The sequence below is a fragment of the Cenococcum geophilum genome, assembly GCF_001692895.1.
Source record: "Cenococcum geophilum 1.58 unplaced genomic scaffold K441scaffold_33, whole genome shotgun sequence".
In the NCBI taxonomy this organism is placed as follows: domain Eukaryota; kingdom Fungi; phylum Ascomycota; class Dothideomycetes; order Gloniales; family Gloniaceae; genus Cenococcum; species Cenococcum geophilum.
The window spans coordinates 925,546-1,061,467 of record NW_027137591.1 but is presented as its reverse complement, the minus strand read 5'-3'; the positions used below and the strand labels follow the sequence as shown (position 1 = coordinate 1,061,467).

At 43.8% G+C, this 135,922-nt stretch overlaps 29 protein-coding genes across 29 annotated transcripts in view; 11 read left to right on the top strand and 18 right to left on the bottom strand.

The window, feature by feature from the left end:
- Positions 1–19,617: 19,617 nt before the first annotated feature.
- On the bottom strand, positions 19,618–21,397 carry K441DRAFT_640395 (fatty acid hydroxylase). The gene is made up of 3 exons (XM_067646614.1): positions 20,359–21,397; positions 20,056–20,304; positions 19,618–20,002 (listed from the first exon to the last, which is right to left on the bottom strand). Exons 1-3 carry the CDS (start codon positions 21,144–21,146, stop codon positions 19,849–19,851), a joined length of 1,191 nt encoding a protein of 396 aa, XP_067501723.1. The 5' UTR covers positions 21,147–21,397; the 3' UTR covers positions 19,618–19,848.
- Positions 21,398–21,770: 373 nt separating this feature from the next.
- K441DRAFT_698007 (uncharacterized protein) lies at positions 21,771–24,940 on the bottom strand. Its single transcript, XM_067653030.1, has 3 exons — positions 24,425–24,940; positions 23,271–24,369; positions 21,771–23,212 (listed from the first exon to the last, which is right to left on the bottom strand). Exons 1-3 carry the CDS (start codon positions 24,673–24,675, stop codon positions 22,259–22,261), a joined length of 2,304 nt encoding a protein of 767 aa, XP_067501722.1. The 5' UTR covers positions 24,676–24,940; the 3' UTR covers positions 21,771–22,258.
- A 652-nt stretch (positions 24,941–25,592) lies between these two features.
- Positions 25,593–28,499, bottom strand: K441DRAFT_571310 (glycoside hydrolase family 2 protein; the record flags this gene model as incomplete). The annotated part of the gene is made up of 7 exons (XM_067643978.1): positions 25,593–26,357; positions 26,413–26,648; positions 26,718–26,835; positions 26,903–27,215; positions 27,292–27,861; positions 27,913–28,293; positions 28,363–28,499. 7 exons carry the CDS (start codon positions 28,497–28,499, stop codon positions 25,593–25,595), a joined length of 2,520 nt encoding a protein of 839 aa, XP_067501721.1.
- Positions 28,500–30,115: 1,616 nt separating this feature from the next.
- On the bottom strand, positions 30,116–32,059 carry K441DRAFT_663459 (Osmotin, thaumatin-like protein). Its single transcript, XM_067649200.1, has 3 exons — positions 31,369–32,059; positions 30,781–31,315; positions 30,116–30,608 (listed from the first exon to the last, which is right to left on the bottom strand). Exons 1-3 carry the CDS (start codon positions 31,798–31,800, stop codon positions 30,334–30,336), a joined length of 1,242 nt encoding a protein of 413 aa, XP_067501720.1. The 5' UTR covers positions 31,801–32,059; the 3' UTR covers positions 30,116–30,333.
- Positions 32,060–32,312: 253 nt separating this feature from the next.
- Positions 32,313–33,375, bottom strand: K441DRAFT_640384 (uncharacterized protein). The gene is made up of 3 exons (XM_067646613.1): positions 33,211–33,375; positions 32,933–33,162; positions 32,313–32,862 (listed from the first exon to the last, which is right to left on the bottom strand). Exons 1-3 carry the CDS (start codon positions 33,355–33,357, stop codon positions 32,547–32,549), a joined length of 693 nt encoding a protein of 230 aa, XP_067501719.1. The 5' UTR covers positions 33,358–33,375; the 3' UTR covers positions 32,313–32,546.
- A 1,403-nt stretch (positions 33,376–34,778) lies between these two features.
- Positions 34,779–35,419, bottom strand: K441DRAFT_679131 (uncharacterized protein; the record flags this gene model as incomplete). Its single annotated transcript, XM_067651229.1, has 2 exons — positions 34,779–34,826; positions 34,883–35,419. 2 exons carry the CDS (start codon positions 35,417–35,419, stop codon positions 34,779–34,781), a joined length of 585 nt encoding a protein of 194 aa, XP_067501718.1.
- Positions 35,420–37,202: 1,783 nt separating this feature from the next.
- Positions 37,203–37,439, top strand: K441DRAFT_434710 (uncharacterized protein; the record flags this gene model as incomplete). Its single annotated transcript, XM_067641652.1, has 1 exon — positions 37,203–37,439. A coding segment is annotated over one exon (237 nt), but the record flags the coding sequence as incomplete, so codon positions are not given.
- Positions 37,440–38,169: 730 nt separating this feature from the next.
- Positions 38,170–38,319, top strand: K441DRAFT_571148 (uncharacterized protein; the record flags this gene model as incomplete). Its single annotated transcript, XM_067643963.1, has 1 exon — positions 38,170–38,319. A coding segment is annotated over one exon (150 nt), but the record flags the coding sequence as incomplete, so codon positions are not given.
- A 1,160-nt stretch (positions 38,320–39,479) lies between these two features.
- On the bottom strand, positions 39,480–40,472 carry K441DRAFT_187829 (uncharacterized protein). The gene has a single exon (XM_067640415.1). The coding sequence runs from the start codon at positions 40,425–40,427 to the stop codon at positions 39,855–39,857; it is 573 nt and encodes a 190-aa protein (XP_067501715.1). The 5' UTR covers positions 40,428–40,472; the 3' UTR covers positions 39,480–39,854.
- A 377-nt stretch (positions 40,473–40,849) lies between these two features.
- K441DRAFT_679130 (Tautomerase/MIF) lies at positions 40,850–41,884 on the top strand (the record flags this gene model as incomplete). Its single annotated transcript, XM_067651228.1, has 2 exons — positions 40,850–41,116; positions 41,198–41,884. 2 exons carry the CDS (start codon positions 40,850–40,852, stop codon positions 41,882–41,884), a joined length of 954 nt encoding a protein of 317 aa, XP_067501714.1.
- Positions 41,885–47,538: 5,654 nt separating this feature from the next.
- Positions 47,539–48,899, bottom strand: K441DRAFT_698001 (uncharacterized protein; the record flags this gene model as incomplete). Its single annotated transcript, XM_067653029.1, has 4 exons — positions 48,550–48,899; positions 48,209–48,490; positions 47,722–48,151; positions 47,539–47,565 (listed from the first exon to the last, which is right to left on the bottom strand). The coding sequence occupies exons 1-4, from the start codon at positions 48,603–48,605 to the stop codon at positions 47,539–47,541; spliced, it is 795 nt and encodes a 264-aa protein (XP_067501713.1). The 5' UTR covers positions 48,606–48,899.
- Positions 48,900–49,434: 535 nt separating this feature from the next.
- K441DRAFT_571184 (BCNT-domain-containing protein) lies at positions 49,435–50,675 on the top strand (the record flags this gene model as incomplete). The annotated part of the gene is made up of 2 exons (XM_067643967.1): positions 49,435–49,793; positions 49,856–50,675. The coding sequence occupies 2 exons, from the start codon at positions 49,435–49,437 to the stop codon at positions 50,673–50,675; spliced, it is 1,179 nt and encodes a 392-aa protein (XP_067501712.1).
- An 832-nt stretch (positions 50,676–51,507) lies between these two features.
- On the bottom strand, positions 51,508–54,384 carry K441DRAFT_615025 (tRNA pseudouridine synthase D). The gene is made up of 3 exons (XM_067645706.1): positions 54,117–54,384; positions 53,814–54,057; positions 51,508–53,760 (listed from the first exon to the last, which is right to left on the bottom strand). The coding sequence occupies exons 1-3, from the start codon at positions 54,341–54,343 to the stop codon at positions 51,901–51,903; spliced, it is 2,331 nt and encodes a 776-aa protein (XP_067501711.1). The 5' UTR covers positions 54,344–54,384; the 3' UTR covers positions 51,508–51,900.
- Positions 54,385–54,483: 99 nt separating this feature from the next.
- K441DRAFT_697998 (heat shock protein 70-like protein-like protein) lies at positions 54,484–57,959 on the bottom strand. The gene is made up of 2 exons (XM_067653028.1): positions 55,695–57,959; positions 54,484–55,645 (listed from the first exon to the last, which is right to left on the bottom strand). The coding sequence occupies exons 1-2, from the start codon at positions 57,794–57,796 to the stop codon at positions 54,685–54,687; spliced, it is 3,063 nt and encodes a 1,020-aa protein (XP_067501710.1). The 5' UTR covers positions 57,797–57,959; the 3' UTR covers positions 54,484–54,684.
- Positions 57,960–58,097: 138 nt separating this feature from the next.
- Positions 58,098–59,763, bottom strand: K441DRAFT_697997 (Tricarboxylate/iron carrier). Its single transcript, XM_067653027.1, has 5 exons — positions 59,580–59,763; positions 59,308–59,441; positions 59,152–59,246; positions 58,559–59,090; positions 58,098–58,498 (listed from the first exon to the last, which is right to left on the bottom strand). Exons 1-5 carry the CDS (start codon positions 59,681–59,683, stop codon positions 58,350–58,352), a joined length of 1,014 nt encoding a protein of 337 aa, XP_067501709.1. The 5' UTR covers positions 59,684–59,763; the 3' UTR covers positions 58,098–58,349.
- Positions 59,764–60,135: 372 nt separating this feature from the next.
- Positions 60,136–63,230, bottom strand: K441DRAFT_640362 (uncharacterized protein). Its single transcript, XM_067646612.1, has 2 exons — positions 62,469–63,230; positions 60,136–62,398 (listed from the first exon to the last, which is right to left on the bottom strand). The coding sequence occupies exons 1-2, from the start codon at positions 63,078–63,080 to the stop codon at positions 60,341–60,343; spliced, it is 2,670 nt and encodes an 889-aa protein (XP_067501708.1). The 5' UTR covers positions 63,081–63,230; the 3' UTR covers positions 60,136–60,340.
- An 809-nt stretch (positions 63,231–64,039) lies between these two features.
- Positions 64,040–66,251, top strand: K441DRAFT_663448 (PLP-dependent transferase). The gene is made up of 3 exons (XM_067649199.1): positions 64,040–64,814; positions 64,866–65,263; positions 65,508–66,251. The coding sequence occupies exons 1-3, from the start codon at positions 64,308–64,310 to the stop codon at positions 66,028–66,030; spliced, it is 1,428 nt and encodes a 475-aa protein (XP_067501707.1). The 5' UTR covers positions 64,040–64,307; the 3' UTR covers positions 66,031–66,251.
- A 1,897-nt stretch (positions 66,252–68,148) lies between these two features.
- K441DRAFT_663447 (glycoside hydrolase family 55 protein) lies at positions 68,149–70,362 on the top strand. The gene has a single exon (XM_067649198.1). The coding sequence runs from the start codon at positions 68,193–68,195 to the stop codon at positions 69,912–69,914; it is 1,722 nt and encodes a 573-aa protein (XP_067501706.1). The 5' UTR covers positions 68,149–68,192; the 3' UTR covers positions 69,915–70,362.
- Positions 70,363–71,346: 984 nt separating this feature from the next.
- On the top strand, positions 71,347–71,977 carry K441DRAFT_571172 (RmlC-like cupin; the record flags this gene model as incomplete). The annotated part of the gene is made up of 2 exons (XM_067643966.1): positions 71,347–71,461; positions 71,601–71,977. 2 exons carry the CDS (start codon positions 71,347–71,349, stop codon positions 71,975–71,977), a joined length of 492 nt encoding a protein of 163 aa, XP_067501705.1.
- Positions 71,978–72,106: 129 nt separating this feature from the next.
- On the bottom strand, positions 72,107–73,523 carry K441DRAFT_697992 (uncharacterized protein; the record flags this gene model as incomplete). The annotated part of the gene is made up of 5 exons (XM_067653026.1): positions 72,107–72,126; positions 72,180–72,310; positions 72,364–72,803; positions 73,008–73,074; positions 73,513–73,523. The coding sequence occupies 5 exons, from the start codon at positions 73,521–73,523 to the stop codon at positions 72,107–72,109; spliced, it is 669 nt and encodes a 222-aa protein (XP_067501704.1).
- Positions 73,524–74,517: 994 nt separating this feature from the next.
- On the top strand, positions 74,518–76,958 carry K441DRAFT_697991 (uncharacterized protein; the record flags this gene model as incomplete). Its single annotated transcript, XM_067653025.1, has 2 exons — positions 74,518–76,632; positions 76,941–76,958. The coding sequence occupies 2 exons, from the start codon at positions 74,518–74,520 to the stop codon at positions 76,956–76,958; spliced, it is 2,133 nt and encodes a 710-aa protein (XP_067501703.1).
- Positions 76,959–77,127: 169 nt separating this feature from the next.
- Positions 77,128–78,723, bottom strand: K441DRAFT_663444 (uncharacterized protein). The gene has a single exon (XM_067649197.1). The coding sequence runs from the start codon at positions 78,567–78,569 to the stop codon at positions 77,499–77,501; it is 1,071 nt and encodes a 356-aa protein (XP_067501702.1). The 5' UTR covers positions 78,570–78,723; the 3' UTR covers positions 77,128–77,498.
- A 140-nt stretch (positions 78,724–78,863) lies between these two features.
- Positions 78,864–82,375, bottom strand: K441DRAFT_187656 (Cas1p-domain-containing protein). Its single transcript, XM_067640413.1, has 3 exons — positions 81,996–82,375; positions 79,326–81,907; positions 78,864–79,274 (listed from the first exon to the last, which is right to left on the bottom strand). Exons 1-3 carry the CDS (start codon positions 82,108–82,110, stop codon positions 79,263–79,265), a joined length of 2,709 nt encoding a protein of 902 aa, XP_067501701.1. The 5' UTR covers positions 82,111–82,375; the 3' UTR covers positions 78,864–79,262.
- A 4,296-nt stretch (positions 82,376–86,671) lies between these two features.
- On the top strand, positions 86,672–88,137 carry K441DRAFT_571049 (uncharacterized protein; the record flags this gene model as incomplete). The annotated part of the gene is made up of 3 exons (XM_067643956.1): positions 86,672–86,810; positions 87,204–87,301; positions 87,943–88,137. The coding sequence occupies 3 exons, from the start codon at positions 86,672–86,674 to the stop codon at positions 88,135–88,137; spliced, it is 432 nt and encodes a 143-aa protein (XP_067501700.1).
- Positions 88,138–88,279: 142 nt separating this feature from the next.
- On the bottom strand, positions 88,280–90,700 carry K441DRAFT_187561 (uncharacterized protein). The gene is made up of 4 exons (XM_067640412.1): positions 90,037–90,700; positions 88,546–89,982; positions 88,368–88,459; positions 88,280–88,314 (listed from the first exon to the last, which is right to left on the bottom strand). The coding sequence occupies exons 1-3, from the start codon at positions 90,453–90,455 to the stop codon at positions 88,420–88,422; spliced, it is 1,896 nt and encodes a 631-aa protein (XP_067501699.1). The 5' UTR covers positions 90,456–90,700; the 3' UTR covers positions 88,280–88,314; positions 88,368–88,419.
- A 33,111-nt stretch (positions 90,701–123,811) lies between these two features.
- On the bottom strand, positions 123,812–125,490 carry K441DRAFT_688495 (SPRY-domain-containing protein; the record flags this gene model as incomplete). The annotated part of the gene is made up of 3 exons (XM_067652196.1): positions 123,812–124,641; positions 124,698–125,003; positions 125,088–125,490. 3 exons carry the CDS (start codon positions 125,488–125,490, stop codon positions 123,812–123,814), a joined length of 1,539 nt encoding a protein of 512 aa, XP_067501698.1.
- Positions 125,491–129,504: 4,014 nt separating this feature from the next.
- On the top strand, positions 129,505–132,594 carry K441DRAFT_187433 (ARM repeat-containing protein). The gene is made up of 3 exons (XM_067640409.1): positions 129,505–129,696; positions 129,781–132,417; positions 132,474–132,594. The coding sequence occupies exons 1-3, from the start codon at positions 129,592–129,594 to the stop codon at positions 132,573–132,575; spliced, it is 2,844 nt and encodes a 947-aa protein (XP_067501697.1). The 5' UTR covers positions 129,505–129,591; the 3' UTR covers positions 132,576–132,594.
- Positions 132,595–134,771: 2,177 nt separating this feature from the next.
- K441DRAFT_727266 (uncharacterized protein) lies at positions 134,772–135,395 on the bottom strand. The gene has a single exon (XM_067654158.1). It carries the CDS (start codon positions 135,320–135,322, stop codon positions 134,867–134,869), a length of 456 nt encoding a protein of 151 aa, XP_067501696.1. The 5' UTR covers positions 135,323–135,395; the 3' UTR covers positions 134,772–134,866.
- A 504-nt stretch (positions 135,396–135,899) lies between these two features.
- K441DRAFT_187284 (uncharacterized protein) overlaps positions 135,900–135,922 on the top strand; it is a 2,224-nt gene continuing 2,201 nt past the window's right edge. The window contains exon 1 of the mRNA XM_067640408.1: positions 135,900–135,922. This exon is cut by the window's right edge and continues 251 nt beyond it. The gene's annotated coding sequence lies outside the window, so the exon portion shown is untranslated.

Genomic DNA, 135,922 nt, shown 5'->3' with positions numbered 1-135,922 from the left:
TTGCTTAGTTACTACAGGAAAGTTATAATACTTGGCGTGGTGTTAAACTTAAGGTACCTTGCCACTATAGTGGCAGAGACATAGTAGATTAACTGCTCACTAAAATATGGCGCCCCCGTTGCTGTAGTAGCCACTATAGTAATAGAGATACCCTATATTTATAAATTTAGATTCTATATACGGTATAGCTTGCGAATTTAACGCGCTTACCGATCTAGAGGAGCTTTTGGATTAAAAAGTCGCTAAATTAACCGAACGATCGCGTTAGAATTAGATTTAAGCTTTAGCTCGGATATATTCTATAGCCTTTAGATTTAATCTAAAGTTGTAACTAAACGTTCCCTAAGATTTAATGCAGGGATCTCTCCCTAAGGATCTGGTTTAATCGTAAGGTTTAGGAAGGGGTTATAATTTAGTTAAATTTATAAGATTACATTCCAAAGTCCTTATAGCGTAGTGGTATGGTACGTTCTACCTCTTACTATAATTTAGAGCTAGCCTAATATGATTAAAACTTAACATGGAAGAGCCGACATACTTAGTATATAGTGCTGAGATTTCGTTAAATATATAACTTTAGGCGTTGCGGGACACGTATGAAAATATAAGCTTAATTTAGAGCCTTACTAACGCCTGATTTAATAGGAAACGACCTTCTTTTTTAATATTTTTGATGTTTTTAATGCGCGATAAGTGGGAATTAAACCCGCTACGCCTGGGAGTTAAATACGCGACGTCTAATTGCTTAATCTAGCTAGGAGGCTTGGCGGCGATGCAATAGGGCTTAATGACGTGATGAGGCTTAACGGCGATGTAATGAGACTTGGTAATGTAATAAGACTTAACAATGCAATAAGGCTCGGCAACGTAATAAGGCTTGGCGACGTAATGAGACTCGACAATGCAATAAGGCTTGGCAATATAATAAAGCTCAGCGGCAATGTAATAAAACTTAACGATGTAATAAGTCTTAGCGACGTGATGAGGCTCAGGGCCGGGCAATGAGGGGAAGATTTAAGGTTGCTTAGTTACTAATACCTAATAGCGAAATCTAATAGTATAGTACTGCTATTAAGGTGTTCTAATGCGGGTAGGTTATATAAAGGTTTTGTCCGTAACATATCTAATATATCCTAAAAGTCTACCTTTTACTTATCTTTAAGGTCAAATTTCTGGCCTATAATGAATTGAATATTATAGTTGGTAAGAGCACGACGAATAACAGCATATTTTGCCCTATTGTTCTTAAAACCGTTAAATATAAAGTAGTAGGTAGTCTATTAACTTGTATCTGTTAGTGCCAGCTAATAAAGTGCCTTTAAAACGTACCAATATTAATAATAGCCCTTTTATTTTATAGCATAATAAGCTTAATAGTAATGGGGTTTCGGTCCTTATAATTAAGTATATTTATCTAGCGGAGCCAGGTTTGCTAATTATTCCAGTTAGCATTATATTATAGGTTAATTCGATATCTTACACTAATAGAAAAAGACAGAAGGCAGATTAAATAGAATAATTAGGGTACGCTTTTCTTTACCGTTAGGGATTTCGTATAGACATTATATAGCGTATAGGTAGGAGCTAGTGGTTATTAAGACGTCGTAGGCAGTAGTAAAAGTTTTATACAGGATAGTAAGATCTTAAAAACCACTACTAACGGTTCCCCCTTATAGCAGACAACTACATATATGTGCTGTAACTGTGCAATCAGCAGATAAAAGTAGTAGTTATAAACGTTAGTTTATTTATTCTAATGCTATCTTACTTCTCATAACAATTTAAGATATAGAGGGAGCTTTGGTTATAGGATAATCCTCTTATATACTAATTAGGCTTTTAGAATAATAAAGATAGCATATATATATAGTCTATTAGTAGAGAGGATATACCTTAATAGGAATTATTAATATATATTAGGAATAAGAGTTAGTAGGGTTATAGGCTAGATTACTTAATAGGTGTTAAGGTAGTTAGTAGCCGGAGTAATATTAATCTAGATAAAATTTAAACTTTTTAAGGTTTAGTTAGTTATAAGGTAGTTAACACTAAGGTAATATATTACAAAATATTAAATAGTTGCATATTATCTATATATGTATACATTATACTAAGACATACTCTTATTATAGGGGGTCGCTGCTCTAACTGCACCAGCTACGCTATTTCTATTACATTATTATTAGCCTATTAAGTAGGTTAGGCTTTAAACACTTTATAGAACTTATTAATCGTCATCCTTTTAGTTATTATACGCCTTACTAATATAACCATATTAATCGGGTTCTACTTATCCGTACTGTACGTTATTAACACAGTAACTACTAGCGCTAGCTGTCTAGATCTAGTAGCTTAGCTAAACACTTGCACCTCTGCATCTACCATTGTTACTAGTTTAAGTAGATAGACTCTATACATAGAGACTAAATTCAGACCCTCTTCTCTAACTCTTTAGTTAATAATAAGAAACTAAACTATATTATTCTAGTAAGGACCGCCTATTGGAATACAAAACGCTTTACAAATGTCCTCCTAGTCTTTCAGGGATATCCTAAACTCTATTTAGTAAATAGTCGAATATTTAAACTAGCCAAGCCTTTTATAGAAATACTATATTATATTATTAGTAACAGTTTACTACTAGTCTAATAGCTAACTTACGAGGCGTAATAGCGTATATGCCGCTAGTTCGTAACTACTAAACAGTAGTCTCTTATTAGGATTTCTTTTAAGTACTTTATTAACATATTTTATAATTCTATTTAGTTTCCTAGAGTTAGTAATTATGCTCCAATTCTTCTAAAGTGGATTCTCATCTAAAGGTTTATCCCATTTTTCGCTGCGGAACTCATTAACTGTCTACCTCGGCTTTATTCTAACTTTTATCTTATCCTTCCACTATATATCCTGCCACTTATCTCCTACCTTAGCTAGGCCTAGAAAGATAGTAAAAATTTTTAATAAGTGACTAGCTCCCTCTAGAAATTAATCTATATTAAAGACGGGTTCTTCTCCTTTTCTTTCTTTAGCTTTCTAGTATCTAAAAGCTTTATTTAGCTGTTTGAAAGCTTCTAGGGATGCTCTACGCCAGAGCTTCTTAATATACGGTTTAAATATTAAATCATTCGTTATATAGCAGTCTTAGTAGACGACCAGTAGTAGCTTATTAATTACCCTCCTATTAAACCATCGGTCTTCCCCTATCCTATATATAATTAAGACCTTTGCAATTAAAGAGGAGCATTCTTTAAAGCCTATAATAACCTTATTCGGAAGAAAAGAGCGATTAGCTACTCCTAGCTTTTTATATTTAATTAACGCTTTAATATTGCAATTATTAATTAATTTTATATTTAGGGAATCCGTCCAATTAGGGGCCCTAAAAATTTCTAAGGCGGGAATTAGACTTGTAAAACCTTTGCTAGTTAGCATACCGGAAGTAAATACTACTAAAGGTCAAGAGGTGTAGTAGGTTATTTTACCATTGCCGTCCTTATAAGACCGGCCTAGGCGTTAAAAGCGAGGAAATACTACTTAATTATTGTATACTTATTTGGCGATTTTTATTAGATAACCTATCTCTAACCTATTTATATAAAACTTATTAGTAAAAATCCCACTAATAATATAATAAGGACCACCATCTCTATAGAGATTGAAAATGGTTTTATACTGTTCCTAAGCGGTCTAGGTTATTGCCTAAGTTTATAAGGTCGTAATTATAAGATATAAAGCCGATCTTAGGTCCATTTTCCACTAGACTACTTCGCCTTCTCCTTTGTATTTTATAGGTTTAAAAATATCCCTATCTTTATCTATAAAATTATACTTCTTTATACTAGACCTAATAAAAGCCGTATAGCGCACGCGGACTTATAGTTTGCCTCTAAGAATAAAATTATTTAGTTCTAAGGTCTTAAACCATAATTTAACGTCTTTAACCGCTTAGGGCAGTAGATTCTGTCTAGTAATGTATATAGTTAGTCCTACTAGCCGGTTAAGAAATTTTTTAGTGATACTTCCCTTAATATAATAGCACTATAGCATGCCATCTATTTAACTCGGGCATTGGGTGTTAGGCGGCTACGGGTGTTTATCCGTACTAGGGGCAAGGTAAAGACTTTTATCTCTACCTTTTTAATTTTTCCAATTAAGCCAGTTAAGATTAATCTTAGTTATTAATACGCCGGTGTACCAGATTAAAAGCATTTAAAGTATTTTACCTAAACCCATTATATCCGCAAGAAAGGTCCCACCTAGGGTTGCATAATTAAGAAGAGTATAGGTAATACTAAGCAGCTAATATATCTATATAGCTTTACCCTTTTTTATACTATATAAGTGGAAGGTTATATTTTAAAGAGTATTGCGAACAGTTAACGGAAACAAGAGGAACTGTAGCGCCTTTATCTATAATATTGGGTTAATATATACTTCTCGCACGTTCTTTAAGTAATTAACTTCCTAATTAACCTCCTTAATTTCATCCTTATGCTCGTCTTTTGGTTCCTTGTTAGTCGAAATAGGGTTAATTAAGGCGTTAAAGTAGCGGCGCTCCCATATGCGGTTAAGATTAATTTCCCTAATATAAATTAGGTTAGGGTTATTATTTATATCCTTAAATAATATATTAATAAACATTTCGCGATTAGACTTTAGCCATTTATTACACTATCCTTTTATTTTATCCCATAGCATTATCTTAAATGTTTATATTTTGTCTAAATCCACGCCTTTTAAGAGCTCTAATTTATCTAGTAAGGGCTAGTCTTTACTACTACGGGTCTAGCTATAAGCAGTTTTAATTATAGCCGGCCGTACGGCTGATGATGCATTAGTAGGTATAGGTGGCGTAGACTTTAGGGTTGACGTGGGCTTTAGATTTAACTGCTTAGGTATAGGTAGCGTGGACTCTAAGGTTGACTGCTTGTAACTACTTTAACCTAGGGCAGGTATATCTGTTCTTCTCCTAGTTAGCACCGGTCATATAATATTAGGGTTAAAGTTAGACTTAGAATTACCCTTATTAAATCTTGTGCCTGTAAACATACGTTAGACAACTCCATATAATATTATATAATCTTATAAATTATAAAGTCTCTTACACTTTATAATTCGATTAGGATCTTTAACTCTAATTATAATTATATTAAGTCCGGCCTTCTTTGCAGAAAGCACCGTAAATACCAGGTTTATATAGTTGAGAATTGGTATACCAGTGGTTAGATCTACTATGGTTTAGCCATCCCTATATTTATCCGCTGAGAAGTTTTTACTTATCGCGGCCTATAGCTTGTCATATCCATAGTAATATACATTAATTTTCTCTAGAGAATCGGACAATAGATACTTATGCTTAGTTTTTAATGCGAATCCATATAGAATGGGGGCCCTAGTAAATGGCGTTTTGTCTAGGTAACTATATATAGTAAAGCTCATTTTATAGAATGGTGTAGGTATAGTATTTAGCTATTGTGGGGCTTTGATAAACAGATCACCGAGCACCTAGGCAGCCTCAGAGGTTGCCTTTAATCTAGATAAGTCGACAGACTGCTCTCTAGAAGACAAGGCGCCACGCTTTTAAATAGCATTAGTTATTATAACCTCTACGCCTTTACGTCTATTAGTTATTACGTATTGCTATATAGATTTTTTAGCGGTAATAGCGAAAGCTTTAAACTCTAATAGTAGATCGGATCTCTTAAACACGTGCCCATACTTGGTGTTAAGAAGGTTAAAGACTATGCGCTTAACTCTATTTTGTATAGGTCCGGACATTAGCAACTTACCACTAGACGCTTTATTGATTTCGCTAGCACAGTATTAAAGGATTTTACTATATATTTTTTCGTTAATTATAAGTCCTTACTACAGCTTTGGACCACTTATTTATAATAAGTTCTTATTAGTTATAGTAGTCAAGTACTAACTAGATTCTAGATATAGCGCCGCCATTATAGTTAGGGACCCTATATATTTATAAGCGGGTAAAAGCTTAATATAGAATAGTATNGAGTNACTTATAAAGACAGTNNAGNGGATAATATATTANATAATTAGNAATAATATAANAAGATAATCCTAACAGTTATAATAAGAAGGTATACTAATAGTGTTAACTTAAGATAATAGCGGATGCTAATAAGAGTAATTTAAGAGCAATATAAGAAATAGAACGGAATGCGAGTCTTAATATAAGAAGTAGGATAAGATGCAAGCTTTAATGTAGGTAGTAGAACAAAATATAAGACTTAGAGTAAGAAACGGAACAAAAGGTGCGTAGCAAGACGAGATATAAGATTTACGCTACTAACTAAGTAAATAATAATAAGAGAGCTAATAATTCTATTCTTTGTGTTATAACTAGTCAGTAAAGCAGCTCTAGAGAGGTAGGGAAATAAGTTTAGGATAATTTAAGACATTAAAAAATGTCTAAGATTGTACGAAAAAGTAAAATATAATATAGTATTTTATTCTGTAAGTGTAAGGTAAGGCAAAATGCATAATAGAGAGAGGTAGGGGGATAATCTAAGACATTATAAAAGGTCTAAGATTGTACGAAAAAAAGTAAAATATAATATAGTATTTTATCCCATAAGCGCAAGATAAGGTAAAGTGTATAGTAGAGAGAGGTAGGGGGATAATCTAAGACATTATAAAAAGTCTAAGATTGTACGAAATAAAGTGAAATATAATATGGTATTTTATCCTATAAGCGCAAGATAAGGCTTTAGGATACCCTTTTACCTAAAGTATAACCTATTTTTAAGCTATATCACTAATAAAGCAACTTTTTTTTAGATAAGCTGTTACGTCTACTATATAGGCAACCTAAAACTAGTATCCTAGATCCCACTTATGGCTACTACACCTCATATTAAAGATATTTGCTAGACTTATTTATATATAGGTCCCGTAGTCCGAATTATATATTAAGCTATCTATAACATAGCTATTGTTACTCTAGCCCTATAATACCGTACTCTTATTTATACGCCTTTTTCTTCTATTTCCTACTATTGTCCGCTTAATCTTTTAAACTTCCATAGCCGCCTAAACTAACACTGTAGCCTCTTTGTCTTTAAAAACATAACTACGTCAAGCTTGGCTTAGCCTTAATTTCTCTTTAAAAACATGGCTACGTTAAGCTTGCCTTGGCCTTAATTTCTCTAAATATACACTGCCTAGAAATATATCCCGCCTTATATAACTACTATAAGCTCTACCTACAATATGGCGTCTGGTACCCTAGCGCGGAGTAGGCTCTCTTAAAAGCCGCATTATAATGCCTTCTAGAGACCAGACACCTAAAGCTTCTTCAGCCGCTATAAATAAGGGAGATGCCAATATACAGATCGACGGTAGCATACCGGGTGGAGATAGCCCTAATCTTCGTGAGCTAGAGTGGGATATTAAAGTCAAGCTAGCCGATCTACAGACTGACCTAAATAACCCATTCTTTTCTGCTAAATTATTTAAAGAGCTCTAACTATATTTTAGCTCTCTGTACCCTAGTAGTATATAGGCTTATGCTAATATGTCTATTTAATAGGAAACCGGAGGTGTTAAAAGGAATTCTAGAAATAAACTTTTAAAAGCCGTTAAAGATAAGCAGTTAGCCTATAAGACACGGGCTTTTTATTTAGTTACTTCGCGGGCTTTAAATCATCTATATTATTACTAATACCCGTTATCCAGCCTAACCCTTTAGCGTTACCTTAACGATAAATATAAGACTTCCGGGCGGCAGCTTAAGTTAGACATTAGTTAGAACTCTATATACCTAAAACTGGATATTATAGTTCCAAATACTAACTTATTTAGTTATTTTAACTTAACTAGCACTACCCTTAATTCTCCCTTTTTTCTTACTATGGCTTATATAGAAATAACGGAATTATAAGTCCGAATAGCTAATATCGTCGGGCTCTATAACATTAGTAGTAAATAATATCTTCGCCGTAGCTATGGTCCTATAGCCATCGCCTAAGAATACTGTATATTGTTATTTAGACGGATAAAGGTTTTTTAGGTACTATTAAGTCTTTAGTTTATAGTTCGGCTGCTTTAAACTCTTTTAAATCCTTAAACTTGGTATTAAGCTTAGTATTAAGCTGGTTACACTTACGCTTCAGCATCTAGTTTAGTTGCCTTGGATTCTTAAGTCCTTAAACTTGGTATTAAGCTAGTTATACTTACGCTTCAGCATAACTAGTTCTAGCAAGAAAATAAAAGGTATACTCTTAGCAGCTATAAAGCTAAGCCACTTAAATCAAATACTGGCAATTAACCGTTAGTACCATAACACGTACTCTTTACGCCTAAAAATAATACCACATTGTTTAATATATAATTAGCGATAATACAGCGGAGCTGTCTATAGTGTTCTTATACCCCTAAGAGTTACGGCGGCCTTTACTGACACCTATAGTGCTATAAAAGGCGGCTGCCTAGCCACTAATATGTCTATAAAAAAACACGTAAAGAGAGATATAACACTTACACGTTTATTATGGCCCAACTACTTACAATTCGCAATTAATTCTACCACTCTAACTAGTTAAATAACGCGTAATCGCAACTAGATGGTATAAACACGGATACTAATAAGTACGCTCTAGTGGCGGTAGAATATAAGCAGAATACCCACCCGGTACCTCCGTACGGTATACCACATTAGAAAAGCGTCCTATTATTATTATTATTACTTAGAGTAGAGACATTTAAAGCAACTAAGAATATAAAGGCGGGTAAACCAATTTTGTGCGAGACTAATAATAATATATAGTAAGTTAACCAGACAATTTTAGATATTAACATATAATAATACAATAATAGCTAAAGTATACCATATAATCCTTTTCATTTAGAGTTTAATTACGCCTTTTTAATATAGCTGTACCGCATTCGCTGTATAAAGGGAGACGTTAACACACTGCTTAAAGACACCTACCTTAGCCTACTTTATAGCCTACTTAGCTTCCAATCTACAAATTAATAGGAGGAACTAATTACTGCTATTCTATTTAGTATATAAGACAAACAATAGCTCCGATCAGAGTATAAGGTAGAATTAAATATTAAAGGCTCTAAGCAGAGGAAATACTATATTCTTTACCAGGATATTATAAATATAATTACCTTTCTAATTAGCCATCAACCCTTTAAAGATGCACTAGCATATGCACTAAAGAGACTCTATAATGCCGATAACTACTAAGTCTATAACAAGCTATATAGCGGTGACTAGTAGTAGGAGACACAAGGTAAGGTTCCTAGCGGTGCTATAGTAGTTCCTATACTTATAGCAGTTAATAAGACCTAGCTAATAATACACTATAGCAATAAATCGGCCTAGCCGGTATATCTTACTATTAGTAATCTTAACCGATAAGTTTAACGCCAACAGACATCCCCCGCAAATATTCTTATCGGTTTTATACCAGTTATTAAAGAAAAGGATAACAATATAAAAAGTAAAGCATATCATAAGGCGATAAGAACTATACTTAAACGTAAGTCCTACTTTAGTATTCTAACGCTATATTCCATAAACTAAAATATAATAGCAATTAAGTATCTTATAGAAAGCGGCATAGACCTTTAATATACGGATAATTTTATGCGATGATGTTATCCAATTATATATGGAATAATAGCAGACTATAAAGAATAAGTGCTGCTCATAGGTGTTAAAAGCCGACAGCACTGCACTATATACTAGGTCCCCCCTTTAAAGCGTAAGAACTTAACTAAGAAACAATACCCACTACGCACCTATAAGGAGACGAGAAGATAGATTAAACGCCAGCAACTAGAGAACATTCTTCCATCCTTAGATAACTAGGTACACCCAGTAAAATATTTCGCGTAGCACTATCGCCTATTTAACATCTATAAGGGCATAATAGTAGATATTCTATATTAGCTTCTAAAGGGTATCGTTATATAACTTATTAAATGGGTATGGAAACTAGTAGGCAATATCGTCCAGCTAAAAAGAAAGAGAAGAGGGACGAAGACAACTATAACAAATATATCTGCGGAGGCTTAGCTTAATTAGCGTTTTAGATAAGTCCCGGCTTTTACAGGGCTAAAACGGTTTAATAATCTGTTATTTAGTAAAGTTACTTAATAGACAGGTGATAAACAAAAAGCCATAGTTCGTCAACTTGTCGCTATGCTAGCCCTACTGCTGTCGTCTAGGGAACCATATACTATGCATTTTACAAGAGCTATATATAACTTCGTTATTATAGCTTAGTATCACACCTATAATAAGGAGACACTATGATATATACACCACGCCCTATATCAAATTAATATACTTAAAGGCGTGTTTTAAAGTTTCCGTCTAAAGGCAAAGGATTCTAATACGGGCCATTTTAATATACCAAAATTCTATGCCCTTATATATTTTAAGGAAAATATCCGCCTATACAGATGCGCAGATAGGTACTATACTGGCGTAAATAGCGAAGCTAGACACCATTACATTATTAAGGCGTTTTATAACTTAATAAATAAACGGGATTCGCTATCTTAAATCTACTCTCACAATTTAAAACGGGTAGTAGTACTAGCAATAGAAGACGAAATAGCTTTCACGAATAGTAATTCTATACTATAGTCTTCCCAGCGTCTAGAGGTATAGGTTACTTAACTAATATAGTATTTAGCAGTTATAAAGCTTTAGTAGCCTTTAGAAGACATAGATAGGGCAATAGATCTTATCTAGAGGCGTCTTAGGTTAAAGACGTGGCTTTATATATCTTATGTGGCAAACTACTACAAAATCCTAGGGTTTCTAGACGGCATTGCGGTATTTATCTAAGAGTGCAGGTGAAAACTATAAGGCGAACGTGCCTAGAACTCCGATATGGACTAGAAAGAGAAGGATCCTTTATAGGTTAAGTGCCTGCTTGTTAAAATACATCTATCTATCCACTATTAGAAACAAGACGGAAAAAATGCAACCAACCTTAAGGCCTAAATTAGTGAGGTAGTACGTTGTGTACTAGATTGGCAATGTTCTAACTAGTGGAGGCGTAATTATATATGGGTCTAAGAGTATATAGATAACGACAACCGTATTAAAAAGGGCCGCATACTATTAGGTGGAAGACTTATAGGCTAGCTTCAGCTAATTGTTACTGTTCTAGATATTAAAAGGTTAGATAAGTATAGTATATACATGCAGTATACTAGAGCTATAGTAGAGCTGCTTTAGCCATTAAATTATAAACTGCCGTATCCAACATACGGCATAGTTGAGGTGAAAAGGTGGCCGCGCTTGAGCGTAAATACTAGGCAAGTACTTAGAGGTAGTCGCTTTTATTTAATGCTATCTATTCTACAAAGCGCGCATATTATTCCAGCCGCTACTTCTTATCTAGATTTATACTACATTAATAATTATATTAATTGGGACCAATACAATACTCTATACTCGGACAACTTTCTTAAAGAAGGAACCCGCATTATGTTATTATATAGAAGCCAGAACAAATAGTAAAAGCAGCTAAGCTAGTATAGAACCTATATAAGACTATATGGGACTATATAAGATTATATAAGATTATATAAGATTATATAAGATTATATAAGATTATATAAAATTATTTTAATCCTAATATATATTATAAGCTAGCATACTACAGGCTAAGAAAATAGTAAAAATTCATTTACGCAATTGGCATATAACTTTAAAATAATATATTACATTACCTTAATTACATATTAAGGAATATGCAGTTAGCTTTTAAAGTTATTAAGTTAGTCAACTGCGTGTTATTTAAATTTTAAGTTAGTTAATTGCATATTAAGGAATATACAGTTAGCTTTTAAAGTTATTAAGTAGGTTAACTACGTGTTATTTAACTTTTAAATATATTAAGTTAGTTAATTGCGTATTAAGTTAGTTAAGTTGCATATTAAGTTAGTCAATTATGTGTTAAGTTGGTTAAGTTGCATATTAAGTTAGTCAATTGCGTGTCAAGTTGGTCAATTGCGTGTCAAGTTGGTTAAATTGCATGTCAATTACGCGAAACGCGAAAAACAAAGTCTACTTAAATCTCATCCTGCGAATATTTTCCCGATGTAGGCGCATCCCTATACCGCTATCTATGTATATAGATATAATATACCGCTAGCAGCTTATATATACATATAAACTAAAACCAGACTTTTAGGATACGCTAACCTTTAATTATCTCTATACTAAAGCTTTTTTACTTTAAACGTGGCCTTATAGAGAGAAATCTAGGCAACTATTAGTAGAGTAACTTTAGTACTTTATTAGGGAGGTTAACGATTTATATACTAAGATAAAGGATATAAGATATATAAGAAAGTAATAATAGCAGCTATAGGGCCAGCATAGTTAGGAATCTTATACTAGTGCATCTAATTACGCCGCAACTATTTATAAAAGGGATAACACTCTTACTATATAGGTTATAAGATAAGAGGTGTTAAGGGCTATATAGTTGCGTATAATTAAGACGGCCAGAGCAAATAAGCGTACGTTATTAGATATAGCGAGAGTTAATACACCGCCGTTAACCTTATAACTAGAAGAATGGGTTAACGGAGTTATTAGTACGCTAGTATTACTATTACTAACTATACCTATTTTACCTAATAGTGTACCAGAAGGTATTTAGTGTACTATAAGACAGCTTAAATAAGCTCGCACTTTAGGAGTAAATATTACCAGGTATAGCCCTAATAGCAGCCAGTTAAATATCTAGTAGCCAGTTATTAATATATTAGATACGCAGAAAAGCGCTACTCCTAGTTAAAAAAAATAAAGGTAGAGGCGTAAAAATATAGAGCTAACGACCCTATTAATACGTCGGTTGCCGTTAGTAGAGAGAGATTTAAATACTAATAAAATACTAACCTTTATACCTATTTTAAAGAGAGGGCGTATAAGGCAAGCAACTCTAAAGGGTTTAGAGAACTTTTGTATTAATATATAGAATATATTTAATTAGTCTAGGAGTTTATAGGAGTTTGTAGGAAATAGTACGTTATTTAATTGGCCTAGGAGTTTATAGTAGTTTAAAGTAAATATAAATTAAAATTCTAATTTCGTTTAATAATATCTTTAACCACTTTAAAATTGTTCTTTACACTTACACCTATTAACCATCTCCCATTAAAGCTTTTAATAAAAAGCTTTTAAAATATCTCCTTCTGCTCTCTAAGTGCGTGCGCACCCCCCTAATGTCCTCTTTAATAAGAAGAGAATACTACGGGCTATAGCCCTTCTTTGTTATCGCTAGCTTCGGTCTAGTAGAATCTAGGTTAAGATATAGTTAGTATTAGAACTCTAACCATTAACTATAAGATATAACTAACTGGTTTTAATAGGCGCCCTCGCCCTTGCCGTTACCCTCCCCTCCTAATAATAGTAGTAATAGTAGTAGTAGTAGTAATAGTAGTAGTAGTAGTAATAGCAATAGTAACAGCAGCACCGCCGCTGCCGCCCGCCGCCGCCGCTGCTAATAATGACGACGACGACGACGATAATAAGGATAAATGGTTTGGCGGTAGGGAGTTAGGAAAGGAGCCGTAAGTATTAATAACTATATAGTATGTACTTAGCTTAAATATGTTTATAGACCACTACTACTATTACTATTACCGGCCCTAGCTCCGGCTCCTGCTTCTGCTTCCGCCTCGGCCCTTACTCCCGCCCTAGCCCTTACTTCTACCTCAGCCCTCCCCCTATTACCGGCCCTCTTACTATCAGCCCTTACTGCTGCCGGGTTTACCCTTACCTAGCGCGCTGACCCTGTCCGCCTGCCATAGGCTTAGGCCCCCTACGGTAAGGCGACTGCCGCGTACGCCCCTACCGCCTAAGGCAAATGGTGGTCGCAGTTAGCAATAAGGTTAGCGGCTATAGGGCCAAATAAGCGGAGAGACTGGGGCTATATCGGCCGGATAATGGAGACGGAGTTAGGGGTGGAGTTAGTGGGTGGTAAGCGATGCACTGCCTGCCAAGCCTTAGGTAAGAAGTGTTAGGTATACTCTAAAAAGGGTATATAGTAGGTAAGTAGGCCTAGGGACACCTGCGCTCGCTGCTAAGTAGTAGCCTGTTTTAGCGGGTACAGCCTCTTAAAGCGGAAGCGTAAGGACCCTAAGGATCCCTTACCCCCACCTCCTAGGCTAAGGTCTTTAGCGGTGTATAAGCTGTCTAGTGGTCCACTATTAGGTCCTAGCAGCAGTGGTATTGCGGTGTAAGGGGGAGGGGGGGAAGTTAGTGTTGCTTTCTGGCACTCCGGTAAGCTAAAGTGGCGGCTTTTATAGTATATTTTTTATAGGTAAGCTTTAATCCGGCTGTATTAATCTAAGGGGTAAAACCTAAACGATAATACTATCTAGTGTAGGCTAAACTGTAAGGCATCCTTTATAGGCAAGCTTTAATCCAGTTGTGTTAATCTAAGGGGTAATTCTAGATAACAGCACTGTTTAGTGCGGGCCTAACTATAAGGCGTTATGGAAGCCCTGGAGTTATCTAGTGGGTAGTATAGGTAGATAGTGGTTAAATATAGTTGCTGGGTTCTGTCGTTGCCTTATATATAAAAGTTTGTATAAAAATTTATATAAAAGGTCGTATAAAAGGTTGTGTAAAAGGTCGTATAAAAGGTTGTGTATAGGTTTATACACAAGTTTATATAGATTAGTTAGCCTAGTTAAATAGAAACATAGGTATCTAATTGGCTTAGGAGTTTGTAGGAGTTTGTAGGAGTTTAAAGACTAGGTAAATTTAACCTAAGGGAGTTATTACAGGTATGCTGGTTTAAAGCATTGATAAATATAGGCATTTAATTGGTTTAGAAGTTTGTAGGAGTTTATAGGAGTTTATAGGAGTTTAGGGATTAGTTAGCTACTCTAATTCCTATAAGATTAATTGTGTTAATTATTATAAGGTTAATTGTGTTAATTATTATAAGGTTGATTATTAGATTAATAACCCTATCTAACCCCTCCCTAACCTAGTTAGTATAATCTTCTATATTAGCAAATCTATTAAGATTATCTAGGGTATTAGAAGGGTACGACCCCCTAAGTATACCTAATTATTGGACATACTGCTAGTTAAACTAATTAACTTTATCTGCTAGCACCTTAATGCCTTCTTATAAGATGTTGTGAGAATTAAAAAACTTCCTACTAGCCAATTGTTTAGTACTCCGCGGTTTAGCTAGATCTAAAGTAAAGAGGGTATAAGTGAGTAAAAATATATCTAGTAGTGTAGTAGCAGTAGTATAAGTCCTGGGTATGTGCTCGCCAAATATAGCCTCTACTCTTTTATGTAACGCTTTAACCTAAGTATTAGATAGATATACTTGGTTAAATGTAATATCTATATTATGGGTTAAGTTCTTATAACACTTTATCTCAATCTTATAGCTACTATTAAGATGCTTAAGCCCAAGGTTAATTGCTTTGTATATAGTGACCCTACTAGGCCAGTTAATAAGCCTAGAGGATAGTATTATATGCTATAATTTAGGAGTGTTTACTAAGGAGAGATTCTATTAATAGAATAATATCTCGCGGCTATAGTTTGTTACGGCACCGTAACAAATCTAGTCAGGGGGCTCTCGCTTAAGCCTTGGCATATGTATATAGACGTGTCCTTTTCCACCTTCTGCTCCTCATCTTCTATAAACAAAGAAGGCAGGAGATGCATACTCTGAGACAAAGCAAGGACCAAAAGTCCTGTGGTGGCTGGGTTGCGAGAAGCTTACTCCCTACACCGTGCAGGCACCCTCATGTTCCTTTTTGTTTTATTTCGAATTCTTTTTATTTCTCTTCTCTCTGCTCTGGGCAGTAACCTCTTTCCAACTCGTCGACCGACCGTACGTCTACGGACGCTGGCACCCCGTACTGCTACCCGAATAGTCCTTTTTGACAGACACTAAGCCACGTATACTGTGAGGAACGAAATCGGTTGATACTGAGACTTAGTGGCTATGCACTGGCTGCGATGAACGACCCCGACTGGATACTGAGGTTGATACGAGCGCTTCGAGAACGAAATCACTAGGACTATCGACGGCTGGCATCACTCTGCTATTAACTACCGATCGTGCCGATATGCATACGATCTAGACAACAGTAGCGCCGATACGCCGGCTACTAGACGACTTGAACCTAACAACCTGTGCCAATACGCCTACAAGTCCATTGACCGTACGATCGTGCCGTTTACGCCTGCGATCCACGACTTCCGCTTGCATCGTACTGGCTACAACAAACGGACTGCCCTGCCACAGTCGACGAGACAATGATCGTGCCTCTACGCCTACGACCACTCGACCCAATCGATAGCCCCGAGCTCTACGTTCGACCCTGCTATCACAAACAAAGCTGATAGAGACGAGTTCTGTGCTCGACCACTATCGTTACCGCCGCTAGTATCGTACTACTACCCGAACACAGCTGCTCCTGCCCTGCAGCTAAACCTTAATTCGACCACTACTGCTCCTGCCCGCAGTACCACAATTGACTTCTGCTGCTACGCCCGCAGCACTACGATCGACCCTCGCTGCTCTGCCTGCAGCATTCCAACTGACACTCGCTGCTCTGCCTGCAGCATCTCATCGACTACTGCTGCCCCACCTGCAGCAAATAACTACAACTGTATAAGAGGTAGAAGACAAGCACCTAAGGATAAAGCTTGAGGGCAAGCTTTTTTGAAGGGGGGGGTAATGTTACGGCACCGTAACAAATCTAGTCAGGGGGCTCTCGCTTAAGCCTTGGCATATGTATATAGACGTGTCCTTTTCCACCTTCTGCTCCCTCATCTTGATATCCGGGTCAATAGACTACCAATTGTACAGGCTTGCATACGTTCTACGGCGCTCGTGCCTCGATTGACTGAGTCGCTGTGACATAGTTAAGCTGGGACGCACTAAAAAAGTAGATAATAAGAGGGTTAATAAAGTGCCTTAGTATGCCTATATTAGTATATTTAACAGCATGCCGAATAGTTAGAAATAGCTTAACCTCCTAAAGCATATAACACATTGTCCGGAATTTAATATTATTATGCAGTTGCTTATTAGAGCTATTGCTATTCTACATATCTAATATAAAGGCGGCTAAACGGACGTCTTTAATAAGTTCTAAAAATTGATCTGGTGTAAGAGAACTAATAGTATTAGTAACGTGGTCTATTTACTTAAAGAAGTCTCTACTAGAGGTAATAAGGTAGCCCTTATATTGCATTACTGTATAGAATAATGTAACTATATATGCTGTGAAGCCCTACGTAATAATTGGTTCTATTAGGTAATATTTAGCGTTCTCCTAACTATACTAACTACGACCCTATATAGTAGTATTAGCTTATAAGCAATAATAAGCCTCCTCTTTAGAAATAATAGGTGCCTAATGCGTACGGATAATAGTATTTAGTAAGTTTATCTAGATATGGAACTATATAGGTATACTAAGAAGCCAATCCCGTCAGTTATATAGTTGGCAAGCCTAGATTTACTTGTTTTTAATAGCCCTAATACGGATTACCGTAAGTTGGTCTCTATAGATAAGCTAGAGTTAATTACGGAAGTTATTATAGATAGCTCTAGCTTTAGTAGGATCTTCTGGTATATATAGACTAAGCTAGTCTAGAAATATACTTTTATAAACGCTATATATACCTTTAATAGTACCCTTATCCTTAAATATAGCGCTAAATTGCTAGAATGTAGTCTTATTTATAGGAAGGCAATGCATACTCGGTATTTTAGGATAGCGATTACTATCTCTAAATATAGTATTAACGCTATCTATATAAATTCTCTTAAGTGCATCTAATATAAGGCTTTATGTAATATTCACCCTAATTTTATTATCTTCACTAGATATACTAGGTGTATTTAGTATATCTTTAAGCCTAAGTAATATTATTAGATCGTGCATGCCTTAACGTAAACCTAAAGGTAGTAGCTTAGGGCAAAGAATAATAGCCGCTGTTATTATTGCCCACATTATAGCTGTATAGCCCACGACCTTATTACGTTTCTTGTCCTTAAAATTAATATTATCGTAGACAATTACTACCTACTTACTAAACGCTTAACGCTAGAGCTGTCTCTAAGGAAGTTAGCTAATTAGCCTAAGAGTTTACAGGAGTTTATAGGAGTTAGGTACTATACCTCTACCTCCTTAGCGACTTTAACCATTAACTAATTAGCCTAATAATAACTATAATATATTCCAAGCCCTAATAGAGTCTTAATTACTCGCCGCTTTATACTAGAGCCTATTAAATAGACATCTAGTATTAAAGAGAGGAAGCTAGATTGCTTTTTAGCCCAAGAATAATATACTATACTAGTAATAGCAAACAATCGCCTAAATAACGCATTAAACTAAGATATAGCGTTATAACTAGCTTAGTAGGCGCGCTAATTGCTTATAAGTTTTAAAAGAATAGCATACTATATTAGAGTAACCTCTTAGATAATTCTAAAGGCTAGCTTAAAGTCTAGTGTCTCTAGGTCTGTAGTATAATTAAATTAACTAAAGTAGGGCTAACGGATAAGATTATTAAGCTCTACAGTAAAAGAATCTGCTAGAGAAGGACGCTAGCAGATAACCCTTATGCATGGATCGTCCATAGTACGCATTAATACACGCTGTCGCTATTATAGTTGGGCATATTAGAGGTGCTAAATTATAACCACTTTACCCTTTTCTACCCTAGCCTAAGTAAGTATAAAGGTTTAAAAACTCTATTAAACGCGGCGGAGTATATTAGCTACTTATTATAGCTTAAATTACATAGACTGCCGTTCCTTAGAGCTTATATTATATTAACCGCAAATAGGAAAAGGTTCGTTAGAGGAAGGCTGAAGAGCCTTAATAGCGTTGCTATTAAGCTTATTATTAAGGTAGTCTATATTGCTGTTAGAATATTTATTTAGGTGTCCATTAGGGTGTCTATTAGAAGGTAGAAGAGGGCTAAGAGGGGCGCTAAATAAAGGACTTTACGAATTATTAGATAGGGGCATATATATTAGGCCGGCGACATCCATTATTTCTTAATTAGATAGAGTAAATAAATAGCTTTTAATTAATTCTAATTGCAAATATTTTAGAGTTAATTTAGGGTATAAGATACAGCGTTATAATAGAAGAGTTATCGCCTAATAAGAAACATTAAGTTCTTATACAAAGGGCGCCTATAAGCTCTTAGACCCTTAGGGAGAAATTCTTTTTAGTATAATCTAATTGGTCTAGGAGTTCGTAGGAGTCTACAGGACTAGGGTAAGGTAATCTTATTGGCTTAGGAGTTTGCAGGACTCCACAAGCGCAGCACTAGCCCTTAGCGCCACGCCGTGGCGCAATTTCTTCCCGGGGGTCTGATTTATGAGATAACTTCGCTGTAGGTGGTAAATGTCTTAGACCCACTTTTCAAGTGCCAAAGGTGAACCTTACTTACAACAAGCATGTTTTATAACAGTAAGGCTATGGTAGTTCTCTGCGTATTAGCATAGGTTTAAGTCAAGAAGTTTGATCATAACGTAATATCATGGCCATGTAAAAAGAAAGTTGTTCAGTCGGAAAGCGCACCACAGTATATTCAATTATGGCTGGTGTTAGAACGGAAGCAACTGGGTTTGCGAGAAACTATATACAACAGCGTGATGAACTACAATTAATGCTATGAAGCGATTGAGGTTGAGAAGTGAGCCCACCCAACTCATGCCCTTTTTCTATGCAAACTCCTAGGGGACCTGTATCCAGTCATTATTAATGAAGCCACCACCAAACGCCGTGGATACCATGGTCCCAAGTACACCAAAATGCTGCCCGTTTTTCTCATGTTGCCTTCACAACCTTCGGCGGAGGCATTTCTAGCTCAGTGTTAAACACCCAGTCCCAGAAGCGACTTGTGACGCCGAATCCATTTTGGTAGTCAGCGAAATGATGTCGGAGATGATATTTCTTGAGCTGGCGGTACCAAGCGGGAAGGCTATGATGCTGGTCAGCCAGTGTGCCTTGGGGAACGAAGCGCATGATACTTACTTTCGATGGTGGAGGAAGTAATGAGTAAGGTCATACGAAATGTAGCCGAAGATCCCTCCACTGAAGACAGTCACAGCGGCAAACCAGTTGTAAGCAAACACTGTATGGGCCAGCTTCCAAAATGGGAATGCCAAAACGACAAAGAGTGTAGGTGGCATAACTAGCCTGTACTTGTCCATAGGCAGGTAATGATGGATCCCGTGAAGCAAGAAGTGCGCTGTAATACCAACACGGTTGTCAGGAAGGTAGCTAGGACCGAGTCAGCATTTGAAGCATCCCAGAGAGCTATATCGGTTCACTTACTAGTCGATATGGAAGAGGCAGCGATGCAGAATATATTCCACAAGTGTCCACAAGAATAGACCAAGGGCCCAATATGCTGCTGCTTCCGGCGCACTGGATAGATTCTGGAATCCCAACCAAGCTCCATACATCACAGGCGGTAACCATATCGTAGGAACCACCCACCAAGCAGTCTTGCTCAAGGGCTCTAAGAAGTTGCCGAACAGAGGCGCTGAATCTCCTCCTTTATAATGCCGCGGCCGATGGACCTGCTCCAGATAGAAATCTTTGCTGAATCCACCATTCCATATCTGTAAGAACAATGGCCGACTCAGGTCTAAAAACTTGTGCGCCTGATAGTCTGAAGCTGGATCTGTCTCTTTTGACAGGTCTTCTTCAGATGACAGACCAGTGGTGGCGTACACCTGTTTCGAAGGAACCCCATTGGCAGCACCATTCATCTTGAGCTCGGCCATTCCCTGCTTAGACGGCGGCAGAGGAACAATCTCAGCAGGCTTCTGGCTCTTTGTAACCGCATCTAAGGCCTTGTCCGTCGCAACGAAGCCCACGAAATGCTCGTCCAGAATTTCATAAGCAGCTACCGAATGCGAATGCGAAATTTCATCCTTCATTATCTCCTCAACATCCTGCCCTCCATGCTCGAGTATTAAGTCGCCACCTCCGGGGTGGTCGTTTATGAAATCGGTAACATCGTAAACTTTTGTGCCTATCGTGACATAGCAGGACTCGGCGGTATTCCTGGACTTAACATCTGCAATAGGTATCGTCGGCAGCGTTCTGGCGGGCATGGTAGTAAACGATTTAAACTGCAGGTCGAGGCTGGACAAAGGAGGTCGCAAATAGAGGGGCTTTCTAGCAGGCGGAAGAGGCGGAAGCGATGCGCGGAGGGAGGTTGAGGCACAGGTACTTCGCTACAGAGTCCGATTCCCTGTGCATTTCGTCGACCACGCGTTTGGTGGCGAGTGGGCATTTCCCCGACTCCCAGAATTTCCGCCCAGCCCGATTACTTTACAGAGAGGCCAGTCGAAAAGGAATAGCGCGTTCAATAGCTAAGGGGCCATTCGGTTGCGAAAGCATCAGATTTTGAATCTGAACTGAAAGCCCGGCATTCCTGATTTGTCACGCGTCTGTGGCTTTGTAAATTGCACGGGCGTGTGCAATCTAAAGCCTTTCAGATTAAGCTAAATTCTGAATCAGGAGGAACATTAAAAATTAGTGGCTGTGGCTCCATTTTGAGATTCGGATTCGGATTCGGATTCATTTGGAGCCTCCAGAACTGATCTGATCTCTGGAGCCAAAATTTGCCACTAAATTTTTCGATCTAGGCGTGGGCCCGTGGTCATAAGAACGCCATATTAATTTCCGGGATATATCTCACGCAATGTATCTGGCGTGCATCAGGAGCCACAGAAGGGAATTCTCAGATCTCATTACGCCACGTTTTAGCTAGGAGCATCATTCCAGAAAAATCTGGAGTGCAAATTGCATTCTAGGGAGCTTCGGTAAAAACCCCAGCGTCCCCAGCTACCTTGCAATTAACCACTCGGCCACCGCGGACAGACATCCAGTTGTCTTGAGGTATTAACCAATTCTCAACAAACAAAAACCGTAAATCATCCAAGCCATGCATCATCCAAGCCCACCTGACAAGAAACCAATTATCAAAGTTAAAAGTTCCCTAAGAAAAGAACGAAAAATGCTCCGAACACCCTCCAATGATAGACAAGCAAGACCATTAGCCGCCATAGGTCGTAAATATCCCGATCCTTTTAATTTTTCCTAATCGTAATATGAAGTGTGCAGTGTCGCAGACATATTCCCAAATATATCGCAACCTTGAATAAACCGTAGATAGCCAAACCTAATTTTTGGCCATCCTCTTTCTCCCAGCCAATGAATATCAGTTTCCCAACATCCAACACGGTGCGCCTCCGTCTTGTGCCGCAGACTGAAAGTCGTAATCTCCCAGACCAAATGGCGTCTCTAGCATGTCGGGAAGATTGGTGTCCCACATCATGTCATCCCAGAAGCCGCTAAGGTGGCCCATGGTCGATGGATCCGGCCAGACACCCATGCCAACCCCCGGCCCCATCGCTAAATTTCCGACATTTTGGACTGCATTAGGATCGAGGCCTTCTATGCTGGTGAAATGCCCATACTGTGGTTCAGCGGGGTCGGCTGCAGCCGCCTCCGCTGCACCGGCGGCAGCGTTTTTGTATGCTTCGTAAAGTTTCGTGACGGCGTCGAGGCTGCGTTTGGCTGCTATGCTGTATGGCTTGATGCGATCGAAAAACCTCAGTGCTGTTTCAACCGAGTTACACCATTTTTCAACTTCGTCAGGATTGCTGCTATCGCTAAACAAGCTGACCAATGGGACCATAGATGCCTGGAACGTGAACCACACTGCATTCCAGCCTGATATGAGATCAGCTGGACACTTGTTAGAGATATCTTCAATGGTCTTTGCCGCAATTATGCGGCACTTTCCAACCATGACTTTTTCTTCCGCACTGAGACCGGCAAAGGGAGTGCGCCGAAGGGCAGTAGACAGTAGTACAGGCCGATGGAGCACGATGCGGATGTTCTGATACCGCCATTTCATCACAAGACGTACTCTTTTCAGGAACGCCGGACTAGGTTCTTCGGTGTTTGAAAGAATAGACGGGAGTTCGTCATGCCACCGAACTATATCAGTATCCAGCTGCGCCATCTCTTCATATTTGAGCAGAGGCTGTTCAACAAGGCGATCTTGTATCCTAGTTCCAATTTTACAGAATTCACTGTTATGAATTAGAGGAAGTATTTTCAACTGCCTAATGCCCTCGGAACTGTTTGGCTGCGCGAAGAGATGAGCCTGTACGGATTATCTTAATTATCGCTCAATGAATTGTGCGAAGTAAGGCGCAACTTACGGGATTCGTGACTTTTCCAGGCGGATTGACTGTAATCGATGGTCCCATTCTCCCTAGAGATGGACGTCCAGTCGTGGTAGAAGCCCATGAGTCGAGGCAGAACAAGCTCCACCATATCCTTCTCCTCATTTCAGGAGAGATCGCATCCGTCTCTGTGGAAGGTAATATGTTCAGAGTATTTTCGTTCCCGTGTTGCGAAGGCTCAGAATATTCCCTATGTAGTCCTAGAGCAGTCGCCATCCGGAGAGTGCCACCCATTAGAGAATGAGCTTCGTTGGGCCGGTTCAGATAGTGCATATAGTATCCGCTCATCATCGCCAATGCTTGCAGCACTTCGATGTTGCCGCTGCCAAAGGATTCGAGGGAAAGATGCTGTCTAGAGCGCGTAAAGTAAATGTAGTGAGCTTCGTTGTCTGCTGTTGACGACGCCAGAGAGCCCAATGCAAAAACCATATTAAGCAATGCCAGCCAAGGCGAGTCTTTCCGTACTCCATATATATATGTGTTCCGGAATTTATGTTCCTCAATCATCGGGAAGAATAAATGCACACGCTCAAAATAGCTGTCGATGAGCTCCTGGCCCTCCAGCACTGGAGGAAAAGCAGTCGGACTGTCGCTTAGTAGTTCAGGAGGCGGCGAATTACACCGACTGGGCGGGGCACTATCATTGTAGTTGTTGGCAATAAAAAAACCTGCCTGAGGCGCACACCTCACAATGACTTTTAAAGCCGCAGTAATGGATGAGATGCCAACATATGAAGAGGTACGATCCACAGACATTGACAGTCCATTGACATCGTCGGAGATGCCCTGGATTTTGTCCTGGTGCTTGCGTGCTTCGTCCCATTCGGGGTCTTCTGGAGGAGCCTGCTCGAGGACGTCCAGGCTGTCTGCTTCATCAGATCGCGGAGTGGTTCCGGGTATAGTTTGCGGATTGGAGCTGGAAGGAGAAGTAGCGGAACCGGCTGGTAGCGAGAGAGCTAGCTCTAAGAGCTCTTCCCGGGACAAAGATATTAGAGATTCGAGATATTTAGAGGGAAATAAACGTGATATGACCGTCCTATACTGCTCGATGGAAGTGGATAGCTTGTCCACTAATCTGCACTCATCTTTAGCATGGTCGCAGGACAAGCTAGAGACACTGAGCAGCTTACTTTCGGGATGGGACTACGCGTTGCGCAGGCTTCGAATACCCGCAGGCTTCTGGATGCTGGTACCATTGGCACTGACCACACGGCTGCGTCCCATCACAACGAATTTTGCGGCGCCGACATTCGACGCAAGCGTTGCTCGTGGAAATGCGCCTGGAGCCCGATGATCGCGCGGGTTTGGCGGCCTCCCCACCGCCACCGTCCCCGGGACCTGGCGATCTCAAGGCCACGGAACTCTGGAAGGTGTGGAACATGGGCGTATTGGAAGCGTGGCTTGGTAGGAAATGGAAGGGCTAGCTGATCGAGCACGGCATGCCGCGCCAGGTGTTACAGGAGGGCAGAGCAGCAGGATGGAGATTGTAGAAAAAGTCCAGAGGCTCTATTCTGCGAAGGGCGAGAGGTCGCAATTTTGAACCTGCAGGTGACTGACTGACTTGCTCGATCCCCAGACGATTTTCCATCAGCGCGATGTTAAAGTACTTTGGGCTAATAGCTCCCCCGCAGTATAACCCCCAGGCGCTAGGGTCTTGGAAGTGAGGAACGGCTACCGTTTGATACAAGCTCCCCACCGGTCACTTAGGGAGGGCGGCATGACAAAAGCGACAAGCGAGATTGACACGATTCGAGAAGCTCTTACACCATCAAAGCCTTGCCAGGCCTGCAACGCTCGCTGGCGAAACACGACATTCTGGCCTGCACTGAATTTAAGGGGAGCGAGGGCCGCACTGAGGCATGCACAGCGTGATGCCCACTTACCGGCAGTCCACATTGCCGTCCCGGATTTGATGCGCTGCTGCTGCTGGCGTCGTCAGACCGCCACGTTAATATCACAATCTTAGCTATGCGCAAGTATGGCGCAAGCTGGCCAAATCGCCCTGCCCCAATCCTTTCCAAATCATGCTGGGCACTTTAATTGACCTATCATAATATTATCTGATGTACCCCCAATATGCTTCTCCAACTCCCGAACCCTGTCCTTAGCAGATCCCGCCACGCGCCTAGTGTCAGATCGCCGTTGCACCTCAGAGCCCGCTGACTCGCCCGCATACACGCCTGCATCCACGCCTGCATCCACGCCTGCATTTACGCCTTTCGCCATTCTGTAAACACGCGACTCCTCCCAGGCACGTCCGCCGTAATGCATCGCCGTTTGTCAGGTGAGGCCACGGATTCACGTTCGCCCAAGATACGTCCAGCGTAGTGGTTGGTCGTCTGCTGCCAGGTTCCTCACCCGGATAACCTGCTCGTCGCCTGGTACTACATCAATAGCGCTGTCGTTGACGAGCACGCCTGCCCGTTCTTCAAACACCAGACCCTTGGTGGGTCTGCATGCTTTGACTAAGATGGTCTCTCCTCGGGAGTACACTTCGACTCCTCTGTCCTCGAAGCCGAGGTACTTGAGAGGCTGAGGCCAATCAACGTCGCGGGAGACGATCTCCCCGTCGATCCATATCCTTGCAGCGAGGACGTGAGGCTCTTCGTTGACATTGTCAATGGTCCCTGACAGCACATCCGTTGTTCCGTTCGCCGCGATTTTTATGTCCTTCTTCGTTATGGACTCCTTAATCTCCTTGCCAGTCGCAACCGAGATGAATCTAAGTTCGACGGTCGCAGTCACTTCTTCTAGTTGGCTGCTTGCGACCCATAGTTCGAAATTGCTCGATTTCGGTACGCGAGCGTGAACCACACTCCAGTCATGGTGCGCTCGCTTCACTGCGACGGCGACGGGAGCGAGTACCCTGCGCATAGCATAATATGCGGGTTTTTTGCGTAGGAAATAATCTACAATCGACCACGATGTGACTGGCCAGCAGTCGTTGAGCTGCCACACTAAGGCCCCTCCGCAGAATCGCTTCTGGCCCCACTGGCGACGCCAACCACGGTACCCGAACATCAAGGCTTCGGCTTGGGATAGTTGAGTCAGGTGGATGAACGCCTGCCTGGGGTTAATATAGAATTATTATTGCAGAAGCCACTAGAACTGTACCCACCTCCAAATCGGTCTGAGTCCTGAAGTTCTCGACCAAGTATGTTGCGATGCGCCGCTCGTGACCATCCGCTTTGTTGTGGAAGTCCAGCATGTGTGACTGCGGGTAGAGTTGCGTGGGGTCTGTGCAGTAATACTTGATGGTATCGATGTGAGGGAATGCTTCCATACCAAACTCGCTGTTGAAACGCCCGCCGAGGGTATCGAAAATCTGGTACTTTTCTTGTGTGCCATGCCAGACTGTGGAAATGATCAGTTGGGGACTTGGCGCGAGAGAGATCGGCCGGGCAGGTCTAAGCTTTTGCTCACCATTCCATTGATGCATATCGCCGACCTTTGTGTTTGATGTAATTAATCCATCGCCCCAAGGGCTGCCAGGGTGGTATGGCACATGCGGACTTTCTAATGCGACCACCTCAGGCAGTAGCTGCAAATGAAGCTGCGTCAGAGCGGCTGATCCATGTAAAATGGCACTATCCGGGATATCCGCTCACCTTTTCGTAAATATATCTCGCAGGAAAGTTACTTTTCAACCAATTCTCCGGGGTTTTGTCTTCGTAGTCATAGGTTAGACCGAACTGCTCCTGGACTTGGTAATCCTCGTTGTTTCCAGCATAGATCACGATGGAAGGATGATGGCGGAGTCGGCCAACATTTGCCACACATTCTTCACGAATCGATTGGAGGAAGTCGGGCCATGCCGGGTAATTGCCGCATCCAAACATGAAATCCTGCCAGACGAGGACTCCAAGCTCGTCGCAAAGATCGTAGAAGATGTCCTCTTCCCAAATCCCTCCGCCCCAGATTCTAGATGTTCGGTTAGAATTTCTCAGCAATTTAGAGCCCTGGGCAGTGGCAACGTGTCACCGGGTAATTTTCATACCTTATCATGACTTGATAACCATCGACCATCATCTCTAGCCACTTGCGGTACTTTTCAGCCGTCACCCTTGGCGTAAAGCTGTCTGCTGGGATCCAATCGGATCCACCACAGAACACGTCAACGCCATTGACGCGGAAAAAGAAGGTCTTACCGATGTCGTCGGGCTGCTGGACCAGCTCGCCTTTGCGGAAACCAATCCGTCGGGTCGCAGAATGCAGATCAACTTCTCCCGTTGAAACTGTGGCAGTCACTTTGTACAATGGTTGAGCGCCATATCCATGTGGATACCACAGTTTGGGTTCGTTCACATGGAACTCTACTTTAGCTATACCATTGCTATCGACATCCGCAGAACCTTTGAAAACCACATTGTCTTCAATCTGGGCTACGAAAGCAACGGTCTTGCCTGATAAACCCTCGACCTTCCCCGTGACTGTCCCGCTTGCGGATTTCAGGTTAGAATCCAGCTCGTAGTCGATTCGAAGGTCAACAATCCGAGAGTGGTAAGTCTCTAGCCGCACTGGTCTCCACGGACCACTAGTGTTCAGCACTGGTCCCCAATCCCATCCCCTAAAACATGTCAGCATACTGAATACTATCTCCAGTCACATTGCGACCTACCAATGGTATTGTGCCTTCCTGACTGCCAGCCGCGCCATGTCACCGTTGAATCCGACCCACACGTGCTCCGGATGCGCCTCTTTAATCTCAATTGCTCGCAGTCTTGCTGAAGCAAAATCGATTTCAAGAACATTATCCGATCCGGGCTTCAATTTCTTCGTCACATCAACGCGGTGAGGTATGAACATATTGTCGCTGACAAGGATGGTTTCCCCGTTGAGCTTGACGGTAGCGAAGGTGTCCAGGCCATCGAACGCTAAAACAGTTACAGTGCCTTCCGCTTGAGAAGCAATCTCTGGTAGCATGGTTTTGTAGGCCCATGACTTGTCTGCAACCCATTCTGCTTTCAGCTCATTGAAACCCAGGAAAGGGTCCGGAATCCTAAGCAGTTGTCGAGGTCAGCCAATGCCTCAGAGTATCACGGTCGATTCCCGCATGTAGAGAGCATACTTCTCGTGGTCGATGAGGTCGAGGTGGACATTCGTGGGGACTCGAGCAACGGGGAGCCAGGCATCCTCGCTAGGATCATCGGTCTGCCTGAAGGACCATCCGGAGGTCAAGTCATGAATTGTCAATGCTTGAGCCATGATAAGGCGATTCAATGTAGAGGAAACGGCACAGAAATGAAGCTCTAAGCAGACTTTAGCGACCGGACTTCTGCCAGGCGTGTGATGGACCAGTCTCACTACATATAGCGCATTTAATCGACTTAGACACGGCAAACTGGAAGGCAGGACAACCGGAGCAGTTATTGCCGTTCCTTCTCCATTGAGATGGTCTGCAGCGCCATCGTCAGCGGAGCACCAGATGCTGGAGTTAGCGAGCGATTGTTCCGTTTCAAAGAGGGTTTAGTGAGTCGTCATTCTGCAGAGAGATCTGGATCGGAAAAATCAAACCAGGCTAACCTCGCAATGAGCACCGCACGCTTGCTAGTAGAGGAGCGGGAACAGATGCTACACGAGACGGGGAGGACCCTCCGTGACCAACCGTTGTTGGTGAGAGCCCAATGGTGGAATCGTCCCGTATCTGATCAGGGCGCCAAGGCGGAATCAAGCCACAGCTCCGCTCATCACCGCACCCTCAGTGTACCAGCACAATAGGGCTGCTCAGCGCTGCAGACAACCCACTTCGGCTACGCCTAAATCATAGCTTGTCAGCTTACCTTGTTTGTACATTGCAGCACCCCAACCTTAATTTAAGGAAAAAGGAAGCGTTTGAGGCCTCAACATTTTGTTTTGCCCTCCCGGTCATTTCGCGTCTCGCCTCGTTGTCTAGTCTCCGCAAGTACAGGCACGCATCTGCAAGTCACACGATGTCGTCTGGGACGATGTATATGAGAGCAAGTACAAGTACAATCAAATAGCAATATGGAAAGCTGTATGGCTAGCTATAGAGCTAGTACCGAGTACGAGGTAAGCCCCGTCTCATCACCCTCATGCTAGAATATCCGAGTCCCAATAGATGGAATTTAGTGTGTGAAACAGTCTCGGCGATGGAGCTATGCCTTTCTCTCCCATATGCCGCCAACGGCTATCCGGGGCAATTCAGGCGTGCAACCCAGCCAGGAAGGGCCGTGAGCTTGGTCGTCGGTCTAAGCTGATCATCCCAAGAACGCGTCGCTGCATAATCGATTGCGGGGCAGCAAGTCATCGACTGTCACCTGCCCGGATCTGATATTGTGGAACAGCCTCCGCCAGGGCCTCTCTGTGGTCTGGCACACATCGTTGTCCTAGATTTCCTTGATCTTTCTGGTTAGCCATTGCTTAGCTTCCGCTGATGCGATACTTATTACCAGGCTCACGCAACGACGCCTCGGCATCCGGACGGCGATTGATCCCTAAATGGCAATGAATCTGAAAGCCCTCGCGGTACTGTACCCACGGCACCTTGTTGCCTGCCATTTATCACGAAGCAAAGGCGTTAGAGCCACTCGTGTTAGAGAGTGATATCTCTTCCCTAGGGTTATAATACCGGTAGATATACCCTCAAATGTTTCACACCGACCTTTGGCAGATGCGTACAATGGATATATCGGTAAATGTCAAGACTACAGGTGCATTACCAAAACCAGCCGTCGTACATGGCTATTAATACCTCGGGCTGCTTTATCATATACCGGAGCGTTTACAGCAGGTTCCATAGGCATGGCCATTGGCATCTAGTATCGTGAGCACTTCATGGCAGTTATCCATGAAATATATGAAGGAGTGAGATCATCATATCAAAACCATTCTACAGAGGAACGCATTGCTGCATTCAAGTAGACGTATCTAACAGGGGTATCTAAGACAAGGCAAACATATCAACTAAGAAACTATACAGGAACCCAATCTTCCAGCGATTGGTCATCCATGGAATTCCAAAACAACCAACTCTGACAAGGCCGCCTTTTCAAAAACACGCGCGAGTAACATGGCCTGCTCAAAATACTAATGAGATCAGGAAACTGCAACCGGCGATCGCTAGTGCAACCCCGAAGGTAAAGCAGCCAAACCCGCTGGTCCGGATTGCAGCACTTGTCGTCATATTAGGATGGATATATTCACCACCACTAGGAGCCTGTCCACCTTGAGCCAGCTGATGCAGCTGTTGTGACTCCGCAGCCAAAATATTGGTGGAGCGGGCACCAGGACAAAAGATGACTTGAAATCCAGCGCCGGCCGGAATGATGAAGGTTGAAGTCTGATCGTCAAATGCTAAGTAAAGGTTAAAGTCAGCACGGTTCCAGAATCAATTGTAAGTGAAAAAAAATCTTAGAGATCATAGTTTGTCGGCCACAAAAGATAAGTGATAGCTGGAGAGAATCTTAGAGTCCTTTTGAAAGGATCTGCAAGCTTGAGAGTAGCATAAGAGGGCTTTCTGCCATACCGTAACTATAAGCGTCTGGGCACACGCCCTTCGCAGCCTTGGAATAATCACTAGGTTGGCAGGTGCTTGGCGATCCATGATGTCCGGTGCAGCAATCAGCAGCGTCGTTATATTTCGCGCAGGCGGAGTAGCAGGGGTCGAATGCAGGACGTTGGATATTATCGTCCGGGTACGGGTATACTCCGTCACCTGGCTTGCTTGGTGGGTTCACCTGCAGACCCCATGGACACCAGCGAGATACTTGCTGGTCGTCAACCTTCTCGTCGAACGGAAGTGGATAGGAGCTATTTGTTCCGAGGAATTGCTGGTATCCACTGGTGTATGGGTTGTATCCCTTCTGCTGCAGGAGGCCCACTGTGCCCTGGCATGAGGGGTTGGTCAGATTTGGTGGAATGTCATCCAGGCTAGAATTAGCGAGCGGTTGCATGACTATAGCTAGAGGAAGGTTGTAGCCATCAACCAAAGAAATATCATAGTAGGTATGGCCATCGCCTGCGTCGAATGTAAACTCGGCAAGTGACACTGGAGTATCTCCCTGAGACTGAGTCAGAACCAACTGTGCTGAAAGTAATAAACACTCATGCCTACCGTAACAACACAGTTCAAAGTGCTGTTGCAGTCTCCTGTTCCGCATGCGTTCCCGCCCCCATTGTTCCCAGGGCCAGTCCCATCACTATTAAAGGTGCAGTTAGTTCTTCCCCATACACGCCCCTGCCAGTCCTCAGAGACCGTTTGGTTACTGCTGTCTCCTGGGTCTAACTTGAACCCGGTTTGAGGGGGTCCCTGTCCAGATTGCGTTGTAATACCTGGATAGATGGTTTCTGGGCAGTAATTCGTGACTATGAGTGGAGTGTTAGGGTCCTTTCTTCGATTAATTCTCCGTGGAGGAATGCGTTTCATATGATGTAGGCCATCTGCGACTGGCAAGCTTGAAAGCGCCAAAACGACGGTACAGACGCGCAAGAAGTATGCAGCATGACGGCTCAGAGTGAAACCTTCCGTGCCTTTCAGCGAAATCATGGTTGATATCTGCAGGTACGAACGTCTCTTGCGAAATACGTGTCTATCCAGTGAAGGGTGGAACAGTTCTAGGAGTGGAATGCTCAGTCTATTAAGTAGTACAAGATGCTTTAAGAATTAGCTAGCAGGCGTAGAAGTTTACAAAAGGTGTCAAAGGATATAAAAGAGGTGAAGGACGGACGACGACCAGCGTTGGTTAAGAAAGCAAGAAATGCAGTGAAAGGCGATCATCATCAAATGGAGTAGTTGGAAAGCGCTCTGGAGTGGTACTTGATCTGGCTCAAGCCTGGCAGCCGAGTGACGTTATTGTCCCTGCGCAGCCACAATGATGGCCATAGCGCTAAACCTTTTACAGACTGACCGTCCGCTTCCTTCCGTGACTCTCATACACCGCTTCTAAAAAGATAGGACTCCACGCACTTTAGCACGAGTTAGCGGCAAGGAAGGGTCTAGCAACCAAACATCATTACCAAGTCTTTCAGCACAAGCCAAATAATAAATAGAGTTTTTTTAGGATCAACCTCGTTTACAAAATCCAAGTTCTTTCATCCAGTATGATCGCAACAACTAAAGAAGCCAAAGAACTCGTATTACTACTCTATGCATTCGCATAATATTGACAGTTCATGTATGAAAATAAGAACGCCCACATTGTATCTAGAAAATTCAGCCGATTCCGTCAACCAACTATGGTATCAAACGCTTCTCTCTTTCCCGCAAACAACACCCTGCGTCAGACCAGACTTTTATAGGACTAAGAATGCGGCCAGGGCAGCGTATGCCATACCCAAGAATCCAGTCTTCGCGGCGCCGAGTAGCTTGCCAGGTGCAGCATTCGTTGTCTGTTGGGCGATTGTGGATGAAGCAGTGGTGGCAGCCCCGCCAGTCGCGCCACCCGATGCTGCTGCTGCTGTCGGTGTTGCGAGTGATGTGGCACCTGCAGCTGCAGAGGAGTTTCCGCCAGAGACGCTACCACCGCTACTCTCGCCAGGCGACAGATTCTCAGTCGCCAGCTTCGCGAGAGAAGCGAATGCCGCGACGGTCTTGTTGCCGGATGTTGCACTACGCAAGGAATTAATGTCAGCAACCTAGAATGGAAAAGGGATAATAAAAGAAAAGAGGCGGGACCTACGCATTGATGGCTCCCACCATACCCGCTTGGCAGTGTGTTGCTTGGGAGCAGTAGAACCATGTTGGGGATGTATCCATAACACGGACAGTGAATGTTAGAATGTTCTTCGTGTCAGTGATTGTCCGATTCGTCGGCATAAAGCCGGAAAAGAAAGCATTCGTCTTGTTCGGCATGATATTTTGAATAGGTATGCATGGGTTGGCGAACGTGGATTGTACGACTGAGTGGTTCTGGACTGTCGATTAGTGGAAGATTGCGAAAGGATGAAAGAGACCGACCTTTGGGTTAAACTGAAACTGGACAAGATCTCCTACAGCCGCGATAACGTTGTTCGGAGAGAAGGTCAAACTCCCGTTTGAACCAACTTGGACTACATGAACATTTTCCGTGCCCATGCTAGCGGCCATAGTGGAAGTAGCAGCCATGGCAGCTGCCGCTGTCGCGGTCATCGCCATCTTCGTACTCATTCCCATTTCCGCTGCCATACTTGTGTACATATATGTCGCAAGCCCATTTCCTACTAAAAGGAGAGAAGTAACAATGCTCTTCATGAAATGCATCTTGAAAGAGTCTAAAAGGAGCGACGGGTAATTATGTTGAAGTGAGCGTGGTTGTGAAATAAATATTGAAGGCGACTAGCGCTTTAGACTGGACTCGCCAGTAAGAAGAATATTAAGGCAAGTAAAAGACAGAGACAGAGATGAAGTAGAAGAGAAAGACGGAAGATGAGGTGTGAAGGAGAAAGCAGTACGATTGAGCCAGACCACCTGGCTGAAGGCGGTTCTTAAGGCATGAACAGAATCAGACAAGTAGGTTAGAGCGTCGTCACGGAGGCACGTTTGAAGCTGCGCTAGGGATTACGATACATTGTGGGAGAGGTCTGCGACATGAAAGATCTGTTCCTGCTTCAGCCACTTCAACCCAAGATCCGCTTCCGAGTTGTTCTTTTCGCAGAGCGCTTACTACCGTCGGTCACCAAAGGAGAATACTACATCCCAAGCCACCAAAATTCGAGTATTTTGCCTGCTTCACCGAAAATTCCATGATTTTGGGATTTTTCTTTCTAGCACAGTCATTGCGCGTTGGAGAAATGTTGTGATTCATTAAAGATGTGGTCAAGGTGTCAAGGTCGATGAAGCGATCCCTGTTTGAGATGCGTTTGGGGCTGCAACGACCTTAAAATACTCCAGCATTGGGAGCCGCCGGCACTATCGAAGCCGAATAACAGGCTTTAAATAAGTCCACAAATTTTATTCGCGAAATTACGCGGCGGTCAAAGATTCGGTCTCAATGCGGGCCACGCCGACACCGCTTTACTTTTCTTTAGCGGCATTCATTCTGTTTCTAAAACTAGTATGTCCACGCAAAATTGATGCCCTCATAATAAGATTATGGGGAAGTTAAAGCAACCTTAAAGGCTAGACTGGTATGAAGTCTCTCCCAGAAAGCCCAAAGTCAAAGCGTTCCTCTGCTTTCGATGGAAGACCAGGAAGCCGACTACGGATATCCTAGAGTGAGATTTCTATAGTAGTGCTTGCCATTGTCCTTGAGTTCAGGGCACTGGTGCAGGAAGAGAGGTGAGTTTGCCTCAGTTGCCAACATGGGATGCGACATCCGACTCTCCGTGAGGAAAAGTGGAGGAAAACAGCTCGCGTTTATCTGCAGATGCTGCGCCACTCTTAAAATATGTGATGTTTCGCAATTAGAGAAGTAATAACGTGCCCAGGTCTTTCAGCGTCCAAGGGAATCGCAGAAGCTGGAGACCAGGCGCGAATAATATACGGTAGAGCTAGGGGTTGGGACAGCACTCGCCAATACACCCATACGCAAAATGTGATCGCGCGACCTAGAAATCTAATACCAGCTGTGGTGCTAATTTCTCCAAGTCTTCGACCTACCCACACGTGAGTTACCATTTAAATTACTTGATTATTTATCGGAGCAGCCTACCTGCAGAAATCCATCGGAGATCCCACCACCTTGAACGGCGTCCTCTCTTTCGAAAGCTGCCCGCGCAACAGCTTCTCGGACAAATGTCTCCATGTACTTGCCAACGACGGACATAGCTTCCTTCTGAATTTTCATCTCCTTATCCTCGAATCCTTCATGCAACAGTCTCGCAAGGAGAGCGGGCGGAATTGCAGGCCTGGTTAGACCTTGTGATGCAGTAGATTCAACAGCAGTGGTATTCGAGGGACCCGGCTTGGGCTGGCTCATCTCTTCGTCTTCCATCTCTTCATCCTCGGCCTCCATGTCATCTTCATCCTCTTGCTCAGAAGATGATATCAGAGTTGCTGCGGAATGAAAACTTGGTCGTGAGGAGGTCACCTTCTTAGAGACACCAGAGGTACGCGGTGCGGCGTTGTTCGATACGTGTCGTGCAGGATTTGAGGTCGCTGCTGACTGTGCTGGCGGTTTCACAGGACGAGGTGGCTTAAATGCCGGGCCTTTGCGCCGTACAGGATTGGAAGAAGATACGGGTGGCATCTTACTTGTTGGAAATTATCAGTCCTAGAAAATGTTTGGGGGTGGATGGTGGAGAGGCCATTTTCGGTGGAGCAGTACCTAGTTGAACACGTAATCACGTGATCTGAAGCAGGTAGAACTTATATTTTCACCCTTTGCTTTAATAAAATCATGATTCAACCATCATGGGTCCCACTCCTTGCGCTTAATCTGCTTGCCTGTAAACACTACAGAGCTCCTTCAAAGAAGTTGACCTTGAGCATCCTCCCAAGGGAAACTTAGATAGAGCAACCCCCGACCTTGACATGAATGTTCAATAGCCCAGTCGTAACCCTTACGGGAAATAAAAGATCAAGACACGCTTCCTTCACTAACCACCCCTTATTCCAACCTAATTCTCAGACTACGAAAGTGCGACACTGCGCCGGAGAAATTCCTTCATGGATATGAACACAGATTTCTCCATAAATAAGGACAAGATGCTAGTTAAAACTAAGCAATTAAGCGAGTTGTCAGACATCTACGTGGGAGGAGACCAAAACTGTACTCATGAAGCTCTGGAGAAGCTCTAGATTGCAGTTTAGGCTGTGGAATCATCGCTAGAGAAACCCACCACCTTTGCTATGAGAATAATGGCCGGGCCTCTTCGCAGCGCTATTGCACGGGTTGCGATCGAGAAGAGGTGGTTTGTGGAGGATGGAAAGCCGAAGACTGAAAGTGAACTAGCAAACCTCACGAAAACCCACTCTAGCCTTCTTGATCGGTTTATACGAGTGCTCAAGTCCAGGGTGGTTTTGGATAAATCTTATCGCGATAAGTCTTGGCATACCCCAAATAAATTTTCAGTCGCCTTCTTCTTCTTTATTATCGTACAAATATGGCTTTAGAAGTGGAATTAGAAGCTCTTGACTCTATTAATACCTCTAAATTAAAAAATACAAGAGGTCGCTTAGCTCTTTTGACATAGGAGCATACCCGTTTATTAGGTAGTAATGAGCCCGTATAAAATAAAAAAGCCCGTCTTTTATTCTATTGTAAATACTGCACGGAGTTATACGCTGCATGGTTAACTTCTAACTTCCAAAACCACTTGGCGTTAAAGTATAGTATTATAGTTAAGCCTAAAACTAGTCGTATAAAAGAAGCAATACGGGATTAATTAAAAGACCTTTACCTTAAAGCGTCGTCTTAAAACGAGATAGAAGAGCTAGATTTAGAAGTACTCTAAGCGGTCCTAAATAAGGAAGTTATTAATAAGGCCCTTATTACATTAATTATTATACAAAACTTACCATTTTAGATAGTTAAGTGGCTAGAGTTCTATATTCTTCTATAGTTAATTAATCCTAAAGTAGACGGCCATATAACTATAGCCTATTCAGTAGTTAGTAAAAAGATCTATAACTTATAGCTATTATAAAAGGATATTATACGAAAGAGGCTACAGTCTGCACTAACAAGTATTTATCTCTCCATTAATATCTAGACCTCTCTAAATAATTACCTTCTCCTCGCGATTTGCGGCCATTTTATTAATAGCTAGGAAAAGCTTATAAACGCCCTTCTTGGCCTTTATACGGTAGCCTCTTATAGCGGGGATAAGTAATAGAATACTCTCCTTTTAGTGCTTAAGGACTATAGGATTATGTAAAAGCTGGGCGCCGTTATATCTAATAACTATACTACAAATAATAAGCTTTGTTGTATAATAAGCAACTAGCTTTTTTAGGAAGAAGAAATTAAATAGAATCCCATCTACTAACGGATCCGCTATTAGGGCTATATTCTTAACCTTACTATATAGGCTTTCCTCTTTAAAAGCTTAATTAGCCTTAATAATATTAAGTTATATAAAGAAGGAAAAGAGTTAGATCTAAAAGAGGAGAAAGAGAAGAGTAATATATTTCGGAAACTTAGTGCACTTAGAAAGCTTTATAACATTACCGTATACACCTATAGCTTAGCTGGTCGTATAAGGGAGTTTAAAGGTCTTATAGGGAGAAGAATTCCACTTAATAATTGTATGAGATGGAATAGCTAGTATTTTATACTTAGTATAGCAATTTAGAAAGAGTCTGCCCTTAATACGTATACTAAGCGTAATCTTAATACGCTTAAAAAGGACTATCTTAGTTTAAAGGACTAGGAGGCGCTTCGTACAATAAAAAGTTTTCTTTAGATATTCTACTAGGTAACCCTAAAATATTAGGGACATAAAGCAACGCTTAAGAATATACTCTTTACAATAGATGTTATAATTAAGCACCTTAATAAATCCTAAGTTAGTTTATCTCCCCTCTCTATTTCCTAATTTAGCTAATATTATATAATAGAAGGAGTATATATCTAATAAGGAGTTCTCTAAACATATTAGAAATGCTTAAAATACCTTTAATAGGTATTACTATAAAACAGATAACTTGCCCCTTTATGCCGCTACACTTATTCTTTATCTAGCCCGTTATACGAGATATATTAAGCAGGTTTGGAAGAAGGAGTAGCGTAAGCCTATACTTAAAAGCGTTAAAGAGCTTTAGGAAAGATATCAGAATAAGAGTTTTACGCTTAAAAGTATGTTATTATATAAAAAGCTAGCTCCAGCTTAAGACCTTAATGAGTTTAATAAGATTGCCAAGGATCTTAATAGTATAATATTTCAACTAAAAAGTTAGGACGAGTATAAGGACTTTATCTCTAAGACGCCGTATAAGATCTTAATAACTATACTTTAGTGGTGGTCTTAAGAACAGCAACGAAAGCGCTGGCTATAGCTCTCGCTTATGGCAATCAAAATTCTCTTAATTCTAGCAATAAGCGATAAGCCAGAAAGAGTCTTTTCAGGAGGACGTTATATGGTATTATGGGAGAGAATGCAGATAGATCCTAAAACTCTTAAGAAAACAAAGTGTTTAAAGAATTAGCATTAGAGAAGAACTATAAGAGAAATAAGTAATTTTTCTTTAAGTATTTAGCTATTATATAGTTAGGGGGGAAAAGGTCTATAATATCCGCGATATCCATAATATTCGTAATATCCGCAATATCTATAATATCTACAATATCTGCAATATCCGTAATATCTGCAATATCCGCAATATCCGCAATATCTGCAATATCCATAATATCTATAATATCCGCAATATCTACCAAATTCTGCCTGGTTGGGGTAGAAAAGCTCCGCACAGGGCACTTTTATCCTTATCGATTGCGATATTTATGCATATTCTATTGGATAAAGGATATTTTATGCTCGCTTATTCGCATTATCCAAAACCACCCTGCTCAAGTCGAGAGGAATTGTTTCGGAAGCTAGCCCTAATGCCTACAGGGCTAATTATAAGATGTGAGCTCTCTTGATACCAGGCCTAAAATTTTGTTCAAGATACCCAGCTGCTTGTGGGTTTCTATTCTGCTGACATATTGAAGATTCGACAACTAGGCACCCGCGGTTCTCAAGGTATCAGACTATCTTGCCAACTTTGAATATTGAGAACCTGAAAGTATCATCAGCGTGTTTCCCTTCACGTTCGGCTCTCGGTATAGAAGCTTATGGAAGGGCAGCCACGCAAGCGCGATGACTTTAGTAACTTCATGACATTTTATAAGGCTGTGCCCCCGAAGTGGGTTACTGTGTATTCAGCTTAAAAGCAGCTTGGCGAAGACATAAATCCCAAAGGGATTCTTCCCGTTGACGTCGGAAGTGGGTAGGGACATAACTTACAAGAGTTTGTCCGTATGTGGCTTTCACGCTTGGCTTTGAAGCAGCTGTTTAGTGATTATCATTGACGGTTAGCACAACCAAAAGGGGGGGTTGGCTGGCAAGTTTATTCTGCAAGACCCGCCTGTTGGTCTCTAGGGCTCATCGGGAGTGAGGGCGGAAGAGCAGCAACAGCTAGCAATTAAACAAATGTCCTATAATTTCTTCACACCACAGTTAGCCAAAGGGTAAGACTACGCCGAGCCAATCATTCACTCAAAGCTTTCTAACACTATTAGACAGATGCTCGGGCATGCTTGTTTCATTTGAATTTGCACAACCGGCCTGAAAGAAGCTCGTCAGATTTTGCAGGACACTGTTTGCAATGAACAAAGATTACTCGAAAATATCTGTCATTGGTAAAGTGGTACCAGGTCAACGAGCTCTAAGACTAGATGTATGGCTAGAGCGGATAGCCGCATCGGCAAGGGAGCGCAACCGGAAAGACTTGGCAGGAGCGTGTTAGATTCTTAACATCTCTCTCATTGAAGTCGAGTTGGCCGATTGGTTAACGGCGCGAGGTCGTCATGCCATGTAATAAGAATTACAGTTCGATCATATAGAGGTATTTATTGGCAGGTGGTAAAGTTAAGTTTCTTAGTAGGCTGTTTCAATTCAGCCAGAACTGACCGCAGGACGTGAACAAGGTACAACCAAACATGAGACCCAATCACTTGAAGCGGATGCGTGCGACGTTGCTCAGCATTCCCGTGTTCGCGGAGGACCTGCGACAGGGAATAGGCTAGCCATCAGTGCATACAACATGGATTTGAAATTGACTGCTGAGAATGATTTTGTTTGTTCATGAGAAGAGAAATCGACAAATGTATGAGATGTGTGTTCTTTTGAAATACCAAGCATTGCACAAGTGTTACCGGCAGCCCCGTGCTTGTGCTTGGACTTTGGCGAGAACTTGGCGAGAATTTGGCGAGACTTTGGCGAGACTCTTTGGTAGGTCAAGGCCAGACCGACAGCTAGACGGACCGTATGTTGTTGGCCGCCAGTGAACCTTAAACTCATCCAAGCAAATAATAGTTTTAGTGCTGAGACGGGAACGAGGGATGACGGCTTCTTGGTACAGAACAGACGAAGCCAAGCTCTTAAATAGGATAAAAGCGAGCAAGCGGATAGCCGTTTCTCTAAACTATGTTTAAATCGCAAACTTTGTCCAGTTCCATGCACATAAGAGGCCGCCCGAACGAAGCGATGAATTTGCTCGCGCAGGACAGGGGCAATGTCCTTGGTAAATGAGGACGCGAAGTGGTTCTCCATAGCATGGCTAGTCGTGTTCCTCCCTTTTGCACATGAGCGGGAAGCGAGTGCGGTGCTGGCCTGCGACCGTGGACTATCAGTGGAATATAAACAGCGGGTTCCAAGAACTGTGGATGCGCGAGAGCTGTCAACCACTAACCAAAGACTGTCACCACTGCTTCCCACGCCAAGATCGGAGAATCCCATTCCTTGACTCGATAAACTTTATCCTCCACATAAACGCCCCTGACGCCCAGTTCCTGATATGGCCATACCCGACACGGCGTGGTGCATTTGCAAGACACCACTTACTTCGAGCCCATATATCAACCTGTGGATCCTGTCGCGTGAGTTGTTCCTGCTCGTCCACCACTTCCACATCGCCCGTCCACTCACACACTTTTACCTTTGCAATGCCGCACTCTGTTGGTACTCATTCCGCAATGTCTGAGAGCCAGGCGTCCACTTCAACATCTTCTGCAGATGCTTTTCCTCGATCTGCCGGTGCGACGATGCTCGTACCCGAGCAGTATGGCGACCAACTCTCGAAAGATACTGATGCTGTTGGTCAGCGCGCCCAAAATTATGGCTCACGGCGGCGCACTCAGTATTATGAGGAACGATTCGCATACAGGGACGCTACTGGTTCTGCACGAGAGAGAATCACCAAGGACTCGCCAATCATTGCAGAGTTGCGAACAAATGTTATCGTATGTCCCTGGATTTATTTACTTCTACCGACTCCTTGTGGACAATTTCCATTTAACTACCTTTAACTAATCACTTCATAGGTTAAAGACGAGTACACCTTAGTCACGGATCTTTCCTATCATTTATCGACTCGATACCAACGTCCAGAGTCAGCCATGATGATTACTCTCAATCATTCAACATGTCTTCTCCTCGGTGGATCTTTTGAACCCGCATATATTCTTACTGTGACTGCTTTGCCTGTTCAAATCCAACCAACTATCAATAAGCGGAATGCTGCACTAATTCAGTCTTTCATGTCTGACACCCTCGGGGTGACGCCTGATCGAGGCATTATCAGATTTCAAACTATTCCAGAGGAGAATATGGCAATCAGCGGAAGGACCATTCTAGGTGAAATTGAACGATTAGAGAAACAGCAAGTGGAGGAGAATGGGGGCCTCAGATGTGCAGTGAAGTCGGTAGCGATGAGATCAAAAAGCAATCTCCAGCTTTTAACTTCACCAATTCCAAGTCCTACTCCCTTCGATTCTGGGTCTGCTGGCGGCGAGAAAACAGGAGTGGCTGAAACAAATCACCTATCAGAGCTCTCCCCAGTCGACAGTAAGATGAATCGTACACCCTCTCCCCACAAATCAAAGCAGAAAAATTCAACCAAAACGGGCACGACAGCTCTACCAAGCCTACCACCGCCACCTATTCCAGCAGATACACCTACGCCGAAGGTTGGAAAACGAAAAAGTTTCATAGCCATGTTCCGACGGTGAAGCTGACACTTACAAATTTCTAATTCAGTACACTTCTTGGCGTGAGTAAATCGGAAAGTCTGCAAATCTCGAACAATTTCATCGATCCGGCCGGATATCGACACATACCGTTTAAAGTTGAGCATTAAGATTTCCCGACATAGTGTCGATATAGCCTACCAGAGTTTCTTGTTACGGGAGTTGTGTATGAAAGCCAGTGCACTGGGACCGGGTAGACGTGCTCTGCATGGATTATGGCGTTAGGTTGGGAGTTTTGGTCTTTCCCTTTGTCTAGCAATGAGGGAGGCACTGTCTCACGGCGCTTGGTTTGGTGCTATTATACCCGTTACGTCTCTGAATGCCATACTTAATTGCGCGTCCGTACTCCATGAGAAATTTTTTTTAATGCGCTACTGAGAGTTGTAAATTCTGTTCCTAACTTTCTCAAGACATCGTGACGCTTCCTTGATTACTGATCAATGAAGTTCTCGAGTGTGTTTCGTAAAGACTGGCATAAGTGAAGTGAGATAGTTACTAGACCCTCTAGCCAAATTGATATGCTTAGAATTAGTTGCCGTCGGTGTGCCTGGCATTCCGTTGAGTAGTGGTTAGGTGTATTCACAGGAGTTTGCTGCGAGCATCTGATAGTGTTCTAATTCGTGGAGTCTCATGCACCTTACCATGCCTCCTTACATAATACATTCTCTCCATTGGGAAAAGAGGCTTGTCGAATGGCATAACGCGCGCTCACCTCACCGTAACGTCTTGGCCCTCCATACGAGTCAGCCACCCACCCGAGCCGATCGCGCGAATTCAAATCGCCCCCTTCTTGATTAAAACACCCCTTTACACCCATCACTGTCCTCTGACCCCCGTAATTACTGTTGCTTGATAAGGAAGCTCGAATGCAAGTTATTCTTTAAATTAGAAGCTAATCCTAAGCTGTCTAGCCATTTCCCTGCCTAAGTATATAATCTATTACCTTCTGTGAGGGCAACCGGCAGAGAGCCCGAATATATGGCAAAAGGGGCTTGATTCTATATACAGCCGAATCCTTAAGGTAAGCGAAGCACGTGAAGCGCACGTGAGGCGCAGGGGCTTCGCAAGCGATGCGCAGGGGTGTCTATTGACACTGCCCCACTTGGGAAGGGCTGTCCTCATCGTCAGCCTCAATAAAACCCCTTTAAAAAACCCCTTTTGTGAGGAAAAAATAGGAGGGGAAAGAGCGTCTGTCTTATAGGTAAGGACATATAGTAGAGGCGCTTAACGGTATGGGTGTGTATCCCTTCCGCTGGTGTATTTCGTCCTTCCGTTATCGATAAGAGCTGGCCAATAGAATCACTAGGATCGGGGTTCCGTGATCATACGCGTACTTTTGATTCCCAGCGGAAGGGATATTCCCTATAAGGTTTACTATATTACTCGTCAGCTCATCACGCGGTCCCTACCCGGCGCTTTCAACCCCCCTCCTGCGGAGGGGGGCCGCCACCTCAAACGCACCACATGCTCAAGCGCATCAAACAGTGTATTATTGAATTATCAACCATTCTTCCTAAACCTTGGTGTCTTAATTCCTAAGGCCTTATTGGCCTGCCTTATTGCTCGCATAAGCAATAGCAACAGCGTATTCTGTCTTCTGACACTTTTTTGTAGCCTTTATGCGCTATGCTTCGAGCGCAGCCTTAGCCTCTTCTAAAGTCTCATTAGTTTGTTTTACAAGCATACGCCTAGCAGTACCTGCGTGAAGCGGCCTAATATAATTGAGTTGCTTCTGTGCATGCATTGCATCCTAGACCTTAACCTCTTCTTTTACATAGTAGGAGAGCATGGTTGTGGTTAATAATTCAATAATACACTATTTGGTGCGCTTGAGCATGTGGTGCGTATGAGGTGGCGGCCCCCCTCCGCAGGAGGGGGGTTGAAAGCGCCGGGTATCCCTTAACCCGTTGGAATTCGTCCCACGGTATCGATAAGGACCCAGCCAATCAGAGTAGCTAGATCGTTGCTAGTGCTTAGTGATAATGGCTAGTTGTATCATCAAATACATATATATTCTCAATCCTTGGTGCTGAATCGATCAATATAAGGCTTCCAGCTCATCCGTCGTGCAGAACGGTATCTTACTCGCGCTATCCCTTAACCCGTTAATTTTCGTCATACGTTATTGGTAAGGATTTAGCTAATCACGAGGCATGGGTTCTTGGCCGTGATTAGAAATATGAAGCCGTTAATATTTGAATATTTCTTAGCAAAAGCTCTATCTAGGTTCAATCCTTGGCGTTGAGTCGATCGATATGAGGCTTCCGGCAAACGGGTTTAGTTGAGGGCATGGTTGTGATCAAACAGAGCTTCAGAATCTATATATTCTATACGGAAGTTCTGAGTACGGTTTCTGTAAGCTTTTGCAGTGTGGGAATTGACCGAGCAACTTAATTGTAAATATAGCTCTAAAGCCTCTATATATACACGAAGAAGGTGGAGGTAATAAGACATAATGGGGTAATAGGTAACTAAAATGGGAACAGTGATCTGCAAGCAATATTGATCTGCAAGCAATATATAGGGTGGCGTTGACGCTGTCTTGGAGCCTTCCAAGCGGTGATCTTGTGTCTCAGCACAGTGTCGGTAGTCGGTTACAGTTTCTTTGGTGTTGTATGCACGGGCTATATCTTTATCGATAAAGCCATACAGAGTCCTTGCGGCACGCCAGGCATGCAAGCATAAGTCGTGGCAGACTTACCTCAGTGGACTCATACTAAGAAATCGATTGCGCTGGCGCGCTAAACTCCTTCGGATATTTGATCGATTTCTTGGTCTGAGAGACTTTGGCGAGATTTGTATGAAAGCACAAGCTTTTTTTATAAGGAAAACTCATAATTTTCAACAAAATTAATTAAAATCCCCACAACATTTTTTATAATAAAAATTATATTAAATTGCTTAGGAGATCTAGCTCTATAAATTATCACATTTTAGGCTTTTATACCTGTCTGAATAAGGTTCTGTAATACAGTAGACACGGTTACTTGTAACCAATTGGGTTAATCACGTGAGCTAAGCGAGCTCAGGAGGTCCATCAAATTCCACCTATAGAAGTAGAGAGGAAGAAGAAGAAATCAATTGAGACCAAAAACCCCCCCTACCGTGATCCGAACACTAATCAGTGCCGCACAGATCAGCAAAGGAATAACAAAGAGAGGCACTGTCTGATTCTCTAGACCTCTTGTCAAAGGCTAAGAATCAAGGTATTGCTTGCTAAGCCTAAAGGCCAGTTTGTGAGGTTACTCGCGCTTCTGACCTACGTCCATCACGCCTTCAGAGCAACTAGTTTGTGGGTGTTTCCACACTTCTAGTCTAACTGTCGAATCAACTGCGGAACCAAAAAGATGGCTACCTCCGCAACAAATACTGACGTAATAGCTACCTCCGCGTCAAATACTAAAAAATAGGAGACTGAAAAATGGGAGACTGGAATCAATGCGACAGCAACCGACATCAAGGAAATCAAGGCATTTGTCAATTGGCGTTTATCGATATACAAGGAAAATAGATAGAAGGGATTCGACTTATGGGAGAGCTTTATTAACGACTTCAAGTCCCCTTTACAAAGGACATACTGGATGACCTTGGCAAGGATCGATTAAAGAAGATCAGGGATTACCTCCATGAAAATAGAGTATACGTACGGAAGGAGGCAAGGAAGTCAATTGCAGACGGCCTCTTAGGAACTATTCACGAACCAACTCCCTCAAAATGGCCTACCGACGGCCCTACCGACGGCCCTACCGACGACCCTACCGACAACCCTACCGATGACCCTACCGATGGCCCTACCGACGACCCTACCGACGACCCTACCCCAGCTCTACCATTACTACCAACTGCGACCCAAGCCACAGACCAGCTCGCCGTACAAGGAAGCTTCGGAAGAGAGATTACCAACTTAGCTAAGCTCTACACGGACGAAGTCAAATACTCCGGCGAACAAGATAACTTTGATTTTAAGTTTAAGATCTTCCAAAACTACTGCCTTCGAGCTGGCGTCCCTAAGCAAGCGTACATCATTGCTATTCCTACTATGCTCCGCGGCCTTGCTCTCAAATACTACTTTACCCACCTCAAAGACCTCAACCTTCTCGAGAATATATGCATAGGCCTAAAATCATACTTCAAGGGCGACGAATATAAACGCGACATCCTATCAAAATGGAATGCAATTACGCTTAAACAAGTTACTGCTCAAAAAGGACTTAATATAAGCCAAGCATTTCAGGTATTAATTAACGAGATGTGGCAGCTACAACGCGGGTTAGCAAAGGACCTCCAAAATGACACAACATTCTACAATAAGCTCCTTACTGCGTGCCAAGACGTACCAGCTTGTAAACCAGCCTGCTTTCGACCCGCTACTACCCTTACCGGCCTTATTAGCGACATCAAATCCTCAATCGCGACGTACGGTAAACAAGAACCAGAGATTAAATCATTCTATACCGACCAACGATATTACCCCCCTAATCGTCAATACCGTAACAAGGGCAAAAAGTGCTTTGTATGCAGTAAATCTGGATGTTAGTCTACGAACCATACAAGGGACGAAAGGGACCGAAAAATACGTCAATATATCTCCGATTTTAAGGGCAGTAACGGCAATACCAACGACGACGATAATAACCAAGGGGATACCTTTACAGCAAGGTTTGGAGCTTCTAACTTCTACCTCGATATAGAACCCTATCCTAGTTATTACGGCGACCCCAAGGCGGAGGCGTTTTGGACCGAATTTGAAAAGGGAGAGGGATAGAGACTACGGACTCATTTACTAGTATCTTTTGTTCTCTCTTATTTCCTAGTTGTTGCCAGTGTCTGAATAAGGTTCTGTAATACAGTAGACACGGTTACTTATAACCAATTGGGTTAATCACGTAAGCTAAGCGAGCTCAGGAGGTCCATCAAATTCCACCTGTAGAAGTAGAGAGGAAGAAGAAGAAATCAATTGAGACCAAAAACCCCCCCTACCGTGATCCGAACAATACCTTTATGTAGGCCCGTATATAAAGGTATTTAAAAGTGCTCATAATTTTAACAATGGGAATTTTCACTTTAACGAAATTAATCTCAAATTTGGCAGGAGATAATGCAATTTAAAGGCCTTTAATATATAAAATAGCCCCCTAAAAAAAATTTTACGAGTTTTTTTTATCCTTATTTTATTACGTTGTGGAGGAAATCCCCTTGTAAAATCACTAAAACTATGATTTTTGCTTATGATTTTAACAAAACTCGCCAAACGCTCTCAGACGTGATTGAGCGAGAAGGAAGACGGCCCAGCTGTTATTCCGACGCTAGCCAAAAAAATCACGTCTGAGCTCGCTGAGGTAAGTGGTAGACCGTGCGCACTTTCTGCTTAGTAAAAGTCTGCCACGACTTATGCTCGGATGCCTGACGCCTTGGCCGCTCCCACTTATTAGTATTGCGAGGTTTCTTTACAGCATTCAGTAAAATATCTGCTAAGGCTTTCCTGCGCCCCTCATACTCTACTCCAGTCTACCTTCTAGCCTCTATACAACAAGCTAAACAGTTCTAAGACTTTACCGTAAATAGAGCTTTTAGAAGCTATTATAGGCCTTATAATCTAAGCTTAAACTCTTATTATTAGAATATTTTTTACTATATTATTCGCCTTTAAGCAGTTTTAAAACCTACTTAAATATAGTACTATAAGAGTATTTAGGGATAGAGTAGTAAAGTATAGATTATATAAGTAGAGGTGTTTCTTCCCCTACTATCCTTACCCTACCTCCGCGCCTAGCCCGCAGATACATTCCCAGTAAAACCGTACACCCAATTCCACTAACAATATAGTTAAACGGTAACCAACCCCATTGAAACCAATACGACGCTGGCACGGCCTGACGTCCCCACGTCGGCGCCCCCAATCGCTGTAGCCACCGCACCGCTATAAGGATCAGTACCACCGCCTGCATGCCTAGCGTGAGCAAGCTCAGCGCGCCCGGGTCGCCCGCCTGCCGTCGCAGCTCGAGGTACTGCGGATAGAATTGAAGGGTAACGAAGATAAGAGAAACCCATGTGTTAATAATAGCAGAGAAGCCGGTAAAGATGTCGACGTTTATTGAGGGAGGCAAGGGCTTAGGCAGGGCAATAACGACGGCGGGAAGGAGGAAGAGCGCGGCGTGGATAAAGGCGGTGATGGGGATACTAGTTCGGGTTATAGAGGAGGAGGCTGAGGGCGCGCTGCTAGCGGGGTATGTGGCGTAGAGCATAACGCTAGAGAGGCGGGTTAGTAGCTACGAGTGGGGTAGGGGTGAGGATGGGAGGAGTTACAGTATAATTGAGAATGCCCATTGAAGGGCGACTTGGATGAGTCCTAGGACTGCGCCGAAGGCCTTGGAGCCGCGGAGCTGGCCGTTGCCGATAAGCTCTAGGACGGGGCTCTTGTCCGTGGGCCATGCGCGAGCGGCTAGGAGAAGAGTGTTGGCGAGCTGGATATTAGAGAAGATAGCGTTAAAGAGTATAAAGTAGGGGGAAATGCCGTAGGTAGATTGGCTGCTTATAATACGCGCGATTTGGGGGATGTATAAGACCGCGATAGCGAGTAATAGTATACTAGTTTGTGCCTTAGAAGCGTGCGCGGGGGAAAGGAAGACGGAGAGGAGAGCATATACGAATCAATCGCGACATCACTGGGGCTATTGCGCAGATTGCCATCCCAGAGACCCATAATAGGCTATAAGTGCGGCAGAGTGAAGAGAGTGGGAAGAAGGTATTTAGACTTAGGGTACGAGAGAAGATAATGGAGTAAAGGGGTAAAAGCGGAAATGGTAGATAGGAGTAAAAAAGCGAAGCAATAATATCCTAAACTAAAGTCGGAAACTACTCTTCTCAGAGATTTGGCGCCTAAAGCTAAAATTACCAGGTTTGGGGAGCGTAAGCCTCCTTCATCTTAGCTTATACCTTGGATATTCCAATAATGAAAAGATATAGAAAGGCAAAAGCTCAGAGGAAACCAACAGCAGGTCGTCGTCAAGGCTGTCGTAGTAGTTGGGTGGGCCGCCCCCGATAAAACCCATTACAGCCGTTTTCGAAATATCGGTAAAAATCGCCAGGTCGCAGCAGCACGCATCACCCCCCTTATTAAAGCATATACCCCACCAATATAGCTCTATATTTCATAAATAGAGGCTTATTTATATAATTTAAGGCTACCTTAGTGGAGTTATAGGGGGTACTTATTTCTAGGAATAGAAGTATCGGATTAGTCAGCGTAGAGCCTTAATTTAAGTTTTATAGCCGTTGCAAAGCACCTACTATAGCCCCACTAATATAGCTCTACATTTTATAAATAAAGGCCTATTTTATAGCCCTAGAATAGAGCAATAAAATGGGCCTCTATACATATAAGTTGGATTAATATTGGTGGAATTATATGGGGATGCGTGCTGCTGCGGCCTGGCGATTTTTACCGATATTTCGAAAACGACTGTAGCGCAATATCGAATCGCAGCCACTGCGATTCTTAGACCCCTCATCGCCGGATCCCATCAATAATTATGGCTAAATTAGAACTGCAAAATCCTTCTCCTGACCCTGAAGAACCTTATCACTCCTCATCTGACGAAGATTTCAACCCTTCCGCCCTCCCTGCCGCAGATGACTCCTCTAGCTCCACCTCCGAAGATGAATTAACCCCCACAATCACCAAATCTTCTCAGCGCAAACGCAAGCGCAAGGCCCCTTCTCCCACTGACTTCGGCTCTGGCGATGAAGCAACAATCCAGGCCGCACGACGCCGGCGCAGCAAAAAGCGCAGGGGTGATAGGGTTGCTGATGATGATGAAGATATTCTCCTATCTGACGACGAAGGCGGAGAAGGTGGGCTTATAAAAACAAGAGCACAAAGAAGGATTGAGTAGGTCGAAATCATCGAAAGTTCGTTTGGGGACATTAGGGACTGATAAGAGCGTCTTACAGACAGAAAGAACGGCGACCATTAGCTAAAACAGATGGCGCCACAGTGGATGTGGACGCGCTATGGATGCAAATGTCCTCTGCACCATTAAAGCCTATAGAAGCTGTTCCAAGTCTAAATGCAGTAGACGCCCATGGAAAGAAGGATGTAGCTATGGGCGGGGCGGGGGTGCCGTCCATCACAAATCTCGACGACGAGGACCTCATCACCGTAAAGCGAACTTACACCTTTGCTGGCCAACGTGTAACAGAAGAGAAGCGCGTCCCCAAATCCTCTGCCGAAGCACGACTCTACCTTTCTGAGCTCGCTGCCGCCCAAGGCACCTCTGCCAAACCCACTGAATCCACTGCCCAACCCGATTCTGAAGCTCAAGTTGAGGAGCCCAGCTCCGATACACCCCAGAATGCCACAAAGAAGATACGCCGTCCCCTCCGCCGTCCTTCACGCTTCGATCCCAACCCCACCGGCTTCGTGCGCGGCCTACCTCCGGAGCTCCAGCTCAAATGGCCGCGGAAGGCTATCACTATATCTATCACTCAACCTGACCAAGAGAACGGTCTTGCCGCTTCTGCTGTCTCTCCCGCTCCCTCCACGGCTGCACCGAAGAATATGCCGCCTCCAGAGAAAGCCCAAAAGCTCAACGTGGTGGAGAAATCGCGCTACGACTGGGTTGGGTATGTCGACAAAGAGGGAATTGCGGACGAGCTGGACGAGCATGGGCGCGCAAAGGAGGCATACCTGGGCCGAATGGAGTTTTTAGCTGGGGTGGAGGCGAGGAAGGAGGAAGAGAGGAGAAAGGCGAAGGTAGTGCTTGGCGCATGAAAAGATGTGTGGTGAACGGGATCAGGAAAATATGGAATTTACCTTTAAGTGATGCGAGCCAACCTTGGAGCTTCGCAGCTCTTTGTAAGTCTGGGCAAGACATCGAAGCCTTCAGAGAGCCTAAGGCTACTCTAGGACTTTGGAAAGACTGTTAGAGAAGGGCCAGGATTTCATTCTAACGGTAATATGCCAGGCGTTAACTCATCATCGATTGACTCTGGTAAGCCCTGGGCCAATTCTGGATCTTACATTTGAATCGTTCCCAATGATGCGAGAGGATCCAACCCTACGAAGAGAGTTGCTACTCTTATGAAGAACTAGATATTATCTAGCCCCGAGGAAATCTAGAGTAGATGATATCCAGCTCGTACGTATAATCACCCACCAATTAGTCTTCTAAATACCGAATATAAATTCCGTAAAAGTTACTTCGGAGAGGATTCCTCTAGGGCAAGATAGAGAAGTTTAAATTACTTCAAGAACGGCAGGCATTATTATTAATAAGACAGTAGGATAAATAATAGTTTACATCCCTACTACCAAAGCGCAGTCCTCTGCACTATTACACAGGTCTTACCATATCTGTTATCCCTCGTGAATTCTGTCAACTCTACGCGATGGTCTACGAAGGACTGCGGCTTATTTATATTATAACACGAGTGGTCATCGTAGTACCCTAATATTAGTAAACTGGCTGTCAGGTTACTAGAAGGCGCAATATAAGAACGAAGTGCGTTCCGAATGCGCCGATCAAGCTCTCTAAAGCATGATGGTAATAAGCCTGTTAAGATTCGGCAACTGGATAATAGGCACTAGACGGCAAACGCGAATACCCCGGGATCTAAATTAAAAATAAATATTACTCTGCCATTATATTTTACTGTTATTTGGCGCCCGGTAAACAACCCCTCTAAAATGAAACCTTGTTTTCCTGGAGTGAAACGGAGTTGTACACATCCACTGAACACCAGATTAGCCTCTATATTGAGAGACTGACACTTTAATTGAAGGGCTGGTGGTGCTGCCAGACTTCTAGTTCGGCTTAAATGGTCCTGGTAGCAACGGTTCTAGCAGCTAGAATTCGTGCCACTCTGTGCTTTAAGAGCCCATAATTTCGTGTCGGCGGAGTAACTTCGATATCCTCATCGTGGTTCTGGATGAATGTGGGTGTTGTTTGACTGATTTAATATGATATCTGACACTAACTATGCGTAAGATAGTTATTTTACCTCCCACTCGTATACTCAGGTTTAAATGTCTCGATACCCCCTTTCTTCATAAGCTCCCTTAGCGCCATCGTTGCATACTGACTCGATCCAAGTTGCAACTTCAAAATGACAGCTATCTTTTTCATCCCCTCTTCATCAAGCATCTCCACGTCTTCGCTATTCTCTTGTACGTTCTTTTCCTTAGGGCCTCCGTTGCTTTCCTTACCCCCTTGCTCCTTCATCAGTTTTTCCAGATCCGTCTCAACCATTTGCTCATCTTCCTTCGTATATTCCTTAACCTCAAACCCAGCCGCTTCGCCAGGCCTAGCTAATAACTTCCTATAACCCCCACTCAAACTTATATCCCTCCATTTCCTCCGCATGTCAAGGGGATCTAGCCCTCCGCCGCGCTCACTCCCCATGAACTCCTTATAAAACGCCCCTATAGCATTGGGCGGGTACTCGACATCATACCCAGGCAGCGGGAGCACAACATCAAAGATATTGTACTCGCCACTCTCGGCTTCTTGCTTCGACAGTGGTCGGGCTCTTTCGAACGCGTCGTCTGCATCAATCGCACTGTCTTCGCCGGAAGGCCGAATGACGACCTCGCCGGCTTGATCAATGTCTTCGTCGACCACGCCACCAGCAACCTTATGCTTGTGCTCGTGCACGAGGACCAGATCGCCCTCAACGACGCGCGAGCCATACATGTTCCATCTCTTCCCCGCGACTACGTTCCAGACAAGGCTTTGGTATGCGTGCACATACATCAATCGCAGATTGCGCGGGATCATCTGCATGGCGCCCTGGAAATCGTTCTTTCGCGACATCTGGCCCGTCTTGCGGTCAACGAAGCCCAAGTGCTTGATGATGCAACTTTCTGCCGCGAACTTGCGCGGCAGTTTTTCAAGCGCCGAACTGGCCTTGCTGGTTGTTTTCCAGATATGCAAGGCCTCAGCGCGCGCTTTGTCGTCGGAGGAGATGAGTTTGGTGGAGTTGGGGTCTTGTGCTGCAGCCAAGGCTTCAGGGCTGAATTCGAGGATATCGTCGGTGGCCCCTTTGAGGTCATCTTGGAGTAGCTTAACGCCCACCGTGTCCGTGCTGGCGGCGAAGGAACCAAATCTTTGTAACCCGTAGTAATTGATGAACCCCTTTTCTTTGAAATCCGAAATAGTTTTTGATAGCGTAGTCTTCGCCAGCGCTATCCGCTGCGCGATATCCAAACCTTCTTCTCCTGGAAAATGGCAATCGCGCAACGTGATCACGAACTCGTTACCTGCGAGCTCACCAAGCTCTAGCCCACTGGGGTGATACTGATAATCCCCAACTTTCGCATTCCGTAGGTTTTTCCCCATCTGAACCAGTGTTCTTGCATTAACGCGCTTGACGCTAACCCGTTGGACTGTCACACCTCTACGATCCTTGGTCCCCGCGAACTGGAAGCTCTTTGAGTGCAGCTTCAGCTGGCTGCCAATGAAAGAAATAACCTCCATGGTATCCTTATTCTCCTTATACAGTGTAAAATGCAGATATTCTCCGCCAAGCTCATCCCATCCGAGCTTGCCCTTCACCTTCCTAGCGCCATCATTATTCTGCGTTCTGCCTTTACCTCTCTCACGGGGTGGCAGAGGCTTGATGGTGATTGTTTCATCCTTCTCAGTGTTCGTTTCGAGGCGGGAGGAGAAAATGCGACGGACGGCTTGGTGAGCATTCGTACGCTGCTCTTTGTCGGGTATAACCTCCGATCTTATGGCATTGAAGTCCCTGGCCTTGCGTTCGGGATGTTTGAGGACTGCAGCATAGAGATGGATGATGGCGGAGGTGGTTTTCTCGCCGAATATAGACTGCAATGCTGCGACATTCTCATCGGATATCTAGAAAGCGTATTGTCGGCGAAATTTCGCTATGGGTGAACTGCTTCACCTACCTGTGACGTTTCCCCGCTCTTATCTTCCTTTGCGGGAGCGTTCTCTTTCGCGAGCGCGCCATCAGCTTCTTTGAGTTCTGTGGCTTGGGGAGCAGGAGCAGGTGGTAGCTCTACAGCGGCTGCCGAAGACGTTTCAACTTTCCTCTCTTGCTCCAAACCCTGATTGTTGGACGGCATCGTCAAATGCTCGAGGTGTAATACCTGCCCGGAAGGTAATATTTCGTTGACCAGGAAATCTGTGTACCTTCAAACCCACTGAAAGTCAGCAATGGGGTGACTTGAACAATACTCGCGTTTCCTTACCTCTGCTTCAAAATCCCAGTAAACCCGGAGTTATCCGGGCTCACATATTCTGTAATTCCGGCTCTGATCTCTTTCTCCAGTTCACCATCAGATTTCTTCTCATTTTGGACGACGCCGCCATTCGCAAGGCTCGTTGGAGATTTGGATTCGGGTGCTGCGAAGTGTTCCGGAGTTGTCAATCGCACTCGCTTTCGAGGATGCTCCTCCTGGAGCTCCTCGCCAGACATGTTTGAACCTCACGATTGTGATAATAGCTATGTTGGCGCGGTTGTTGGTGCTCCGAAGACCTTGATGTGGGGTGGGTAATTTTTCGCGAGCTAGGGCGGGGGCTTGTCACGGTTGCCGAAGCTTATGCGGCATTGTTGATGCATGTGAGATACCTTGGAAGCCTATTTTACATGCAATTGAGAGCAAGGCAACTTCTAAAATTGAAGCAATCCGGTACTTAAATGCTTAGCAAAGCCACCAAAGTGTTCTAAAAGCTAGTGCGTTTAAATCCCAATCCAGATGGGCGGTGAAATATTCGTAACTCCTTTTCCCATCCACGCTACGCCATCTACATACAGGATCATAGTTCATCGTGCACCTTCTTCTTTGCCTTCTCGATGGCCTCCTTTATTTCCTCCTCCGTTGCGTCCTCAGGGAGCTTCACCGAAAGCGGAGGCTTATCCTGCTCGAACTTGATCTCCCTCTCCACATCGCCATTCTCCTCTGCTTTCTTGTCTTTCGCCGACTTCTTAGACTTCTTGGTAGCCTTTGGCTTGAACGCCTTGCTCTTTGTTGGCATACGCATCTTCTTCTGGACGATCTCCATAAGGACATTATTGAGCCGGCGTGACTTGTTTTCAAGGTCTTTGATCAAGATAGCTGGATCCTCAGAATCAGAGAGCTTAGCTTGTTCAGCAAGCTTGGTATCTAGCCACTGTTGGATAGACTCATAAGCCTCAGTTATCTCTTTGAGGTCTTCTTCGGTGTAGAGCATGATCTCGGGCACCTTGGATGGTTTAGGATCTTCTGAAGTCGTTGACTTCAACATGTCTTCCTCCTCGAGGTCCGCAAGGGGATCTGCATTGGTAGTCGCTGATTCTTCTGCAGTCGCAGTTGAAGACGCTGAAGACTTGCTAAGCTCTTCAGCAGCAGAGGAAGATGCCTCAGCAGCCTTCTTGACCTGGTCCTTGATGACGGAGGCCATTGACTTTGTTTGCTCAAGCGCATCTTGTAACGATTTGACCGCATCAGGTCTCCTACGGGCCTCATCTTTTCGTTTCTGGATAGGGTCAACAAGGGCCTTAAGGTCGTTTAATCTTCCTTTTAGGACTTCTTCAGCGGCGTCATGGCCCTCCTCATAGATCCAATCGCTAGTGGAACGAAGCAGCTCCTCGAGCTCTGACCTCTGTTCTGAGGTAGACACTGCTATAAAGCTTTCATCTTCTACAAGATCACGTGCGCGGTAGGTGAATGCTTCAAGGGAGTTGAGTACTTCTTCGCGTACACGGCGTGCTTTGTCCGAAGCATCAAAAGCTGCAAGACTATTTATTGTGAACAGGTTGGTAGGTTTAGGGAAAAGACTTGACATACCGGTCCTTCATGCGGTTGAACTCCTTCCGTGGATGCTTTTCATAGCCTTGTTGTGTGATATGGAATGTAATAGCCGAAGTTACAGTCTTCTTCTTCCCGGACTTGGGCTTCTCCGCTTTAGCTGCCGCTCCGGAAGCCTCGGCATCGTTGGCCGATGCGGGAGAAGAGGCCGATGAGGAAGCTGACGAAGAGGATGACGCAGACGAAGATTCTGATGATGACGACGATGGTGTTTCATCTTCAGGGAGTTCTGATGAGTTCTCACCCTCCTTAAGCGGCTCTTGGCCCTCTTTCTTGGAGCCGAATCCGAAAAAGCCCTTGACGTCCTCCATCATACCTCCTTTGCTATCTGTATCCTCTGCTTCGCAGCTTACCCAGCCCCCTAATACTTCAGGAATGCCGGTGACGGGGTTTAGGCGGACAGAAAACTTAGTGTTGAAGCTGTCGCGGTCGCAGCCAGCCTTGTCAATGAAGTTAGAGACAACTATAGTGAGATTTCCTGTCCTGACATGGACAACCGGGCTGTTAATGAACTCTGAGCCGCCAGAGGGTACGGACTGATAGAGTGTAAACTCAAACTCTCCCATCATTTTGAAAGGGACATCCTTGACCGTCCCTATCTGTGATGTAGGCGTAAAAAGCTTCTGGAGGCGGTCTTTTAGGTTCCACATGTATTGTACGCCCACTGTATATCCGGTAGTGTCACTATCCCGGATTTCTTTGACTCTGAAGCTTGGGCTCAATCCAGCAGCTTTGAAAGCAGCGCCAAAGACGGCGGCTTCATCCGCGTTGACATTGCTCCTTAGCTTAGCCGCCCCTCCGGCGAGAGATTCAAGTCTCTTCTGAACAAACGGTGTCCTGACTGCGCCACCGTGTAGAATCACAGAGTCTAGGTCAGAGAAGGTGAGTCCAGCCATGGCGAGAGCTTGCGTAATTGGCCCATCTACTCTCGCAGCGAAGCCGGAGGCTAGTTCCTCGAATTTCGTTCTTGAAAGTTTGTACCGAAAGTCGACGTCCTCATAGAGACTCTCAAAGGTGGCTCCGGTATCAGTGTTAGCGCTGAGCACCTGACGGACTTTCTCTGCCTCTTTCCACAATTTAGCAGCAGCTCTTCCATGTGTCTTAATGTTTGCGGCCGCAGCTCCAAGCTTCTTGGCGCCTGAGGACTTCATGAACTCCTCAACCATATGATCCATGACAAGCCCATTAAGTGAGTCTCCTCCTAGTGTCTTGTCCCATCCTGTACCAAGTACAATGACTTCTTGGATTGTTTTGTTGAACCTGCCAACGTCCTTAACAGTCCGGCCCTGGAATTTTAAGACCGTTGCAGTCGTCGAGCCAGCACCCATATCAAAAACTATGTGATGTTCCGGTTTTCCTCCTTCGCTTACCCTTGGAAATATCCTTGATGTAGCGTACTGTATTCCAACAGCTAGTCCGTCCGTAACCATACCCAAAACTTTGAGCCCGGCGAGATTTGCTGCTACCTCGAGAGCTCTCTTCTCGTCGGCGGTGTAGAATGGAGGAATGGTAAAGACAACTTCTGAGACATCATTGCCCTTTCCAGCTAAAGCCATTGCATTGTCCCGTATGTTCTGCAGCTCCATGGCCAGCAGCTCTTCCACAGTGAATGGTTGGTCATCGTCTGTGAAGCTCTTGCTCTTGAATGCTATTGTCGGCCTTTTCTCCAAGCCCACAAGTTCCAGAGCTGGATGCCTTAACTCATACTCTTTCACAATGTTTGGACCTTCCCGGGGAACCCCTAGAAGGGGTTTCAAGTTCGGGTATACATCGCCAGGGAATCTCGCAGCGAGTGCAAGAGCGTCGCCGCCGTAAAAACGCTCTGGGAAGCTGCTGGTTTGCGCACCGGATTTAGAAGGCTTGAATGTGACTGCTGAGACTTCTTTTCGTTTTGAGTCTTTGGTGAGGACAATCTCGAGAGGTATTCCGGGCTTGACCAGTGCTGCTTTGATGTATTCGGTCCCTAGATCTATGCCCAATACAGCCGAAGCTGCGGATGCAGTACCCGAGAATAGGACGAGAAGCCCCAGTAATATTGAAAGGGTAGAGAAGGGTGTGCGTCGTCGTCCCGGAGGCGCCATTATGAATTTGAGGAACCAAGTTGCAAAGCTTCAGAAAATGTTGATCTGTCCAGAAGCGAGAGACGCCAGAGGGCGAACGCCGAAAAGTAAAAAAGAAAATAGAGTTAAATATGCAGAGGTAAAGAAAGGGATTTCTCCCGAGAGGTTTGAGCGTGGAAGTTCATTGGAGCTATCCCAGACAATAATACAGCTACAAATGAACACCTGGCTTTTGGCAGTGAGGCCACCGTTTCATGCACAAACACCCATTCAACGACCACCTCTAAATTTACGCGCCGAATGATTCATTCAAATAGCATTGCGGTGAGGACTTGAATTTATTTGTCTAATTGAGGATATTTCGATTCATTCAGACTCGTTGCCTGCTATCTACTAACTTCTTGCAAACCGCCTCTGTATATCGACAATGTACAATGAAATTATTTTATTACTCAACAACTGATAGGGTATTCATTCAGAAAGAACTTCAGACTGCTCGACTTGCCTCCAAGTATTGCGTGCAACAAGACTTCCCACAGAAATCCACTAAAAAGGTAAAGTTGGATATGAGGCTCTAGATGCCACGGTTAAATTCAACCATACCATCCTTTCCGCCACGATCCCAAAACTCAGCCTCCAACGTCTTGGCATTTACGGCCTGGCGCTGTGGAAAAACAGCTAAAGCTAGTGGTAGAGCGAAGATAGATGTTGTGAGGATTAAACCTACATTAAAGTCATTAGTCTTATCACATGGATCATAGATCATAGTCCGGGTGAACATACCAAGATTTAGGGGTAATACCATCCTTGGTCTTTGTTTTAGCCACTCTGTCCGCTGCAGTCGTACTAAAATAAGTGGGGGTAGCACCATGATCGGAGTGGCATTCGACACTCTACTGAGAGCTGTCTCTCCTACGGCTAATTTCGCAGCCACCTTACTCTTTCCCAGGCTTTTAACCTCTCCATTTCCTGCTTCGACCTTACGCTTTTCTTCTTCGCTAAATACAGGAAACACGTCGATGCCCCTTCGTATCTCCTCGCCACGCATAAGGAACACATTTAAGGCGCCTGCGCTTGCTACAGCCGCGAATGGCACTAGTCGTCCTAGAATCATCCGGGCTGCGGGTGAGAGACGTTTGAGTCGTGGCACTAGTGCATTTAATCCTAATGCGACGCTGCAGGAGGCGCTAACGGCGAGGAAGTAAGATTTTATAAGGGTTTCGGTAGATAGAGGTGTAGACTTATTCGCATTGGCGCTATTGATGGCTACATTAAGGGATTGGTTGGTGATTTGCCATGCTAGAGTCCCCGCTGTCTAGAAAGTAATGTGATGATCAGTACGTGCTCTTAAAATGGACTGATACTGAGTGTATTACCCCAAGCCCAGGTGTGAGCATCCCCGCTGTCACGGCCAGATTCGAGAGTACAAAACAGGACATCCGAAATGGTAGGAAGACGGGCTGGCCATTATCTTCTCAAAAATTAGCAGGCTTGTCCCAAATATTTTCTTGTACGATCTTATGCCCCCTTACCTGGATGTAGCGTTGAGTCGATTATTTTCTTTGCTCTCCATAGGTCTGGTGTCATATCCTTGATTTGCCCTTGTTTATATGATGTAACAAGTTGTTTTGCATGTTCAAGCCCGGCTGAAGATGTGAATAGCATCCTAATTTATAGTATAATTAGCGAAATGCTTATAGAGGGGAGTGGGAGAGCAATAGGCTTGCGAGATGGAATTGGTGGTAGTGGTACTCACCACACCGACTGAAGATAACATGACAATCTCTGCGCGCTGCTTCCTCACCTAGGATCTGAAATATCTGCGGAATGTCTCACCCGCCCCCAGTATGTACTGAGGTCATACTGCGACGCGGGCAGGTCACGACTTCCAGGCAGAGCTGACGACATTTTGGAGGAGAATTATGAGAGTGTAATTGAAAGGAGGGGTGCTTCAAAAGTAGAGCCCATAGCTTGGGTAATAAGCAGAGGTTTGTGGGAGCAAACTTGCTGAAACAGTTCCGAGGCCGGAGTTGAGTCAATTGCTCGGCTTTTGGCGGTGTGAAAGACACCTCGGCAGTACCTACGCTGACACGCGGGGCGCAGAAGTGGCACCCGAATAACTCACTACGTTCGGCCTGCCTTTATGCAACAACCTTATAAGATAATAGCATATAAAAATTATTTTATATAGTATCCTAAACCCGCAGAATTATATAGTAAACCTATCTTTTTAAGATAAAGTACTGTTATGGCTGTAGAAAATTACAAAGTCGCTCGATACTTCGAAGCTTTGCGTATTTTTGTGGTTATGTGCCCGGCGTGGTGGGTATCAAACATCACATTTCCAATTGCTGATTGTACTGAATATTGAGAGATTAACCATCAATTATAATTACGATGATGTCACCTAGGGTATTTGATATTTTCGGGCCGTCTATCGTTCATAATACATGAAGAAGTGCAAAAACAGGCAATCAACATATAAACAAGAATCCCCCTTTTTCCCACCTCCATTATGCTAGAGTACTTGCTTCGATTAAACAATACAAAATCATAAGCAGCCCCTCATTTTTTCTTTTTGCCTTTGGCATTAACCTCCGTGGATTGGAGGATAGCATCGAATGTCTTGGTCGGATCATTACTAGATTTTGGTCGGAGCGGGCTGGCGGGCGCAACGCCAGCTGGCAACGGCAGAGCCTCTAGACCAAGCATCATTGCGCTTTCGCGTCTCCGACTAGGACTTTGTGGCCGTGAACGGGTTTTTAGGGGTTGCAATAAACCGGGTGGAGATGGAAGTGGTTCCTCCAGCGTTTCTGCAACAGCAACGCTAAGAATGTCGCTGTGTGCTGTCCATCTTTCCGCCATCTGCCAACAGTGGCTACGACGGTAAATTCCTTCCACGCCGTGCTCGACAACATCGGATGGCAGGCTGACCAGACCGCTGCTTCCGGCGATGCTGTACCAACCTCGCTGAACGCCAGCATCCTCTCGCGCCCAAGGTACTCCTGATCTGGGTGGTTCACACAAGAAGTATTCTACTCCTTCCGTCCATCTCACTCCCGGCGCATCCACTACAAGCATCGGAAGTGATTGAAGAACAGCGTACATGAACATCCATTGGCCAGTTCGCAGGTCGCAAAGATCGTCAAAGCTCTTTCCATGGGCAGACTTGCGTGCAAGATCGCGGAATGCGTCGAGAAAAGGGGTTGAGATGTCGGAGTCGGGGTTGTACGATGCCTTGAGGAGAGTTGCTATTTCATCATCCTTGAGCTTCTTGCTTCGTGTTTTAGCATCCTTCTTCGCGTCACCAATGCCATAACCCCCCCTTGTGGTTTTCAAATTGGGGTACATTGGTATGTCGAAAGGAACAGGGGGCTGAACAGGAGGTGAACTGCGATCATACTCGCTCAGGACTCTGCGTAATGCCTTAGTGGTCATTCCGTTAACATCGTCCGCACCGTCGTCGTCAGATGGGCCTTCCACCGTCCGGGTAGTAAGAGATTTCCGGTCTACCAGAAGGTCGTAGAGGTGTGAAACGTCATGATAAAGATCAATTAGAACTAGTCGATTCAGGCCGCTCGTCTCCAGACTGTTCTTCTTAGAGCTTGCCTTGGGAGGCCACGACCCATATTTATGCTTATAATAAGCCACCACGTGCTTCCGGGTTGTCATGAAAGCTGACTTCCAAGCATCAAATCGAACTACTTTGCCCTCGTCAGCAGTCTTACTGTTCATAAGACCGGAAAATACAGCGGGAAAATCAAAGTCCTCTAATCTGGTGTTGATGTTTTTCAGTCGCAAGAACAGGTCCATAGAAGCCCTCTCCATTCGATTTCGGGTGAGGGGGCTGATAAGCTCGAACTTCGGGTTCCCGAGTCTCGTGAGATCCTCATACTTACCCACCCCGTGAACAAAGGCCTCAGTGTACAGCATAACAGACCGCATCCGCTCACCGAGAACAATGCCCTCAATTGTCTTCTCGCGACTAGACTTCATGTCTGTCATATGCAATTCGTTGACGTAATTATCAAAGCTCATTGCAGCAACTTCTCCGTAGGTAGAGCCATCAACATTGGAGAAATCGTAGTGTTGAAGAATATCCGATATCCTCATGAAGATTTCGAAAATTGATGAATGTTTCTCAGTCGCCACCAGGGATTGGCCTAGGAGGAACGCTACTAAGTTGCGATATGCGACCAACCGTTCCACGTCGCTAGGCGAGCACCTCGGTTCAGGATTGTTTGGACTGAGAGTTCCACGTTCAATGGACAGGGGGAGAGGCAGGTAAAGATGTATTTCAGAAGGTATGTCGTCAGTGGTGTCGCTGAGCGTCCTCGAGCCTTTGGAGCCATCGGAGCTTCCTTCAAGAAGACTTGGGTCGGGCGACCTCGGCGGCGTAGGAACCTCACTGGACTGCCTGCGCATAGATTCCACCTGTTGTTGCCGTCGTCTATTGCTGGAAGTGACCGTCGAGTCACTGTATATTCTGCCATAGGCAAGATGTGTTATGGCGGGGGAAGCAGCGTAGATGTTAGAGTCGATGCGAAATGAAGGTCCTCTGCCAGAATTGCGCGGGAAGAGATAGACGAAAGTATCCCCATTCTCGTCCCAAAGCTCTGGAACCTAATATCAAAGTTCTGTCAGCACCTCATAACCATAGAGTTTGGTGGGCTCTAAGGGGGCCTTAACATACCTTCTCTCCACCGATCAATAGCGACAGATTATATGGAACCTTCCCATGGTGCCCTATTACCCACGCCAGAGGACCACCATGTCCAAATTCGCTGACGCGTTCATCACTGCTTCGCGCGCCCCCTAGCAGCCAACTCCTCCGTTTTGCTTTCGCATTATTCGACCGCGCAGGAAGGCTAGAATGCCTTTCATTTGGGCCATCAAGAACCGGAGTACCAGGAGTTGAGGCACGGCTAGCTGGCTGTGAGCCTGTTGAGGGACCAGACGCCAACGTGTCGTTTAGCGGAGAATGAGGAGGTAGGAGTTCAGTGGTAGCGGGAGCAGCGCTCACTGAGGTGATAGTAGGCTGTCCATACAATTCAGGGTTTGGCGGCGGTGGAGGTGGATAGTTAGGAGGGAGTAGTTGTCCTGAAGGTACGCGTTCACGGGAAGCTTTGGTCAACTTGCTTGCGACGGGGATGCGACTTCTATTCGTGTCTACAGAAAGATAGTTTGAGGGATACGGAGCCGGAGGCACGTCTTCTACTGGTGATTTGGATTTGACACCTTGGTCGGATGAAGAAAGAGAAAATAGAGAAGAGAGCCTCTGGCTTGAGCGCTTTTTGGAGGCCATGGCATCTATGTTGGGCGGGGTTAAGTTGCGATGAGGATATTAGCTCAAGAGGAATAACAATGGATGCGGGCAGGCATGAGCGTGTCTTGAAGGAACATCTGGTTGGACAGGCAGCAGGATTTGTTTCATGGGATTATATGTATGAATCCATCGGAATAGGCGGTGCTGATGGGCTGATGTGGGACTCCATGGATGCGGGCACCCCTTCAAAATCCCTGGAAAGTTGGTCTGGGTTGGTCTGGGTTGGTCTGGTGATCCCTGAATCGTCCTGGCACCACTTAAGGTAGGGCGAAGCGCAGCAAATGCCCTGGTGCAAAAAGCCTTCTACAGTAATAGGTGCACCCAGGGCTACGTTCTTTCTTGCGCCTGACATCATCCACTTCGATTGGTGTTTTTCAGATCTAGGAGATATTTTTACATCAGGTTCAATGCACCGACACGACTGGCTAGAAAACCATTAAGATCTGACGCCATCGTGCGGGAGAAGGATCGCGTCCGCTGCGGCTGCGAGGTCAGACCTCAAATTTGGAGACGAGTTGCGTGGCCTGGAGCGCTACGCCAAGCACGCGGTGGCGTTTGAAGCTCTCCGTGCACAAGTCTCGCAGAACTGAATAATTGGCTTCAAACTGAGCACGCTATGATACTTAAGTATATACGCGCTTCCAGTCTGAGAGGTCCACAGCGACTTCTTCTTGCTGTATCTACACCTACGAGACTGTCGTGAAGCACCTCATTGCAGCTCTTGTCTTGCTCCAATTGACGAGCAACGTAATTGAGCCCCGCCTTTTTGTACGGGTACTTGCGAATAAGCCTCGTCAGCAGCCAGCTTCGCGGCGTCAAACATGCTAGTGCACCCGAGAACCCGAATCGCATGGCAATTCGTCCGGGTATCCAGGGTCTATGATGGGAGCCAAGAAAAAGGGGTTCAATTCTCAGACACCTCCTGCACGTCATTCCTCGGGCCGGTTTCAACCCTCATCATTCCGTCACTCAAAGGGGAGCGGCCGTCTGTCAAGCAAGACAAACTCGGGCGCACTGTTGTCGGAGCCGTAAACCGTCCGCTTAGTCCCTCTGACTCAGATAGCAATCGCCTTCATCGGGGACTCTGGGGGCCATTTACTTTCATGCAACCTCAACCACGATTACCTATCCAATGCTTTAAGCCTATTATACGGACCAGCCGCTCTTGCATATCTGACCGGAGGTTTGATATACTTGCTGACAGTCATGTCAGCCAATGCGAATAAGGGGGACACCGCGAGGGCAAAACCGCTTATTAATTTCCTACAGGGGTGGCCCAACACATCCCTCTTACCCACACATCTAGTCAGAAAGGCCTCAAACAATGTCTTGAGCAACAGTATTCTCTCATTTCCGGCCATGCTTTATGGGCCAGATCAAGGAGATCCAAGGTTGAGAGAGAATATTGCGTCTTGGCTCTCCGATTTTTACAAGCCCCCTAAACCAATATTATTGGACAGAATAACGATCACTGGCGGTGCTTCTCAGAATCTAGCATGTATTCTTCAGGTCTTCACGGACCCGCTCTTTACACGGAATATCTGGATGGTTGCGCCCTGTTACATGTTAGCATTTCGCATATTCGACGACAGCGGATTTCATGGAAAGCTCAGGGCCATCCCTGAAGATGATGAAGGTGTAGATATTGATTTTCTCCGCAGGGAGATACGGAAGAGCGAGGAGAAAGCAACACAAGAGGGAAACAACGAACCTGTGAGAATTAAGAGGTCGAGTAGGTGCCGAAGAAAACTAACGAATTGCTAGAAGTTGAAGCCTGCTAGGCCGTGGGGCAAAATCTACCGTCACATTATCTACGCCGTCCCTACGTTCTCCAACCCTTCGTTCAAGACAATGACACTGAGGCGTCGCGAAGATCTTGTAAGAGTAGCACGAGATTTCGACGCTCTCATTGTAACAGACGATGTTTATGACTTCTTACAATGGCCTTCAAGCCCTAATTCTCAAACTTCAGGTCTAGACACAGCTGTCTTGCCTCGTGTTGTCGATGTTGATCGATTCCTTGACGGCGGCTCCGAAAGAGAAGGAGTGGACGGCTTTGGTAACGTCGCAAGTAACGGTAGCTTCTCCAAAATATGTGGTCCAGGTCTGAGAACCGGATGGGTTGAAGGAACTCCAAAGCTGGCCTACGGAGTATCACAAACGTATGGAAATCCCCACCAAGTATCCTCTGCGCGCAAAGTTATGGCCATATGTTCGCCACCGCCGTTGACCATTGCCACTTGAGTTTTCTGGTGGAGGCGGGGAATGCCGATTCTGTATCACACGATGGCTTACCGAACATGCCAGTCGCACGTTGTGTGACATTCCCAGCTGGCCATGGTTTTGCGCAACGAGCGACGTAAGCCTTGAAAACTTGTAAGCACTACGAGCTAACATAATACTTAGAGGATCGAGCAGATCTGGGGGCGCACCATCTCACCTGACAGCAACTTTCGTTGCGGATGCTCTTGCATCTGGAGAACTTCAGCGCCATGTGTTAGATACCCTGCAGCCATCCTACTCATCCCGCTACCGAAGTATGATATCGGCCATCGAGACTAATCTTCTTCCGCTTGGTGTCAAAATTCCTCAGCCTGATAGAGATGTGGTTGGAGGTTATTTTATTTGGCTGACTCTACCGTCCTCGCTAAGAGGTGCTGTAGTAGCGCAACGAGCGAAAGAAGAGGAGAATCTGATCGTAGCACAAGGTGATTTGTTCGAAGTCCCCGGAGACACCGACCATGCTAGTTTCCCTCACGACCTAAGGCTGTGCTTTGCCTGGGAGGATGAGGATAAACTTGCTGAAGGCATTCAGAGACTAGCAAGTGTCATTCGCAATATGCAAAATGATAGTGGTGGGGTTGATGCGGCAATGCAATCTACTACTGGAGAATCAAGGGGGAAAGATGCTGTTAGGAATTTTTGGTGACCGGTTCATTTCCTGGTCGTGGCCCTTGGAGGCCAAACGTGTTCCTAGTCACCACTATTTTCAGCGATGATCTGCTTCGTAAGCTTTACAATAGAGAGATTTGGCGCAAGATGGAGGCCAAAAGCAGTTTCTTTGCACAGGAAATGCACTGCAAAGGGGTTCATGCATGGCCCATTTTAGGACCATCCTTAACATTAATTAATATTATGCCACTTTATGAGAGACCCCCAATCACATGGAAAGTCTCGTGGAACTATTTTCACTTCCTTCAAGCACCCCTTTCTCAATGATCCTCGCGGGGTAGCGGGGCTTACTGGCCATTGTTCTAGACAGCTGTTCTTCGTTCGTGGTGTTCACTGCACAACGCAATGCTCAGCTGCGCACCACGACAAATGTGAATTTTTCAAGCCTCTCATCGCATTGTGCGCTCGTGAAGCAGCCGCATGGGTTGCACTTAATGTTTGCTCCCGTTCTTTTCCCGATCAAAAATGGATTAGAGCGGGATCTGGCCTGGCGGGCCGCCGCTGGGCTTGTCTTTAGGCTGACTGACAATTGCCCAATGACAAAGCGCCGTAGGCTGTGGTTCCTCTAGAGCCGTGATGAGGGACCCACGGAGTATTTTAGAATACCGGCCACTCAGCGGCCATCGCATCCAGGGCAAGACGGTGCCTGACACGGCGCTGGTTTCGGGTGTCGTTTAGCGAATGGTCCACGGGCGGTGTGGCGCTTCGCTGGCATCAAACGAGTTGATTTGGCGACGGCACCTCATCTGAAGGCAATCGCTCTTTGAGACCCTGACTGGACAGCGACCCTCTGATGTTTCATCCGCGGCATTGCATACTTGGAGGACACGCATAAGCCTCTTGCTGGAATTTCGGCTTGCCATCGTGGCACGCGCAGGCAATGTTTGCTAGCCACAGGGTGACATTCCTGAGCCTTACCCTAGAACATGAGGGAGGGAAGACACGACGCGGCGCAAGGTGCGGGCGACGAGGCTAGCCATGAGGCTAGGTGGAATGGCACCGTCCAGAATGGTTCGTCCTACGCAAATGAGAATGGAGAGCAGACGTTTGGCTGGGATGGCCTGAGAAGAAAGGATATAAATTGTTCATCTGACACCTGCAGTAAGATGGTAGAGTCACCCCAAGATGCCGATCTAAAACTTGAAACAGGAAGGTTTCTAAACAATTCGCTGGCCGACATTGTAAGTGCAGCGTGCTTTTATTCACCTATATGTAGAACGTCCCTCCATGCTGTTCTACTCTTCACGAAGCATTGTTGCTGCTTCCAAGTTCCCATTGTTGGCACACTGTTTCTTTCTTACGTTGTCACTCATTCATTTCCCTATACATTCCACTCCTTATAAAAGCCTCACTTCTTCGGGGATTGGGAGCAGAAACCACCCTTGAATATCTTTGACATTCTCGAAAGTCCCGTTCACAGCAAAATCGTCAGTTGCTGGTCACTGACATTTATCTCTGCGAGCACAGTCTCTATACTCTTTACCTTACAAACGTTCGACTTTCCACTTCGCTACTATCATCATGGTTGGCTTCGGCGCAGCTGCGCTGTTTGTTGCGCTTCGCGTCCTTCTCACGGTGACTATGTCTTCAGCTGCTCCGATCGCGTCTCCGCAAACAACTGAAGCTGCGGCTTCATCCAGTTACTGGCTTTCCTCTATCACTCGTCAAGGGACTGTTGCTTTTGGCGATTCCAACTTTCAGATCTACCGCAACGTTAAGGATTTTGGTGCGAAGGGTGATGGCTCCACTGATGATACAGCTGCTATAAACAGTGCCATCAGCTCTGGTAACCGCTGTGGGCAGGGCTGCGACTCTAGCACAGTTACTCCCGCCTTGGTTTACTTCCCTCCCGGCACATATGTCGTCAGCAAGCCCATCATCCAGTACTACTACACTCAGTTCATCGGAGATGCAGTCAGCATTCCAACCTTGAAAGCTGCAGCAGGCTTCACTGGCATGGCTGTCATCGATGCGGATCCGTATTTGGATGGCGGTGCCAACTGGTACACAAACCAGAACAACTTCTTCCGCCAAATTCGCAATTTCGTTATTGACCTCACTGCTATGCCCGCAACTGCGGGTGCTGGTATTCATTGGCAGGTCGGCCAAGCCACGAGCTTGCAGAACATCCGCTTTGAAATGGTCAAAGGCGGCACTGGGAATGCGCAGCAGGGTATATTCATGGATAACGGTTCCGGTGGCCTCATGACTGACCTCACCTTCAATGGCGGTAACTACGGTGCATTTTTCGGCAACCAGCAGTTCACCACCAGGAACCTCACATTCAACGACTGCAACACCGCCATCTTCATGAACTGGAACTGGGCCTGGACTCTTAAATCTGTCTCGATCAACAACTGCAAGGTTGGCCTTGNCATGGCGAACAGTCCCTCTAACCAGACTGTTGGCTCTGTGCTCCTTTTGGACAGCAAGATCAGCAACACGCCAGTTGGTGTTAATACCTCGTTCAATAGCAACAGCACTCCTACTAGCGGAGGGACTCTCATTCTAGACAACGTCGACTTCAGCGGCTGCTCTACTGCGGTTCAAGACTACACTGGCAAGCAAATTCTTGCTGGCAGCAGCCTCATCAAGTCTTGGGCTCAAGGCAGAGGTTACACTAACTCTACTGCAACTCGTCTTCAGGGCGATATTGCAAGCGCGCCGTCCAAACCCGCCAGCTTACTTGCTAATGGCAATGTCTTCGAGCGCGCTCGCCCCCAGTATGAGTCGCTTCCTGTTAGTTCCTTCGTCAGTATCAAGTCGAAGGGCGCAAAGGGTGATGGCTCTACTGATGATACTGCTGCCATTCAATCTGCAATCGACGGTCTCACCTCTAGTCAAGTCCTCTACATCGACCATGGTGCCTACGTTGTCACGAAAACCATCACGGTTCCAGCGGCCAAGAATGTCAAAATTACTGGTGAGATGTGGCCTTTGATAATGGCGTCTGGGACATTCTTCTCCGACCAAAGCAATCCGAAGCCAGTCTTCCAAGTCGGCGAAACTAGCGGTGCTGTTGGTACCTTCGAGATGAGCGACGTGGTCTTTGAGACACTTGGTCCAGCTCCTGGTGCTATTCTTATGGAATGGAACATTGCCGCATCTGAGCAGGGCGCTGGCGGTCTTTGGGACGTCCACTTCCGTATTGGCGGCTCTGCAGGCACGAAGCTTCAATCAGACACCTGCGCTAAGAGTCCTAACGCCACTCACTCGGCCAACGATGCGTGCCTGGGGTCATTCATGATGCTTCATATCACCAAGAATTCCAGTGCCTACCTCGAGAACGTTTGGCTGTGGACCGCTGATCACGAGCTTGATCTTGCCGACCACAGCCAGATCGACATCTACAACGGTCGTGGTATGCTCGTCGAGAGTCAAGGCCCGGTTTGGCTTTACGGTACTGGCGCTGAGCACAATGTCCTCTATAACTACCAGTTCGCAAGCGCCAAGGACATCTACTATGCGCTTATTCAGACCGAAACGCCCTACTTCCAACCAAATCCGGATGCAACAACACCATTCACCACACAAGCCACCTATTCCGACCCTGACTTTTCTACCTGTACCACCACGGCCTGCAAGTCAGCCTGGGGTCTTCGCATCGTGGACAGCAGCGACATCTGGGGCTTCGGAAGCGGAACCTATTCCTTCTTCAGCAACTACAACCAAGATTGTCTGAGAACAGAGAGCTGCCAGGAGAACATGGTCAGCGTTGAGAACTCAAGCAACGTCAATCTGTTTGCTGTAAGCACCAAGGCTAGCACAAACATGATTGTGCAAGACGGCAAGAGCATGGCTCTTGACTCTGATAACCGCAGCAATTTCTGCGCTACGATTGCTATGTTCACTGTTGCTTGAGCTGGCTAGATGAGCATAACTGAGCGGCGTCTCAGAAGGACTTTGGGCGTGCTTCACTTCTTTCCCTCTTCTCTTTTCTAAGAGGCTGGGGGCCCTAATTCTTGTCATTACTCTGTTCATGTTTCGCTTCTTCGAGCTGGCTCCTCTCTCTGGCTTTTGTCCATCTAAATAGTATGGATTCATAGATATCCAGAGGACACGCATCCGCGACACCATTAACGAGCATGGACTTGTTATTTCCTTTTTCCTTGTTTCCTTCTTGTTGTAGACTAGAATAGCAAAACCAGCATCGGGGACTCTTAGGTAACTTTCTACTGCATCGGACATAGGCATGGCGTAGTATACCCCCATTTGCAAACGATATGGGTGTTTTTGGTAATTTTGGTTGGAAAGCATCTACATATAGACAAATTCACGATAGACTCGTTCAATGTTTTTTAAACCCCTGCTCTGTGCGATGATTAATTGAGTGAACATGACAACACCACCTTTGATATGTGACGAATCAACCCTTTCGTCTTATGATATCTAGATTTTTTTAAGGGCAGTGCCATTTGGAAAATCAAACCTTTAAAATGTAACTCTTATGACTGCAACGCCTTAATCAAGTCTTGATTTTAACTATAGTGTATATAGTAGAGTTCGAGTTAAAGCTGGAATGCGCCGAAGGACCCCTTGGCAAAGTCTGCCTGTAAGGGCAAAGCCCTCCGACCGCTTAAAGCCTGTTGAATATTGCTGCCGATAGGTGGTGAGGCATCTGCAGTAGTATTTTGACTTTCACCACTATGTCCACCACTAGAATTGACCTCAACCTGTTCCTGAGTCGACTGATTGGACTGCATAGTGCTCTGTGAGGCTGCGCGTGAACTTAATTGGGTGGTGCTGCTTCTTTTTGGCGTCTGCGCCTACAAGCCATAGCTTGCGCACAGTCGCCGGAGTCTGTTTGTCCTTTTTGGATCACTTTGTAATTATCGTAAAGCCTTGCAACTTCGTTCGGGCATTAGGGTCTTTGATTCCTGCCTCTAATTTGCTATAGGCGCGGCACTGAGAGCCATGACGGTAGTAGTAAGGCTATTGGTCCAACAAACGGAGTCCGAGCTCAGAGAGAGGGCGGGGCATGGTGGGGCGAGTGTCCCGACACGCCGATGTTTACTTCAGCTCGTGGGGCTATCTGCTGTACTTCTTGTGTAAGATTGGACATTTGAAGACACCGAGCACTCAGGAGGATTCCGTATAGTTCACTCTCCGTGCGAGGGGTAGTATACAGTCTCACAGTTTAAAAGTCGACTCAATTGTCTTTAACCAACTCACCACCCTTCTTCTCTCTTCCTTCTCTGTGCGGCTGAGCTTACCTTTTCTCTAACTACAAAAAAAATTACCTAACAGCTCTCTTAAATTTACCAAATCTATCCAAATGGACGAAGAAACCGCGATGAAGACGTTGGAGATGCCCAAAGTCCCAGTTAACTTCGTCCCTGCCAAAGGTGGCGAGATATTGAAGCTTGGCCATATAACCATGCGCATTATGGAAGACGGCTCCCGAACCGGTAAATCAGAATCTCATGCACAGCCTAGCATATACTAAGAACACTTTTCTACGAACCCCTCTTTTCTAGCTATTAGTCATCACTGCAATCCCTCCACCCCTTCTATCCTTCCCACCATCACTAACCCATCTCGCCATAGACAACCGCCTCGGCTCTGCCGAATTCATCCTACCACCTCACACACAGGGCCCGCCTGCGCACTGGCATGAGATGCACGACGAGACCTTCCTCGTCACCGCAGGCACGATCCGGTTCCACCTACCGGACAACAAGCACGTGGATGCAAACGCGGGCGATTACGTGACCGTGCCCATCCGCGCGCCGCACACCTTCTCGAACCCGTCTGACGGCGAGTCGCGCTTCTTCAACACTTACACGCCGGCCTTCTACATCAACTACTTCAAGATCATGGCCGAGATGAGTAAGGGGGACGGGCAGATGAGTCCGGCGAAGAACTTGGCTGCCATGGCTGCATTTGCGACGCTGCCGGCGATGCCAATGTGGGAGAAGAAGTAGAGGTGTGGGGCTCAGTTCAATGATGTCTCCACGAGGTCAAGACTGGGTATAACGACATTTGTGGAGCTCAGCAACATTAACGTAGAAAAACCGGCGGATTGAACAGCAAATATGACTCATTTATATGCCCTAAATACCGAGAAAACCTCCTGTAACAACTGTCTATCCATCCAACGATTCCACCCCGGATATATTCTCTTACCATGCCCTGTTATGTTTATCCGATTGCACCTATCCAATGTGCTCCAAAGCTCCGCGTATTCCTCATGGCGCTTTAGACCCCTAAGCATCGTTTCGTTCATCACAGCATCCCATTCCGAGTCAAATAAAACACTATAAGTCCAGCTATACAGATTGCCCCCAGGACAATGATCCGCGCAACCCACCGCTCCACCCTGAATGATGTGTGATCTATCAATTCGCCATACTCGTCCTCGCCCCTGTCCCTAGTAGGGTGGCCGGGAGGATAGTATGAGTGAGAGTTAGAAGGTACACGCGAAATAAGAGCATCGTTGTAGGCTGCGGCGAGAACCGCGTTGTAGGAGGGTGGGGCGTCGGAGGGTAGCGAAGCAGCCGTGGGGCCGCCGTTAGGGCATACAGCGGAGGAAGCTGGGTATGGAGGATAATGTATTGTTGCAGGGCTGGCGTGGTAGCGTTGAGATCGGGGGCGGGTGGGAGATGGTTCGTCGCAGTACTCCTGCGGTTCGGACGGCAGAGATCGTTCGTCCTGGTACTGAGGTAAAGAGTGTAGATTTGACATGCCGTGGTCTAAAGCTGACTCGGACGGATCATCGCGGTAGGACTCCTGCTCGTGCTGCTGGTCATGCTAGTGAAGCGTTGTCAGTTGGTGCTTGTTTTAGACCGCACAAATGTCTCGGAGTCTCTCTACGGCAATTGTGATCGGAAGAGAAAAGCGGACAATTAGGAGACATGATCACTGAGGTGTGAGGGAGAGATGTTTGTGGAATGGTGGACATGTTTAAGCTGAGACAGGAGAAGATAGGTGGGACACGAAGAAATTCAAGTATACCGTTAAGCTGCGTGACGCGTTCATGGCGTATTGTGACGCCTTCTGCTTTACGTTTCGCTCGTTGAGTCTATCCACAATAAGTTCCTGGAGTTAGTTCAGGTTCAGCAAGAGGTATTTCAGGAAGCAGGTGGTGAGTCTTAGACACGCTGCCTAGAAGCTACAATGCGTTGTTATCAGAGCTTAGGATTCAAGGAGGTTGGGTCCGATAAGAGCTGTGGAAGGATCAAACGCTGGGCGGCTGCGCCTCAAGCGGTGGCTGGGCAGGAGCGTTTGGCGGAGCGGGCTTCATCTGCAAGGGGCACGTTCCCTGTCTTCCCAGCATACCTTATTGGTGGGAGATATCCCTTCCAAAGGAAGTGCGGAAATTTCCTCTTAGGTCATCATGCAAACGTGGTTAGCTCGCGGGCCAATTGAAAATCCGCATCCCGTCGAGCTTGCTGGGGTAAAAATTCTCCAACATTCCCAAGCTCTTTAACTTCTTTCAACCTGGCTCTTCGGCCTTTACTTGGAAGCCATGTTGGAACTTCACTCCATGAGACTTGTAATGGTATCGCTCAAATGAGGAGTGCTTCCTTCTTCATCACCAGTGTCCTTTTGAGTATTATATCATGAAGCCTGGAATAGTTTCGGCCGTTCCCAGCTTCGCCTTACCCTTTGATTGATTTACTACGTTAGAGAGGGAATCGGGCTAAGTAGAATGTCCACCTTTGAAGCTGGGTAACTCCTGTTGTCCCTACCGAGTGTCAGTACTCGTATTAATGGCTTAGAAACTGGTATGTCAATTTCTTCATTATGCCCGCCTTCTTATGATGAAATCATGCAAAATTCACAGACCTGTTCTGAACAATCATGTGGATACAATGCTTGGAGACCTTCTGAATACCTTCTATACTTGTCACTCTCAACTTCTTTGCGGTAGAGGATAGTTGCTGACTGGATTCACGACTTAGCCTCATACTCAGATCCTTAACCATCAGTTCGATAACACTCTCATACCCTAACTCACTAAGCTGGCTAGTGCGCACCAACAACAAACTCCATTACCAGAGATTCATAGCCTTGTGATAGAAGACCGAGGACGCCAAATCGCGCCTCATGTATGGACGTGAAATCATAACGCTTTGTCTACAATATGAATGAGTGTTTTGTTTGGACCTTATGCCTATAATCACCATTGATAATAAATTGTATATTCACAAAGATATTACTTTTCTTTGTCTAAAATGCATACAACGTTATTATTGGATTTCGAGTATAAGGAAAGTATGTACTGTTTAGAGACAAAGACTGTTTATTTAAACCAATATATACCATGATAGCAGCTGGATCATGATTTTTATTGATTGTATCTCACTCCACTAACTCAAGTCTCCCAAGTCGGTGGCTTCGACTCCTAAAATCTCCATACTAACACATTTCTCCTAAGTCGGTGCTGGATACCAACAACTTAACGAATCCGGCAATTGAACAAAACACTACAATCGGAAGTTACTCTTACTTCGAACAAACGATGTCGCCATCTATGGTTATTACTGAGGGGATCTCCCGAAATAACAGCATCGCTACCAACCCCGAGTGGAGCTTCCTATACAATGACCCAGCAATAGATGGATTTGAAGGTCTATGGGACAACCTCAACAACCCGGAACTCGGGGTATTTGACATCATAGATTCCACTAACCATTTCAACGATCTCAATTTGGGTCTTCAAGATTACGATAAGTATTTCGGGACGGAGGCTGACGGATCTGCCAGCAATGCCAATCAACTCAATGTAGTCGCCAGCCGCCGAGCATCTGTTCAGATGATCGCCAGGCCATTTGCTGCGGTTCCTCTTGACGCACAAAACGTGGTATCGGGTTTTAGCTACACTACACATGCTGCCGTTGACCCACGATTACAAGACCATTCCTACCAATACAACCACACGGAACCTGAAACTGTTGTTGTAGAGCATGTCCAAAAGCCTTATCCGAGTCGTCTGGCAGCATATCTGGATGATTCTGACCTGCAGCCAAGTGTACGAGTTGACGCTGCTCTAAAAGACGGTCGTCGCCGCACATCGACAGCTTCAACAGATCTGAGCGAAGCTTCATCCCTTAAAAAAACCCGCCGGACACGTACTAAATATGTCAACACTACGTTTGTCCCGGAGAAGCCCAAGACTGATAGAAGAGCCTGGTGGGTCCGGATAAATGGAATTACGGAAGGCAAGACTTCTCGAACTGGCAAAATAAATCAATATGATGCCGACGAAGTTTATAGTCTGCTGTGTCCTCATCCTTTGGGTGAGTGGATGGGTCGTAAAACTTGTTTTGGGTATAACAAGTATGGTGAGCTTTCAGAGAGGACATACACAACCAGGCAAATTCGGGAGTTCCTTTACGAACACCCTGAAACTAAGGACTGCAAGCTCAAGCTTTGGATTCAAAAGTCTCCAGCAGATTCTGCCCGTCGGTACAGGACGCCTGACCTCTCCAAATGCCGCTTTAAGGACTGCCCAGTTCAAAGAGATATGAAAGGCAGCATTCTCCATGGCCAATACCGTGTCGCTTTCGATGAGAAATGGTACAAGTATCGGCTTAATGCTGATCCTTTTCTGACGGCCGGACATGTCCATCTCTACTGCATAGAACGTTTTTTGGACTTCCCTGACATCTGCAAAAAGCTGGATGTCGAGGTTGACGTTCGTCACATGGTTAACGAACCTAAGCAACGTTTTGCGGCAACACTAGCCGGATCAATCGAAGCCAATATTGCTTCAAGTTTTCTCGAAGCATGCAGAGAGGGTCGGCTGAATGAAAAGTATCCCGATTACCCATTCCATGGAGACTACTCACACGGCGACCCGAAGCCGCACGAGCACACTCTTACCTACGCAATGAACAAGGCGAAACTTGGGTCACGACCTCCTGCACAAATCAGGCAATTTGAGGCCCGTGGAGTTCTAGATTCGAACGTTGTTGTCCATCTTGGTGACTTAGAGAAGTTTGTTGCGGCAAGGCAAAAGAATAAGCAGTCTAAAAAGAGCAGGCTTAAGTGCAATAGGGGAGCGGACAGTGATTCTGAGGCGGAAGAGGAAAAGGAGATTGCCGTACACCCTCGCAAGCAGAGGAAATCCAAGGCTACGCGGGAAGCTTCTCGGGGCGATGCCAGACAATCCACGCCAGCAGCTGCTCCGACACCTCGACGCCGAAGCTTGAGAGCTCGACCCCTAGTCAACTATGCGGAGCCGGGTCCAAATCCAACAAGCCCTCATGATACTCTCTTCGTCCCAGACTATCCTCAATTTGCTCCCCCGGTCCCACAATCCCAATGGGACCTATTTGGAGACTTTGATGAGATTCAAACCGCAATGCTTCAACAGACGGAACAGACCCAGTCTCAGCCCGCCCCGTCGAAACACCGTCCCCCTCCAATTGAGACGGGTTATAATACGCAATTACAGGCGGAAGGCGAAATCGAGCAGGACCTAAATTTCACAACTTATAGCGAATACTTCAACGATGGCTACGACTACGGATATGAAGAGGCGTACCTCCCTAGGCGTGTATCGCGATTCAGGTCCGGACGCAGGCGCTCATCAGCATCTCGGAAAGTTATCACAGGTGAGAGAAAAGAGTCGGTAAGTTCCAGAAAGAGCTCCGCTCGTTCTCGACGCTACAGCGCTTGGATCAGCAATCACGAAGAATTGATGGGATCGCTTTTCTTCACGACAAATGGGTTTGAGTAACCCTGGGGCAAAGGTAGGTTGGAGTAGCGCACAGGTAGGTGGCGGAGGTGAGCAATTTCTTTGTCCACTTTTCGTTGTCCTTCTCCTCTTTGTCGTATACCCTCTGTCTGATATTTCGTCTTCCATGCACAAGCTTTGAGTTTTTTTTCCGATACATGTTGACCTGGCATAATAGACTGGGTTAGTGTATTAATATATAGCGTTCAAGCTGGGGCTAGAGGTGTGACCATTGTGAATCAAGCCCTGCTGAGTAGTATGGTTCCTTTGTATAATCTGTGCTTTTAGTACCTTTCATGCAAGTGAGGTGAGACTTCAAAGGAAAGCGTCTTTTTCATGACTTTGTGTCTGTCACAGTAAACCAATTGTGCGGTCTTGAGAACAAGACTTCTGATATTTGGATGGCTTGAGAACAGAGCCCTGCTATTATCTTTCAAAGTAATATGAGTCCATCGAGCCTGTATGACTGGTGTCATAATCTGTAGCCTGTCTGACGGCATTACGAATGACATCGAAGGAATTAAACCACTTAACGTCATGTCCTGCGATCCGGCCCTAAGACCCTCCAAAATCCTACCGTATACTATTCCAAATATTTTCACCAAAGCGTACATAGAAATAACAGTTGAACGTTATCCTCCTTAACAGTATTACCCAAAATGATTCCCCTCCCTAATGATTCGAAACTATGTAGAAATATTTTGTTTGTCATGCAATCATAGGCAGTTCCAAGCAGTATACGCGGCAATGCAAAAAAATTTTCAAGCTGGCGGCATCAAATCCATCGCACTCAACTCTAAACTGACCTCGACGCCCCACGCCCTCTTGAACCGCGTCCGCGCATCCCCCTGCTGATCCATGACAAGCTCGTCCGGGTAGCTGCGCGCCAGCGTGCGCACGTCCTGGCGCAGCAGCCGCTGGATGCACACGACCTTTACCTCAGCGTCCCCGGTCTTGTCCTGCAGCGACAGACACAGGGTCTCGAGCCCCTGGTCGCGCTCCCAGAGGAAAAAGCGGTCGAGCAGATCCGCCGGGCCCGCGGCGTGCAGTATCAGGTTCGGTGGCGCGGGCGGTGGTCCGCCTTGCGCGCCCACAGCTGCTGCGGCGCCGGGATGGAGCGGCGGCAGAAGCGGAAGTGGTGGTGGTGGTGGCGGTGCGTTGGTGTTGTTGCCATGCTGCCCGCCGCCGCCGCCGCCGCCGCCGCCTTGCATGTGTCCTCCCGGCCCTCCTCCTCCTGCTCCCACTCCCGGCCCTACTCCTCCTCCCCCTCCACCCATCCCCCCTTGCTGCGGATGGAATACGAGGGCGGGGTTGGTCCGGACGCCGCAGCGCAGGAAGACCCAGAGGCTCTTGAGCTTGGGCAGGTCGTGGCGCAGGCTGCGGACGGTGCTCGAGGAGCCCAGATAGGCGGTCCACAGCCGCAGGTCCTTCTCGCGGATGCGGAAGCACACGGATGTCATGTGCGCCGAGAACGGCGGCGTGATGACCCGGAACATGTTGCAGTCGCTTGGGTGTGTGAATAGGAACTTGTTGCTGCTGTAGAGTAGCGGCGCTGCCTCGTGGTACACGGCTCGCGATACGGCGAGCAGCGCCGGTGACAGGTGGTGCGATGTGCGCGGTGTCGGCCACCAGAAGGGCGATGGCGAGGTTAGGGCGAAGGTGTAGATACGGTCGCGGAGCTCGCGGGGGAGGGAGAGGAGGAGAGAGAAGGTTTCCCGCTCGGGCTTGGTTAGGGCGGTGAGTGTGGCATCGTTCGTAGCTGGATTCAGGGCGTCTGATGAGGGGAATTGGGTGTCTGGGGAAGGCTGTGTTTGAGGTAGGTCCTCAGTCATTGGGGTGTCGGGGGAGTGGGGTGCTGGTGGTGTTGAGCTTGGTTCTGTCATGTTTGCAGAGCTAGAGAGAGGAGATGGTAATTTGTGAAGGTAGAAGAGGTAGAATGGTGGAGGTGGGAATAAGACTACAAGTATGGGAAATGGAGGTCGTGTGTTATATGCATTGGGCGTGTCGATGAATTGCATGTGCTGATTCACTATCTCGGCGCTTGGCGTTTACCTAAGGCAGAGTACCTACCGTCAATCGTCAATCGCGTAAAATTCGGCTAAATCACCTCGCGTCTATGGCTCCTTGACGTTACGACGCTGTATTGTAGCTTACTGTTGTAATTCGATTTTTACTTTCGGCTTCGAGAGAGGGGCGGAGCTACTATTAATTGCGCTGTAGGTAAGAGCTCGGGAACTGAACATCAACAGCACCATCCACTTCTCTTCTGACCTCTGCTCTCCCCGATCTTCCTCCTGTCTACAGCAAAATGGATGGCATCTATAGCATTGCACCCTCATTCTTCCACGCAAAACGTCAAGTGTTAGGTCACATACATTACATGATATAATTGGACTCCCTTCCCGAATGGGAGTTATGCGTGACGCCGGCAATGCCGCAAACAAACACTACTATTAACACTTCTAAATAGACTTGCCAAGAATTATATACCTCAAACCAAACCGTGACAAAGTCTATATATAATTCTAAGTGTAGGTCTTTTTATCCTGTCAGCAAAGTCCCATAAAAGAGCTGGTTTTTCCACTCACCATATTCAGGATCCATAATATGCCTAGTATTATAAAGACACGCACTCGAAGGTCTTTTGGCCACATAGTAAAGCGTAACTTCTTCTGTGCTGGCGCAACTCCAGCAGCGGAAGTAGTCTTTTGGCCGACAATATCATTGCTGTAGTCCGGAAAGCGTAGTTCACTGGCTTTTCTGCCATGCATCTCTGTTATCTCTAGGGTTTGCCGATCCGCAACTGACTCCTGGGTGATCCAAGCTGTGATTGTCCTCGTTGCCTTTCCAACGCGCCAGCTCATCCAGATGAAGATTGACGTGAGAAAAACGAAGTCGCGCCACCTATCGTTTTTGATCGTGCCGTCACCTTTAAAGATACCCGTGCTCAAAAGTCCATGAGTATCTCCTGCTAGCCATATATGATGCTGTAGCGTGTATGTTTCAAGGGAATAACGACCGAGCCAGGAAAATGCGGTCGCATGGTAGCTGCGCAGAAATTTTGTCGAGTTCCGGAGCACAACAAAGGCGGCAATTGGTAGCCAAGCGATGTACGGCTGCCACGAATTGTAGTCGAATATGTTGGGAAAGCAACGCGTGGCAAACCAAAATACCGGAAGAGTGATCAGAGCTGCAAAGATGAAGAATACGCGTACAGTGTCAAAGTAGTCAGAGTGTATCTCTGTAAGGATGTTCGGCCGTGTTTGAGAAGACATAAATTTTGATATTCGAATGTAGAGAACAGCAACAAGCATTCCGACGTAGACAACATATTTGTCCAGACCAAGGCGATATTCCCACTCATTAACGTTCCAACTGATCCTACAAGTGAACCTAAGGGCCAAGAACACAACTGCTAGTACTCCTTTGACGTGGATGAAGGCAGTAACGACCACGGCGGATGTTACGATCTTTCCAATAAGGAATTGTAGGGATTCATTGCGATGATAGCCAATCCTCATAGTTAAGTAAACGACCAAGAACCAAAAACTGGCCAATGGTGCGAAGTAGTAAAACGTGTACGTCGTTCGCATCATATACGGAAGCAAGCAGGCGAGAAGATTCAAGCGAATCAGAACAGCCGCCACCCGACGAAATGAGTAGTCCTTCTTTTGATAGAAGTACATTGTATGGCCGTATCCAGTGAGGAAGAGGTACGAGGCGATCAGAACTTGATAGATCTCGCTAATCCATAATTGGTTAGAGGCTCCAGTGTAGTGATAGGTAAGTACAACGCATTGCATCCACCCTTTCCATTCATTGGTCTGGCTGCGCGAGAGAAATGTCTGCCGAATCGAGGTTCCAGGATAACTTTCAGAACGCCTTCGGCCTGTATGTGATGGAGGTCCTCGGGTTGATATGATGCCCAACGTTAGACTAATGCTCAAGAATGTGAAAAAATCAAAGTTAGTATACTGCTTATGAACTTTGTTGAAAACTTGCGTTCTATCCGCTAGATAGCAATAGCAAACGCAACAAGAGATAACCGCAAAGGCGACCATTACACTCTCCAGAGAATTTCTCGAAATAGATTGTGACCGTTGACAAGCTATGCTCTTAGCAAAACGGACACGAGCAGGCGTAGTTAATGGCGTACCTCTTGCAGCTTGGAAAGCTATCATCAGAAGAACCACAAGAGCAAAGATCAACAAAGTCATTTGAACCCAGTTCAGGGGATTATAATCGTTGCAGCATGTACGGTTGTAGGGATATCCATCTCGACGGGTAGACTTGGCGTTACACCTCAAGTTCAGAAGAACGTCTGCCATACGGGCAGCCACATTTTCAATAACATGCAACCCACTCTCGCTGTATGCTTCTGGTTGGCCAGATATCATACCAGAGAAACTCCATAAAACTTTGAGACCTTGATGTGATGAGAGCTGTTCAAGGGCTTCATTCATTTGATCAATTTTCTCTGGAGTGATTGTAACTGCCCTAGCCGGAGAAAGTTCTTCATACAGTGGTTCCCGGATAGGAGCAAAGAAGATTTGACCTCTAATACCGTCATCCCCATAAAGCGGCAGGGATTTCCCGTTCGTCGCCGTGTCTAGAGGATGTGCAGCGGAAGTGATATTACTGATTGCGTCCTTGAAATGCTTGAGCGAGTCGAGCTGTATGTGTCTTGCATGCGAAAGACCTCCACCAATCAACACAGCAATCGATTTTTGATTTCCAGTATTGGCGCCTGAGCCTGAGCCTGCGTGTGGCTTTTCCAGCGAAGATGGATTCGCATTCTCTCGATACGCATGAAGCTCGTCATAGAGTGTGGAACTGTTCAGAAAAGGGTCCCAGACAAACTTTAGAGTTGACCCTCCTCTTGAGAATAAAATATCTCCGTGCTGGTCTACAGTGGCCCTTTCGATCTCGGCACGGTCTCGATCTATCTTCTTCGCCGTTGCCCAAAATGTTTGACGAATTGTGGAGTCTCCAACGAAAAGTACCTTCCCAGATCCAGCGCAGTTAGCAATCTCCGGCCCTTTGTATTCATGAAGCATACATCCCGGAGGCTGCCAATTCTGGAAGGGTCTTCGGGGAGTTTCGAGTTTGGGAGAATCGAGCCATTGGCCGTCACGAAGGAGAGCTCCGCATTTGTGAGGGTCTGCCGCATCTGAAAGGGCCAAGCGTTAGTCCTTTGGATTTAAGAAGTGGTAAGACACTACAAGGAGAATAGGCTTGGGCAAAGAGAAGTTACGAACCTAACAAAGTGTGTCTATACGCTACAGCAGCGAAGAGGAGCAGAATCAAGACATAGGCACATCGATTGACGACGTGAGCTGATGGAGAAGCGGTGGGAAGGCGAAGACGAGGCATTGCCTGCTATCTCGAAGTGCAGCATCTGTCAGTTGGCCTTCTCTAGTGCTATAAGTAGAGAAGTAGAAGATGATTCCCTGATTCAGAAGCCAAGTTTGGCGGCGTTGAACGCCAACTCAAGGTTTGATATATGCAGCCCGAACTCAGCAAACACCCCTCTTCCAAAGCCCCCGGGGAGTGAGAAATGCGTGAAGACTGGGACAGCAGCCTTTGGGATTATAAGAGGGTCAATCATCCCCCACGCGCCGAGCATAGCTCCTGAGCGGCCAGCCTTAATTAGAAATGGTTCGCAGAATTTCTCCGGGCGCGGCGTTTGTCATCGCCGACACCCCTGCAGAAAGAGACGGGAGGGCACGCGACACTCGAATGCCCAATCACTCAGAAGGCGGCCTTGGCGTCGCGACTGGGAAATTCTCCTGAAAACAACTTCAACAAACCACCAATAACCTCTACCGGCCCAGTTACTAACAAAAACAACTAACTCACTAATCAACCGCTACCTGGCTCAATAATATTCATCAGTATTCATCAATTCTCATTAATTTCTCATCCCCTTCTTTTTTATTCTTCTCAACGTCATGTTCCACCAGCCCTGTTAAGCGATGCGGACCCACCAATGCCTGGGCCCTTGTGCAACCCCCTCCCCTGCACGGATTGCTAGCGTCTAGGCACATTTCGTATGGAAAGGGTGAATGTTCTCATATATTCTATGCCAAGCCGCTAGCAATCCGTACAGGGGAGGGGGTTGTGGGTGCCATGCAAGCAAATCCGGTATCCGGGGCGAGCAAGGTTAGGGGCGGACGAAAAAGCTTCGCTAATGTACGTACATATATTGACGAAGGGCCTCTGCAAAAGCTGAATCGTGACCAACAGAGCAGTAGAGCAGAAGAGCAGCAGAGCATCCGCAAACCGCTCAGATGCCCCAATCTCTAGACGTAGTCAGAGTTAGCACTTTTAGAAGCATTAATTTTAGAGCCTTGATCGCATACATTCCCCTTTTCAACACACCCCCTTCAAATACTTTGGGCACTTCACGAGCTCGCTCATTAAGCCTCAGAAGCCTCAGCTTCGTTCTATTACTCTTGACTATCATCTTGTGAGATTCTCCTAAACGAAATCATGCAGATCCAGCCTTCCTGCGTCTGTTATACAGGTCGTCCACAGCAAGCTACTAGTATATAAAAAGTATGTATACATGCGAATACAGGGAGCATTATACCTCAGTTGGATCGGAAGACTCATCTTACTACCATAGCACAAAGCAACGTGGCCTTGCTCATAGCCAAACCTCGTAACTTAATAACGAGATGCGGGTCGTTTAATGCTCGCGAGGCTAACCTGCTTTTAGAAGATTAATCTATTGATTTTCCCATATTGGCATGACTCACGTCCGACAACCCTCTGTAAACATCTTGGGGAGTTGGGTTGAGGTCAATAAACGCGAAGCAGACATCAAAACTAGATCCTCCAAGGCCGGGGATCGTCGTATCAGTTACTACGTTGCCCGACAGAAAAAAGAGCCATGCAGGTGAAAGACTCAATTAGTCCAATATGATCAGCAAAGGTCATGGCCTTCAGAATGCCTTTTCATTATGATCGTGCAGCAAAAGTGGAATTTAATGGTGCCGCCCGGGAGTCTATAGCTACTGTCCGCAAAACCTCTTCAAGGGGATCATAGGCTATTCAAGTGACTTCGCCCATTAGGACGCTCCCAAAGACGATTTTTCTTTAATAGGCATAGCCGCGGCTCAAAACCCAAGTGCTGCTAAGAACTACTGCTTAAGGCAAGAAAGCTCAAGTGTTCGACGTTCAAAGAGTAACCAACTTGAAATTTCTCATGTCAAGCGAAACTGCCGTGGCAATACCTCTTCAAAAACTGAATCATTGGAATTGAGCGCTGTCGCTAAACATAGAGCTCATATCTGCAAGGGGTGGGGGCCACCGTATGGAGACGAAGGCTAGTTTGAGGCTAGCACAAACCCGTCCTCATATATTGTCGCTGCCATGCAAAGTTAGAGCACATATCGAAAATAGGGGGATTTCCTTGTCTGTCAATCCTCGAAAGCTAGTTTATCCTTCTCCTCCTCATCTATCAGATACGTCTCTTGTTGTTGATTCTCCCTCCAAAGAACTACGTATCCCTTGCACCGTCGATGTGCTCACGATAGTGGCCCGTTCTTGATCATCGTGCACGGGCCACGATCGTGAGCTCATCGACGGTGCAATGGATAATGCAGTTGCTGCGGTAATGGTAATGCAATAACTATGTCAATTAGCATGCGTATAATCGCGGTGCAGAAGAATCAGAGCTAGCCGGGCTGGTAGGATAGCACAGCACCTACCAAATAATCAATCCTTCCCACAGTTCCGGATAGTGCCTCGCCTTCGTCTAACTCCTGATAAGCTGTGACCTCACAATATTCCCGATGCAGTACGCGATGAAAATAGCAACGACCATGGCACCCTTCTTTGTTGCGCCGGCCACGTTCGCCATGCCGATACAGATCGTCAAGCTCACGACCGCCCCGAATGTGCCGATGATAGAGTAATCAGCAACGGGCGTAGGCGCATGATGCATCCAGCCGGACTTCCAGATCATGGCACAGCCGGCAATGACAAGGAGACAGTTGAGGATGAGGAGTGGAATGTGAATGTTCGGGAAATGAGCTGAGAGCCAGCCACAGAATGTCGATGAGACAGATTCTGCCCAAGGGGAACTGGAGGAGGATGGGGTCGAGTGACGGCCAGCCAAACGTACTGACAACGAGCGGGCCAAAGCCAGAGACGGCACCGTTAACTGTGTATGCGGACGCCATCATGAGTGCGACGAGTCATACATTGATGTCTAGGAGCGTCTCTCGTAGTTGAGCTAGCTTAATTTTTTGACACCGTACCCCCATCTAGCCTTCCAGTAGTCGCTCAACTGCCACAACGCGCTCTTCTGGTGTGACAAATAGGCCGGTGGAGGAGAACCACCAGGATTGACGGAGAGCCTGCTCATTTTTGCATGTAATAACCGCTGATAATACACATGAAGCCTGTCGGGATGATTGATTCCACAAAGCCTAGGAAGAAGCGCCAGACATACAGTCCCCGCCAGCTAATCACGGTTACAGTGAGCATACGGACCAAGTGTCGATCTGAAACGGATTTCCTTACCACCGACCCCTTGACTCGATCACCGACTTCTCATGCATATATATAGAGGCCCTAGAGCCACATTCAATAGACAGACATCTCATTCTTGACCTGCGCACGGACCCTCAATCGACACCAAGGCCCGGACTATAACTACGGCGCCGAGGATTCTTCCTAAGTTGAAACGCTGCAGCGTGAAGGTCATTGGATAAAGGCCAGCAAGCATGCCGAAGTAGAACATGGAGGTGGCCCGGCTCAGGTGCTCGGTATCGGTTGTGGGAGGGGTCGACCACACCGAGCGAGAGGTCCTTGGTCATGCCGAAGAGGACAGCACTTCCTGGAATAGCCTTATCATAATACACTAGACCATAGCCTACTCGAATCGGTGACAGTCATTTATATAGGATTTTATTGAACATGATCGTACCAACAAACCATAACAGGGATTAAGAATGAGTCTATTTTTCTTAGTACCCTTGCAGCTTTATCAACCTCTTGCGAATGCTCTCCAACGATGGCCAACGCAACATCCTTGTCCAAAGACACGGTACTGGACCCTAACTCGGAGTCCGGAATGTTAGTACCTGGCGGAAAAGCCGTACTTGGCGGAAGAGCCGAACCTTGCGGCCCCGTCACCTTCTCATCTTGACAGCGCTTGACGAAACCATGGATGAGTCGAAAAGGACGCAGGGAAGTGAATGATGTGAGTGAAGAAATTATTCTCTTGTCGTTTTACCGCGGGTTACCTATCTGCTCCTAGTCACTTGACTAGCCAAGCAACCTTGCCATATCCTAGTCTCTCAACCTCCCTCTGGGCCGTGACCGTTACGGAGCGCTAGCTAAATACTTCCTGCCACTCGCCCCTCCTATGGCCGGAGCGGGTCGGCCGCCCTCCCTGCTAGCGTAGCGAAGGGGTAAGAACCTTGCCACCTGTATCGTCATCATCACGTTTTTTAGAAACCTATAGAATCCCGAACAGCTAACTTTAACCAGGACTAATAGAAGCTGCTAGAAGAGTCCTTATAATATAAATACAAGTTGTCCCCCGGACCCCTCTATGAAATAGAGATTATAGAAAAGATAAAGATAAAGATAAAGAATATTATTGCTAGCTTCTCGATAGGCGTCAACTACATCTTATCTTATCTAGATGAAGTTGAAGAAAGGTAATTCTACCTGATGGATGCCCTATACAAATCGTATCTCTATAAACGGCGGTACAGCCTGGTCGATATTCAGGAGGAAGCCAAAGGATAGCTTTTTTATTAGAACAAACCCACTGATCTTTTACAAAGATGGCGGGTGGCCCTTTTGTCTGAGAAGGGAAAGTATTTAAGAGATGCGAAGGAAAAGGGATATCTCCTCTATCTGTTTTCAGATACCTGCCGTCTGGGGAGAAGGCTACAGCGTTGACAATGGACGAATGGCCCTCGAGCGTGCTGCGGCAGGATCCCGTCGCTGCATCCCACAGCCGCACAGTGTTGTCGTAGGATGCAGACGCTACCAGCTGGCCGTCTGGCGAGAAGGCTACAGCTCTGATATAGGACGAATGGCCCTCGAGCGTGAACTGCGGCAGGATCTCGTCGCTGCGATCCGCCCAGGCGCACAGTGTTGTCTTCGGATGCAGACGCTACGAGCTGGCCGTCTGGCGATTAGGCTACAGTGCGTTGACACTGGACGAATGGCCTTTCGAGCGTCGCTGCGGCAGGATCCCAGTCGGTGCGTCCTGCAGCCGGACAGTGTTGTCGTCACAGGATGCAGACGCTTACCAGCCTGGCCGTCTGGCGAGAAGGCTACAGCGTTGACATAGGCCGAATGGCCCTCGAGCGTGCTGGGGCGCAGGATCCCGTCGCTGCATCCCATCAGCCGCACAGTGTTGTCGTCGGATGCAGACGCTACCAGCTGGCCGTCTGCGAGAAGGGTACGGTTATGACACTGGACGAATGGCCCTCGAGCGTGTTGCGGCAGGATCCGGCGCTGCATCCCACAGCCGCACAGTGTTGTCGTAGGATGCAGACGCTACCAGCTGGCCGTCTGGCGAGAAGGCTACCGCGTTGACAATGGAGCGAATGGCCCTCGACGCGCTGGGCAGGATCCCGTCGCTGCATCCCACAGCCGCACAGTGTTGTCGTAGGATGCAGGACGCTACCAGCTGCCGTCTGGCGAGAAGGCTACGTGATGACACTGGACGAATGGCCTCGAGCGTGCTGCGGCAGGATCCCGTCGCTGCATCCCACAGCCGCACAGTGTTGTCGTAGGATGCAGACGCTACCAGCTGGCCGTCTGGCGAGAAGCTACAGCGTTGACACTGGACGATAAATGGCCCTCGAGCGTGCCTGCGGGCAGGATCCCGTCGCTGCATCCACACGGCCGCACAGTGTTGTCGTAGGATGGCAGACGCTACCAGCTGGCCGTCTGGCGAGAAGGCTACAGCGTTGACACTGGACGAATGGCCCCTCGGGGCGTGCTGCGGCAGGATCCCGTCGCTGCATCCCACAGGCCGCACAGTGTTGTCCGTCCGGATGCAGACGCTACCAGCTGGCCGTCTGGCGAGAAGGCTACAGTGATGACATAGGACGAATGGCCCTCGAGCGTGCTGCGGCAGGATCCCCGTCGCTGCATCCCCACAGCCGCACAGTGTTGTCGTCGGATGCAGACGCTACCAGCTGGCCGTCTGGCGAGAAGGCTACAGAGTTGACACTGGACGGAATGGCCCTCGAGCGTGCTGCGGCAGGATCCCGTCGCTGCATCCCACAGCCGCACAGTGTTGTCGTAGGATGCAGACGCTACCAGCTGGCCGTCTGGCGAGAAGGCTACAGCGTTGACGCAGGACGAATGGCCTTCGAGAGTGCTGCGGCAAGCATCCCAATCATCTTCTATCTTCGATAGCCTGCTAGCCCACCCTAGAATATGGTCTACGAATGTCCTCCGTATTATGCTCATTTCTGGCGCAAAAATTAGGGCTGACGAATAAAGCTGGAAAGGTGCATTCTCTATTACTGGTCGAAACCGCAACGTAAATCGCTTTGCATCGTGTAGAAAGCTTGAGAGAGCACTCTTGTCTGACTGCGTAATAAGTTAGTAGAAGCACTAATATGAGATATCTAGAACAGCCTTACGTATGTGAGCGCTTGTAGACTACTAATCATATGAACTCCTTTGTAGACTTCTCTAATAAGACTCATAGCTTCTAGCCAATAAAGGAAATACTCTTCGAGAAAGAAGTGAGCTGGATCCCCATCATGAACATGGCTTGCGCCCTGTTCTAAATGATGTACCCAATAGCAGCAAGCGTACCGGAGTTCGGGTGGTAAATTATTAGCGACTGTATGTTGATTAATTTCGCTCCTTGGAGTTCCAGGCATCAAGTTGCACATGTTTTTCCTTAGACCCTTCGGGCCACACATTAATTGAATGCACTTATTAGCCAGGTCCTTGTGCATCTCCCTCTCATCTACCCAGAACGGGCTCTTTCCACGCTTTTGAGGATCGACGAGAAAGTCGCGAAAAGATAGATGTAGAAGCCTTACAGGCATGTCTTCGTTGATGGGAATGCTGAGCACTGAGTGTAGCGAGTCTAGCCGGCAGTTAATATCCTCTTTAGAAATACCAAGGAGGTATGCAAGTGAGGCAATAGAAAGAGGACTCTCTAGGATAACGATACTTCCAACTATTTCTCGAAACTCGCTTGTCCGCCTTTCTTTATCTGCATCATCATCATTAAACAGTTGATCTAGTATTGGGAGGTACGTCCTATCAAGCTTTGAGACCTGGGTTCCCGTCTGATACTGAAGTATAATGCCTAAACGTTTTTTAGGATTATCTCTTTTATCTCCGATGTATCGACAGGCTGTGGCGGCGAAGATGAAGAGCGGGATAGCCATATTAACTAGAGCCTGAATTTGGTCCCTGCCGGGCCAGTCTACGGATAGCGAGCGCTGCTCTCTTATTTTTACAAGTTCATACTCTAAGAAGACGGCTATATCGTGTTCGATCGTCTGCTTTGGTACCTCGTGAAGGATTAAGTCTTGGTACGTTCCGTCCGGCATTTGCTTAAACCCGAGACGAATAGGGAGCTCCGGTCTACTCGTTATGAAAACCCGTAACGATACCGGCTTAAGTCCTTTGGCCTGTGAAAGAAGTTGGAGAATTGCTCGTATGTCTTCATCCCGCTCGCACTCGTCTAGCGCGTCTATCACGATAATTAATTCCAAAGCGTTGGCGTGTGCCGTTTCTGAGAGCGGTTGAAGGATTAGCTTCTCAAACTGGTCTTTCAGAACCTTCTCGGAAATGGCTGGGTCGGCATTGATTGCTTCCCTTATGCCTGATCTCAGTCCCGGGACATGGCCCACTAGGTCTATAGCGATAGTGGTGAAGAACCTTGTGGCATTGCCGCGCTCTCCCTCGCCTTTCTTAAAGAAGAAGCTGGCCCCCAATTGACGTTGGCCGGCAAGTAGCTGGGCAATAGTCCGTGCAATTGTAGACTTTCCGGTGCCAGCCATACCGTTTAGCCAAAATATTGGCTTACCGTTTCTGTCCTTCGCCCATTCCATTATGTGATGTTGTAGCTCAGTCCGAGTATTTGGAAGACATCTTGCGTTGTGCTCCTCCATATGAGAGTTGAAGGACGCTCCTTTAGCAATCGGCAATTTAGCTAGGTCAGTCTCCCGCTGGAGAGTGTCGGTTTTCTTGTCAACTAGATTCATCTTCTGGTCGACGTCGAGGATGAGGCCCCTATATAGATATTTCATTAACTTTTACCAAAACTATCAGACATACAGAACTTACATTTGATCGATCTGAAGCGCGAGGCTGAATGTCTGCTCGCATCCTTGTAAATGGGCGACCATCTTCTCCACTTGTTTGCTTGTGAAGGGCCACTTCAGAGCTCGCACGCCGAGCCAGCTCATGGCCTTGCGGGTCTTTCTCGGCTCCAGATCCGTCTTTAAGTCCTGCATCTGTACAAGGCATTCCTTGAGCGACTCGGACAAGTCGTGCGTGGTCAAAAGCAGTGCTTTGTTTGGCCCATCTAACAGCTGCTTAATCTTTCCAAGCACACCTTTGATGTCGGTAACCTTTCTATGGAGTCGTTCGATGTCTTCTTTCGCATTCTTGACTTCAGTCAAGTACTGGAAGCAAAGCGAGGAGACTTTCGCGGATATGTCAATCACAGCGATAACACTTGCTGCTCCCGAAAGGCCGTCCATGATGTAAAGTGTAGCGACGCGGCGGGGTTTGGTGGAAAAGGAGCATCAGCAGCTGCGGTGCGATTCTGATGTTGTAGACAGTATTGCTGTCCATCTTCAGCTCGACAAGGCTGAGAAGGCAAGCTGAACAGCAGGCAGGATAACGCGTTTGGAGTGGGGCAGGGAATTACGTTCTCTTTCCAGGTCATTACCTCAGCAAGCTCGGATCAATTAGCGGACATACGTAACCTTTTTTGTCAAAAAGTTGATTCTATGGTCTGAGGGACTTTTCCAACGTTTCTTAAGCGATGTGACGTTGTTTATATATAAAAGCAGTCACCTTTTTTAATGAAATTGATATATTCCCCTATAACAGCTATTATCTTAGAAAGGATATTGAGTGGAAACGACGCTGGAAGGAGGCGGCGAAAGCGCAGAGAGCAACTACGTGGAGCACCCCATGGACGATACCGACTCTCCCCCTATACGAAGGACAGACGAAGGCAGAATCTACGGCCGCCTTCCTACTACGTACAGAGGTCCTAGGACTAAACACATGGCTAGCAAGCATACATGTCCCAAATACTGCCTCACCGAAGCCCGCACCAGGCCCTCAGACGGCAGGACAAGCCTGCGTTACTAAACATGCGGAACGTTGATCCCCCAACGTAAATTTTGACCCGAGTTTATAAGTAATAAGCCAATTAATTTTAGAGCTTTATTATATAGACTTTAATTAATATATATAGAGATAAGGTTTTCCAGGGGGAGACCCCCTGGGACCCCCCTATATAGAGCTTTTGCTTAATTTAGAAGTAGTAGTAAGATTAAGGCGCCTTGGTTACTGCTAGGTAAGGATCTACTACAGTGGCCGAGGCGCCCTACTTAAGCTGGGCTTAAGGATTATATTGGTCACGAATCTAGTATATATTTAGACTGCAGAGCTTTAATACAGAGCCCTCTACGTAGGATCTGATATAGTGGGTATATATTTGCGTTCCCAAATATCATTACGTGACGCAATTTTTGGGTGACGAAAACCGCCGTTGATGTTACTCGACTGACACCTACCGGAGGTTCCTCCGTCCTTCCTGTCTCCTCTCTCACCCGTCTCCTTATTAGATGCTATCTATATCACCACGTTGACTAATAGATCCCTTAGTGGGGACTGGGGAGGGGTATTAGAGCACCCCTAGCTCTTATAAGGAAGAAGAAAGAAGAAGAGAGGAAGGTATAGAGGAGGGAGTATTTATAGATAGGAGGAGGCCTGTGAACGGGAGATTAGGCAGCCATAATATAGACGTTAATATTGCTCGACTGACACCTACCGGGCGCCCCTCCGTCCTTCCTGTCTCCTCTCTCACCCGTCTCCTCGTTAGATGCTATCTATATCACCACGTCAACCAATAGATCCCTTAGTGGGGACTGGGGAGGGGTATTGGAGCACCCCTAGCTCTTATAAGGAAGAAGAAAGAAGAAGAGAGAAAGGTATAGAAGAGGGAGTATTTATAGACGGGAGGAGGCCTATAAATGGGAGATTAGGCAGCCATAATATAGACATTAATATTGCTCGACTGACACCTACTAGGCGCCCCTCTGTCCTTCCTGTCTTCTCTCTTACCCGTCTCCTCGTCAGATGCTGTCTATATTGCCACGTTGACTAATAGATCCCTTAGTGCTGGGGAGGAGTATTAGAGCACCTCTAGCTCTTATAAGGAAGAAGAAAAGAAGATAGGAAGGTATAGAGGAGGGAGTATTTATAGACGGGAGGAGGCCTGCAAATAGGAGATTAGGCAGCTATAATATAGACATTAACGTTGCTCGGCTGACACCTACTGGACGCCCCTCCGTCCTTCCTGTCTTCTCTCTTACCCGTCTCCTTGTTAGATACTATCTATATCGCCACATTAACCAATAAATCCCTTAGTAGGGACTGGGGAGGAGTATTAGAGCACCTTTAGCTCTTATAAGGAAGAAGAAAAGAAGAGAGGAAGGTATAGAGGAGGGAGTATTTATAGACGGGAGGAGGCCTGCGAGTATAGGAGATTAGGCAGCTATAATATAGCTATTAAAGTTGCTCGACTAACACCTACTGGAGGCTCCTCCGTCCTTTCTATTTTCTCTCTCGCCCGTCTCCTCGTCTAATACTATTTATATTGCTATATTAACTAATAGATCTCTTAGTAAAGACTAAGGAGTATTAGAGCACCTCTAGCTCTTATAAGGAAGAAGAAAAAAAGAGAGGAAGGTATAGAGAAGAGAGTATTTATAGACGGGAGGAGGCCCTGCGAGTATATAATTTGGTAAGTACTAATAGCACGGGATTCTTGTATAAGATGGGCTTAATTACTTACTAAAATATAGGGTGTCTCTGTCACTGTAGTGGCTACTGTAGTAGTAGAGACGCCTTAAATATTTAATGTAACTGACTACTAAGGCTATTAATAAGTAAAAGGTAGGCTACTAATGTGGTATAAACGATATAGTTGTTAATATCGTTTATAGCCTGTTTTTGCTTCTAGTGTACGCGTAGATTGTCCTTATATTCGGCGTAGAGCTAGTTATAGGTAGTAAGCTGGTTTGGGTCTAGCTTTGCTATTAATATAGCTATAGGTAGTATATCCCTTGGTGTGGGCCGACTTAGTAGTTCTAGCTTTAGAAGATTATCTTTCTTCTTAAATGGGTTAATATACTGCTATACCTTATTAGTTTTGGCTATGTTTTAGATAATAAAGAACTATTAAATCTAATCGGATGGCTTGTTAAGGATAAGGTTGATTTTTAATTTAGTAGAGGTTGTTATTTTTAGAATTTAATAGGTTAGGAAGGGTCTAGGTTAGGGTCTAGCTAGCATCTTAACAGAACCTTATTTAGACGTTCCAAACTTTTAATTTAATTTATTAGTTTATTTATTAGTTGGATTTTATTATAGGGAGCGCGATTAATAACCCCTACTAACAGCTCTAACTACGTCTAATTTTTAATTTATAAATTGGCAGATCTATAGGTAATAGTTATTTTAAGTAGCTCTAGGTGCGGTATATATAAAATCTTAACTATAGTATAGAGAAGTTATAGCTGCTAATATGCGGTCCTAAGTAGCATATATTCTTAGAGGTTACGTAACTCCTTATATAAGCGACATTTCCGCCCTTTAAAAAAAAAATTGAAAAATTCTAAAAATTGATTAACGCTATAGACAGCAGCAATATTAATCCGGCAATACTGCTAATTCTCTTTATACACTATTATATGTATATTTAACAGCTCTAGAAGTGGTAAGAAGGTAGGACGGATAGGGGGGTTAAAATTTAGAAAATTGGATTTTGCGGTTAAGCTGTTTAAAAGTTAGGAAACTAAGACGAATGCTATATTCTCTGCTTACCTCCGAGCTAGTATATGATTTCCTAATTAGGAAAAGTCGTTTATAAGTAGTTGCTACTGCCTCCATATAAAATCTTCTTGTTATGCCTTTTTGGTCTTACTTATAGATAACTAAAATCGTTTTATATTAAACCTACGTTTAAATATAAGCCCTAAAAGCTTCTTAACTTATAAGATTGCTATATAGGTTAGCCCGGCTATCTTATTCTTTTTCTTAATATCTAGAACTACCTGGTTAAGTATTAGGCCCTAGCTTTTATATACGGTAAGAGTAAAAGCTAGAGTAATTGGAAATTAACGCTATAAGTAAGAGCCTCTTATACCCTCCTATTTACGAAGCACGGAAAATATAGGGATGACTTTCTTACTATCCTGCCGAGTAAATAGGGCAGGTCCGTTATACCTATCTACTATAATTAGTAGTAACTAAGGCTGATCCTTTTTAATATCCGCGTGTCCCTTCTATATAATATCTTTAACTATACTAGTAGTACCGTTTACTAAGCCTAGTTTAACCTAGATATTCTATATTAGTATTACTTTCGCGCCAATATATAGGGCTAGATTCTCTATAGTATTGCACTAATTAGGAGTAACTTTCCGTATACCTATACTAGTGTTAACTAACTTAATAGCCACTACTAGCTGTAAAAGGTCGCGAAGCTAAATAGCGTTATACTTACCTATAGCAGCGCGTATGCCATATAGCCGAATTGCGTTATTAAAGCCTATAACCTCATTGGTAAATAGGCCCTGCTTATACCTAGTTAAAAGAAGCTTTTAGGTCGAATCACTTATAGAATTACTACGTAGCTTCGCAAGGGCGGTCCTAAATATAGAGCTTTTAGCGTCATTACCGCCCTGCTGCATAACTTAATTTAAGATAGCTGTTTGGTTAATCGCCTTATAGGCTCTCTTTTTATAGCTGGCGAGCTCTAACGGCCTAGTGGGTAGATTACTATATAAGGCCGCCTGACCTACGGGGGGAAGCTAATAGAAATCGCCTACTAGCAAGATGTTTAAGCCTCCGAAATAGTCGTTGTTACGCGTAGGGTAGATCTAACGGAGGCGGCGATTAATTTAGGCTAGATGTACTTGCCTAATTATAGATTTCTCGTTAAGGATAAGATAGTAAATATCCTTAAAAGCTTATTATAGAGGCATAAAACTGGCAGTAGGCAATTTCTTAAAGGGGCGATTTACTAGTAGCCTTAGTAGATTGTATATAGTCCTGCTATTAATATTAAAGGTAGCTACCCTAGTAGGGGCGGCTTAAGCTAATAGCAACGGCTTACTATTAGCCCTTGCCATAGTATAGAGCGTAGTAGAGAGAATAGCAATAAGATGTAATTTGCCGGTTCCTGCCTCTCTATTAACATTAATCCGCAGTAGGGGGGGGCTAAGGCCCGCTTGGATCTGCCTGTAGTAATTAACTATAATATTATAGATATAACGCTAACCTGGTTATAAGGAGGATGGAGTTACTATTTAGGATAGGCGGCTTTATAGTAGAGACTATAGCCATACTTCCTACTAATAAGTCCTCTTATTAAGCTGCGGGTACGTACCCTAATATATACTCTAGTTATAGTTATAATTAAGCTCCCTATTACCAAGCCTGTTAGGATTATTAATTTTAACTCTATTAGTATTTTAAACGCGGGCATATAGGGCCTTAAAGGACTAGTATAGCTCTAAGTCGTCTGCAAAATCGCCCTTAAACTTATTAATATTATTAGCAGTTTTATAATCTTCCTCTAGTTTCCAATTATAGAAGTAGTTGGGTAGGTGCTAATAAGAGTTAATATAAGCCTAATAGGAAGCCATATAATTAGGGGCCCTAAATCTATTAATATAAGTAACTACTTCCTTATACTCCCTCTACGGGTAATAAAGAATAAGCTTTACACAGTAGAACTTAGGATACTACAGATAGGAACAATTACCGTTATATCACGGAAAGTACGATATAACTTAAGGCCTTGCTCTTAGCCAACGCTTATAAGTAGAGTAATTAAAATGGAGTAGAAAATTAAGGAAAGTAACGTCCTCTACCCTATCTGGGCGGCGTTTATATTTTTTATAGTTGGATAGTCCGCACCCTCTTAGTTGCCCATTATTAAGCTTATATATAGCACTTCGATCGTCCTTCTAGCGGTAGTTTAAAGTTATTATATTCCTAGAGCCTTTATAAAGGGGAATATTAAGAAGTAGATAGCATACCTCCTGCGCTAACTAATTGCGTTTAGTAATAAGCTTATTTATAAACCTAGCTATAACCGAACTAAAGGTATAAAGGCTATTAGCGTGCGGCTGTACTAATTGGAGTAACTCCTAGTAGGAAGTCGACTTCTTCTCTTCCTTGCTGCAATACTTGCCTATATAGTTAACTATTACTAATACGCTTATAGCGGGTGACGTATTAATATTCGCCATCCACGCTAATATTATAGCTGCATTGTAACTATTAAGAAGCTTATTATTACGCTGCGGATAGAACGTCTAGTAATATGGATTTTGATCCTTTAATATAGCGGCCTTATTGCAAAGAGAGCGTGGAAAGTAGAAGCGGCACTCCTTTACTCTAGTGGAGCCTTTCTTTAATCTTAAGCAGTAAGATTTAGTGCAATTATGGTGCCGTTAAAATCGATTAAGGTAGGCAGTAAGAAGCTTACTAGTATTAAGCTGTTCTTTATAGCTAAGAGTAAAAGGATATCGGAGATTGGGAGGCCTAGATTAATTAGGATTAATTATAGATATAAAAGTAGCCTAGTACTTAGCAAAAGCCGCCCTTAATTTAATAGCTAACGGATCTGGCTTTAGGGCTATTAAACTCTATAAAAAGCTATATATATGGCCGCTACCTTATACCTACTACTTATATTGGGACTAAAAGTTAGTACTATTAAATAGGCCTATAAGCACGTGCTTTCTAAATAGATTAAAGCGGCGATGTAGCTAGTAAGCAGTAATATGCGGATTATTGTTAAGATTCTAAGAAGCAATTTGGTAGCGCTAAGCCTTATTAGTAGCCTTATATTTATTAAATAGAGGCATATAAGAGTGTAGATTATACTAATGTAGATTAATAGTACTAAGTGTAAAGAATAGAGACCTGTTTTTAATATTCTTAGTATAAGCCGTAAGCTTATTTCTTTTCTGCCTCTAGTAAGGTCTAGTGCCCTTAAGGTTCCGTGTATGCTATATAATCTTATTTAGTAACTAGCTACCCCTATTACCATTTATAAGATTACTAAGCTTATTTAAAGATAGACTATTTTTATTTAATCGGCTGTAGAGGAAGTAGGTAGCGTTAAGGGCTTACTCTTTTATAATTTGATTAAACACGTAGTAGCGAAATAAGGGGTAGCAGCTAAACCGACCGTCCTAATACTTAAGTATATGCTTAGCGTACGCAGCTAGGGTAACTGTACGGCTTCGTGGTATATTAAAATCGGCTTTACTATAAGGAAATAGAGTAGGAAAGGCGCTACGCATAATAAAACTAGCTAATTATTTAGAGAGAGGTATCTATTACATAGTAGGAACCTCTAGGCCCGCTTATAGGTTTTATTAGTGTTAAACCTTATAACCTAAAAGCTCTAATTTATTAAGGTTAGGCACTAGATTAGGAACTAAAGTATCTAGTATATTATTATTAAATTCGCCATCTAGTATATTACTGCTAAGCTTAGTAGGTAGAGGATTAATAGCAGGACGTTATATAGGAGTAGTAGGGTAAGCCGTTGGGTCACTAGAATTAGACTCCAACTTATTAATATAAGGTATAGTTAAAACTCTTTAGTACAATATTTGATTACAACGATATACTCTATATTACGATCTACACCCCTTAAACAATTTTTTTTAGTGTGATATTACGATATACTAACTATTTACAATATCGTTAAGTTTTCTCTACCAAAATCGTTATAACCAGTAGAGATTTTGTATGGGAGGGGTCCTACTTAGCCCGTGAAGTAGATACCCTACGCCCTTTTAGGATGCCTAGCCACGTATTAGCCTCCTTTTTCCTACTTACTAACCAAATACATAACTCTATATATAACAATACTATTAATATTATAATACGGTCGGCTGTATAACCCGCATCGTTATAAAGAGTTTTAACTGTAGCTAATCTAATATAGAGCTATTTTTGGGTAGCTAGTAAGCTAAGTGCTATATATTTTAACATCGCGATAATTAGGATAATTAACCTTTAGAAAGTAAAGCTACTATACTATAACAGAGCGCCTTATGGTATACCGCTTGGTAAACCGCTGACTTAAGTATTCGCTACCCTCTACTGCTATAGGCCTTACGACCAGTATATTAAGTTTAGTAGGTAGCCGTGGTAGCTGCCTTTAGGTATTTAGTATGTTCTAGCTAAAGCAGTAAACGTAGCTAGTATAGCGATATTACTAGCCGCGTATACGCACGACTTGTAGATAAACGTATACACGCGTAATTAGAAGCTCCTCTACCGCGGTAAGTATAGGTAGGAAGCTAGGAATAGGCCCTAGATTAAGCCCGTTGCTTTTACTAAATAGGGAAGGAAGGGTTAGATATTTAAGGCTATCGGCGTCCTTAATATAGGCTTTATATATACCTATATTGTTACCCTCCGTAGCTAGGCCCATTTAGAACTACTACTCCTTATAACGGCTGCACGTCTCTATATATTCAGCCTATAGTATACTCCTAAACTTCTTAATTCGCTCCTAATCGACAGCTAAAACGGGTAGTGGTGTGGCCGTAGTTAGAGTAGGTATTGGTGGTAGAGTAAGCATAGGAGCTAGTTCCGGCAAGGACGTATTTAGGCTATCTAGAGTGCCTCTTCTGCTATATAGAGCTTTATCTATAGTATATAGCGGAGGAGTAGGCGAGTGAGCTTTACCCCGCCAATTAAGAATGCGGTGCTCCCGTTATATTGCCCTAATTGTCTTCCGCCGTTAAGCTATTTTAGGGGTATCTTGGCTATTCTAGCCGCGAGGCAGGAAGGCGTTCTTGGTATCGTTTTTAGGTAGAGCAGTTTGCTAGCGCCTTACAGGACGATTCTTAGTAGTAGAACCTAACTTTATAAGAGCTCTCCACTTATTTAAATTATATTTAGAGGCCTAGAAAAGTAAGCAGAAGTAGAAGTAGTATATAGGGAATACGCGCCTTTAATTAATATAACTGGCACAGCTTTAAAAGCTTCTTTAAAGGGCCATCTTTAACAAAGTTAAGGCGGGGCTTATAGATACAGCACTTGCTGCACTTAATTATAGTAAGGTCTGCCATATTTACGGCATATATAGTGGTATTAATAGAGATATTAACAAAGACGTTAACAAAAAGGTACGTGTATAATATTTTAATGTTCCAATATTTTAAAGTTCGTCACGTGAATTCTGCCACGACTTACCGTCCGCAAGTTTTTTTAAACCAATCAGAAGCAGGCTTGGCAAAGTTTAAATTCTAGGACCCGAAAATATAGACCACTCGTACCTCGGGTCAATCAAAACCATAAAAAAAAACGCACGGGCCAGGTGCCGTCTGAGTCGCTTACTGAGATAATGTTACCTCAGAAGCTTAGACTAAGAAATCGATTGTGTGGATATAGGAATATCCGCACCGTCCGCTAAGCTGATTTAGGACGGCAATCGTTTTTCTTAGTCTAAGGGACTTTGGCGAGATTTGTAGAAAACCTAAACACTATTTATATGAGAAGACTTTATTAACTTTAACGAAATTGATCTACCCTCCCACAATACCTATTAACATTAAAAGTACACCAAATTATAGAGAAAAGCCTACTCTATAAAGCTATGAGATCCTCAGCTCCTTATACCCGCGCGATGTTAAGAGGAAGTCGTCGCCGTAGAGGCCCTAATTTTACCTCTGCACCGCCAAGCCGCGCAGTAAACACCAACGCTAAACGCTTACGCCCACGCGGCCAGCCCTCTGTGTAGAGCTGTGGAGCTTTCTGTACGGAGCTCTGCACGGAGCTCTCACGAAGCTCTGCAAAAGCTCTGCACAAAGCTCCGCTCGAAGCTCCGCTCGAAGCTCTGCTCGAAGCTCTGCTCGAAGCCCTATTGTCGATTCCCATTACCAAATACTAACTAAGTGGCGTTGTCGACAGTAGCAATTACAAATTATAGTCGTCAGCTCTATCGTCATATTAGGAAGGTTCTATAATCGCCCGTACAAACGCCCGTACAAACGCCCATACAAACGCCCATACAAACGTCTCTACAAACGTCTCTGCAATTGATCGCCCGTACGAACGTCTGCACAGCTACACGTCTGCACGCCTGCACGTGGCTCTGCACGAAGCTCTGCACGAAGCTCTGCACGAAGCTCTGCACGAAGCTCTGCACGAAGCTCTGCACGAAGCTCTGCACGAAGCTCTGCACGAAGCTCTGCACGAAGCTCTGCACGAAGCTCTGCACAAAGCTCTGCACGAGGCTCTGCACGAAGCTCTACACGAAGCTCTACTAAGGCTCTGCATGAGGCTCTGCATAAGGCTCTGCACGAAGCTCTACACGAAGCTCTATACGAAGCTCTATACGAAGCTCTACTAAGGCTCTGCATGAGGCTCTGCCCAAAGCTTACCCCCTAGTAGCAGCAGAGGCTCTCCGGGCCAAGGGAGGATATTTTTAAGGAAGGACCTAACTATAACACCTACTAGGTATTGTAATAGCTTTAAGTAGTAGATATCTATAGATCTATATAGTTTTATCTATATTAGCAGACTATTTAATAAGATATAATATGTAGTTATAATTTTAATAACGCGTTTTTTAACTTTAACGAAATTAATATTAGGACTAAGTAATAGCCGTATAATAAAATTTATACCATTTAGAAGCCCTAAGTCTTAAAAAAAATATAACTTTATATGGTAATAATAACGCGTTATATAAATAAATAAATTAGATATCCGTAATATCCGCTTAGCGGATTTTAGTTATAATTTTAACAAAACTCGCCAAAGGTTCTTAGACGTGATTTTGCAATTCGGAAGACGGTATAGGTTATTCCGATGCTAGCTAAAAAATCGCGTCTGAGCTTGCTAAGGTAAGAGATAATAAATAATGATGTTTCCAGACTAACCTGTACAGCGTAGAAATAAGCGGCCGATATTGGCATATGCGCAACCACCAAAAATCGATTTTTGAAGATATATTACTACCCTAATACTTTGTCATTTGCCCATTACGTCTTTTATAATCGTGTAGACGCTTTATATAGTACTTATATATATTCTAAATCATCTTCTAGTCCATCTCCTCCTCAAATAATTGTTGATTTTTGGTGGTTGCGCACGTGCTAATATCGGCCGCTTATTTCTACGCTGTATAGCTAACGTAACTGGGGGGCATCTCGTTAAACCCCAAAAACTACCAAAAATCGGAAAAACTGCACCTTAATATCTTGATAACGGCTTAATAATAAATCCCAAAATTTTATAATTAGCCTTTTATACCTATTTTAAACCTCTTATTAGATTTAAAAAGTAATCTATTAAGTAGCTCTAGAGATATCGCAATTTAGCTTAAAATTAGGGGCTAAAACTTAATATCTCAATAACGGCCAGGCTTATTACGCTAGAATTTTATTAAAAGTTTTAATATAGGCACAAAAGGCTAATTATAAAATTTTGGGATTTATTATTAAGCCGTTATCGAGATATCAAGGTGCAGTTTTTCTGATTTTTGGTAGTTTTTGGGGTTTAACGAGATGCCCCCCGGAGCGAGATGCCCCCCAGTTACGTTATCCGTGCTAAGGCTTTAGCTTATTCAGCTAAAGTAGACTCGTCCACACTCGCCGCAGGCGAGTGCCTGCACTTAATACGATATTACCATTAATACGATATTTTTGATTAACCATCTAATTATTATCGCGTCATACAACAACAACAATGTCAGAATTGCAGATCTAGGTAGATAATTAGATTGATTAGGCTCTGGAGTCTATAAGAGACGTTAAAAAGCCTAATTATAAGCAGCTGGCGCGTAAGAAAAATCTTCCTTATTAGCGGCTTCTTGCTTACTTAAAAGGTTATACAACACGTTCTTAACGTCCTTCTAGCATATATAAGCTCTCAAAGGCTTAAGATAGCGCTCTTTACGATTATATAGCTCGTCTTAATAAGCTTAGAATTTGCGTACGGCTACTAATAATTATAGCGTATATAAATTACCTTCTTTAGCGCAGCTATAATGGTCTAGGACCTCTACCTTTAGCTAATTTACAATGGGTAAAGCGATGGCTTAAACGCAACCCTAAGCTTTATCTTCGCTATCAGCAATCCCTTAATCTTAATCGCGCAATTACACACGATAAAGAGGCTATCTTTAGGTAGTTTAATGGCTTAATTAAGATTATTAAGCTATATAGAATTACAACTATAGATACTTAAAACTTTAATAAAACAGGCTTCCGTATTAGGATTGGTAAAGATTAATAGGTAGTTATATTTAAACCTTATTAACATATAACGGAATTCCTTAGAAGGTATATATTAGATAAGACAGAAGGAGGTCTTATCTATATTCTAAAAGTAGGTCTTATCTATGTTCTAAAAGGAGGTCTTATCTATATTCCAGAAGGAGGTCTTATCTATATTCCAGAAGGAGGTCTTATCTATATTTTAAAAGGAGGTCTTATCTATATTCTAAAAAGAGGTCTTATTTATATTCTATTTACGTCCTAGAAGATATAGTTAGATAGATAAGGGGTAAAGGGTTTTACTAGCGTTTTAGAAAGATTATATAGGGAGCTAGTTCTCCTCTAGAGAAGAACTAGCGATTAATCTCTAAATAGAAGAAGTTAGAAAGCATTGTCCTTTATTTATAAAGATTATTCTATCTTAACTTATCTTCTACTTACCGGTGACTCTTATTCTATACTGTTAATTAGATAACTATACGTTCTGGTTAGACTAGCCTCTTACAATTTGTAATGTGGCCCGCCTCCACGTCGCTATACGGCTAAAAAGACTAAGAGTGCTTGCGAACTTATTGTAAGCGCGGCGGGACCTAATATATATACTCTTACAATTGCCCTCTTCTCTGTATGCTTATCCCCGAACGCTTATAGGGATTCCTCTATACGCCTATTCCGGGCCACAGGGATTAAACGCCAAGAGTATTACTATATTAGTTAGTCCCCAGTAACGTAAGTAATTGGACTTAGCTAACCCGCCTTATTGTATAGATATGTGTTAGATTATACTAGAGTAAAGTAACTAATAGGGATTGAACCTATAACACCTAGCCCTAGTAAGTTCGCAAGTATAATTATAATGTGGCCCGCCTCTACGTCGCCATATGGCTAAAAAGACTAAGAGTGCTTGTGAACTTGTTATAAGCGCGGCGGGACCTAATATATATACTCTTATATAACGCGTCTATCTACTTACACTAGATAACTATATAACGCTAATAATAACTAAGTATATTAATGTAGAAGGTAGCGCGATTTTACCTATAGTTATTATTAAAGGTACCGTATTACTTAAGCGTTACTTTATTAATCTACCTAATTAATATCTGGTTATACGTAGTAGTAGTAGTTATACTAATAATAAGCTTAGTCTTAAGTAGGTAAAGCACTTTATATAAGAGAGTTAAAAGCTTTTTAAAGGAATCTATTAATTGCTTTTATTTAATGGCTTTAATTTTTATTATACGTAAGAGTTTCTAGAGGTTTTAGAAGACAATAAGGTTATTATATATTAGCTTCCACTATATACCTTACACTTTCTTTAACTACTTAATATTAGCTGCTTTTAGCCGTATAAGTATTGGCATGCTTAGGCTGTTAATTATGCTACTTATATAGGCTATACGTTATTTAATAAGGTTAAGTTTCTGGCTATAATTAGATCGATTTAAGCTTATACTTTTAAGCCTTATATAATATAAAAAGGCTAGTAAAATATAGGCTTAGTACTACTAAATATAGAGCGTATCTAAGAGAATATCTAGTAAGACGTTGCTAAGTTTAATGCCAATTATATAAATAAAAGCGACAGTAAGGCTGATAACGAGGCTAATAATAATGCTAGTAATATACTACCTCTATAAGAGCTAAGAACTTCATTAACTATCTATACGCTTAAGCGTAATATTAATTATTGCCTTAAAAATAAGAAGCTAAGTAAGAACGTTAAGCGTACGCTGTTTGGCGTATATAATATGTCTATTACTAGCAATTAAGCAGTTAGTAAGCTAAGAACCATAACTTTAATTGCGTAATTACGCCGATCTCGCCAGTAACGGTCTTATATAATCTTAAAGTCATTAATAGGAGCTATCTATTTATATATAGCACGAAAAATGGTCTAAAATTGGCTTTAATCTAAAATAAAAGAGCTTTAACTGGAGTATAGTCGGATAAAAGGCATGCTAGTCGCTAAGAAGAAACGTTATTTTTAAGCTTATCAGCTAGTATATAATTAATTACAGCTTATTTTGGCGTCTATGCGCTCTACAAGTGCTCTATTATACGAAAATCAATATAATAACTGGCGTAGTTAAAGCGTCAATTAAGGTTAAATCCAGATGGTTGATCAAAAATATCGTATTGATGGTAATATCGTATTAAGTGCAGGCACTCGCCTGCGGCGAGTGTGGACTTACCTCAGCGAGCTCAGACGTGATTTTTTAGCTAGCGTCGGAATAACCTACGCCGTCTTCCGAATTGCAAAATCACGTCTAAGAGGGTTTGGCGAGATTTGTTAAAATCCTAAGCAAAATCTATAAAACGGAGATTGCGGATATCTAATTCATTTATTTATATAACGTGTTATTATTACTAAAAGTTTATATATTATTTTTAAGACTTAGGGCTTCTAAATGGTATAAATTTTATAATATGGCTATTGCTTAGTCCTGACATTAATTTCGTTAAAGTTAAAAAACGCGTTATTAAAAGCCTAAGCACGTATTATATCTTATTAAATAGTCTGCTAATATTAATAAAACTATATAGATATGTAGATATCTACTACTTAAAGCTATTGCAACACCTAGTAGGTGCTATAGTTAGGTCCTTCCTTAAAAATATCCTCCCTTGGCCCAGAGTGCCTCCACGACTACTAGGGGTAAGCTTTNGGCAGAGCCTCGTGCAGAGCCTCGTGTAAAGCCTTAGTAGAGCTTCGTGCAGATCCTAGTAGAGCTTTGTGCAGAGCTTTATGCAGAGCTTCGTGCAGAGCTTCGTGCAGAGCCTCGTGCAGAGCCACGTGCAGGCGTACAGACGTGTAAATGTGCAGACGTGCAGACGTTCGTACGGGCGATTCGATTGCAGAGACGTTTATAGAGACGGGCGTTCGTACGGGCAATTGTAGAACCTTCCTAGTATATTAGTGCTGCGTGTTAGTAGAGCTTTGAAGCTCTATATAGGGCTTCGAGCAGAGCTTCGAGCAGAGCTTTTACAGAGCTTCGTGCAGAGCTTCGTGCAGAGCTTCGTGCAGAGCTTCGTGCAGAGCTTCGTGCAGAGCTTCGTGCAGAGCTTCGTGCAGAGCTTCGTGCAGAGCTTCGTGCAGAGCTTCGTGCAGAGCTTCGTGCAGAGCTTTTGCAGAGCTTCGTGCAGAGCCTTATGTAGAGCTTTAGTAGAGCTTTAGTAGAGCTTCGTGCAGAACTTAATGCAGAGCTTCGTGCAGAGCTCCATGCAGAGCTTCGTGCAGAGCTTCGAGCTTCGAGCAGAGCTTCGAGCAGAGCTTCGAGCAGAGCTTTGTGCGGAGCTTCGAGCGGAGCTTCGTGCAGAGCTTCGTGCAAAGCTTTTGCAGAGCTTTGGTAGAGCTCCGTGCAGAGCTCCGTGCAGGTCTCCCCCTGAGCTTCGTTCCGCAGAGCTGTCGCAAAGCTCCACAGCTCTACGCAGAGGGCTGGCGGCGTGGGCGTGAGCGTAAGCGTTCAGCGTTGGTGTTTACTGAGCGGCTCGGCGGTGCAGAGGTAGAATTAGGGCCTCTACGACGACGAATTCCTCTTAACATCGCGCGCGTATAAGGAGCTAAAGATCTCATAACTTATAGAGTAGGCTTTTCTTTATAATTTAGTGTAATTTTTATATTAATAGGTATTGTGGGAGGGTAGATTAATTTCGTTAAAGTTAATAAGATCTTCTTATATAAACGGTGTTTAGGTTTTCCTACAAATCTCGCCAAAGTCCCTCAGACTAAGAAAACGATTACCGTCCTAAATCAGCTTAGCGGACGGTGTGGATATTCCTATATCCGCAATCGATTTCTTAGTCTAAGCTTCTAAGGTAAAGTATAGATTGTCTCGTTCCCAGACCTTCTTGCCAAGGCTTACCTTGCCAAGCCGCTAGCCGCTTTTGGCAAGACCTTCGTTAGAAGGTCTAGTATACAGTTTAGATTTTTATTAATCCTGTATGGGGTATTTAGGCCTATATATACCTACTTTAAGCTAAATTATCTTAACTTTTATAACTCCCTAAGCTATTCCTAATAGCTAAAATTACCAAATTAAACCTAGCGAAGAAGGCTATATTGCCTAATTTACCTAATTCTAATTTGTTATCTTATTATCGCGCCTAACGCCCCCAAGTTATAGCAGCCGTACTTCTTTTATAACTACTACCACCCTCTTTCTACTATAGCTAGAGTACCTAAACTAATAAGCTAGCTTTAAATAATAATTAAGGACTATAAGTCTTTTATTCAGAACGCAAAAGAGTTAATTTAATATTAGAATAGCTATATAAGCACCGCTAGGGCATTATAACTTTTATTAAGCATTATATAACCGCTTCCGGCCCTTCTAATTACGATATACTAAAGCGACGTATAAATAGGCTATAGAAGGCAATATTTAAAGAGCTAGAAGTTAAGGAACGGCTTATAGTATATAGTAATTGCTAGCTAGGAAGGCTCTATTAAGAACCTCTATATAAGTAGATAGAGTAAGAGTTAGAGGATCTTATACGCCTAAGAGAAAAGAACGGAGTTATTATTTCTAGTAGGCTTAGATAATTTAACGCTAAAGAACTAGTTAAAAAGCTCAAGCTTAATATAATTACTGCTAATATATAGCGCCTTACTCTAACGCTATAGAGCTTCCTTATAGCTTTAGTTTAGTAAAGGCTATATGCTAATTCTTATAATATCACGCCTTACTATAATAAGCTCTTTATAGTGTGCGCAATCCTAGCAAACGTATAAGCCTCTTAAGCTAGCTACTAGTTCTATACTGCTTTAGGGGTTTATTTATATAATATAGGTATTAAATAAAGGTATATTACGCTTCTTTATAAGTTAGGAGTTATAATATTATATACCAGTCTTGCTAAAATACGAAAGGAACTAGAGGAAGTTAGTAGGGTATATACTTCCACACTTAAGGGTTTAGATAAGACGCCTCTATTACTATAAGCGGAGGGCATAGTTAAGGTATCTTAGCTATAGATCGCGTACTTAAGGCGTCTTAGTTACTGCTAGTGTAATAAATAGTAACTTTCTTATAGCGTATAATTAAGGTAATTACTTTAAAGAACTGGAACCAGCTAACGGTTATATATAATAACTTTAACTAAAATAAAAGGGTTTAATATAAGACTATATTAAACACTAATAAGCACCTCTCTGCTACTACTTTTAAGCTTATACTTAACCCCGAGTTTCTATATAACGGTCTTCGCACTTTTATACTTAAACCTATGGAATAGCTTACTTGTAGCGTGATCTTTAATTATCCTAGTAACTAGGCAGACAGCTATACGGAACAGCGCTAGTTATATTAGATTGCTAAGGCCATTATATATATAATACTAAAAGTTAAAGAGCTTAATATTGCTATAGACTTTTAGCCTAGTATGCCTATTATAGATCGTCTCCTTCTATAAAAGCTACGCCACTTTATATTAGGTCTAATTCTAAAGAATAAGGGCACTCTAGAGGGCACGTATAGTGTTCTTAGGAATATATTTAGTAGCAATAATAGCGAATGCGGGTTTTAAGAGGGCCAGCTAGGGTATAAGGATGGATCCTTTAATAATGGTAAATTAGTCTTAATTAATGGCGATTAGAAAACCATAGGCCTCCTCTAATCTATATAGTAAGAGCGCTATCTTAAAGAGCGTTACTATAAATAGCTAAAATGGTTTCTTCCTGTGGCTAGATTGTTCTATTAGTGAACTAACTATATAGATATAATACACGACATTTACCATAGACCATTTAACTGCTTTAAATCGTTAGATTATAGTAAGGTCCACCTTAACGCGTATTAGGGTTATAGAACGCCGTTCCATTATAAAGAGGAGGTCGTAATTAAGTCCTTTAACGCCTAAATTACTGCCTACTTCCTTAGTCTTCTTTTTTAAAATATTAAGGACTAGGGTAATAAGGGGGTTAATAATTAGATTACTGGATAAGATATTGGAAGAGGTAATAAAACGGCAGCAGTAAGAGTAAGATTCCTTACTACCTTACAGCGTATTTAAGAGGAGTTCTTCTCGCCTAGCTAATGGTCCTATAGTAATAAACTAGTTAATAAGGTATTCTAAAACCATGTTCGATTTATACAAGATATAGAGGTCTACCTTATATTAAAGTTTGCTATTAAGTATACTAATATTAGGCTTATTAAACGGGTAATTATTCGCTACTATATTCTCTTTACTAGTAGTGCAAAGAGTTAATATACATAGTTAGCTTTATACCTTACTAGATTACTTATAACTAAAGCCGCGGATTAAGTCCTCTAAAGATTATTATTTATTAGTATATTAGTTAATTATAGAGGCTAGCAAGATAGTTGGTTTAAAATCGATTAACTTAACGAATATTATAATCTTATTCTTAAGCTTCTTCTTTAAGGCCGGCGGCGAACTAGTTTAGATATAACTAAGTTATTTACTTAAGTATTACTTACCGCTAGTTACTGCCTAGAGCTACAGTATGCTATAGAGGACGCGTTTAGCTAGTTTAATAGCACATATTATACGCTAGCTAACGTAGCTACTAATGTATATTATCTTGTGCTTAAGCTGTTAACTATTATTATAAGGCGGCCTAGCGGACGAAAGAGTCACCTTAGCTATAAGGATATTATTAATATTAGAACCTAAAGGCTCTCTAGGGGTTTAAAGGAAGGATAGCCTATAAAGCTACCTTCTAAATTAACCTTATTATAATTAGAACCTTTTAGAGCTAGAAAGTAAAGAATCCTAAAGCAACCAGCTTACTATAACTTGCTTATTAATGGCTTTAATGCAAAGCTATAAGGGCGTATTCCTATAGTAAAAGGCCTTAACGATATTAACGTAGATAAGCCTAAGACAATACTAATTAATACCTTACTTAATAGAGCTGCACTTAATACCTAATTTTGTGGACTTCCTATCTAGTTCTAGTGTTCTATACGCGGCTATCGTCTAGCTAATAAAGAATACTTTAATAAGATAAAGAATACCTGTAAAAGTAAGCTTAAGCCTAAAGAGCTTATGCTAGTATAAGATACGAAGAAGGCAAAGAATATGTCGCAATGGCAAAAGCTACAGCTAAAATGGCAGGGCCCCCTCCGGATTAAAAGGTTATTAGAAAAAAAGTTCTATAAAATTAAGGACCTTAATAGCACTAAAATAGGAGGCACCCTATATGGGAATCAGTCGAAACGGTTTTATATATAAGATCCTAAGGGGATTAGACTAGAAGACCGTATAAATAAAAGCAACTATAATATAAAAGAAGTCTTTATAAAAAAAGAAGCACCTAAAGAGGAGGCTATAGCAGTGTCTCTTCCTTCTAACTGCACCACGATCTTACCGCGTTTTAAGAATTACACAACCTTACTAAAAAGGTAGTCTTCTATAAATAGGCTATTACTTAGGATACCTATTACTATAAGCAGTAACTTATTTACTTTTTTCTCTTTACCTTTATAATAAATACGCAAAGCAACTATAAGGATTAGAGTCTTCTACTATACTCCCACTTTATCCCACTGGCATAAGGAATTAAGAAAAGAGTTTAGCTCTTTAAAGCTGGTTTTAAATCCTCTATTTTAACAACTACTTTTATAAAGAATAACTGCACGCACAGTCTTCTTTCTTTCACCTTTATTACTAATAACTATCTCTTATAAGTATTTTATATTTTCACGTTCTATAATTTTTAAATTAACATTTTTGTTTCCTTTTAAGTTAAGAGAAGAGCTACTTTACTTTAAGAAGTCTTAGTTAAGCATACTAGAAGTTAAAGTTAGGCATTATCTAAGTCTCGTTTATTCTTTTAAAAAATTGTTAATATTAAAGTTATTATTATATAAATGTCTTGGCAAGGAAAATCTAACTAATTAAACAACTTTAACTGGCGGTCGAAGTTCCTTAATATCTTAAGATTTCACGTAACGACCATTTTAATTTACCTTTTTAGTAAATACTATAAGATCTTTATTTTAACTTTCTGTTATCCTATTATCCTATTATCCTATTATCCTATTACCCTATCTTATTTAATTATACGCACCCATTTACCTTTCTTTACGTTAAGAAGTACTATTGTTACCCTTCTCTTAAATTGCCTATTGCGCACGCGGAATTTTACTATAAAAATGCCTAGAACTATAGAACTCCACTTAAAAGGAAGGCCGCCGCCTCTGCCTTCTACGCCTCCGCCTCCCACTATCCGGTCAATAGCCCTTGTATACTAAGGAAAGGCGCAGACAATAGAGGTTATTCTTAAAGCTGCCTAAAGCCACCTAGTTAATTAGCGCGTAAATATCTATTATAGTTTAACGCAGGTTATTTTAAACCAGGAGCATAATATGGTTAAGGCTGTAAGAAATGCTATAATTAAGATTAAAAAGGATAGAGAGCTTAAAGGAAACTTAGAAAGTAAAGAGTAGGAAAATACCTTTATAGATATTAGGAAGCTTTCTAAAATTACTTATAAGATTAATAAGATTAAGACGGTGTGGGATATAGTTAAGAAGGAGTAGGGAAAGGAACTTTTAGAAGGTCCCTATAAGCTCTTCTATATATATTATATACTAAAAAGCATTTATATCCTTATTAATTAAGCTAAAAAGAGTAAGATTGCTAGAGAGAATGTGTTAAAGATAGTTAATAATATAATACTAAACCGCCTAGAACTCTTAAAGGCTAGGATCTTAAGGACTCTATACCCAACACCCTTGGATTTCCTTAATACTTATAAATTTGGACTAGAAGTTAATAAGGAGCTAGTTAAGAAATAGAGGCTCGCCCGTTATCTAAGCTAGGGCTATAAGCTTTTAGTGCTAGCCTTAACCGTTAAAGCTAGAGGAGAGGGATCTGTACTAGAGCCAGTTACTCTAAGACCTCTATTAGTACCTTTTAAAAAGGTTAAAGGCTTAAACGTAAAGATACTGCATAGTACGTTTCTGTTTAGAGGTAAGGTTCCTAAAGCTAATAGAGAGGACTCTAAATCTAATAAATCTACATCTTTAGAGGATGTTTTTATTGCTAGCTCCTCACAGAAACGCAAGGCTGGAAAAGCTTCTAAGAAATCTTCTAGAAAGAAGCTAAAAATAGGACCTACGGAACCTTTAGCTTCTAGTAAAGCTAATAGACAAAAGGGAAAAGTAGCTATAATTGCTAAAGCTAATAAAGAGGTAATTATTAGGAAACTACGGCTAAAATAAAAAATAAAAAACTTATACCATTCTAAAACGCCAGTTAAATTAATAAAGGCTTTCGATTTAAAGAAAGAACCAAAAGGCGGTATCTCTTCCGTCTTATAACAGTTTATTATAGCCTAGTAAGGAAATAGGACAGAAGTCTACGCGCTATGCCGGATACATCTTTAGAAAATAGTAGAATTGCTAGGACTAGATACTAGTGCTTCCTCTATAAATTTATATTTGCGAATTCACTTAATCTCTAAGAACTATAATACTATTAATATTCTCTAGATAGCCAAAAGCTCTTATTTTTAGTTTAAAAGGGATAGTCGTCCTAAGTATGCAAACAATAGTCTTAGGATTTACGCTTATTCTACTGTACGACCTAGTAATTATTAAGTAAATTGTATAGGGTTAAGGAAGCTTATATTAGGCTTAAAAGGGGAAATAGAATAGGACTTACTTAGAATCTACTAGGCCAATTTATTTAAATAATAGAAAAATACTAGGATTTTAGACATTTTTAAAGAGGAGTTTAATATATATACGTATTATTTACGTAAGACCGCTAAAGAGGAAAATAGCGGTATCCTTCGGACTATGTGCCATTCTCTACTATAGTAGGCAGTTTAGATAGATTTGGAGCACTACTAGCACACAGTAGCTTTACGCGCCAATAGCGCTACTCGTTTTATTATATATCTAAGCTATACGCTCTAGTTCCTTAATAGCTATCTCCCTAAAAAGCGGAACTTGGAAATTAACCTTCTACGAGTGTATAAAGGAGGGCCAAATTCTAGAGAAAGCTAGCTTCGTTCTTATATCTCCTTAATTAATAAGGGGAGTTAGTCTTACGTAGAGTTCCTACCTAGTATGCATTAGTATATACTAGAATAGGTAGGCTTGCTTTAAGAACGTAGTAAACTTAATAGTAGAGGGCGTATTAAGAATATAGAAACTGCCTAGACTAAAGCTAATGCTAAGAAGTTTAAGCTTAACTAGATGCCTATTGCGTTAAGAACTAGTAAAGTACGGTTTACGAAAGCTACTATTATATAAGGAGCCTCTTAAGCAATATTAAGTTGCTTAATTGTTATACTAGACTTAATCGCAATCCTATTAAATACTAAGAGATTAGAGATTCCTAGGCTTAAGAGCTAGTAGGCCGTTATATGGATAAATCTAGACGCTTTTCCCCTAGTTTTAAACCCTACTAGCGAACCTATTTCTAACGCTCCTCTATATAAGTTTCCGGTCTATATATAGCTGTAGGCAAAGAGCGCTGTTTTAAATGCTTTAGTTAGGAGACTTTTATAGGACGACCCTTAAGTAAGAAGAGAGTAACAGTTAATCCTAGATCCTTTATTAAATAATAAATATAAAGTATTTTGGGAAAGACATAGGATGTATATTACTAAGGCTGTTCGTAAGAGTTTTAAAGAGCTAGAGGAATTTAAGCGGGAGGTATTTAGGGTAAAGTCTTACTTTTTAGCAAAAGAATAAGGGCGTAAGCGTCCTATAGATAACCTAGAATATCCTAAAGACTTAGTTTTAGATTTAAAATACAAATATAACCTAGCTAGTATAACTTCTCGCGCTCTTTTACTAACTGATTATGGTTCTGAAGGCTATTCTAAAGGCAAGGCTAGGGCTATTACGCCTTAGGGCGCTAGGACTACTGCGCTAAACCTTAGTCCTAATATATTTAATAATAAGGTAGCGCCTATAGAAATTAACTGGGAGCTAAAGGATATAAGTAAGCTTAAAGAAGATAGCTTCCGAAATGCTACTTCTAAATATTCGCCGGCATTTATTAATGTTTTAGAGAATATTAATAAGCTAGTAGTATTACACCGCCTAACGCCTTTACTAATTTCAAAAAAGGGTACTGCTTTGGAAGAATAGACAATTAATTCTAGTGTTCTCTAACCTTTTATGTGGAAGACAATACAAGCGGAAATAAATGCTGTCCGTAAAAAGGTGTCTTCAAAACTTTAGGTTGGTATCGTTAATATATAAAATAATATAAATATAAAGCTTAAGGCGGAAGGCGTAGATAATATAAAACAGAGGCAATAAATGGGGAAGGGGTGTAGGCAGCTTTAGAGGAGTTAAAGGTGTACTAGGTATTAGGTTGTTTTTTTTTATCCTTAAGCGTTTCTTACCTACTAAATAGGGTCTGTAAAGAAACGTTAGGGGACAATATTTTAGGTAGAGGTAGTAATGTGGTGGTATGGAACGCTCCTTAGTTATTTTGGTTTATTTCTTATTATATATAGGGGGCTTAGGGTTATATATATTACAGAAGCAACCTAGGCTTTAACCTTATCCCAAAAAAAATCTAACTTACCCTTTAGTTATTCTTCTACCTTTCTAGCGTAACTTATCTAGTCCTATTCCCCTTATAATACTTAATTAAGTATTATCTTTTAGTATTAGGCTTTGCCCTTCCACACTAGCTCTCTATTATTTACTGCTATAATTAGATTAGTGTCTATATATTACCTTCCCTTTTAAAAAGCAGCTAGATCTAATTAACCTATAGCTTTGCCTATAAGCTTATTAAAATATCAGATACTCAGTTTAACTTTAATAATATTCTTAACGAGATTCTTAAATCTACTCCTCTTCCTCAGCTTCCACCATAGCTTTTGCCGCTTCCTCTACTACCTCTATAGAGGAAGCCTTATATCCAACTTAGATAGCTACCCTTTAGGAATAGGCCTTAATGGATAGCTCTGCCTTTCTATATAATAGACACTTCTATAGAATAAGGTGAAGATAATAGAAGAGTTAATTATTCTAAGAATGAAATAGTTTAAGTAACAAGAGATAAATAACGAAGAAGCTTAGGAGAGGATGCGCCGCTATTATCTAGCTAATAGAGAATACCTATAAGGGCAAGCTTAAGTCTAGGGGGCTTATACTAGTATAGGATGCAAAGAAGGTAAAAGATATATTATAGTGGCAAAAGCTATAGCTAAAATAGCAGGGTCCCTTCCGGATTAAAATGGCATTAAAAAAAGGGTTCTATAAACTTAATGGTACTAAAATAAGAGGCAATCTATATAGGAATAGGTTGAAACGGTTCCTTATATAAGATCTTAAGGAAGTTAGACTAGAAGGCTATATAAATAAAAGCAACGTAATATAGAAGAGGTCCCTATAGAAGAGAAGGCACCTAAGGAGGAGGCCGTAGCGTAGGTAGAGAAAAGGTGATCTCTAGAAAGAATTAGCCGAGTTCTCGTCTATAAAAGTCCTCCTACCCTCTTATTTAAGCAACTTAATCGCTACTACTTATTAAAAGAGTTCCTTTAAGCTTCCTAAAAGACAAATAGCCAGTTTCCTGCTACACCAGTATAGCGCCGTACTGCTCCGTTAGTATAAGAATTATATAAGCTAAGCTTAATTAAACCCTTCTAAGGAAAGAAAGCAGAAAGAAAAAAGTAAGAGAGAAAGCCTTTATAAACGGTAATTAACTAAGATTATGTTATAGTTATAGTTAATTCTACCTGTCCTTTATATGCGTTCCTCCCTTTTAATTATATTATAATCTTATTATATCTTAAGGATTATAGCTCTACTAAGAGACGGTCTTCTACGAAGATCCTTTTATAGGTAAGCCGTTACTTAGGACACCTATTACTATAAGTAGCAACTCTTTCTCTATCTTCTCTTTATCTCCACAATAAACGCGCAAAGTAACTATAAGTGAGGCTCATCTAAGGAATACTTGGCACTACAATGGCTAGCACTCTTAGAGACTAAAAGTCTTCTACTATACTCCTACCTCACTACCATAAGCAATTAGGAAAAGAGTTTACTTTTTTAAAGCTGGTTCTAAATCCTTAGTCTTAATAACTGCTCTTATAGAGAATAACTTTATACGTAGTCTTCTTCCTTTTATTCTTGTTATTAGTAACTATCTCTTATAAGTATTTTACATTTTCACGCTCTACAATTTTTAATTTAGCATTTTTATTTCCTTTTAAGTTAAGAGAAGAGCTACTTACTTTAAGAAACCTTAGTCAAGCATATTAGAGGTTAAAGTTAATTTTTAGTACTAACTAATGTTATTATTATGGAAAAGTCTTGGTAAGGAAAATCTAACCAATTAGACAACTTTAACCGCCGGTTAAAGTTCCTTAATATATTAACAATTTATATAACAGTCCTTTTTAATTTACCTTTTTCTGGAAAATACTACAAGGCCTTTATTTTGATTTCTTATTATCTTATCTTATTTAGTTATACGCGCCTATTTACTTTTCTCTTACGTTAAGAAGATACTATTATAACTCTTATCTTAAAATACTACCTATATGCCCGTTACGCACACGAAATATTACTATAAAAATGTCTAGAACTATAGAACTCCGCTTAAAAGGAAAGCCGCCGCCTCTGCCTTCTATGCCTCTACCTTTTACACCTCTACCTCCTACTATCTAGTCAATAGCCCTCGTATACTAAGGAAAGGCGCAGATAATAGAGGTTATCCTTAGGGCCGCCCAAAGCCACCTAGTCGATTAGCGCGTAAATATCTATTATGGTTTAATATAGGCTATTATAAACTAGGAGCATAATGTAGTTAAGGCTGCGAAAAATGCAATAGTTAAGATTAAGAAGGATAATAAGCTTAAGGGAAATTTGGGAAATAAAGATTAGGAAAACGCCTTTGCGGATATTAGAAAGCTCTCTAAGATTACCTATAAGATTAATAAGATTAAGGCGGTGCGAAATACAATTAAGAAGAAGTAGGAAGAGGAACTTTTAGAAGGTCCCTATAAGCTCTTCTACACATATTACGCACTAAAAAGCATCTATATCTTTATTAATTAGGTAAAAAGAAGTTAGATCTCTAGGAAAGATGCGTTAAAAATAATTAATAATGTAATACTAAGCCGCCTAGAACTCTTAAAGGCTAGGATCTTAAGGACCCTATACCTAATACCCTTAGACTTTCTTACCGCCTATAAATTTAGATTAGTAGTTAATAAGGAGTTAATTAAGAAATAGAAGCTTATTTATTATCTAAGCCAGGGCTATAAGCTTTTAGTACTAGCTTTAACTATTAAAACTAAAGAGGAATCTACACCAGAGCCAGTTACTCCAGCGCCTCTACTGTTACCTTTTAAGGAGGTTAAAGGCTTAAATATAAGAATGCTGCGTAGCTCGTTTCTGTTTGGAGGTAAGGTACCTAAAGCGTAAGGAGAAGACTCCGAATCTAATAAATCTACGTCTTTAGAGGATAACTTCGTTGCCGGCTCCCTATAGAAACGTAGGGCTAGAAAAGCTTCTAAGAAATCCCTAAGAAAGAAGCTGAAGATAGGACCTACGGAACCTCTAGCTTCTGGTAGAGCTAATAGGTAAAAGGGAAAAGCAGCAATAATTACTAAAGGAGAGGTGATTATTAGGAAAGCATAGCCAAAGCGGAAAATGAAATGCTTATGTTATTCTAAAACGCTAGCTGAATTAATTAAGGCCCTTAATTCTAAGAAAGAGCTAAAAGATAGTATCTTTTCTATCTTATACTAATTTATTATAGCCTAGCAGGGAAATAAAACAAAAGTCCGCGCGTTATACTGAATGCATCTTCAAAAAATAGTAGGGTTATTAGGATTAGATACTAGCGTTTCTTCTACTAATTTATATTTATAAATCTGCTTAGTCTCTAAGAACTATAATACTATTAACATTCTCTAGACGGCTAAAAGCTCCTATTTCTAGTTTAAAAAGAATAGTCGCCTAGAGTATGCAAATAATAACCTTAGAATTTACATATATTCTGCTGTATAGCCTAGCGATTATCTAATTAACTGCGTGGGATTAAGAAAGCTTGTGTTAGGCTTAAAAGGGGAACTTAAATGGGACCTACTCGGAATCCACTATGCCAATTTATTTAAATAGTAGGAAGACGTTGGAATTCTAGGTATTTTTAAGGAAGAGTTTAATATATACGCGTACTATTTACGAAAGACTACTAGGGAAGAGAAAGATAGTATCCTCCGGACTATATATTATTCCTTACTATAATAGGTGGTTTATATAGATCTAGAGCACTATAAACACACTATGGCTTTACGCACCAATAATGCTACTTATTTTATTATATATCTAAGCTACGCGCTCTAGTTTCTTAATAGCTATCTTTCTAAAAAACGGAACTTGGAAATTAATCTTCTCCGGGTATATAAAGGAGGGCCAAATTTTAGAGATAGCTAGCTTTATTCTTATATTTCCTTAATTAAGGAGGGGAGTTAATCTTATATAGAACTCCTACCTAGAATGTATTGGTATATACTAGAATAGGTAGATTTACTTTAAAAGCGCGGAGAACTTAATAATAGGGGGCGTATTAAGAATATAGAGACGGCCTGGACTAAGGCTAATGCTAAGAAATTTAAGCTTAACTAAATACCTATTGCGTTAAAAACTAGAGAAGTATAGTTTATAAAAGCTACTATTATATAAGGAGCATCTTAAGCAATATTAAGCCGCTTAATTGTTACTCTAGACTTAATTGCAATCCTACTAAATATTAGGAAATTAGAAATCCCTAGGCTTAAGAGCTAGTAAAAGGTTGCATAGATAAATCTAACTGGTCTTCCCCCGGCATTAACTCCTACTGGCGAACCTATTACTAGTATTCCTCTATATAAATTCCCGGCCTATATATAACTGTAGGCAAAAAGTGCCCTTTTAAATACTTTAGTTAGAAAACTTTTATGGGATAATCCTTAAGTAAGGGTAGAATAGTGGGTAATCCTAGATCTTACCTTAAATAATAAATACAAAGCATTTTAGAAAAGATATAGAGCGCGTATTACTAAGGCTATTCGTAATAGTTTTAAAGAGCTTAAGGAATTTAAACAAGAGGTATTTAGGGTAAGGTCTTACTTTTTAGTAAAAGAATAAGGCTATAGGCGTCCTGTAGATAACTTAAAATACCCTAAAGACCTAAGTTTAGATCTAGAAAACAAGGGTATAACTTTTAGCGCTCCCCTATTAACTAAGTATGGTTCTAAAGGCTATACTAAAGGCGAGGATAGGGCTATTATACCTTAAGGCGCTGGGACTACCGCTCTAAACCTTGGTCCTAATATCTTTAATAATAAAGTAGTGCCTATAGAGATCGACCGTAAACTAAAGGATCTAAGTAAGCCTAAGGGAGATAGCCTCTGGGATACTGCCCCTAAACAATTATTAACGGTTATTAGTACCTTAGAAGACACCAATAAACTAGCAGCATTATACCGCCTAACGCCTTCACCAATTTCGGAAAGGGGTGCTACTTCAAAAGAGTAGGTAATTAATTTTAGCGTTCTATAATCTCCTACATGGAAAATAATCTAAGCGGAAACGGCTACTACTTGGGAAAGAGTATCTTTAAGCCTCTAGGCTAATGCTGTTAATATATAAGAGGATATAAGTATAGAATTTAAAGTAGAAGGTATTGTAGATAGGGATAATACGGAAGAAGCGGAGGCGATGATTAAGGAGGGAGTATAGGCAGCTTTAGAGAAGTTAGAGGAGCGTTAGGCGTTAGGGTGTCTTCTTTTTTAGGGTATTTATTACCTACTAAGGGAGATATAAGGAAACGTTAGGGGACAACCTTTTAGGTAGGGGAGGTAATGTGGTGGTGTTAAATGCCCCTTAGTTATTTTGGTTCGTTTTTTTATTATATATATAAGGCTTAGGGTTATATATTATAGAAGGAGCTTAGGTTTTAACCTTACCTTACCTTAACTTAATACAATTTCTCCTCTACCCTCTATTAATTAACGACTTCTCTAGTATAACTTAAGTTATTCCATTCTTTTATTTACAATACTTAATTAAGTATTACCTTTTAGTGTTGGGCTTTGCCCTTCTATACTGCCTATAATGGTAGTAATATTAATCTGGCTATAAAGCTAAAGCTCCCTATATACCACTATATATATATTAAACAGCTTATTAGTAATAGGGCTTAGTGGAATATATATAGGGTGCAAAAATATTATTAAAATAGCAATAGCTTACCTTCCCTTTATAACCGCGATAATAACTAAAGCCTCTTTCTCTTCCTTATATCTAGTGTGTTCTAAATATATTATATATTTAGGCTTCGTAAGCTTAATAGGCTATATCTTGTAGGTAATAGCACCTAAGTATTATATAAAGGAGGCTGGCGCGGGGGTAGGCTTAAAGAGAGTCGCGGTTGTATAGCGGATACGGTAGCAACTAATATAGCTTAACTAGTAATAGCGGTAGATATAGCAGCATTAAATAGGGAGTTAATTGATGAAGTTTAACTCTGGCTTAGCGTCGGATTAATACTAGAAATCTTAAATATTGCATCTATACCCTGTAAAGAAGGGTATAGTATATAATTATATTTAAGACCGGCCGTATATAGCTCCTACTATAGACTTTTAGATAGTAGATCTACGTGCTCCTATTCGTTTATATAGTTGTTAAGGTATTCACACGTAGTAATTAGGTGGAATTAATATACTATTTAATATAGCATAGTATATAGAACGGCAATAGTGTAATATATTAGAAATAGAGCAGATCTACCAATAGCTATAGGTACTGCTAATGTCTAAGCCTATGTCTAAAGTCTCTTAAGGATATAATTCTTTTTAGTATCTAGATTTGCCCCCTTCTTATTATATATTTTACATTTAGGCGTTTTTAACTAAAGGGAGTTATTACAGTGATTATAGCAGGAGTCTTTATTAGTATTTACAGTAATTAAAGCGTTAGGCTCGGCGAAATACTTATATAGTGTTTCCTTAATATACTTATAATTGTTATATAGCTAGAAAAACTTATCTCTTATCTCTATATGCTTCTGCTTATCTTCCTTTTTACCTCCCCGCTTTAACTGGATAGTATTGCTAGCTAATAAGTTATCTAAGTTTATAGAATTAACTAACGGTAATTAGGATCCGCGTAATAGTAATAGTTAAGAGGTAAAAAAAGGGTGGGATAATAGTGCGTAGGACTATTGCTGTTAGTAAGCATTTAAACGGTATACTGCCTTTAGCTTTAGCTTTAAGAGTAGGTTTTATTTACTAAAGCACCAGTATTTAAATAGAAAGATTACTTTAGCCCTTCTACTATTGCGACCAACTTAACCACTACGCTGTAGAAGAGGAGAGAAATATTATTTAGGCGCCGGTATTATATATATAACCGCTCTACGGATATCTAGAAGATTAATACTAAGCCTAATAGCCTCTATAGCAAAAATAATTTAAATCTTAGAAGATTCTGCTAGTTTCCTAAACTTATCTAGAATTAACTTCTTGCTAAATAATAAGGTTGTTTAATAGAATACGGCCATAATTAAGCGGGTAATATTCTTAGTATATTAAGCTAGATATAGCTGCTATAGGTACTTAGATATACTTCTATGCGCCTCTATAGCTTAGGCTCTAGTATTAAAGAATATAATAGTCTTTGGAATCTTATACAGAGTAGCTAAGTAGCTCCCTCCCTAAAAGACGGCAGGATTAATATATGTTTTAATAGTTAGAGGATTAACAGCCTTATTAAGAAGGAAGCGGAGCGAGGTGTATTTAGTAATTATATCCTTTAGTATCTAGCTAAGACGAAAGATAAGCTCTCTGCGGGAAATAGAAGTCTGCTTAAGGTGCATATTAGTGTTATTAAAGCTTAAGGACTTCTTTACCGTTTCTAACGTTTCTGGATTAAAAGTTATAAAATAGGTAAACTACAAAACCGAGCTTCTAATTAGATTGCGTATATAGCGTAGCTGCGTATACTTAGGGTGAAACTTCTTACCCTATTGTATAATAAGATAAGCTTTATTAATAATAACCAAGACTAATTACTTTTTAAACTTAGGGTCTTTAAGCAGATCTCGGAAAGGTAGTATACTAGTAAGCTTAGGACTAATAAAGATATAGGTATATAGGCCGGATCTTACATTCTTAAGCGCTTTATCTATATCCTTAACGTCAGCATTAAGGAGTAGCGCATTACCACCAATTTAATTAACCTTTTAAACTTGCTCTTTTGCAATCTTATTTAGAGGAAGAAATACTAGTAATATAGTATTTTTATAAAGAATTAAAATTACTTATATAATAAGGCTTTTACTAAAGCCGGTTTATATAATAAGGATAACGTTAATATAATTATAGATTAGCCTCTAAATATAGGTTACCTGCTTATTTTTTATATAGAATTTATTGTTATATAGCAGTAATATAATACCTTAAATTGCGTTATCTCGTGCTTAAGTTATTATATTGGGCTTCTTTTTATCTTAGATTTTTCTCTAAGCTCTAGCTACGCGCATCTTTAGTATATCCTAACTAGCCAAGCTAGTAGAGAGTTAAGGTATATCCTAGCTAGCTAAGCTGGTAGAGAGTTAAGATGTTTATAGATCTATCCGTAGTAACTAAGGGGCTTCGTTATCTGCTACTGGTGACTAAGACGCCTTATTATTAGAGCGTTACTTTTTAAAGACGTTTATTGCACCAATAGTATTATCTACTACCTCGCTAGTAGTACAAGGATAGTTGCATACTATACTAGGCGCATGTCCAGCTCTTAGCCTCCTTATTAAGGCCTTTAATCGTTTCTTTATACCAAACGGCGCTATATAGCTTATTGGTAAATATAGAGTTAATACGGGGTTCGCAGGTTAATATTTGGGTGGTATAGGTAGCGGAGGAGTAATAAAGTAGGTAATAAGGTATAGAATTAATCTAGATATAATATATTAGCTATTTAGGTGTTTATCTACTATAAATATTAATATAGGAGGTTAAATGTTAAGGATTGGTAATGGTTGATGGCTCTAGCTAAATATTTACTGTTTTAGCGGTAATATTTAAGGCGAAATGTAGCGGTAACCACTAGGCCGTTCACAATAATTTTGGCAGCGTTAGAATTGCCCTACAAAGTTCTAGAACATAACGTTTGCTAATTATTTATAAAGATATTAGTTTATTATTAATTAGTAGCTAAAAAAATAGTATGGCGCGTAAGTTTGTATAAGAATTACATACAAATCGGCGCGAGGGACTAATAAATTTCCGAACCGTGTACCAGACGACAACAACATAAGATGATTAATCTGTTATGTAAGCAGCTTATAATTGGCTGATCGTCTGGGACCGAGATAAAGTGTGGACGAGTCCACTTTGGCTGAATAAGCCAAAGCCTTGGCACGGATAAGGCATGACTAACTAAGCACTTTCTTTCGCTTGAGTCCTGCCGGAGTTTTCGAACCTTCAACTCCATTTCGTCCTCTACCTCTTTGAGGTCGAACAGCTAAATACTCTCAACTTTCGCTTCAAATCTATCTGATTAAATCGAGTAAGGGTCATAATATATTTGTTGAATATATTTAATCCGCACAGAGGCCAAGGTTCCCGTAGGAATTCCTCAAATCGTGTAGTGATCACGACTTCTTTTCCAGATTCCATCAAAATCTTGGAAATCCGTCTCATGCCTCGCTCGGCCTTTTGTTTCCATCAAAAGATCTTGAGCTGGATGCACAAACCCATGCAAGAGACGAGAGCGAGTTCTTTCGACGATCATTGAGTACGAGATCACCGACACTCGTCCAGCGGCGGGTTTCGTAATTTATCAGTCGATACATACTTAATATCTCTACGAACCTTTAGTGGCTATCCGGATGTGTAACCCGGGAGTTCTGGGATATCATAGTCCTTGGCCCTGGTTGCTATGGATCGACGGTCCTAGGGAGCTAGCACGTCTAGATGTATTCATTGCGGCGGCCCCGACACTGTTTCATGTTTGTTTATATAGGCAAGGGATCATTAACTTACTCCTTGATACGCCATATAGATTTTTGTGAGTGCTTGAAGCATTTTAGAACCCAATACACAAAGGATTCGTGCAATCTGCGTAAACATCTGAAGTTGTTCACAAGGGCACGGCTAGAACAGCACAAATTAATTCAGTGCAAGAGCGAGCAAGTGTTGAACTCCAAACGGCCAGAGAGAAGTAGTCATGGACACTAAAAATGAGCAAGTAAGCACGCTAGACAGATGCCTATCCTTTACCAACAACTGTATCCGTAACTCGCAATAGACCACCATATTCGACCAATTCCTCCCAGAAGCCCTCCAGGAAGGGATGCAACGGGCCAAGACGCAAGACTACACAACCCACGTATCGACAAAAGAGAGCTCAAATGATAATGATCGCTGACGCCTGCTCCCAGAAGCATCCCATTTACCATTTCCGCTAATGTAAAACAGTCAAGCCTGGCCCATACCCCAGCGCCCGAACCACCAGAAACCCAATAAAGAAATTTTGCGCGCCAATAAGGTGAGTATCCTATCATGATCCCTATCCATAGAACAAAAGAAACGCAGGCTCTCTTCATCATCGCCTCGAGTCATGTGAGTTTTGGGTATCACCCCTCTCCCTCGGACCAGGCCCTTCTGCGACGGCCGCATCGTAGCTCGGAATAGGGGGCTCAAAGCCGTGATGCCTATCTAGCAGTGGTGCCCGATCTTCCCAATCAACATCTTCGTCGCCCGGGCTCCTCTGTCTCTGTTGCGGTGAGCTTTCGGGACTTTCGTATTCCGGCGGCGCATCTGCATGCTCAAAGCCCAAGCCGTGGTGCTCCGCAGCCGCGCTGCTTGTCCCCTCACCTATGTCATCTTCGCGGGAATCCACGAGACTAAGCTGGGCAAGCGAGATGTCTGTTGGACTGCGCTGTGGGCCGGGACTAGTTGGTTGGTTTCTTCCTGATCGTATCTGTTGGCTGCTACTCCTGCTGTGACCAAAACCGGCCGCAATATACGCTCCCATCCCCTCCCTAACACCTTCCCTGCCACCCTCGAGTAGGATGCTACCCTGCTCGCTGCCGTATGGAGGTGGAGGTGCAAGACTGCCAGTCATTGGTGCTAACCCCCATTTCTTAACATTTGCTTCGATAAATACGAATCCCAATTGTCCAAAATTAACATGAACTTGGCAAGGTCCATTAGCCCCGACGGTAGGGAAGAAATTTTGTGACTTTAGCCCATGCGTAACATCGTCCAGCTTCTTGCCATTACGTGTGAAGAAAACGGTGCCCGTGCGAGGCCGGTATCCAACACCAATAACATCGCCTTGAACGTAAGAAGGTCCGTACGGAGTTGGAGTGAACGGTTGGTTGTAGCGGCGAAAGCCGTGCGAGGTGTAAGCTACGGAGAATTTGTGATAACCTAAAATAATATCAATATGGAGTCGTGATATATCACAGCTGGGGATGGAGTTGTACCTGGTAACCTGAACAGTGGATATGGTTTTGTGGTCATACCGATTGAGATAACTGACGACTCCGGCTTATCGTATATCTTCGCTTCCCAATAATAAACCTCGTTCTGCTTGGGTACAGGCAAATTGCTTTGTACACTGCACTCAGAGTCAAAGAACTCAATCTCAGTCCGGCCCTCAACGAAGCAGTTTGCGATTTCTAGTTCCGGCTCAAACTCCCATGCAGAAACGCCTTTCTCCTGTATTGCTAAGAATTGCGATAGGGAGATGTCGGTTTGTACGGATTCGGGGGGATTTGCTTGAATGAAAGCTGCTGGGGATTAGCAAACTAGTACATACCGCCTCTGATGGGCACCCGAAGTACACTGTGTGAATCAATATTGCTGTGCCTTACCTTTTGCTCTTAAATACTCTGTCCTTTGAATGTCATCCATCTCTTCTAACGCCTCCGCCTCTTCCTTCGCGAATGCCTGCTCATCATCATATTCTCCGGGCCTCCCTATTCGATCCAAGAAAATGCGTCCTCGCTGCGTATACCGAAAGAAATAGATGATTGCCGCGATAATCGAAACCAGACAAGCTGCCCCCAATACCGAGAAGATACCGATCATGATGCCCTTCGCCGTTGATCCGACATTGCTGGATATTCGTACAGGTTCGCTGTAAGCCCTTTGCAGGTCCTCGCTCGTTTCTAGGATGACAGTCGGCGGTATTGATGGCGTATTTTGGGATGGGAGGTATGATCGGGAGAGTGTTGTTGGTGGCGGTTCCGCCCGCCGTGCGTCGTGCGATAGCATCGTCCAGACTTGTCCAGGTTCTCCGTCCACAATAATAGCGCGGAGGATGCTATATACGATTCACTAGTATGCTCCAGAGAGGGCGGGGTCGATGCTGTGTTGGTCTCTGTGCCTCAGCCCTGATGCAGCGGGGGCGGCCAAGCCGCGAGTGACGTACACGGTCGGGAGAATGTCGATAGCAGTGTCGGGAGCGTCGCGATGCAATGGTGATGACTCTTAGAGGGAGTAGTTAGTCTGGCGGATGTCGAGAGTTGTTGAGAAGAGGGAGTTGTGGCGGAGTAGTTGATGTTGTGGTTTCGGATTGTCTCAAGTTGCATGACCGACTGCTGCTTTCGACGACGGGGACGAGGCCGGTGAAGCGAGGAGAGTTGCCACCTCCACTTCCCTCGAGGTTTTCTATGCTACTTGCAGACCGAACCTAGTTGCGGCTTGAAAACCGGTTTAATATTTCCGGTCATATAAAAGTGCGAGAGCCACTTAAGCGTCATCAATTAGTTATCTCATACTTTGCGCTAGTTGTCGAAAGCCCTGTTGCAAAGGTCAAAGGCACGATCCAGACTGACATTTCACTGCGCATGTCATCTGAAATAACCCATTAAGGTCGGANCATGTCAGTCTACGAATTAATGCCACCCGTTTCTTTTTCTTTGCTTCTCGTCACTAAATTACGGTCTGTCAAGATTCGATGCGAGAAGTCTGGTGCGATCACGTTCGACCAAAGCCGGGAAGTAATTATGATTGGAATACATACAATCGACTAGGAAGATAATACCTCCTGCAGCTTCTATTTGCAGGGCGAAACATTAACATACATAGCAGATTGCGTTGAGTAAAGAGAGCAACGAAAGCCACGAGAGCACGGTCATTAGCAGAAAGGTATGAAACAAACTTTCTCCAATCGCAGCCGACTAAGGAAGGATCAAATATATTACTAGTGATCTGGCGGCAGTTCGCGCCTCGTGATTAGCTCGCCCTAGTTCTCACATGATATGCCTTACGCTGCCATGATCTGCTGAGCGAGGCTGAATATCGTCACGAAACATCCTTTAAATCCTGCGGTGCGCCTCAAGGCAGATTACAGTCAAAAACGTGAACATAGCAGGAACTCCAACATCCGTGAAAAGGGCCATCATTCTCCCATTAAATTCGAATGATGTTTCTCCTATACTTTACTATTTGGTGCAACCGCGCAATAATTTATCTCATAAATCAGATGAAGGGTCTGAGAGTGTATGGGCGTGATTTTGGAGTAATCAACCACTAGATTCTCAAATCACTGCCAAACATTACTGCCTTTCCATCGTCTAATTACGTCAAAAATAATACGGGGTATGGGCTCTCCATTGTCTCTTTCTACTCCACGTCGTGGCTAAATTATATAAATAGTTGGACATGGGCGATCGCAAAATTGCGAAGATGCGTTTCAAAACCTAACTCGTTTTCTGCGACTATGTATCTCATGCCTTAATACAGTAGATATAGGGCTCTAATATATACAAGGAGGGAGATAATTACTTAAAGAGCCTATTACATTGACAACTAATATTATAATTATCGTGGTTTAGCCGTGGTTTAAGAAAAGAAGTAAGATGCGATTTTCAAAACTTTCAGTTACAGGCAAAACTCTTTATTACGATAACTGGTATATAACGAGATACAATCTACACGCCCCGATTAGAACTTTTTTGGTGTAATTAATGATTATCTGGCTTTCGACGATATCGTTAAGCTCTACCATCAATATCGGTATAACTAGTTGTATGGGAAGGGGGTATATCTGGCCCATAAGGAGGAAAACCTATACCCTCTAGGTTTTAAGATCCACTTTTATTAAGTTTTTACTGCTTATTCGCCCTACACGTGAACCTGATACAACAATACCATTGGTATTACGATATATTTGGCGCTAACACCCATATCGTACTAAGGAGTTTTGCTTGTACCCTTGTGACACAGCATATGCCAGGCTTCGTACATCACGAGCCCCACACAGTGATCTCTCGTAGGCGGAGAGTCAATGTCTCTTGGAGATGCTCGAGGATATTGCTTAGGAAGTAGGAGGGCGCCAGGTATTTCCGTTACTTATGAGGTGCATTTAGGTGTGTTCCGTGACTCGTGATGATGCTCCATCCAAAATGTCACTAAAGTGTGGTTTGAAGCTGTTCACAAGTGTGGTCGACACTAGTCCAGCCCTGCTGTCAATGGCGTCAAGCTACGTCGAATATTTGGAATCATGGGGGGCAATCAGCCATCCTGTGCCTAAGTCTTTCTGATTCTCAACCATGCTCTAAAAAAGTTGCACCACAGCTTTCAAATGTAGTCCTGCGCGTGAGATCGGAGAAAATAATAGGGTGCTGCTTAGCCTCTTCCAATACGGGTGTTTGCAGGCATTGAAAAAAGAACAGTCTGACTTCCGAATCGAATATAATCCGCGAGATCTTCATGCAGAGAGAGATTAGGAAGTTGAAGTCGTGAGGATAGACTAATTCACATCAGAAGAGGAATGAGAATATGAATGTGGGTTGAGCGTGACGCATGTATTTAAGGGGGGTGTATGAGGAATAACTGGGAATTTGACTAGTGGAAATAAAAGCCGAATGAGTGGCTCGAATTGTCGTTACCGTGTGACTCGCCTCAGGGTTCTGAAGAGCTTCAGTGACTTCCCCCAGGACAGTTAGGTAAGGCCCTAGGAGTACGTGAAAGGCTTTGGTCAGCCCTTGGGTCTACGGGTAAGTACATGTCGAGTCTAAAATTCGAAAGGCCTTCAGTCGTTGCTCATGAACACGGACAAGGCAAGCGTGACTGCTTGAGGCAAGTCTTGCCCCTCAAGGAGAGTATCCGTAACCTGTCCTGGGAGCTTTGGCGAAACAACCACCCGGACGATGGGAGAGGCGGGCTCAAGAATAACAAGACCCTTCGTGGAACGGTCGCGGATTAGACGCGGAGTACACGTGAGGCTCACGCCGGCGGGTGTGAAGGTGGAACCTGGCTTCTGAGTAACGGCCTCCACAAGCGCACAGCCCTATTTAGTGAGCGTCGATACTACTTCTATTCCTCTGAGTCAAGGTAGCTGCTAGGCGCCGTTTGAGGTGAGGCTCGTCTGGTAATTTGGCAGTGCCAGTAAGTGGTTGCAGCCATGCCTCACAGGACGCCTTCAAACGGTTTTCTGCAATTCAAAAACTGCTGCAGTAGAACCTCGAGGATGACTTCGCCGGGTCTACATGGTCATATAAAGCCGTCTTTCGCTCTGTTCAGGTGGATCTGAAGGGTACGTCCGGGGTGCTTGATGATGCCGCCTTAATTTAGTACTAGTGGTAGCAGGCAGAGAGAGGTAGAGAATGGGCGCTTGAGGAAACTCCCGCATGATAAACGCCGTGGCTAGAGTGGTGTTCAAGGTTGGTGGTTATGCAGGCTCTGCTGCTGCGGCGGCGACGGGGTGACCTGGTGGCAGTGATGATGTTGAGTTTCGCTGCACTTCCTTGCAACCAACTGCCGGGCGTTGGCTAGACCTACTTTGTACCTAACGCCGCCCGCCAAACTTTCACGGGAACGTCCCACTTCGATTTCCACACCAGCTGTGTCAACGGCCAAACTGCCCAACCTTCAGGCCTCCTTCGCCAACACAGACTTCGCCTACACTCCCCCAAAGTTACACGGCCGTTTCATTACCTCTTGTGCTCCTTGACCAAAGGCTGGCCCTGGCTGCTGCACCCCTCCTGCGTCTAACCGCCGCTCGCGTCATTGCCAATCCCATTGTGTGGGCAAACCGTTTGGCTGCAGCTCGCTCAAAAAATTTGGAAGGCCAGGTTGGAAATTTCGGCTGGGGAAAAATGGTGGTATACTTGTAGCACGCCTGGATCGACAGGTACGCGAGTCGAAGGTAACATTCTCCGTCTTAATTCACTGTAATACTCCTGTCAAAGCTACTAGATATATGGCTAACATGTGGGTTTGACAGAGGCAGTCCGGATCGTACACAAGGCCTTTCGTCATTCAAAATCTGTAGATCTACTGCGTGTCTTGCTCGCCGTCAACCACCTCGCTCATACAATTGTGGCGACCACCGTCTCCCCTCCCATCCCCTCACAGTACGCAACACTCATGATGGCCTGGCAACCGCAGGAGGAGCCCTTGAGGCAACTTGCGCAATGTCTGAAGGACTCGCTGAGCGGACATGACAAAACTGCTCAGAAAAACGCAGAGCTCGTCAGTGATCATTTTCTTTCTTGCCGTGTTTGCTATACTATTATTCCGCAAGCCTCTATTGCTGACATGTACTTAACCAACCAGATGCTCAAACAGGCCAAAACGTCACCCGACATCGACAACTACCTAGCTTATCTTTTCTCGAACCACCAGGCCCCCGCAACGATCAATATGGGGGTAGAAAATTATCACGCTGCTAGGAGCGCTGCCGCTATAATGCTTAAAAACGACATCAAAACTTCGTACAAAACAATTCCAGAATCCACTAAATCATATATTCGATCGATCATTCTGGTTGGCCTCCAGGATCCCAATTCACAGATACGGAACTATGCAGGAAATGTTATCACCGAGGTAGTACGACAAGGGGGAATCATGGGGTGGCCGCAGATTCTATCCGAGCTCATTTCATTGGTTAGCAATAGCAGCGGAAACATCTCTCCTCAGACTCAAGAGGGGGCTATGAGCGCGTTGCTGAAAATCTGCGAGGACAACAAACGTCAACTCGACAGGGAATATCAAGGCCAGCGGCCCATCAACTTTATATTTCCGAAGCTTCTAGAGTTCACCACAAGCCCAATTGCAAAAGTAAGAGCAAGTGCACTTGCTAGCATCAACCTTTTCATCCCGGAGAAACCAACAGCTGTCCTGTCTCATTTGGATCCTTTATTACAACAACTATTCCAACTTGCCTTGGACCCTAGCGACGATGTTCGAAAACACGTCTGCCGTTCATTCATACACATCGCAGATATTGCTCCCGAAAAGATTGTGCCTCACATAGCGGGACTAGTGGATTACATGGTCACTCAGCAGCGGAGCGTTGACAACACTGAACTAGCTTTAGATGCAGCCGAATTCTGGCTCTGCGTTGGAGAGGATGAGAATCTCCGGAGTTGCCTCGGACCTTATCTACCTAAAATTGTTCCAGTGCTGCTTGAGAGTATGGTGTACAGCGAGGATGACATTCTGAGATTGGAAGGGGGAGATGAAGATGCAGACTTGGATGATAGGGAAGAAGACATAAAACCGATGTTTGCAACTTCGAGGGCGGCTCGCCTGGTTGCTACCACTAATGGAGAGACTGCCACTTCAACTGCCAACGGAGCCACAAAATCTGCCGCTGGAGCGGGTTATGACGATGATGATTTGAGTGAAGGAGAACTTGAAGAGTACGATGATGACGATGACATCGGTGATCCAGAGGAATCGTGGAATCTTCGCAAGTGCTCAGCAGCTGCTTTGGACGTCCTTGCTTCTGTGTTCCACGAGCCAGTTTTTGCAGTCACCCTGCCATACTTGACGGACAATCTGAACCACGCGGAATGGCCTAACCGTGAAGCAGCGGTGCTTGCGCTTGGAGCAATTGCTGATGGATGTATGGAGGTCGTGGAACCACATCTACCTGTTCTTACCCAGTATCTCATCTCCTTACTTCAGGATCAGGAGCCGGTAGTACGCCAAATTACCTGTTGGTCTCTGGGTCGATATTCGGGCTGGGCTTCGCGCCTTGATGAAGCTGGGAAGCGACAGCATTTTGAGCCCATGATGGATGGAATTTTGAAACGCATGCTTGACAACAATAAACGGGTCCAAGAGGCCGCCGCATCTGCGTTTGCTAATCTAGAGGAAAAAGCTAATGTCCAACTACAGGATTACTGCGCTGTGATTGTCCGTCAATTCGTCGACTGTTTCGCTAAATACAAGGACCGCAACATGTTTATACTATACGACTGTGTCCAGACTCTCGCTGAACATGTAGGGCCTGCGCTTGCGAAGCCTGAGCTTGTTAATATCCTGATGCCAGCTCTCATCCAACGCTGGAACAGAGTTTCCGATCAATCAAGGGAGATGTTTCCTCTCTTGGAATGCCTCTCGTACGTCGCGACGGCGCTTGGAGACTCATTTGCTCCTTTCTCGAAACCAATATTCACGAGATGTATCAACATAATCCACCAAAACCTCGAAGATTACTGGATTGCAAGCACGAATCCAGGAATGGATCAGCCAGAGAAGGATTTCCTGGTTACAAGCCTGGACCTCCTGAGCGCGATCATCCAAGCTCTGGACGAGCAGAAGAGTGCTGAGTTGGTGGCAACGTCGCAACCAAATCTATTTGACTTATTAGCCTACTGCATGAAGGATGCCAACAACGACGTGCGGCAATCAGCTTACGCTCTCCTTGGAGACTGTGCAATCTATGTCTTCCAGCAGCTTCAGCTGTACATTCCGGCGATCCTTGACATTCTTATTGCACAATTAGATTTGAGTCAGGTTATGATTAACGCCGAAGAGACTGGGTATTCGGTCATTAACAATGCTTGCTGGTCTGTTGGCGAAATTGCTATGCGGCAGCGGGAAGGCATGGCGCCATGTGTGGAGCGGCTCTTACAGAAGCTGGCAACTATCCTGTTCAATGATAAGGTCCCCGAGTCACTTAACGAAAACGCCGCGATTGCCTTGGGAAGACTTGGAATAGGGTGCTCGCAGGCTCTTGCACCGCACCTGGCGACATTTGCACCCCCCTTCATACGCGCAATCAGAAACGTGAGCTGGACAGACGAGAAGGGACATGCACTCAAGGGATTCATGAAGATCATTTTGGACAATCCCGAATCCATGGAGCAGTGTCTACTGGATTTTTTCATGGAGATGGCTAGCGCCGACCGGAATTTTATTCAAGGACCAGCGGAAGACGAGCTGCTTGAGACATTCCAACAGGTTAGTACACCACTATACTTAGCACGCAAGAATTAAATGCTAAACATGTGCACTAGGTTCTTATTCGGTACAAGAGTCTAATACCAGACTTTGCCACGTTCCTCCATCACTTACCGCCGGATAAAGAACAGGCATTGCGGGAAGTATACAACTTGTGAATATCTCTTTTCTCGGTTTGGAGCACTCGGCGTAGCGTTTATCGATGAAGGGAAGCATGATGCAATGAGGGTATGGCCTGGACGTGGGGACACTGGAAAAGAGGAATGGGTTCCTGAAAGTGTGAGCGTCTGAGAGTCAGCGCAATAACGGGTGGGTCTTGGCATTTATAGACATTTCCAGCGTTTTCATATTTTATTATGTCGATCTCGTCGACTCCTAGTTGGGGCATCTCACTTTTGCTTAGTATACCGCTGCGGCCGGGTCGTCTTCGACACATTTCTGGGCGTTGATGTTGTTTGCAACAATTACATAGCCGTAGGTAGCTGTCTTTCAATGGGGCCAGGAGTCTGTGGCCATTTTCAAATCGTTTCAGGCGTGCTTCATCCCGATTCGAGCTTAGTCAAATTTTCTGGGATGGGTAGTTGTAGGATCAGGTGCATTTCGGGGCCAGGGTCAAGCAGGAAGAGATTTGTCCGCAAGATTTAATTGAAAGTGATCGGCTTCCCGACATGCCCATTTCGGTGCTCACAGGGGTGCTCGCAATGCTCGCTTTCTTCGGCCACGTTCCAGACCACGAGGTTAACAGGGGCAGCGGGCTATAAATACCACAGGAACGTGCCCATCGACCTGGTATGTGCCTCAGCTGGGCAAGGGTCGAGTCGGGAGGCAGCCGTCGGCGGGTGTGGCCCCATAGCGTTTCTGGAAAAGAGGTGCAGCAGATGCAGAGATCAGTGACGCCGTCGTGACGCCGGGCGGGCTTGCGATGATATTTTTGAAATCAGCCTTGTAATCTGCCTCGTTTCATAGAGCGACGGCCAAGATCAGAGCGAGGCTTGGACTGGGCTTGATGTACTTGGCCGCCTGAAGACATGGGGCAAGTAGCGAGAGCAGGGAGACTCATCAACAGTCCACGGACCCCTGGCAGCCGTTGCCGAGGGCCTTCGCTTAAGTCTGTTCGGCCGTAGAGCCGTCCGGCAGCGCGGATCGAGGGGACGAGCGCATCTCGCAAGCAGTGGAGAGTGGTGGGCTTGGAAGACAAGGTGGACATGGTGGGCATGGTGGACGTGGTGGGCATGCTAGTGTGCATGCTAGTGGCGGTGGTGTGGAATGGGTGCAGAACAACGTTAAACTGCGAACTTAATTCTAGGAGTCATCGGCCGCCTTGGCAGACTAGTGCGAGTAAGCACACCTGGGTATCAGATCCGGGCCAAACCCTAGGCGTGAATGGCCCCCAGAGGCCCGCAAAAAGCCCCCGCTCCGGCTGCTCCATGCCCTTCCCTACCCGCCCATCTACCACCCATGCAAGAAGTTTATATCCAAAAATAGCCCAGCCATCCTAACCGCTTTAGCCGAGTTCACCTCCACGCTGGTGACACCTGGCCCTGCGTGGGCTCCCATAACTAGTTGAACTACTCGAGCTACCAGTACAAGTACATATTTCTTTCGCTTGCACCTGCTTGCCCGCTCCGCTTGATGCCACCTCGTCTCCTGCTGTCCCGCTCGTCGAGCGCACTTTACCTCGGTCTCTGCTGCTGCTGCAATTGGCCCGGTCTTCGCTGCTGTTGATATTCCTCCTCGTACCTCGTACTCTTTCCCAAGAACCTCAAAGCCGCGCCGGGCACGCGCAATGGACGTCATAATTCAGCCTTACAGCGTGCGCCGGTCCGGCCAGTGTCATCGTGCTGCCGAACGACGGCGGCCCTAGGGCTTCTAGTCGCGCCAGTGTCACACTACTCTGGCACATCTAGTACCTACGATGCAGTCAGTCCAACTGGTCTATTCAGTCCACCGCTCCACCAGTTCCCCGCGTTGCTTAGGTGCCTCCTATCTGCCTAAATGTCTAGGGCTGCGTTCAATTTTACCTGCTACACCATTTGCAATGCACGCTTGCTGCTTTGCTTGCGAAGGGGTAGTGGGGGTTGGCTTTTACCCATGGAGCGCGGGCCACTGCCAACGGCCTTTGAAGCTCGCCGTCTGCCCCCCTGCTCAGCTAGCGCTCGTCTTCGAGCCGTATTAGGTGTGGGTCGCGATCTGCGCAATCAAAGGACGGAGAGCCTGGAGGTCCAAGAGGGACGGACGGACCTGCTCTCGTCTGGTGACTGCTGAGCGAAATCAAGCGCAGAGTAAGGCGCAGCATGGTAACTATTATTAGAAGCCGCAGATATTGAGCCCCCGCCTATGCCAGCCTTTAGCGATTATTTGTTGTGCCCTTCGCATCAGCATCTGCAACTGCAACCACACGATGATTTGCCCAGAACTAGACCCCAACGGCCCATCGCCGTTGCAACTGTTACGTCTTTGCAGCTTTGCGTCTCTGCGTCTCTTGCCCTTTTCGCCCTTTGGGTCCCTCTGCTCGCTTTAGGCTGACGCCTGTCTCAACTGACGGACTGAATCGCTGGTGATCGCCTGCTTGCCTGCTTCGCTGCTCTGCTGCTCTGCTCCTCTGATTGTGTGGTCCGTGGCCGCAGTTTAGTCGGCATCGGGTCACAAAACCGCCCGGGGCTATTGCTGGTCGAGCGCTGGGCAATGTTGACAAACGAATCGACGAATTAAGGGCGCTCTCTCGGAACGCAGCGAGAAGGTGGCGTTTATCCGTGCATGCCCAGCAGGCATAACGTCTCGACATTCCCAAGCGGGAGTAGCTAGGTTGGGTTGAGGGGAAGCGCCACGGCTGGGGAGTAGCAGCAGACAGCGACCTCAATAAAGCGATGAGACACTTTGCCCACAGGGGCAGGAGGGTCCCCATTGCTGGAGCCTGCGCATCGCGGCCCTCGAAATGGACGGACCATGGGCCTGGAAAGAGCTTGATCTCCCACGGGGGGGGCTATGTCATACGAGCCATATGAACACGCTCTGAATCACTCCTGATGTGCTCAAGCTCCCGCGAACCTTCTCCACGGCCATGCTAGGCGACATCTAGCCGTAGTTGCTCCAGAGTGCTATTTGTGGCAGCCCGTCGTTGCAGGCCTTCCCTGCCAGCCTCCTAGCTTTGTCCACAGGCCTACTCGAGAAGTCTGTCTTTTGCGGTCACGCCCGGCAGACCCTTCAGCAACCTTTAAACTCACAGCCTCGTCCAAGCTGCATATTCCTGCAGGGGACGAAACCATACACTCGCTTTTGTTTCCCCCGTCGTCACACTCATTTTACTGTTATTCATGACTCCCGAAGGGTTCACAGCATCTAATATCAAATCAGCCCTACAATCTCCCGCTGTACCAGCCCACAACCAGCCCACGCTATAAATCAACAAAGCTTCACTCTTACTCTCAACCTCTGCCATTTTAGTCATCGTTTTCCCACACCCAAATTGCCGCCTGTTATCTACCTCCCACGAGATCTGCAAGCC

What these genes read in the sequence shown, in the direction of transcription:
- K441DRAFT_663448 (XM_067649199.1), top strand. Translation starts at nt 64,308, where the DNA reads ATGTCAGCCAATGCGAATAAGGGGGACACCGCGAGGGCAAAACCGCTT. An exon ending in AAGAGGGAAACAACGAACCT is followed by an intron (nt 64,815 to 64,865) that starts GTGAGAATTAAG and finishes ACGAATTGCTAG; the next exon opens with AAGTTGAAGCCTGCTAGGCC. An exon ending in GCCTACGGAGTATCACAAAC is followed by an intron (nt 65,264 to 65,507) that starts GTATGGAAATCC and finishes CATAATACTTAG; the next exon opens with AGGATCGAGCAGATCTGGGG.
- K441DRAFT_187561 (XM_067640412.1), bottom strand. Translation starts at nt 90,455, where the DNA reads ATGGACGGCCTTTCGGGAGCAGCAAGTGTTATCGCTGTGATTGACATA. An exon ending in GCGCTTCAGATCGATCAAAT is followed by an intron (nt 89,983 to 90,036) that starts GTAAGTTCTGTA and finishes ATATCTATATAG; the next exon opens with GGGCCTCATCCTCGACGTCG. An exon ending in AATTTACCACCCGAACTCCG is followed by an intron (nt 88,460 to 88,545) that starts GTACGCTTGCTG and finishes TCTTTCTCGAAG; the next exon opens with AGTATTTCCTTTATTGGCTA.
- K441DRAFT_663444 (XM_067649197.1), bottom strand. Translation starts at nt 78,569, where the DNA reads ATGACTGAGGACCTACCTCAAACACAGCCTTCCCCAGACACCCAATTC.
- K441DRAFT_615025 (XM_067645706.1), bottom strand. Translation starts at nt 54,343, where the DNA reads ATGTCTGGCGAGGAGCTCCAGGAGGAGCATCCTCGAAAGCGAGTGCGA. An exon ending in ACTGGGATTTTGAAGCAGAG is followed by an intron (nt 54,058 to 54,116) that starts GTAAGGAAACGC and finishes GTGGGTTTGAAG; the next exon opens with GTACACAGATTTCCTGGTCA. An exon ending in AGAGCGGGGAAACGTCACAG is followed by an intron (nt 53,761 to 53,813) that starts GTAGGTGAAGCA and finishes TACGCTTTCTAG; the next exon opens with ATATCCGATGAGAATGTCGC.
- K441DRAFT_640362 (XM_067646612.1), bottom strand. Translation starts at nt 63,080, where the DNA reads ATGGCCTCCAAAAAGCGCTCAAGCCAGAGGCTCTCTTCTCTATTTTCT. An exon ending in TATTGATCGGTGGAGAGAAG is followed by an intron (nt 62,399 to 62,468) that starts GTATGTTAAGGC and finishes CTTTGATATTAG; the next exon opens with GTTCCAGAGCTTTGGGACGA.
- K441DRAFT_663459 (XM_067649200.1), bottom strand. Translation starts at nt 31,800, where the DNA reads ATGATTTCGCTGAAAGGCACGGAAGGTTTCACTCTGAGCCGTCATGCT. An exon ending in CTTTGAACTGTGTTGTTACG is followed by an intron (nt 31,316 to 31,368) that starts GTAGGCATGAGT and finishes ACTCAGTCTCAG; the next exon opens with GGAGATACTCCAGTGTCACT. An exon ending in CCCAGACGCTTATAGTTACG is followed by an intron (nt 30,609 to 30,780) that starts GTATGGCAGAAA and finishes ACCTTTACTTAG; the next exon opens with CATTTGACGATCAGACTTCA.
- K441DRAFT_697997 (XM_067653027.1), bottom strand. Translation starts at nt 59,683, where the DNA reads ATGTCGTCAGCTCTGCCTGGAAGTCGTGACCTGCCCGCGTCGCAGTAT. An exon ending in CGACTCAACGCTACATCCAG is followed by an intron (nt 59,247 to 59,307) that starts GTAAGGGGGCAT and finishes ATTTTTGAGAAG; the next exon opens with ATAATGGCCAGCCCGTCTTC. An exon ending in TGCTCACACCTGGGCTTGGG is followed by an intron (nt 59,091 to 59,151) that starts GTAATACACTCA and finishes ATTACTTTCTAG; the next exon opens with ACAGCGGGGACTCTAGCATG.
- K441DRAFT_187829 (XM_067640415.1), bottom strand. Translation starts at nt 40,427, where the DNA reads ATGGAGAACCACTTCGCGTCCTCATTTACCAAGGACATTGCCCCTGTC.
- K441DRAFT_640395 (XM_067646614.1), bottom strand. Translation starts at nt 21,146, where the DNA reads ATGCCCGCCAGAACGCTGCCGACGATACCTATTGCAGATGTTAAGTCC. An exon ending in TGCCTCTTCCATATCGACTA is followed by an intron (nt 20,305 to 20,358) that starts GTAAGTGAACCG and finishes ACTCGGTCCTAG; the next exon opens with CTACCTTCCTGACAACCGTG. An exon ending in TACTTCCTCCACCATCGAAA is followed by an intron (nt 20,003 to 20,055) that starts GTAAGTATCATG and finishes CCAGCATCATAG; the next exon opens with CCTTCCCGCTTGGTACCGCC.
- K441DRAFT_187433 (XM_067640409.1), top strand. Translation starts at nt 129,592, where the DNA reads ATGATGGCCTGGCAACCGCAGGAGGAGCCCTTGAGGCAACTTGCGCAA. An exon ending in CTCAGAAAAACGCAGAGCTC is followed by an intron (nt 129,697 to 129,780) that starts GTCAGTGATCAT and finishes TTAACCAACCAG; the next exon opens with ATGCTCAAACAGGCCAAAAC. An exon ending in TGCTTGAGACATTCCAACAG is followed by an intron (nt 132,418 to 132,473) that starts GTTAGTACACCA and finishes CATGTGCACTAG; the next exon opens with GTTCTTATTCGGTACAAGAG.
- K441DRAFT_640384 (XM_067646613.1), bottom strand. Translation starts at nt 33,357, where the DNA reads ATGGCTGCTACTTCCACTATGGCCGCTAGCATGGGCACGGAAAATGTT. An exon ending in AGTTTCAGTTTAACCCAAAG is followed by an intron (nt 33,163 to 33,210) that starts GTCGGTCTCTTT and finishes TCGACAGTCCAG; the next exon opens with AACCACTCAGTCGTACAATC. An exon ending in ATGGTGGGAGCCATCAATGC is followed by an intron (nt 32,863 to 32,932) that starts GTAGGTCCCGCC and finishes TTCCTTGCGTAG; the next exon opens with TGCAACATCCGGCAACAAGA.
- K441DRAFT_727266 (XM_067654158.1), bottom strand. Translation starts at nt 135,322, where the DNA reads ATGGGGACCCTCCTGCCCCTGTGGGCAAAGTGTCTCATCGCTTTATTG.
- K441DRAFT_187656 (XM_067640413.1), bottom strand. Translation starts at nt 82,110, where the DNA reads ATGCCTCGTCTTCGCCTTCCCACCGCTTCTCCATCAGCTCACGTCGTC. An exon ending in GTATAGACACACTTTGTTAG is followed by an intron (nt 81,908 to 81,995) that starts GTTCGTAACTTC and finishes TGGCCCTTTCAG; the next exon opens with ATGCGGCAGACCCTCACAAA.
- K441DRAFT_697998 (XM_067653028.1), bottom strand. Translation starts at nt 57,796, where the DNA reads ATGGCGCCTCCGGGACGACGACGCACACCCTTCTCTACCCTTTCAATA. An exon ending in TTCAACCGCATGAAGGACCG is followed by an intron (nt 55,646 to 55,694) that starts GTATGTCAAGTC and finishes CACAATAAATAG; the next exon opens with TCTTGCAGCTTTTGATGCTT.
- K441DRAFT_698007 (XM_067653030.1), bottom strand. Translation starts at nt 24,675, where the DNA reads ATGTTCCACACCTTCCAGAGTTCCGTGGCCTTGAGATCGCCAGGTCCC. An exon ending in CGCGTAGTCCCATCCCGAAA is followed by an intron (nt 24,370 to 24,424) that starts GTAAGCTGCTCA and finishes AGATGAGTGCAG; the next exon opens with ATTAGTGGACAAGCTATCCA. An exon ending in CTGGAAAAGTCACGAATCCC is followed by an intron (nt 23,213 to 23,270) that starts GTAAGTTGCGCC and finishes TAATCCGTACAG; the next exon opens with GCTCATCTCTTCGCGCAGCC.